The sequence below is a fragment of the Triticum urartu genome, chromosome 7A, assembly GCF_056163025.1.
Source record: "Triticum urartu cultivar PI428250 chromosome 7A, HENAU_Tu73, whole genome shotgun sequence".
Lineage (NCBI taxonomy): Eukaryota > Viridiplantae > Streptophyta > Magnoliopsida > Poales > Poaceae > Triticum > Triticum urartu.
In genome coordinates, this window is record NC_141879.1 from 681,030,663 (window position 1) to 681,174,841 (window position 144,179).

Genomic DNA, 144,179 nt, shown 5'->3' on the forward strand with positions numbered 1-144,179 from the left:
AGACGGCGGCTTCATCCACGTTCCTGTCCGATGAGTCGAGTCGAAAGTAGTGATGTGTAGTTCTGAAACATTGATTGGCTCATGTTGTAATTGTACTTTAATGAATTCGTATGTCTCTTTGGTTTGGACAGTCGTTCAACTTAGATGTAATCGATGCTATTTATTAGTAGGACCATGAATCGTGCTATTAATGTCTTGCTTTTCTCTTCTGATCCTTTTGTTGCATAATTACATATTGCTTATGTATTGTCTGTTGTTTGGCTTGTGCATAGAGATGCCGTCGTATGTCGTGTACAAGGGTAAGGTTCCCGGAGTCTACGACGACTGGGAGGAGTGTCGGAGACAGGTTCACCATTTCAGCGGTAACAGTTACAAAGGGTACACCACTAGGGCGGAGGCCGAATGTAGATACGCCCGCTATCTAGAGGGAGAGAGGAGGGAGCGTTGGAGGAACCGGATGAAGACCAGTTTGATCGCGATGATGCTCATCGTGATGACCACAGCTCTCTTCTATATGATGGTAGTTTAGATGATCGATATCGACTTGTAATGTGAAGGCAAACTCGATAATCGCGGTCTTGAGACTTGTAATGTTTTATCTTTGTTCGGTCTTTTGAATTTGGAGACTAATATGATGAATTGTATTCGGAGACTAATCTTCTATTGTATTCGATGAATCTGATGTTGTTGTGTGCTGCTGTCTATATTCTGTCCAATAATATATTTTGTTAACCTGTGCAAAAATCAGAAAAGCAAAAAAAAATAAAACCTAATATCCATACTAATGGCGCACCACACAAGATACTAATGGCGCACTGTGATCATCACACCAATGGCGCATTAACTGCTGGTGCGCCATTAGAATGCCAAAGCACATGGGTACATATGGCTCCCTGGGAGGCATTCTAATGGCGCACTGCAGGCTATACTAATGGCGCACTACGTGGTGCGCCATTAGAATTTAATTCTAATGGCGTGATGCCAGTGGCGCACCGGTAGTGCGCCATGAGAAGGCAAATTCGGTGCGCCACTAGCATGCCTTTTCCTAGTAGTGTAAGGTTAGGGTTTCTCATTATGTCGTAAAATTTGATGCCAGGTGCTTCAGATCTATGCAAGGGTTCAAGGGCGATGACTGTGTGTCTAGGTTGCTGGTCTTTAGGGGTACATAAACGAAGACTTCCTGTCATCGACAAAGTAGAGCCGGCTTCGGTAGGGCAGTGGCGATAGTGGTGGTTGTTCGGTTGCGTCGGTATCTCGATCTAAATTTTTATTATGTTTGAGATTCTTTGTATTTCCGGTGAAGTTTTACTGTAGATCTGATGTCTTTTGAGAAAAAAGAGCATGAGAAACGTTCATGCGATGATAATTCCTTAGATGTTTTCACTTTTCACCCGTGCATTTTACGCTGCAGCACAATGGCCTACATTGCTTTCAGGACCGGAGGGACGCTGATAGACTGAATCTCACTTTTATTGGGGAAAAAATGAACGAGACACGCCGGCGCCTTCGGGTCAATCACGTTGTGCACTCCGGCGGACCATGAGCTCGTTCACCAGTCGTCCAATGTCACCGTATGACGATCCACCCTTCTCCGCTGCATTTTTTGCCTTCGCACCGAGATCTTGAGCCTTCTCCCGTATTGCCTCACCCCGAACCTCCATCAATCTCCTGACAGACTTGGCAATTACGCCGCCTCCGATCACCCAGTGGGCCTCCGGCTCCGCAGATGACACATAGTCCTTGGCACCCACACTGACGCCCAGCTCAAGCACCTCCACGACGAGCTTCTCGTTGTAGAACTGGTCAGCGTATCGTGGCCAAGTCACCATCGGCACGCCGGCGCTCACGGCCTCCAGTATCGAGTTCCACCCGCAGTGCGTCACAAAGCAGCCCACGGCTGGGTGGTTTAGGATGAGCACCTGTGGCGCCCAGCCACAGATGATGTGCCCACGCAAAGCTGTGAGGAAGCCTTCCGGCATCCATAGGACTGATGATGCCGCGTCGGCGCCGGAGACGGCCCACACAAAGTTCTTGCCTGAGAGGTCGAGGCCGCGGGCGAGCTCCCGTAGATGCTGCGGCGAGAATCTAGTCTGGGTGCCAAATGCGACGTACGCCACCGAGCCAGCCGGCTTGGCGTCGAGCCAGCGGAGGCAGCCGGCCGCCACCGGGGAGAGCACGTCTGCACCTCTTGACGCCATGTCCTTGCTGCCGCTGGCGAACGCGACTGTTAGACTTTGTAACGTAGTCCAACTGTGTAAACTGTATATTGTGTAACCTTATAAATATATGTGACAGGCCACCCCTAGAGGGTTGAGACAGTTCCCATAAATCCTACGTTTAACATGGTATCAGACTAAACATAGGACCTACTCCACCTCCACCTCAGCCGCCGCCGCTGCCATGACCGCTTCCGCCTCCGGTTCCGCCAGCTCCGGGGCCATCCCCGTGACGCTGGCTGCTCTTCTCAATCTTCCCACCCACGCTGGTGCATCACCGTGGCCCCAAGTCTTTGGCACCACCACCGTTGGTTCTTTATTCTCGGCTCCGATCCCGCCGTCTCCCGCGCCGTCGACGGTGGCGGCCTCCGCCGCCGCGATGATGACACCACCTGCAGCCACTGTTGGCTCGTCCCCGACACTCGCCATCATGCCGGCGGCCTCGGGGGCCTCCACTGATCAGCCCGCGGGTGTGGCACCCGAAGCCCCTGCAGTCTCTGCTGTTGCTACCATCTACGCCGCCATGATCTCCAAACCGTTCCACTTCGACAACCTAATCATGACTCGTCTCATGCCGAACAACTATTTGTTTTGGCGCGCCAAGGTTCTACCGCTGCTCAGCATCCGCTCCCTCCTTGGCTATGTCGATGGCTCCCTGCCGTGTCCGCCGCAGGTTATCCACACCGTCCACGGCCAAGCCATTAACCCGGCGCACCGTGTCTTGGTGCAGCAAGACCAAGCAATCCTCTCCGCCATCCAGGGTTCCCTCGGAAACGGGTTTGCTCGCCTTTGCCTCTTCGCTGCCTCCTCCTTGGATGCGTGGACGACTCTGGAGCATGCGTTTGCATAGACCTCCACCACCCACTCGATGGCTCTTCGCATCAAGCTTGATGATACCAAGGAACTGGACTCATCTGCCACAACGTACTTCAACAAAATCAAGGTCTTGGCGGATACATTGACCTCCATTGGTCGACCGCTGAGTGATGAGGAGTTCGCCGGCTACGTTATTAAGGGTCTCGATGCCGACTACGACAACCTTGCCGAGGCCGTCCACAACGCCAAGTCGCCGCTTCCTCCGCACGAGCTCTTCTCCCGTCTGCTCTTCACCGAGCAACGCATCGAAGCACGCCGCTCCATTGCCACCATCGCCGACCAGCCAGCGGCCTTTTGGGCATGGCGTGGCCAGCGCCCTGCTACCTCTTGATCTTGCATTAGATTTCCCCGAAGAGGAAGGGATGATGCAGCAGAGTAGCGTAAGTATTTCCCTCAGTTTTTGAGAACCAAGGTATCAATCCAGTAGGAGGCCACACTCAAGTCCCTCGTACCTGCACAAAACGATAGCTACTCACAACCAATGCGATTAGGGGTTGTCAATCCCTTCACGGTCACTTACGAGAGTGAGATCTGATAAATATAATATTTTTGGTATTTTTGGTATAGAGATGCAAAGTAAAAAGTAAAGACAAATTAAAAAAGCAAAGCAAGATTAAAGTGATAGAGATTGATATGATAAGAATAGACCTGGGGGCCATAGGTTTCACTAGTGGCTTCTCTCAAGCGCATAAGTATTCTACGGTGGATGAACAAATTACTGTTGAGCAATTGGCAGAATTGAGCATAGTTATGAGAATATCTAGGCATGATCATGTATATAGGCATCACATCCGTGACAAGTAGACCGAAACGATTCTGCATCTACTACTATTACTCCACTCATCGACCGCTATCCAGCATGCATCTAGAGTATTAAGTTAAAAACAGAGTAACGCTTTAAGCAAGATGACATGATGTAGAGAGATAAATTCATGCAATATGAAATAAACCCCATCTTGTTATCCTCGATGGCAACGATACAATATGTGCCTTGCTGCCCCTTCTATCACTAGGAAAGGACACCGCAAGATCGAACCCAAAGCTAAGCACTTCTCCCATGGCAAGAACTACCAATCTAGTTGGCCAAACCAAATGGATAATTCGAAGAGACTTGCAAAGATAACCAATCATACATAAAAGAATTCAGAGAAGATTCAAATATTATTCATAGATAGACTTGATCATAAACCCACAATTCATCGGTCTCAACAAACACACCGCAAAAAGAAGAAGATTACATCGAATAGATCTCCACAAGAGAGGGGGAGAACTTTGTATTGAGATCCAAAAAGAGAGAAGAAGCCATCTAGCTACTAACTATGGACCCGAAGGTCTGAGGTAAACTACTCACACTTCATCAGAGAGGCTATGATGATGTAGAAGCCCTCCGTGATGACGGCCCTCTCCGGCGGAGCTCCGGAACAGGCCCCAAGATGGGATCTCGTGGATACAGAAAGTTGCGGCGGTGGAATTAGGTTTTTGGCTCCTCTTCTGGTTGTTTGGTGGTACGTAGGTATATATAGGAGGAAGGAGTATGTCGGTGGAGCACCGAGGGGCCCAGGAGGCAGGGGGCGCGCCCTAAGGGGGGCGCCCCCCACCCTCGTGATCACGTCTTTGACTCCTTGGAGTAGGGTCCAAGTCTCCCGGATCACGTTTGGTGAGAAAATCACGTTCCCGAAGGTTTTATTCCGTTTGGACTCCGTTTGATATTCTTTTTCTTCGAAATACTGAAATAGGCAAAAACCAGCAATTTTGGGCTGGGCCTCCGGTTAATAGGTTAGTCCCAAAAATAACATAAAAGTGGAAAATAAAGCCCAATATAGTCCAAAACAGTAGATAATATAGCATGGAGCAATCAAAAATTATAGATACGTTGGAGACATATCAGGCATCCCCAAGCTTAATTCCTGCTCGTCCTCGAGTAGGTAAATGATAAAAAGAGAATTTTTGATGCGGAGTGCTACTTGGCATAATTTCAATGCAAATCTTCTTAATTGTGATATGAATATTCAGATTCGAAAGATTCAAGACAAAAGTTTATATTGATATAAAAATAATAATACTACAAGCATACTAACAAAGCAATTTTGTCTTCTCAAAATATCATGGCCAAAGAAAGTTATCCCTACAAAATCATATAGTCTGGCTATGGTCTATCTTCACCACACAAATGTTGGGGAATGTAGTAATTTCAAAATTTTCCTACGCACACGCAAGATCATGGTGATGCATAGCAATGAGAGGGGAGAGTGTTGTCTACGTACCCTCGTAGACCGACAGCGGAAGCGTTATGACAACGCGGTTGATGTAGTCGTACGTCTTCATGGCCCGACCGATCAAGCACCGAAACTACGGCACCTTCGAGTTCTAGCACACGTTCAGCTCGATGACGATCCCCGGACTCCGATCTAGCAAAGTGTGGGGGAAGAGTTCCGTTGGCACGACGGCATGGTGACGATCTTGATGTTATACTGTCGCAGGGCTTCGCCTAAGCACCACTACAATATTATCGAGGACTATGGTGGAGGGGGGCACCGCACACAGCTAAGAGAACGATCTTGAAGATCAACTTGTGTTTCTAGAGGTGCCCCCTGCCCCCGTATAGAAAGAAGCAAGGGGGGGTGCGGCCGGCCCTAGGAGGAGGCGCGCAGGAGGAGTCCTACTCCTACCGGGAGTAGGACTCCCCCCCTTTCCCTAGTTGGATTAGGACTTTGGGGGAAGGAGGAGAGGGAAGAAAGGAAAGGGGGGGCGCCCCCCCTCCTTGTCCAATTCGGACTTGGGGGGAAGGGGCGCGCAGCAGCCCCTAGGCCTCCTCTCCTCTTCCTCCACTAGGCCCATTAAGGCCCATTAGGTTACCGGGGGGTTCCTCGTCATGTATCAATCTTGATGCCTCGACCATTTCGAGACTCCCCGTCATGTCCGTGGTCACATCCGGGACTCCGAACAAACTTCGGTACATCAAAATATATAAACTCATAATGAAATTGGCATCGTAACGTTAAGCGTGCAGACCCTACGGGTTCGAGAACAATGTAGAAATGACCAAGACATGTCTTCGGTCAATAACCTATAGCGGAACCTGGATGCTCATATTGGCTCCCACATATTCTACGAAGATCTTTATCGGTCAGACCGCATAACAACATACGTTGTTCCCTTTGTCATCGGTATGTTACTTGCCCGAGATTCGATCGTCGGTATCTCTATACCTAGTTCAATCTCGTTACAGGCAAGTCTCTTTACTCGTTTTGTAATGCATCATCTCGCAGCTAACTCATTAGTTGCAATGCTTGCAAGGCTTATGTGATGTGCATTACCGAGAGGGCCCAGAGATACCTCTCCGACAATCGGAGTGACAAATCCTAATCTCGAAATACGCCAACCCAACATGTACCTTTGGAGACACCTGTAGAGCTCCTTTATAATCACTCAGTTACGTGGTGACGTTTGGTAGCACACAAAGTGTTCCTCCGGCAAACGGGAGTTGCATAATCTCATAGTCATAGGAACATGTATAAGTCATGAAGAAAGCAATAACAACATAGTAAACGATCGGGTGCTAAGCTAATGGAATGGGTCATGTCAATCACATCATTCTCCTAATGATGTGATCCCGTTAATCAAATGATAACACATGTCTATGGTTAGGAAACATAACCATCTTCGATTAACGAGCTAGTGAAGTAGAGGCATACTAGTGACGTTTAGTTTGTCTATGTATTCACACAAGTATTATGTTTCCGGTTAATACAATTCTAGCATGAATAATAAACATTTATCATGATATAAGGAAATAAAATAATAACTTTATTATTGCCTCTGGGCATATTTCCTTCACTCTCCCACTTGCACTAGAGTCCATAATCTAGTTCACATCGCCATGTGATTTAACATCAATAGTTCACATCACCATGTGATTAACACCCATAGTTCACATCGACATGTGACCAACACCCAAAGGGTTTACTAGAGTCAATAATCTAGTTCACATCGCTATGTGATTAACAACCAAAGAGTACTGAGGTGTGATCATGTTTTGCTTGTGAGAGAAGTTTAGTCAACGGGTCTGCCACATTCAGATCCGTAAGTATTTTGCAAATTTCTATGTCAACAATGCTCCGCATGGAGCTACTCTAGCTAATTGCTCCCACTTTCAATATGTATCCAGATTGAGACTTAGAGTCATCTGGATCAGTGTCAAAATTTGCATCGACGTAACCCTTTACGACGAACCTTTTGTCACCTCCATAATCGAGAAACATATCCTTATTCCACTAAGGATAATTTTGACCAATGTCCAGTAATCTACTCCTAGATCACTATTGTACTCCCTTACCAAACTCAGGGCAGGGTATACAATAGGTCTGGTACAAGGCATGGCATACTTTATAGAACCTATGGCTAAGACATAGGGAATGACTTTAATTCTCTCTCTATCTTCTGCCGTGGTCGGGTTTTGAGTCTTACTCAACTTCACACCTTGTAACACAGACAAGAACTTCTTATTTGACTGTTCCATTTTGAACTACTTCAAAATCTTGTCAAGGTATGTACTTATTGAAAAACTTATCAAGCATCTTGACATATCTCTATAGATCTTGATGCTCAATATGTAAGTAGCTTCACCGAGGTCTTTCTTTGAAAAACTCCTTTCAAATATTCCTTGATGCTTTGCAGAATAATTCTACATTATCTCCGATCAACAATATATCTTTCACATATACTTATCAGAAATGTTGTAGTGCTCCCACTCACTTTCTTGTAAATACAGGCTTCATCACAAGTCTGTATAAAACTATATGCTTTGATCAACTTATCAAAGCGTATATTCCAACTCCGAGATGCTTGCACCAGTCCATAGATGGATCGCTGGAGCTTGCATATTTTGTTAGCACCTTTAGGATTGACAAAACTTTCTTGTTGCATCATATACAACTCTTCTTTAATAAATCCATTAAGGAATGTAGTTTTGTTTATCCATTTGCCAGATTTCATAAAATGTGGCAATTGCTAACATGATTCGGACAGACTTAAGCATAGATACGAGTGAGAAACTCTCATCGTAGTCAACACCTTGAACTTGTCGAAAACCTTTTTGTGACAATTCTAGCTTTGTAGATAGTAACACTACTATCAGCGTCTGTCTTCCTCTTGAAGATCCATTTAATCTCAATGGCTCGCCGATCAATGGGCAAGTCAATCAAAGTCCATACTTTGTTCTCATACATGGATCTCATCTCAGATTTCATGGCCTCAAGCCATTTCGCGGAATCTGGGCTCATCATCGCTTCCTCATAGTTCGTAGGCTCGTCATGGTCAAGTAACATGACCTCCAGAACAGGATTACCGTACCACTCTAGTGCGGATCTCACTCTGGTTTACCTACGAGGTTCGGTAGTAACTTGATCTGAAGTTACATGATCATCATCATTAGCTTCCTCACTGATTGGTGTAGTAGTCACAGGAACAGATTTGTGTGATGAACTACTTTCCAATAAGGGAGCAGGTACAGTTACCTCATCAAGTTCTACTTTCCTCCCACTCAATTCTTTCAAGAGAACTCCTTCTCTAGAAAGGATCCATTCAAAGCAACGAATATCTTGCCTTCGGATCTGTGATAGAAGGTGTACCCAACATTTTCTTTTGGGTATCCTATGAAGTCGCACTTCTCCGATTTGGGTTTGAGCTTATCAGGTTGAAACTTTTTCACATAAGCATTGCAACATCAAACTTTAAGAAACGACAGCTTAGGTTTCTTGCCAAACCATAGTTCATACGGTGTCATCTCAATGGATTTAGATGGTGCCCTATTTAACGTGAATGCAGTTGTCTCTAATGTATAACCCCAAAACGATAGTGGTAGATCGGTAAGAGACATCATAGATCGCACCATATCTAATAAAGTACGGTTATGACGTTCGGACACACCATTACACTTTGGTGTTCCAGGTGGCGTGAGTAGTGAAACTTTTCACATTGTTTTTAACCGAAGGCCAAACTCGTAACTCAAATATTTTACTTCTGCGATCATATCGTAGAAACTTTTATTTTTGTTACGATGATTCTCCACTTCAATCTGAAATTCTTTGAACTTTTCAAATGTTTCAGACTTGTGTTTCATCAAGTAGATATACTCATATCTGCTCAAATCATCTGTGAAGATCAGAAAATAATGATACCTGCCATGAGCCTCAATATTCATCGGACCACATACATCAGTATGTATGATTTCCAACAAATCTGTTGCTCGCTCCATTGTTCCGGAGAACGGAGTCTTAGTCATCTTGCCCATGAGGCATGGTTCACAAGCATCAACTGATTCATAATCAAGTGATTCCAAAAGCCCATCAGCATGGATTTTCTTCATGAGCTTTACACCAATATGACCTAAACGGCAGTGCCACAAATAAGTTGCAACATCATTATTAACTTTGCATCTTTTGGTTTCAATATTATGAATATGTGTATCACTACGGTCGAGATCCAACGAACCATTTTCATTGGGTGTGTAACCATATAAGGTTTTATTCATGTAAACAGAACAACAATTTATTCTCTTACTTAAATGAATAACCGTATTGCAATAAACATGATCAAATCATATTCATGCATAACGCAAACACCAAATAACACTTATTTAGGTTCAACACTAATGCCAAAAGTATAGGGAGTGTGCGATGATGATCATATCAATCTTGGAACCACTTCCAACACACATCGTCACTTCACCCTTAACTAGTCTATGTTCATTCTGCAACTCCCGTTTCGAGTTACTACTCTTAGCAACTGAACCAGTATCAAATACCAAGGGGTTGCTATGAACACTAGTAAAATACACATCAATAATCTGTATATCAAATATACCTTTGTTCACTTTGCCATCCTTCTTATCCGCCAAATACTTGGGGCAGTTCCGCTTCCAGTGACCAGTCCCTTTGCAGTAGAAGCACTTAGTATCAGGCTTAGGACCAGACTTGGGCTTCTTCACTTGAGCAGCAACTTGTTTGCCGTTCTTCTTGAAGTTCCCCTTCTTCCATTTGACCTTTTCTTGAAACTAGTGGTCTTGTCTACCATCAACACTTGATATTTTTCTTGATTTCTACCTTCGTCAATTTCAGCATTACGAAGAGCTTGGGGATCGTTTCCGTTATCCTTTGCATATTATAGTTCATCACGAAGTTCTACTAACTTGGTGATGGTGACTAGAGAATTCTGTCCATCACTATTTTATCTGGAAGATTAACTCCCACTTGATTCAAGCGATTGTAGTACCCAGACAATCTGAGTACATGCTCACTGCTTGAGCTATTCTCCTCCATCTTTTAGCTATAGAACTTGTTGGAGACTTCATATCTCTCAACTCGGGTATTTGCTTGAAATATTAACTTCAACTCCTGGAACATCTCATATGGTCCTTGACGTTCAAAACGTCTTTGAAGTCCCGATTCTAAGACGTTTAAGCATGGTGCACTAAACTATCAAGTAGTCATCATATTGAGCTAGCCAAATGTTCATAACATTTGCATCTGCTCCTGCAATAGCTTTTGTCACCTAGCGGTGCATCAAAGACATAATTTTTCTGGGCAGCAATGAGGATAAACCTCAGATCACAGATCCAATCCGCATCATTGCTACTAACATCTTTCAACTTAGTTTTCTCTAGGAACATATCAAAAATAAAATAGGGGAGCTAAACGCGAGCTATTGATCTACAACATAGATATGCTAATACTACCAGGACTAAGTTCATGATAAATTAAAGTTCAATTAATCATATTACTTAAGAACTCCCACTTAGATAGACATCCCTCTAATCCTCCAAGTGATCATGTGATCCAAATCAACTAAACCATGTCCGATCATCACGTGAGATGGAGTAGTTTCAATGGTGAACATCACTATGTTGATCATATCTACTATATGATTCACGCTCGACCTTTCGGTCTCCGTGTTCCGAGGCCATATCTGTTATATGCTAGGCTCATCAAGTTTAACCTGAGTATTCCGCATGTGCAACTGTTTTGCACCCGTTGTATTTAAACGTAGAGCCTATCACACCCGATCATCACGTGGTGTCTCAGCACGAAGAACTTTCGCAACGGTGCATACTCAGGGAGAACAATTGTACCTTGATAATTAGTGAGAGATCATCTTATAAAGCTACCGTCAAACTAAGCAAAATAAGATGTATAAAAGATAAACATCACATGCAATCAAAATATGTGACATGATATGGCCATCATCATCTTGTGCCTTTGATCTCCATCTCCAAAGTATCGTCATGATTTCCATTGTCACCGGCATGACACCATGATCTCCATCATCTTGATCTATATCAATGTGTCGTCACATGGTTGTCTCACCAACAATTTCTCTTGCAACTATTGCTATCGCATAGCGATAAAGTAAAGCAATTATTTGGTGCTTGCATCTTATGCAATAGAGAGATAACCATAAGGCTTTTGCCTGTTGCCAGTAACTTCAACAAAACATGATCATCTCATACAATAACTTATATCTCATCACGTCTTGACCATATCACATCACAACATGCCCTGCAAAAACAAGTTAGACGTCCTCTACTTTGTTGTTGCAAGTTTTACGTGGCTGCTACGGGCTGAGCAAGAACCGTTCTTAACTACGCATCAAAACCACAACAATAGTTTGTCAAGTTGGTGCTGTTTTAACCTTCGCAAGGACCGGGCGTAGCCACACTCGGTTCAACTAAAGTTGGAGAAACTAACACCCGCCAGCCACCTGTGTGCAAAGCACGTCGGTAGAACCAGTCTCGCGTAAGCGTACGTGTAATGTCGGTCCGGGCCGCTTCATCCAACAATACCGCCGAACCAAAGTGTGACATGCTGGTAAGCAATATGACTTATATCGCCCAGAACTCACTTGTGTTCTACTCGTGCACAACATCAACGCATAAAACCTAGGCTCTGAAGCCACTGTTGGGGAATGTAGTAATTTCAAAAATTTCCTACGCACACGCAAGATCATGGTGATGCATAGCAACGAGAGGGGAGAGTGTTGTCTTCGTACCCTCGTAGACCGATAGCGGAAGCGTTATGACAACGCGGTTGATGTAGTCGTACGTCTTCATGGCCCGACCGATCAAGCACCGAAACTACGGCACCTCCGAGTTGTAGCACACGGTCAGCTCGATGACGATCCCCGGACTCCGATCCAGCAAAGTGTCGGGGAAGAGTTCCATCAGCACGATGGCGTGGTGACGATCTTGATGTTCTACTGTTGCAGGGCTTCGCCTAAGCACCACTACAATATTATCAAGGACTATGGTGGAGGGGGGCACCACACACGGCTAAGAGAACGATCTTGAAGATCAACTTGTGTGTCTAGAGGTGCCCCCTGCCCCCGTATATAAAGGAGAAAGGGGGGTGCGGCCGGCCCTAGGAGGAGGCGCGCAGGAGGAGTCCTACTCCTACCGGGAGTAGGACTCCCCCCTTTCCCTAGTTGGATTAGGACTTGGGGGGAACGAGGAGAGGGAAGAAAGGAAAGGGGGGGTGCCGCCCCCCTCGTTGTCCAATTCGGACTTGGGGGGGAAGGGGCGCGCGGCAGCCCCTAGGCCTCCTCTCCTCTTCCTCCACTAGGCCCATTAAGGCCCATTAGGTTACCAGGGGGTTCCGGTAACCTCCTAGTACTCCGGTAAAATGCCGATTTCACCCAGAACACTTCCGATGTCCAAACATAGGCTTCCAATATATCAATATTTATGTCTCGACCATTTCGAGACTCCTCGTCATGTCCGTGATCACATCCGGGACTCCGAACAAACTTCGGTATATCAAAATATATAAACTCATAATGAAACTGTCATCGGAACGTTAAGCGTGCGGACCCTACTGGTTCGAGAACAATGTAGACATGACCAAGACATGTCTCCGGTCAATAACCAATAGCGGAACCTGGATGCTCATATTGGCTCCCACATATTCTACGAAGATCTTTATCGGTCAGACTGCATAACAACATACGTTGTTCCCTTTGTCATCGGTATGTTACTTGCCCGAGATTCGATCGTCGGTATCTCTATACCTAGTTCAATCTCGTTACAGGCAAGTCTCTTTACTCGTTTTGTAATGCATCATCTCGCAGCTAACTCATTAGTTGCAATGCTTGCAAGGCTTATGTGATGTGCATTACCGAGAGGGCCCAGAGATACCTCTCCGACAATCGGAGTGACAAATCCTAATCTCGAAATACGCCAACCCAACATGTACCTTTGGAGACACCTGTAGAGCTCCTTTATAATCACTCAGTTACGTGGTGACGTTTGGTAGCACACAAAGTGTTCCTCCGGCAAACGGGAGTTGCATAATCTCATAGTCATAGGAACATGTATAAGTCATGAAGAAAGCAATAACAACATAGTAAACGATCGGGTGCTAAGCTAATGGAATGGGTCATGTTAATCACATCATTCTCCTAATGATGTGATCCCGTTAATCAAATGATAACACATGTCTATGGTTAGGAAACATAACCATCTTCGATTAACGAGCTAGTCAAGTAGAGGCATACTAGTGACGTTTAGTTTGTCTATGTATTCACACAAGTATTATGTTTCCGGTTAATACAATTCTAGCATGAATAATAAACATTTATCATGATATAAGGAAATAAAATAATAACTTTATTATTTCCTCTAGGGCATATTTCCTTCAACAAAGTATTTAAATCATGCACAACCCCGATGACAAGCCAAGCAATTGTTTCATACTCTAACTTTTTCAAAACTTTTTCAATCTTCACGCAATACATGAGCATGAGCCATGGATATAGCACTATAGGTGGAATAGAACGGTGGTTGTGGAGAAGACAAAAAGGAGAAGATAGTCTCACATCAACTAGGCGTATCAACGGGCTATGGAGATGCCCATCAATAGATATCAATGTGAGTGAGTAGGGATTGCCATGCAACGGATGCACTAGAGCTATAAGTATATGAAAGCTCAAAAAGAAACTAAGTGGGTGTGCCTCCAACTTGCTTGCTCATGAAGACCTAGGGCAATTTGAGGAACCCCATCATTGGAATATACAAGCCAAGTTCTATAATGAAAGATTCTCACTAGTATATGAAAGTGATAACATGAGAGACTCTCTACTATGAAGATCATGGTGCTACTTTGAAGCACAACTGTGGTAAAAGGATAGTAACATTGTCCCTTCTCTCTTTTTCTCTCATTTTTTTATTCGGGCCTTTTCTATTTTTTTATGGCCTATTTTATTTCTCTTTTTATTTGGGCTTCTTTGGCCTCTTTTATTTATTTTTCGTCCAGAGTCTCATCCCGACTTATGGGGGAATCATAGTCTCCATCGTTCTTTCCTCACTTGGGACAATGCTCTAAAAATGATGATCATCACACTTTTATTTTTCTTACAACTCAACAATTACAACTCGATACTTAGAACAAAATATGACTCTATATGAATGCCTCCGGCGGTGTACCGGGATATGCAGTATGATAGTGATGAATGTGTCATGATAAACGGAACGGTGGAAAGTTGCATGGCAATATATCTCAGAATGGCTATGGAAATGCCATAATAGGTAGGTATGGTGGCTGTTTTGAGGAAGGTATATGGTGGGTGTATGATACCGGCGAAAGGTGCGCGGTATTAGAGAGTCTAGCAAAGGTGGAAGGGTGAGAGTGCGTATAATCCATGGACTCAACATTAGTCATAAAAAACTCATATACTTATTGCAAAAATCTAGAAGTTATCAAAGCAAAGTATTACGCGCATGCTCCTAGGGGGATAGATTGGTAGGAAAAGACCATCGCTCGTCCCCGACCGCCACTCATAAGGAAAACAATCAATAAATAAATCATGCTCCGACTTCATCACATAACGGTTCACCATACGTGCATGCTACGGGAATCACAAACTTTAACACAAGTATTCTTTAAATTAACAACTACTCAACTAGAATGACTCTAATATTATCACCTCCATATCTCAAAACAATTATCATGGTTCAATCTTTTCTTAGTATTCAACATACTCAAAAGAAAGTTTCACAAATCTTGAATACCAAGCATATTATTATTAAGCAAATACCATGCTATTAAGAGACTCTCAAAATAATTTAAGTGAAGCATGAGAGATCAATAGTTTCTTTAAAACGAATCCACCACCGTGCTCTAAAAGATCTAAGTGAAGCACACAGAGCAAAACTACATAGCTCAAAACATATAAGTGAAGCACATAGAGTAAAATTATAACGCTCAAAAGATATAAGTGAAGCACATAGAGCAAAACTACATAGCTCAAAAGATATAAGTGAAGCACATAGAGTATTCTATCAAATTTTAATTCATGTATGGCTCTCTCAAAAGGTGTGTACAGCAAGGATGATTGTGGCATACTAAAACACAAAGACACAAATAAAATAAGACGGTCCAAGAAAAACACATATCATGTTGGTGAATAAAAATATAGCTCCAAGTAAATTACCGATGGAAGTGGACGAAAGAGGGGATGCCTTCCGGGGCATCCCCAAGCTTTGACTTTTTGGTGTCCTTGGATTATCTTGGGGGTGCCATGGGCATCCCCAAGCTTAGGATCTTTCCACTCCTTGTTCCATAATCCATCAAAAGAATTCACCCAAAACTTGAAAACTTCACAACACAAAACTTAAAGTAGAAAACTCGTGAGCTCCGTTAGCGAAAGAAAACAAAAAAAACACTTCAAGGTACTGTAATGAACTCATTATTTATTTATATTGGTGTTAATCCTACTGTATTCCAACTTCTCTATGGATTATAAACTATTTTACTAGCCATAGATTCATCAAAATAAGCAAACAACACAGGAAAAACAGAATCTGTCAAAAACAGAACAGTCTGTAGTAATCTGTAGCTAGCGCAAGATATGGAACCCCAAAAATTCTAAAATAATTTTCTGGACGTGAGGAATTTATCTATTAATCATCTGCCAAAATAATTAACTAAATAGCGCTCTTCAAATAAAAATGACAGCAGTTCTCGTGAGTGCTAAAGTTTCTGTTTTTTACAGCAAGTTCAACAAGACTTTCCCCAAGTCTTCCCAGCGGTTCTACTTGGCACAAACACTAATTAAACACAAAAACAAAACCAAAAAAGAGGCTAAATAAACTACTTATTACTAAACAGGAGAAAAAAGCAAGGAATGAAAATAAAATTGGGTTGCCTCCCAACAAGCGCTATCGTTTAACGCCCCTAGCTAGGCATAAAAGCGAGGATAGATCTAGGTATTGCCATCTTTGGTAGGCAATTCTTCGATGAGGCATCTATTTCCCTTAGGAATTTCTTTCTTTCTAGTGATTATCAAACTTTTAGGCACAAGATCGAAAAATTCATTTGTAGCAATTGGTTCCTTAATGATAGCAAAAAAGATTGGGATGAATACTTATAGATTGAAGATCAGCAGTTTCTTTACTAGATGATTCACCCTTATTTTTAGGAACATACATAAGCTTGGAAATTTTAGTAGGAGGACTTGGAGTATTCTTTACGGAAGAAAAAGCGGTTCCCAAGTTTGTAATGATACCCTCAAGTTTATCAATTCTAGTAGAATCTAAGTTTATCTTCTCATTAACTATGGGTTCCTTTTCCTTAATATTTTTCAAAGTCATTCCTACCTTAGATCCATATTGGGTAATTTGATTGTGGATCTTTTTATCTAGATTTTCAATTAATTCAATAGTAGCAACTTTATTTTCAATAATTTCAAGTCTTTGCATAACATGCTCCAAAGTTAACATGGTTCCATTAACCAAAAGAGGTGGTGAGCCAAATAAATCTAACATAGCATTAGAAGAATCAAAAGTATGGCTACCCAAGAACTTCCCTCCGGTAATGGTATCAAGGATATATCTATACCAAGGATTAACACCTACATAAAAATTGCGGAGAAGAACTGAAGTAGATTGCTTCCTGGTAGATCTATTTTGAGCATTGCAAATTCTATACCAAGCATCCTTTAGATTTTCTCCCTCCCTTTGTTTAAAATTTGGAACTTCATTCTCGGGAGACAACGGAGAAGATATGAGACTAGCCATGACGACAAGCAAGCGAGAAAAAGGCAAATGGAGAAAGAGAAGGAGAAGGAGATTGTGAAAGAGAGGGCGAATAAAACGGCAAGGGTGAAGTGGGGGAGAGGAAAACGAGAGGCAAATGGCAAATAATGTAATGCGAGAGATAGGGATTGTGATGGGTACTTGGTATGTTGACTTTTGCGTAGACTCCCCGGCAACAGCACCAGAAATTCTTCTTGCTACCTCTTGAGCTTGCGTTGGATTTCCCCGAAGAGGAAGGGATGATGCAGTAGAGTAGCATAAGTATTTCCCTCAGTTTTTGAGAACCAAGGTATCAATCCAGTACGAGGCCACGCTCAAGTCCCTCATACCTGCACAAAACGATAGCTACTCGCAACCAACGCGATTAGGGGTTGTCAATCCCTTCACGGTCACTTACGAGAGTGAGACCTGATAGATATAATATTTTTGGTATTTTTGGTATAGAGATGCAAAGTAAAAAGTAAAGGCAAAGTAAAAAAGCAAAGCAAGATTAAAGTGATGGAGATTGATATGATAAGAATAGACCCGGGGGCCATAGGTTTCACTAGTGGCTTCTCTCAAGAGCATAAGTATTCTACGGTGGGTGAACAAATTACTGTTGAGCAATTGACATAATTGAGCATAGTTATGAGAATATCTAGGCATGATCATGTATATAGGCATCACGTCCGTGACAAGTAGACCGAAACAATTCTGCATCTACTACTATTACTCCACTCATCGACCGCTATCCAGCATGCATCTAGAGTATTAAGTTAAAAACAGAGTAACGCTTTAAGCAAGATGACATGATGTAGAGAGATAAATTCATGCAATATGAAATAAACCCCATCTTGTTATCCTCGATGGCAACGATACAATACGTGCCTTGCTGCCCCTTCTGACACTAGGAAAGGACACCACAAGATCGAACCCAAAGCTAAGCACTTCTCCCATGGCAAGAACTACCAATCTAGTTGGCCAAACCAAACGGATAGTTCGAAGAGACTTGCAAAGATAACCAATCATACATAAAAGAATTCAGAGAAGATTCAAATATTATTCATAGATAGACTTGATCATAAACCCACAATTCATCGGTCTCAACAAACACACCGCAAAAAGAAGAAGATTACATCGAATAGATCTCCACAAGAGAGGGGGAGAACTTTGTATTGAGATCCAAAAAGAGAGAAGAAGCCATCTAGCTACTAACTATGGACCCGAAGGTCTGAGGTAAACTACTCACACTTCATCGGAGAGGCTATGATGATGTAGAAGCCCTCCGTGATGACGGCCCTCTCCGGCGGAGCTCCGGAACAGGCCCCAAGATGGGATCTCGTGGATACAGAAAGTTGCGGTGGTGGAATTAGGTTTTTGGCTCTTCTTCTGATCGTTTGGGGGTACGTAGGTATATATAGGAGGAAGGAGTGCGTCGGTGGAGCACGGAGGGGCCCACGGGGCAGGGGGGCGCGCCCCCCACCCTCGTGACCACCTCTTTGACTCCTTGGAGTAGGGTCCAAGTCTCCTGGATCACGTTCGGTGAGAAAATCACGTTCCCAAAGGTTTTATTCAGTTTGGACTCCGTTTGATATTCTGTTTCTCCGAAATACTGAAATAGGCAAAAAACAGCAATTCTGGGCTGGGCCTCCGGTTAATAGGTTAGTCCCAAAAATAATATAAAAGTGGAAAATAAAGCCCAATATAGTCCAAAACAGTAGATAATATAGCATGGAGCAATCAAGAAATTATAGATACGTTGGAGACGTATCACGCCCCCTTGCACCTTCGTCGCCTGCCTGGGTCGCCAACCCCCGGCGCCATCCTTGGGCGGAGGCCCCGTGCGATGTCAGCTCTGCGGGTGTGAGAGGCATCTCGCCTCTAAGTGCCACAAGCGGTTTCAACAGAGCTTCCTGGGTATTGATAATGATGGAAAAGGTAATGAGCGTCAATTTGCCATGGCGGATATTGGCCCTCCTGCTGCTCATGTTGCCGCCAAGGGCAAGGATACACATGTCGAACACGGCTTTACACCGTCATTCCCGATTGATCCTGCGTGGTATATGGACACCGGTGCCACGAATCATATGACGAACGAGATCGACAAGTTGTCCACCCACCAGCCATACTATGGTCACGACAAGGTTCACACCGCCAACGGTGTAGGTATGCCCATCTCTCACATTGGTCAAACATCTCTCTTAACTAGTCATCCATCTAGGTAGCTTCATCTTCGTAATATTTTACGGGTCCCCTCGGTGACTCTTAGTCTGTTATCTGTTCCAAAGCTCACTCTTGATAACAATGTCCTATGTGAATTTCACCCGTTTGATCTTTTTGTTAAGGACCGAGCCACCCGGGAAATTCTGCTTAGTGGTCGCCTCAGCCATGGCCTATACCGCTTGGAGGATCCATCCGCCCCGCGCGTCTTCAGTGGTGTTCGTGTGTCGCCATCCAAGTGGCACTCTCGCCTTGGTCACCCTGCCACTCCCATAGTTCGCCATATACTTCACCGCCATGAGCTGCCTATCGAGTCTAGCAATAAGGAGATGTCCGTGTGTGATGCCTGTCAACAAGGCAAGAGTCATCAGTTACCATTTGTTTCTTCTACTCGTCAAGTAACGAGTCCTCTTGAACTTGTGTTTTATGATGTATGGGGTCCCGCCCAAACATCTGTGAGTGGTCACAACTATTATGGTAGCTTTATTGATGCCTATAGTCGCTTTACCTGGCTTTATCTTCTTAAGCGAAAATCTGATGTGTTTGATATATTCATTCAGTTTCAAGTGCATGTAGAACGTCTTCTCAAGCATAAAATTATCCATGTTCAGTCCGATTGGGGGGGGGGAGAATATCACAACCTCAACACTTTCTTTAATAAGCTTGGCATCTCTCATCGTTTATCATGTCCTCATACACATCAGCAGAACGACACTGTTGAGCGCAAGCATCGACATGTAGTTGAGACCGGACTCACACTCCTAGCTCACGCTTCTGTACCCTTTCGCTTTTGGAGCGATGCCTTTGCTACAACATGTTTTCTTATTAACCGACTACCTACGCATGTCCTTAATATGAAAACTCCTATTGAGCTCCTTTTACATGAAACTCCTGACTATAGCTTCTTTAAGGTGTTCAGGTGTGCATGTTGGCCCCATCTTCGTCCATATAATCATAGAAAGCTTGAATTTCGGTCTAAGAAATGTGTGTTTCTGGGTTATAGTTCTCTTCATTAAGGCTACAAGTGCCTTCATGTGCCAACAAATCGTGTCTACATATCCCAGGATGTTGTCTTTGATGAGAAAGTCTTCCCCTTTTCCGCCATGCCGCAGCAACCCGCCACACCTCCATCTATGCATTCATCTCCTATTATGCTTGGCCAATTTGAAGATGTTGCATATTCGCCTGTGTTGTTACCTAACCATGGTGCAGGTATTGGACATGGTGCTCGCCTGGAACTACTTCTGGATGCAACTGATGTGACGCACGTTGATCGGTCGGTGCACGTGCATGCACCGACTCCCGTCGTCGACCCCGTCTCTGGAGCCACGCCCGCCCATGCAACTGGACCGGCGCTGGCCTCCGTACCTGGGCCGGTGTCAGCCGAGGCCCGGCCCACACCAGACGAGGCACGGCCCACGTCTCTGACGGTCTCACCTGGGCGGCTCAAGCAGTCCTTGTCATCGTCTCCACGCCCGGCCTCGCCTCCGCCATCTCCTCCGTCACCCGCCCGTATGTCCCTGCCGCCCCTCTCACCTGGGTTGGCAGGGCCTACCATGGCCTCGCCTGAACTCTCGCCTGTGTTGGGGAACGTAGCAGAATTTTAAAATTTTATATGCATCACCAGGATCAATCTATGGAGTCATCTAGCAACGAGGGAGAGGGGAGTGCATCTACATACCCTTGTAGATCGCGCGCGGAAGCGTTCAAGAGAACGGGGTTGATGGAGTTGTACTCGTCGTGATCCAAATCACCGATGACCTAGCGCCGAACGGACGGCACCTCCGCGTTCAACACACGTACGGTTGGGAAGACGTCTCCTCCAACTTGATCCAGCAAGGGGGAAGGAGAGGTTGATGAAGATCCAGCAGCACGACGCGCGTGGTGGTGGAAGCAACGGTGATCTCGCCAGGGCTTCGCCAAGCACAGGGAGAGGGAGGAGTGTCACGGGAGGGAGAGGGAGAGGCCAGGGGCTAGGGTGCGGCTGCCCTCCCTCCCCCCCACTATATATAGGGTCCCTAGGGGGGCGCCGGCCCTAGGAGATCCAATCTCCAAGGGGGGGAGCCGCCCAAGGGGGTGGCTTGCCCCCCAAGCCAAGTGGGGCGCCCCCACCCCTAGGGTTTCCAACCCTAGGCGCAGGGGAAGGCCCAAGGGGGGCGCACCAGCCCACTAGGGCTGGTTCCCCACCCACTTCAGCCCATGGGGCCCTCCGGGATAGGTGGCCCCACCCGGTGGACCCCCGGGACCCTTCCGGTGGTCCCGGTACAATACCGAGTGCCCCGAAACTTTCCCGATGGCCGAAACTTGACTTCCTATATATAAATCTTCACCTACGGACCTTTCCGGAACTCCTCGTGACGTCCGGGATCTCATCCGGGACTCCGAATAACTTTCGGGTTACCGTATACTAATATCTCAACAACCCTAGTGTCACCGAACCTTAAGTGTGTAGACCCTACGGGTTCGGGAAACACGCATACATGACCGAGACGACTATCCGGTCAATAACCAACAGCGGGATCTGGATACCCATGTTGGCTCCCACATGCTCCTCGATGATCTCATCGGATGAACCACGATGTTGAGGATTCAATCAATCCGTATACAATTCCCTTTGTCAATCGGTACGTTACTTGCCCGAGACTCGATGGTCGGTATCCCAATACCTCGTTCAATCTCGTTACCGGCAAGTCACTTTACTCGTACCGTAATGCATGATCCCGTGATCAACCACTTGGTCACATTGAGCTCATTATGATGATGCATTACCGAGTGGGCCCAGAGATACCTCTCCGTCATACGGAGTGACAAATCCCAGTCTCGATTCGTGCCAACCCAACAAACACTTTCGGAGATACCTGTAGTGTACCTTTATAGTCACCCAGTTACGTTGTGACGTTTGGCACACCCAAAGCACTCCTACGGTATCCGGGAGTTGCACAATCTCATGGTCTAAGGAAATGATACTTGACATTCGGAAAAGCTATAGGAAACGAACTACACGATCTTTCAGCTATGCTTAGGATTGGGTCTTGTCCACCACATCATTCTCCTAATGATGTGATCCCGTTATCAATGACCTCCAATGTCCATAGTCGGGAAACCATGACTATCTTTTGATCAACGAGCTAGTCAACTAGAGGCTCACTAGGGACGTGTTGTGGTCTATGTATTCACACATGTATTATGATTTTCGGATAACACAATTATAGCATGAACAATAGACAATTATCACGAACAAAGAAATATAATAATAACCATTTTATTATTGCCTCTAGGGCATATTTCCAACAGTCTCCCACTTGCACTAGAGTCAATAGTCTAGTTACATTGTGTTGAATCGAACACCCATGCAGTTCTGGTGTTGATCATGTTTTGCTCTAGGGAGAGGTTTAGTCAACGGATCTGCCACATTCAGGTCCGTATGTACTGTACTAATATCTATGTCTCCATTTTGAACACTTTCACGAATGGAGTTGAAGTGACGCTTGATATGCCTGGTCTTCCTGTGAAACCTGGGCTCCTTGGCAAGGGCAATAGCTCCAGTGTTGTCACAGAAGAGAGTCATCGGGCCCGACGCATTGGGTATGACTCCTAGGTCGGTAATGAACTCCTTCACCCAGATTGCCTCTTGTGCTGCCTCCGAGGCTGCCATGTACTCCGCTTCACATGTAGATCCCGCCACAACACTTCACTTGCAACTGCACCAGCTTACTGCCCCACCATTCAAAATATACACGTATCCGGTTTGTGACTTAGAGTCATCAGATCTGTGTCGAAGCTAGCATCGACGTAACCCTTTATGACGAGCTCTTCGTCACCTCCATAAACGAGAAACATATCCTTAGTCCTTTTCAGGTACTTCAGGATATTCTTGACTGATGTCCAGTGTTCCATGCCGGGATTACTTTGGTACCTTCCTACCAAAATTATGGCAAGGTTTACATCAGGTCTAGTACACAGCATGGCATACATGATAGACCCTATGGGCGAGGCATAGGGGACGACACTCATCTTTTCTCTATCTTCTGCCGTGGTCGGGCATTGAGCCGTGCTCAATCTCGTACCTTGCAATACAGGCAAGAACCCCTTCTTTGATTCATCCATTTTGAACTTCTTCAATATCTTGTCAAGGTACGTACTCTGTGAAAGACCAATGAGGCGTCTCGATCTATCTCTATAGATCTTGATGCCTAATATATAAGCAGCTTCTCCAAGATCCTTCATTGAAAAACACTTGTTCAAGTAGGCCTTTATGCTTTCCAAGAATTCTATATCATTTCCCATCAATAGTATGTCATCCACATACAATATGAGAAATGCTACAGAGCTCCCACTCACTTTCTTGTAAATGCAGGCTTCTCCATAAGTCTGCATAAACCCAAACGCTTTGATCATTTCATCAAAACGAATGTTCCAACTCCGAGATGCTTGCACCATCCCATAAATCAAGCATTGGAGCTAGCACACCTTGTCAGCATTCTTAGGATCGACAAAACCTTCTGGCTGCATCATATACAATTTTTCCTTAAGGAAACCATTAAGGAATGTCGTTTTGACGTCCATTTGCCATATCTCATAATCATAGAATGCAGCAATTGCTAACATGATTCGGACGGACTTCAGCTTTGCTACGGGTGAAAAATTCTCATCGTAGTCAAACCCTTGAACTTGTCGATAACCCTTAGCGACAAGCCGAGCTTTATAGATGGTTACATTACCATCCGCGTCTGTCTTCTTCTTAAAGATCCATTTATTTTCTATGGCTCACCGATCAACGGGCAAGTCAGTCAAAGTCCATACTTCGTTTTCATACATGGATCCTATCTCGGATTTCATGGCTTCCAGCCATTTGTCGGAATCCGGGCCTGCCATCGCTTCTTCATAGTTCGAAGGTTCACCATTGTCTAACAACATGATTTCCAAGATAGGGTTGTCGTACCACTCTGGTGCGGAACGTGTCCTCGTGGACCTACGAAGTTCAGTAGCAACTTGATCTGAAGTTTCATGATCATCATCATTAACTTCCTCTCTAGTCGGTGCAGACACCTCACGAACATTTTCTTGAGCTGCGCCACTTACCGGGTCAAGAGGTAATACTTCATCAAGTTCTACTTTCCTCCCACTTATTTCTTACGAGAGAAACTCTTTCTCTAGAAAGGACCCATTCTTAGCAACAAAGATCTTGCCTTCGGATCTGAGGTAGAAGGTATACCCAATAGTTTCTTTAGGGTATCCTATGAAGACGCATTTTTCCGATTTGGGTTCGAGCTTTTAAGGTTGAAGTTTCTTTACGTAAGCATCGCATCCCCAAACTTTTAGAAATGATAGCTTAGGTTTCTTCCCAAACCATAATTCATACGGTGTCGTCTCAACGGATTTCGCGGAGCCCTATTTAAAGTGAATGCGGCAGTCTCTAAAGCATAGCCCCAAAATGACAGCGGTAGATCGGTAAGAGACATCATAGATCGCACCATATCCAATAGAGTGTGATTATGACATTCGGACACACCATTTCGCTAAGGTGTTCCAGGCGGCGTGAGTTGTGAAACTATTCCACATTTTCTTAAGTGCGTGCCAAATTCGTGACTCAAGTATTCTCCCCCACGATCTGATCGCAAGAACTTGATTTTCCTGTCACGTTGATTCTCAACCTCACTCTGAAATTCCTTGAACTTTTCAAAGGTCTTAGACTTGCGTTTCATTAAGTAGACATACCCATATCTACTCAATTCATCAGTGAGGGTGAGAACATAACGATAGCCACCGCGAGCCTCAACACTCATTGGACCGCACACATCAGTATGTATGATTTCCAATAAGTTGGTTGCTCACTCCATTGTTCCTGAGAACGAAGTCTTGGTCATTTTACCCATGAGGCATGGTTCACACGTGTCAAATGATTCGTAATCAAGAGACTCCAAAATTCCATCGGCATGGAGCTTCTTCATGCGTTTGACACCTATGTGACCAAGGCGGCAGTAACACAAGTATGTGGGACTATCATTATCAACCTTACATCTTTTGGTATTCACACTATGAATATGTGTAACATTACACTCGAGATTCATTAAGAATAAACCATTCACCAGTGGAGCATGACCATAAAACATATCTCTCATATAAATAGAACAACCATTATTCTCGGATTTAAATGAGTAGCCATCTCGAATTAAACGAGATCCTGATACAATGTTCATGCTCAAAGCTGGCACTAAATAACAATTATTGAGGCTTAAAACTAATCCCGTAGGTAAATGTAGAGGTAGCGTGCCGACGGCGATCACATCGACCTTGGAACCATTCCCGACGCGCATCGTCACCTCGTCCTTCGCTAGTCTCCGCTTATTCCGCTGCTCCTGCTTTGAGTTACAAATGTGAGCAACCGCACCGTATCAAATACCCAGGAGCTACTACGAGTACTGGTAAGGTACACATCAATTACATGTATATCACATATACCTTTAGTGTTGCCGGCCTTCTTGTCCGCTAAGTATTTGGGGCAGTTCTGCTTCCAGTGACCACTTCCCTTGCAGTAAAAACACTCAGTCTCGGGCTTGGGTCCATTCTTTGGCTTCTTCCGGGCAGCTTGCTTACCGGGTGCGGCAACTCCCTTGACGTCCTTCTTAAAGTTCTTCTTACCCTTGCCTTTCTTGGACTTAGTGGTTTTATTCACCATTAACACTTGATGTTCCTTTTGGATTTCCACCTCTGCTGATTTCAGCATTGAATATACCTCAGGAATGGTCTTTTCCATCCCCTGCATATTGAAGTTCATCACAAAGCTCTTGTAGCTCGGTGGAAGCGACTGAAGGATTCTGTCAATGACCGCGTCATCCGGGAGATTAACTCCCAGCTGAGTCAAGCGGTTATGCAACCTAGACATTTTGAGTATGTGCTCACTGACAGAACTATTTTCCTCCATCTTACAGCTGAAGAACTTGTCGGAGACTTCATATCTCTTGACCCGGCCATGAGCTTGGAAAACCATTTTCAGCTCTTCGAACATCGCATATGCTCCGTGTCTCTCAAAACGCTTTTGGAGCCCCGGTTCTAAGCTGTAAAGCATGCCACACTGAACGAGGGAGTAATCATCAGCACGTGCCTGCCAAGCCTTCATAACGTCTTGGTTCTCTGGGATGGGTGCGTCACCTAGCGGTGCTTCTAGGACATAATCTTTCTTGGCAGCTATGAGGATGATGCTCAGGTTCCGGACCCAGTCCATATAGTTGCTGCCATCACCTTTCAGCTTGGTTTTCTCTAGGAACGCGTTGAAGTTGAGGGCAACATTAGCATGGGCCATTTGATCTACAAGACATAGTGTAAAGATTTTAGACTAAGTTCATGATAATTAAGTTCATCTAATCAAATTATTCAATGAACTCCCACTCAGATAGACATCCCTCTAGTCATCTAAGTGAAACATGATCCGAGTCAACTAGGCCGTGTCCGATCATCACGTGAGACGGACTAGTCAACATCGGTGAACATCTTCATGTTGATCGTATCTTCTATACGACTCATGCTCGACCTTTCGGTCTTCTGTGTTCCGAGGCCATGTCTGTACATGCTAGGCTCGTCAAGTCAACCTAAGTGTATTGCGTGTGTAAATCTGGCTTACACCCGTTGTATTCGAACGTTAGAATCTATCACACCCGATCATCACTTGGTGCTTCGAAACAACGAACCTTCGCAACGGTGCATAGTTAGGGGGAACACTTTCTTGAAATTATTACGAGGGATCATCTTATTTAAGCTACCGTCGTTCTAAGCAAATAAGATGTAAAACATGATAAACATCACATGCAATCAAATAGTGACATGATATGGCCAATATCATTTGCTCCTTTTGATCTCCATCTTCGGGGCTTCATGATCATCGTTGTCACCGGCATGACACCATGATCTCCATCATCATGATCTCCATCATCGTGTCTTCTTGAAGTTGTCTCGTCGTCTATTACTTCTACTACTACGGCTAACGCTTTAGCAATAAAGTAAAGTAATTACATGACGTTTATGTTGACACGCAGGTCATAAATAAATTAAGACAACTCCTATGGCTCCTGCCGGTTGTCATACTCATTGACATGCAAGTCGTGATTTCTATTACAAGAACATGATCAATCTCATACATCACATATATCATTCATCACATCCTTTTGGCCATATCACATGACACAGCACATGCTGCAAAACAAGTTAGACGTCCTCTAATTGTTGTTGCAAGTTTTTACATGGCTGCTATAGGTTTCTAGCAAGAACGTTTCTTACCTACGCCAAAACCACAACGTGATATGCCAATTTCTATTTACCCTTCATAAGGACACTTTTCATCGAACCCGATCGGACTAAAGTGGGAGAGACAGACACCCGCCAGCCACCTTATGCAACTAGTGCATGTCAATCGGTGGAACCAGTCTCACGTAAGCGTACGTGTAAGGTCGGTCCGGGCCGCTTCATCCCACGATGCCACCGAATCAAGATAAGACTAGTAACGGCAGGCAAATTGACAATATCGACGCCCACAACTGCTTTGTGTTCTACTCGTGCATAGAAACTACACATAGACCTAGCTCATGATGCCACTATTAGGGATTGTAGTAGAATTTTAAAATTTTCTATGCATCACCAAGATCAATCTATGGAGTCATCTAGCAACGAGGGAGAGGGGAGTGCATCTACATACCCTTGTAGATCGCGCGCGAAAGCGTTCAAGAGAACGGGGTTGATGGAGTCATACTCGTCGTGATCCAAATCACCGATGACCTAGCGCCGAACGGACGGCACCTCCGCGTTCAACACACGTACGGTTGGGAAGAAGTCTCCTCCAACTTGATCCAGCAAGGGGGAAGGAGAGGTTGATGAAGATCCAGCAGCACGACGGCGTGGTGGTGGAAGCAACGGTGATCTCGGCAGGGCTTCGTCAAGCACAGGGAGAGGAAGGAGTGTCACGGGAGGGAGAGGGAGAGGCCAGGGGCTAGGATGCGGCTGCCCTCCCTCCCCCCCACTATATATAGGGTCCCTAGGGGGGGCGGCGGCCAAGGGGGTGGCATGCCCCCCAAGCCAAGTGGGGCGCCCCCCACCCCTAGGGTTTCCAACCCTAGGCGCAGGGGAAGGCCCAAGGCGGGCGCACCAGCCCACTAGGGCTGGTTCCCCTCCCACTTCAGCCCATGAGGCCCTCCGGGATAGGTGGCCCCACCCGGTGGACCCCCGAGACCCTTCCGGTGGTCCCGGTACAATACCGAGTGCCCCCGAAACTTTCCCGATGGCCGAAACTTGAATTCCTATATATAAATCTTCATCTCCGGACCATTCTGGAACTCCTCGTGACGTCCAGGATCTCATCTGGGACTCCGAACAACTTTCGGGTTACCGTATACTAATATCTCAACAACCCTAGCGTCACCGAACCTAAGTGTGTAGACCCTACGGGTTCGGGAGACACGCAGACATGACAGAGACGACTATCCGGTCAATAACCAACAGCGGGATCTGGATACCCATGTTGGCTCCCACATGCTCCTCGATGATCTCATTGGATGAACCGCGATGTCGAGTGTCGGTGTCAAAACCGGCGGATCTCGGGTAGGGGGTCCCGAACTGTGCGTCTAGGCCGGATGGTAACAGGAGGCAGGGGACACGAAGTTTTACCCAGGTTCGGGCCCTCTTGATGGAGGTAAAACCCTACGTCCTGCTTGATTAATATTGATGATATGGGTAGTACAAGAGTAGATCTACCACGAGATCGGAGAGGCTAAACCCTAGAAGCTAGCCTATGGTATGATTGTTGTTCTGTATGTTGTCCTACAGACTAAAATCCTCCGGTTTATATAGACACCGGAGAGGGTTAGGGTTACACAAAGTCGGTTACAATGGTAGGAGATCTACATATCCGTATTGCCAAGCTTGCCTTCCACGCCAAGGAAAGTCCCTTCCGGACACGGGACGAAGTCTTCAATCTTGTATCTTCATAGTCCATGAGTCCGGCTGAAGGTATAGTCCGGCCATCCGGACACCCCCTAATCCAGGACTCCCTCAGTAGCCCCTGAACCAGGCTTCAATGACAACGAGTCCGGCGCGCAGATTGTCTTCGGCATTGCAAGGCGGATTCCTCCTCCAAGTATTTTATAGAAGATTTTGAACACAAATATAGTGTCCGGCTCTGCAAAATAAGTTTCCACATATTGCCATAGAGAGAATAATATTTACACAAATCTAATCTGCTGACGTACTCCGTAGTGTGACACACCACGGCCAAGCCTTTATCCGAGTCGTTTCATTATCCCACCTCAGCGCGTCATGCGAGGCGGTTTCCTTGGCACGTCTTGTTAAAGCAGAGATCGTGTCCCCTTATTCCGGGATTCTCATCAATACGGGCGTGGTTAACCCAACCGCTTCTAGGACTCCTAGATTATAGGCAAGTCCAAACGGACACAAAGAGGACGCTTGATATTCACCCTCTTTATAAAGGGACAAGGCTTTTATTTTTCCCTCCTGTGCTCAATCGAATCCTTCCCCCACCTCAAGCTCAAACGCCCAAAGCTCAGGTCAGGTGCTCCGAACCTTCAGTCATGTCCAGATCTAGCCATCAAGGCCGATGGGTGCCTTCCTCCATCACGGAAGAAGACATCAAAAAGTTGAGGGAGGCCAGATATCTGACCGCCGAGATCTTGCATCGGCTGCCTCCTCAAGGGCAGGCCGTCCCCACCCCCGAACCCAACGAAAACGTCGTGTTCGTTTCCCACTTCCTCCGAGGTCTAGGCCTTGCTCTGGATCCTTTCGTTAGGGGTTTCATGTTTTATTACAGGCTAGACTTCCATGATCTAGCTCCGGACTCCTTTCTTCATATCACGACATTTATTGTCGTGTGCGAGGCCTTCCTCCGGGTTACCCCTCACTTTAGCCTATGGCTCAAGACCTTTGAAGTAAAGCGAAGATGATCGAGGGGCAACATGCAGCATGTGGAGGTGCCTCAATACGCAAGATGACGGGAGCTCTGTGGCCCAAAGGTTCCATCCCAGAGGTGTCTGAATTGTGGCAATAGGAGTGGTTCTACATCACGGCTCCTAGAAGTGCCAAGTGGGCGGCCGCCCCTATTTTTCGCTCGGGCCCTCCACCACAACTGATGTCATGGATCAATAGAGGTCTGAGCTAGGGTCCAGCCAAGGACGTGCCTATACTGCAAAGCCACATTCGAGATCTCTTCAATGGAGATTTCAGTTTGGTTGCGGTAATACAAGTTATGCTGGTTCGTCAAGTCCAGCCTTGCAAACGCCGGCCTCTTCGCCTGGGGGAGTTCAATCCCGAGGGACCGCGTGCCATTCAAAATTTTCTCGGCCTGACGCACGAGGAGATGTACAAGTCATTCTTCGGACCTCAGGTGGAGTGTCCGGAAATCACCAAGGACGTGGGCCTGAGTAGTAACCGCGCTGCCGAACAGGTAAGGCATCTTCCGGCCGAACATACTATCTCTCCTTGTTACAAAGTTATTTCTGAGAGTTCGCTTTTTGACCAGGACTGGCTAACAAAGGCGAAGTTGATTTGGTGTTCGCCCCCCCTCCCTGAGGGTTTGGAAAATCCGGTATTGGAAAAGATGTTCCAGACCGCACCTTGCCCGGAGCCCTTGAAGGAAGATACTGTGGAGGATAACACGGGCGGACGCGGGCCCCCAACGCTGCCCATTCTAACCGAGGGAGCGAGCGTCTCCATGAAGGAAGACGACCAGAAGAGGAAAAGGACTGCGCCCGGGGATTCGGAAGCCGAAGCTTCCAAACGGGAGAAGAAGTCTCCCACAGAGGGTCCTACCTTGGGGGGCGTTGTTGCCGCACAAAGTCTGCGGGGAGATCAATTCTCCGGCGAGTCGTAAGTGACCTGAAATACTTTAATAGTATAGATATGCCATCTTTTTCTTCTGAGAAAATAACCACCGCATATATCTTTGCAGTTCGGGCCTTAGCCCCTCTCAAATGAGCTCGTCTTCGGGGGATCTTCTTCCAGAGATGATGGAGAGCGAAACGCCTCCTCCGGACTCCTCCGCTCTAGAAGCGGGCGACCCTGAAGTGTCGTCGCGGAGGGCCTCTCCGAGTCCGGTGAGGCCGAAAGATAATCCCATTGACCCCCAAAGCTCCCGGTGCCCAGCTCCCGAAGAGAGCAGACAAAAGAGTCTGGCACCGTCTAGTGTGCGATCGGATGTTCTGAGGGAGTTGATGGGGCGAGCGGCCATCTCAGATGAACACCATGTGCTGATGAATACGATGATGGAGAGAATATCGTCCGCCGAAAGCAGATTGCATGAAGCTTTTATGAGTCTACTAACAGGCTTTAAGGTACGTAAAAGAATGTATGATAGTCCTGCACGTGCTAGGTGTGCCCTGTGTAGATAGTAGCCCCTGAGACTCTGGTTGTCGTCGGAAACAACGACGAACAGAGGATCATATTCCCAAGTAATAACCATACTGCCTCTATGTGCAGTTGATGGAAGCTCCGGTGGCTAGCCGGACTAGCGAGTTTGCCCATTTAGAATGGCAGTTGGATGCGGCAGACGCCAACATCGAGCTTGTTAACAAAAGGATTGACGAGGCACAGGGTAAGTGTCATTATCTAGTAAATGCCACATAGGAAGAGCAGCATGATGCCAGTATCTTTAATATGTTGTGACTGTAGATGGAGCTGCCACTGTTGAAGCCTTGCGGGCTGAACTTGCCCGAGCCAAGGAACAAGCGAGGTTGGGTAATGCGGCTGCTTTGAAGGGGGACAAAGAGTTGCAAGCCGAGAAGGCCGCGCATGGCGAGAGCCGAGACAAGATGGCCAAGATGGCCATAGAATTAAAAGCCGCCACCGACCGTTGCCGGGTTCTTGAAAAGGAAAACCAAGCGAAGGCATCGGACCTTGAGAAGGTTGCTGCGACGAGAAAGGACCTCCGCTCTGCTATGAGGGAAAAGAAGGAGGAGCTGCGGGAAGCCGGGGATATTGTAGCTGGGAAATCCTTTATGTTGCGGAGGAAGTTCGGAGATCCAAGGTATGCCCCTCTAGATCGGCTGTGGAGTTCGGAGGATGTATATATGGATTTGGCAGCGAGCGCTGCCGATGCGGCCAAGTATTTCCAGGGTCAGACGGACCGTGAAGTAGACCAGCTGTTTTGGATTCAATTCCATTCTCCCGAGCGTCCACTTTCATTTACTGACCAATTAGCCGAATGGGCCGACCAAAATAGGTTGTCCGGACTCTCCATGAGGTCTGTTGTGGATCAGCTATGGCCGGAAATGTCAAAACCGAACAGCTATTTCAGCTTGGTGCAGCAGTTCCTTGACGTGGTGCCGCGCATTAATGCGATGAAGAGGTCGGCGTGCATAGAGGGCGCACGGATGGCTTTTTCCCGTGTTAAAGCATACTGGGCGGAGATGGATGCTACCACTATTGTAGCGCGGGATTCGGCCATAGGTCGAAGGGCTGCTGAGCACTACTTTGAAGAAGTTCTTGAGGGTGCTCGTTTGATAGAGACCCAGTGCTCAAAAAATATTATGTTTGAGTGATATGTAATCTCACTGTAAGTGAAATGCTTTTATATATTTTTATAAGGCTATTTTCATACTTTTGCCTGAAAGTAATATGATGCCTCCTCGCAGCCGTTCATGTATACATGTGTATAACCTGAAAGATTGCAGCCGTCGGCTTCAACCCTCATGCATATAATGCGGAGGTGCTCGCAAAATCACGCGTTCACACTTAACCCAACATCTTGGTCCTATTAAGGAGGTGATAGCGGAGCGAGCGAGGCAACCGGACTATAATGCTTTAGCACTTTCACTTAGCCATAGGAGTTTGACAGTGGGGCTACTAAATAGCCCCTGGTGGCTCCGCACTTTCCTGATCCCGGGGTGCATACATGCCTAGCCGGAAAACGGCCCTTCGTTAAGGCGGAGGTATTCTAACATTCCAACAGGTCATCGAGTGGTTGACCAGTCTCACGCTATATCATGACAGTCAGTTTTCGGCTTTCTCTACTGAGGTGCTCGTCCGGATGAACCAGGGCACAATCGCAGTAGTTCTCCTGGTGCTACCTTAGCCGGTAAAGCGGAACGTAAGGCTCCGAAACACAGGAGCCGGGCAAACCCAACCTTTGACCAAAGACAATGATTCGGAGCTGATGCATATAAGGCCAAACTCGCGACGCCGAACACTCCCTAAGGTATTCGGTCTTAGTGGTATAAACCGGGCCTAAATAATGGCCTTTGTAAGAAGCCCCTTGTGTCCAGGTACGTGCATTGTTCTGGCATGGCCACATGCCAAGACGTCAGCATCCTTCTCAACGGTGGATATGTATCAACAAGAGACAGTAAAAAAGGTTTACGCAGGGTCTTAATCTAAAAGGAATCCTTGGAGTGGGTCCCTGCTGCACGTCTGCGCCTGTGTCTCCATTGTGCCGTATCCTAGACGGGTGTAGCACGATGATCGTCTGTAAAAGAGAGGAATTTAGGTGAAAAAGTTGTCGTGCAAAAAGATAGTTTTTTAAGGAAACCATGTATAATTCAAGATGAATAGAAATTGCCACTTGTCTGCGCGCGTTGAGCCCCTTGTATTGACAAATAGGAGTGTGACCATTTATTCGGTATAAGTAGCAGCGCCGGACTCGATTAGTTGTGTCTGAGGTCTTGACGACCTATTGGATGCTTTCGCTGGTCCGGGCGCCTTTAGTGTGCGGCTGCCAAGGCAGCCTCAATCTCTTCGGCGCACAGAGATCGCTTGATATTTCCGTGCACTGAAATGATGCCACGTGGACCGGGCATCTTGAGTGTGAGGGAGGTGTAGTGTGGTATTGCATTAAAGCGAGCAAAAGCTTCGCGTCCGAGCAGTGCTTGATAGCCACTTTGAAACGGAGCGATGTGGAAGGTTAAATGCTCGCAACGGAAGTTATCGGGGGAGCCGAATATAACCTGTAGTAGGAGGGAGCCCGTACAATGAGCCCCTGGGCCTGGCGTTACTCCTTTAAAGGTAGTATTGCTATGGCGAATTTGTGTTGGGTCTAACCCCATCCTGCGGATTGTATCCTGATATATTAGGTTTAGGCTGTTGCCGCCGTCCATGAAGACTCGTGTGAAGTGATATCCGCCAATTACTGGGTCTAATACCAGTGCAGCCCATCCTGCGTGTCGGATACTTGCTGAGTAATCACGATGGTCAAAAGTGATCGGTTGAGACGACCAGTGGCAGGACTTCGCGGTGACAGGCACTTGGGTATATTTTCCTGGGAGTGCCGTGTTGTTTTTTCCCTTGATCACGTGTAACACGTTTACTATTTTGACTTCTGGTGGAAATTTATTTTGTTCCCCCGTGTCTTGCTTGGGAGGCTCGTCCTCGTCTTCACTTGGTGTATCTTCCCCCTTGTGTACGGCGTTGAGCTTGCCGGACTGCTTGAAGACCCAACATTCTCTGTGGGTATGATTAGCAGGTTTACCAGGGGTACTATGGATCAGACATACTTGGTCCAGAATTTTGTTGAGGCTGGACAGTTCATCCCTGGTGCCTTTAGGGGGCGGCTTTTGACCTGGTCGAGAGCTTTTGAATCCGGCATTTACTGCCGTGCCCTTCGTGTTGTCTTCTTTATTCCGGCGTTTATTATTCCTATTGCACCGTGATTTCCGGTTTCCATCTCTAACTTAAAATGTACTGGGGTCGCTGGTGCTGCATCTGGCTAGCCAGTTGTCCTCACCCGCGCAAAAGCGGGTCATGAGGTTTGTTAATGCGGCCATCGTTCTCGGCTTATTTTGGCCGAGGTGTCTGGCGAGCCATTCGTCACGGGCGCTATGCTTGAAAGCTGCCAAGGCTTCGGCGTCCGGATAGTCGACAATCTGGTTCTTTTTAGTAAGAAACATGTTCCAAAGCTTTCGGGCTGACCCTCCGGGCTGTTGAGTTATATGGCTCAAATCGTCCGCGTCCGGAGGTCGGACATAAGTCCCTTGAAAATTTGCCCGAAAGGCGTCTTCGAGCTCTTCCCAACTTCCAATGGAGCTTTCGGGGAGGCCTTTGAGCCAGTGACGAGCTGGCCCTTTGACCTTGAGGGGTAAGTACTTGATGGCGTGGAGATCATCTCCTCGAGCCATATGGATATGAAGGATATAGTCCTCAATCCAGACCCCAGGGTCTGTTGTTCCGTCGTATGCCTCTATGTTTACGGGCTTGAATCCCTCTGGAAATTCATGGTCCAGGACCTCATCGGTGAAACATAGGGGCTGTGCGGCACCCCTATAGCTGGGTTTACCACGTTGTTCGAATGTTTGTTGTGTTGCATTGTATGCTGGGGCGCGCTTGCGTGGTCCATAGATGGATCTTGTTGCGCCGTCCTTTGGGTGCGAGCCCTCGCATGGGTCGCGTGTTGTATTGTGAGTGGCGTTATATGCCGTTCTGTGTTGATAGAGGGGTCGTCTATCCAACCAGGTGGCTGGTTTGATATTTGGTTGTGGGGGGTCTGAGGCCTCCTGATCGAATTCAGGTAGCAGCTTCCGCTTTGGGTAGCTCTTGGAGGGGCGATTGTCGCCGTACATCGCTGCTGTGTTGAGTATTTTACTCCATCGGATGTGGAGTGTGTCTTGCGCAGCCTTGAGCCTTTGCTTCTGCTTTTTCAGACTCCTCGCGGTGGCAACAAGCCTTTTACGGGCAGTCTGCTGCTCCGGGTGTCTGTCCGCTGTTATGTCGTCTGGACCATTATTCTTGATAGGATTTGTTTGTTCGGTTTGATTATACGGATTGCCGTTGTCCGGCAGCGGTTCACCCTGCTCCAGTGTTGGGCCTGTGTCATCGCTATTTCTGTCGAGGCGGGATTTGGGGCGGTTCTTGCGTCGCCGCTTTGACTGCTTTTCATCATCTCCTTCATCGGCGTCCATACTGTCGATGTCTTCGGAGTCGAAGTCGAGCATGTCGGTTAAATCGTCGAAAGTGGCTACAAAGTGGGTGGTGGGTGGGCTTTGAATTTCTTCATCGTCTGTATCCCAATCTCGTTGACCGTAGTCTGGCCAGGGCTCTCCTGATAAAGAGAGAGACTTTAGTGATTTTATAATATCGCCAAAGGGCGAGTGCTGAAAGATGTCCGCGGCAGTAAACTTCATGATCGGCGCCCAATCGGATTCGATCGGCAGGGGTGCGGAGGGTTCGGAGTCCGGAGAGGAGTCCGGCTCCTTGGAGTCACGAGTCTCACGGAGTGCGGGGCTGGTGTTCGGCTCAATCGTTGTTGGGATCGCAGCCCCCGAGGCGGCGTCCAACCGCCCATCCTCGATCGGTGCAATTGGCTCCGAATTAAGGGTCGAAGCCAATGCAGGTGCGGCCTCCAGGGCACTGTCGGCGGCAGAGCTAGATCATGCTCGTCCAGACAGTGCGACGCGCTCGGCAGTGGCTCGAATCCGTCGAAGATCAAGTCCCCGCGGATGTCAGCCGTGTAGTTTAAACTTCCAAATCTGACCTGACGGCCAAGGGCATAGCTTTCGATCTGCTCCAGATGGCCAAGTGAATTGGCCTGCAGTGCGAAGCCGGCAAAGACGAAGATCTGTCCGGGGAGGAAGGTCTCACCCTGGACTGCATCGTTATTGGTGATCATAGGAGCCATCGAGCCTGACGGCGACGACACAGGCGAACTCTCAATGAAAGCACCAATGTCGGTGTCAAAACCGGCGGATCTCGGGTAGGGGGTCCCCAACTGTGCGTCTAGGCCAGATGGTAACAGGAGGCAGGGGACACGAAGTTTTACCCAGGTTCGGGCCCTCTTGATGGAGGTAAACCCCTACATCCCGCTTGATTATATTGATGATATGGGTAGTACAAGAGTAGATCTACCACGAGATCGGAGAGGCTAAATCCTAGAAGCTAGCCTATGGTATGATTGTTGTTCTGTATGTTGTCCTACGGACTAAAATCCTCCGGTTTATATAGACACCGGAGAGGGTTAGGGTTACACAAAGTCGGTTACAATGGTAGGAGATTTACATATCCGTATCGCCAAGCTTGCCTTTCACGCCAAGGAAAGTCCCTTCCGGACACGGGACGAAGTCTTCAATCTTGTATCTTCATAGTCCAGGAGTCCGGCTGAAGGTATAGTCCGGCCATCCGGACACCCCCTAATCCAGGACTCCCTCATCAAGGATTCAATCAATCCATATACAATTCCCTTTGTCAATCGGTACGTTACTTGCCCGAGACTCGATCGTCGGTATCCCAATACCTCGTTCAATCTCGTTACCGGCAAGTCACTTTACTCGTACCGTAATGCATGATCCCGTGATCAACCACTTGGTCACATTGAGCTCATTATGATGATGCATTACCGAGTGGGCCTAGAGATACCTCTCCGTCAGACGGAGTGTCAAATCCCAGTCTCGATTCGTGCCAACCCAACAGACGCTTTCGGAGATACCTGTATTGTACCTTTATAGTCACCCAATTACGTTGTGACGTTTGGCACACCCAAAGCACTCCTACGGTATCCGGGAGTTGCACAATCTCATGGTCTAAGGAAATGATACTTGACATTCGGAAAAGCTATAGCAAACGAATTACACGATCTTTGAGCTATGCTTAGGATTGGGTCTTGTCTGTCACATCATTCTCCTAATGATATGATCCCGTTATCAATGACATCCAATGTCCATAATCAGGAAACCATGACTATCTTTTGATCAATGAGCTAGTCAACTAGAGGCTCACTAGGGACGTGTTGTGGTCTATGTATTTACACATGTATTACGATTTCCGGATAACACAATTATAGCATGAACAATAGAAAATTATCATGAACAAAGAAATATAATAATAACCATTTTATTATTGCCTCTAGGGCATATTTCCAACAGCCTGAGCTCTCGCCTGGGTCCTCGTCCAGGCCCCCGTCGCTCGACCTGCTGTCGTCTCCAGTATTGGCGTCGCCGGCTCCTGTTTCCGTTGCACCGCAATGACCGCATACTCGCAGCCGCAGTGGTATTGTTCAACCCAAGCAGCGTCATGATGGTACTATCACTTATTTGGCTGCTTGTCTTGTGAAGGAAATATGCCCTAGAGGCAATAATAAAGTTATTATTTATTTCCTTATATCATGATAAATGTTTATTATTCATGCTAGAATTGTATTAACCAGAAACATATTGTGTGAATACATAAACAAACAAAGTGTCACTAGTATGCCTCTAGTTGACTAGCTCGTTAATCGAAGATGGTTATGTTTCCTAACCATAGACATGAGTTGTCATTTGATTAACGAGGTCACATCATTAGGAGAATGATGTGATTGCCATGACCCATTCCGTTAGCTTAGCACCCGATCATTTAGTATGTTGGTATTGCTTTCTTCATGACTTATACATGTTCCTATGACTATGAGATTATGCAACTCCCGTTTATCGGAGGAACACTTTGTGTGCTACCAAACGTCACAACGTAACTGGGTGATTATAAAGGTGCTCTACAGGTGTCTCCAAAGGTACATGTTGGGTTGCCGTATTCGAGATTAGGATTTGTCACTCCGATTGTCGGAGAGGTATCTCTGGGCCCTCTCGGTAATGCACATCACTTAAGCCTTGCAAGCAATGCAACTAATAAGTTAGTTGCAAGATGATGTATTATAGAACGAGTAAAGAGACTTGCCGGTAACGAGATTGAACTAGGTATTGAGATACCGACGATCGAATCTCGGGCAAGTAACATACCGACGATAGAATATGTAGGAGCCAATATGAGCATCCAGGTTCCCCTATTGGTTATTGACCGGAGAGGTGTCTCGGTCATGTTGACATTGTTCTCGAACCCGTAGGGTCCGCACGCTTAACGTTACGATGACAGTTTCATTATGAGTTTATATATTTTGATGTACCGAAGGTTGTTCGGAGTCCCGGATGTGATCACGGAATTAACGAGGAGTCTCGAAATGGTCGAGACATAAAGATCGATATATTGGACGACTATATTTGGACACCGGAAAGGTTCCGGGTGAGATTGGGACAATACCGGATCACCGGGAGGTTATCGGAAACCCCCGGGAGGTATATGGGCCTTATTGGGCCTTAGTGGAAAGGAGGGGAAAGGAGGAAGAGAGGCCCCCCCAAGCCCAATCCGAATTGGGTGGGGGGCCGGCCCCCCTTTCCTTCCTCCCTCCTTCCTCTTCCTTCCCTCTCCTACTTCTAATAGGAAAAAGGGAGTCCTACTCCCTGTGGGAGTTGGACTCCTCCTTAGGGCGCGCCACCCTCCTTGGCCGTCCCCCTCCTCCACTCCTTTATATGCGGGGGCGGGGGGGGGGCACCCGATAGACACAACAATTGATCATTGATCTCTTAGCCGTGTGTGGTGCCCCCCTCCACCATAATCCTCGATAATATTGTAGCCGTGCTTAGGAAGCCCTGCGACGGTAGAACATCAAGATCGTCACCACACCGTTGTGCTGACGGAACTCATCCCCGACACTTTGCTGGATCGGAGTCCGGGGATCGTCATCGAGCTGATCGTGTGCTAGAACTCGGAGGTGCCGTAGTTTTGGTGCTTGATCAGTCGGGCCGTGAAGACGTACAACTACATCAACCGTGTTGTGCTAATGCTTCCGCTTTTGGTCTACGAGGGTACGTAGACAACACTCTTCCCTCTCATTGCTATGCATCACCATGATCTTGCGTGTGCGTAGGAATTTTTTTGAAATTACTACGTTCCCCAATAGTGGCATCCGAGCCTAGGTTTTATGCGTTGATGTTATGCACGAGTAGAACACAAGTGAGTTGTCGGCGATATAAGTCATACTGCTTACCAGCATGTCATACTTTGGTTTGGCGGTATTGTTGGATTAAGCAGCCCGGACCGACATTATGCGTACGCTTACGCGAGACTGGTTCTACCGACGTGCTTTGCACACAGGTGGCTGGCGGGTGTCTATTTCTCCAACTTTACTTGAACCGAGTGTGGCTACGCCCGGTCCTTGCGAAGGTTAAAATAGCACCAACTTGACAAACTATCATTGTGGTTTTGATGCGTAGGTAAGAACGGTTCTTGCTAAGCCCGTAGCAGCCATGTAAAACTTGCAACAGCAAAGTAGAGGACGTCTAAGTTGTTTTTGCAGGGCATGTTGTGATGTGATATGGTCAAGACATGATGCTAAATTTTATTGTATGAGATGATCATGACCGAGTTATCGGCAACTTGCAGGAGCCATATGGTTTTTGCTTTATTGTATGCAATGCAATCGCGTTGTAATGCTTTACTTTATCACTAAACGGTAGCGATAGTCATGGAAGCATAAGATTGGCGAGACGACAACAATGCTATGATGGAGACCAAGGTGTCGTGCCGGTGACGATGGTGATCATGATGATGCTTCGGAGATGGAGATCACAAGCACAAGATGATGATGGCCATATCATATCACTTATATTGATTGCATGTGATGTTTATCTTTTATGCATCTTATCTTGCTTTGATTGACGGTAGCATTATAAGATGATCTCTCACTAAATTTCAAGATAAAAGTGTTCTCCCTGAGTATGCACCGTTGCCAAAGTTCGTCGTGCCCAGACACCACGTGATGATCGGGTGTGATAAGCTCTACGTCCATCTACAACGGGTGCAAGCCAGTTTTGCACACGCAGAATACTCAGGTTAAACTTGACGAGCCTAGAATATGCAGATATGGCCTCGGAACACTGAGACCGAAAGGTCGAGCGTGAATCATATAGTAGATATGATCAACATAGTGATGTTCACCATTGAAAACTACTCCATTTCACGTGATGATCGGTTATGGTTTAGTTGATTTGGATCACGTGATCACTTAGAAGATTAGAGGGATGTCTTTCTAAGTGGGAGTTCTTAAGTAATATGATTAATTGAACTTAAATTTATCATGAACTTAGTACCTGATAGTATCTTGCTTGTTTGTGTTTGATTGTAGATAGATGGCCCGTGTTGTTGTTCCGTTAAATTTTAATGCATTCCTTGAGAAAGCAAAGTTGAAAGATGATGGTAGCAATTATACGGACTAGGTCCGTAACTTGAGGATTATCCTCATTGCTGCACAGAAGAATTACGTCCTAGAAGCACCGCTGGGTGCCAGGCCTGCTGCTGGAGCAACACCAGATATTATGAATGTCTGGCAGAGCAAAGTTGATGACTACTGAATAGTTCAGTGTGCCATGCTTTACGGCTTAGAATCGGGACTTCAACGACGTTTTGAACGTCATGGAGCATATGAGATGTTCCAGGAGTTGAAGTTAATATTTCAAGCAAATGCCCGGATTGAGAGATATGAAGTCTCCAATAAGTTCTGTAGGTGCAAGATCGAGGAAAACAGTTCTGTCAGTGAGCATATACTCAAAATGTCTGGGTATAATAATCACTTAATTCAACTGGGAGTTAATCTTCCGGATGATTGCGTCATTGACAGAATTCTCCAATCACTTCCACCTAGCTACAAGAGCTTCGTGATGAACTATAATATGCAAGGGATGAATAAGACAATTCCTGAGCTCTTCGCAATGCTAAAAGTTGCAGAGGTAGAAATCAAGAAGGAGCATCAAGTGTTGATAGTCAACAAGACCACTAGTTTCAAGAAAAAGGGCAAGGGGAAGAAGAAGGGGAACTTCAAGAAGAACAGCAAGCAAGTTGCTGCTCAGGAGAAGAAACCCAAGTCTGGACCTAAGCCTGAAACTGAGTGCTTCTACTGCAAGCAGACTGGTCACTGGAAGCGGAACTGCCCCAAGTATTTGGCGGATAAGAAGGATGGCAAGGTGAACAAAGGTATATGTGATATACATGTTATTGATGTGCACCTTACTAGAGCTCGCAGTAGCACCTGGGTATTTGATACTGGTTCTGTTGCTAATATTTGCAACTCGAAACAGGGACTACGGATTAAGCGAACACTGGCGAAGGACGAGGTGACGATGTGCGTGGGAAATGGTTCCAAAGTCGATGTGATCGCAGTCGGCACGCTACCTCTACATCTACCATCGGGATTAGTATTAGACCTAAATAATTGTTATTTGGTGCCAGCGTTGAGCATGAACATTATATCTGGATCTTGTTTGATGCGAGACGGTTATTCATTTAAATCAGAGAATAATGGTTGTTCTATTTATATGAGTAATATCTTTTATGGTCATGCACCCTTGAAGAGTGGTCTATTTTTGATGAATCTCGATAGTAGTAATACACATATTCATAATGTTGAAGCCAAAAGATGCAGAGTTGATAATGATAGTGCAACTTATTTGTGGCACTGCTGTTTAGGTCATATCGGTGTAAAGCGCATGAAGAAACTCCATACTGATGGACTTTTGGAACCACTTGATTATGAATCACTTGGTACTTGCGAACCGTGCCTCATGGGCAAGATGACTAAAATGCCGTTCTCCGGTACTATGGAGAGAGCAACAGATTTGTTGGAAATCATACATACAGATGTATGTGGTCCAATGAATGTTGAAGCTCGTGGCGGATATCGTTATTTTCTCACCTTCACAGATGATTTAAGCAGATATGGGTATATCTACTTAATGAAAAATATGTCTGAAACATTTGAAAAGTTCAAAGAATTTCAGAGTGAAGTTGAAAATCATCGTAACAAGAAAATAAAGTTTCTATGATCTGATCGTGGAGGAGAATATTTGAGTTACGAGTTTGGTTTACATTTGAAACAATGCGGAATAGTTTCGCAACTCACGCCACCCGGAACACCACAGCATAATGGTGTGTCCGAATGTCGTAATCGTACTTTACTTGATATGGTGCGATCTATGATGTCTCTTACAGATTTACCGCTATCGTTTTGGGGTTATGCTTTAGAGACGGCCGCATTCACGTTAAATAGGGCACCATCAAAATCTATTGAGACGACACCTTATGAACTATGGTTTGGCAAGAAACCAAAGTTGTCGTTTCTGAAAGTATGGGGCTGTGATGCTTATGTGAAAAAGCTTCAACCTGATAAGCTCGAACCCAAATCGGAAAAATGTGTCTTCATAGGATACCCAAAGGAGACTGTTGGGTACACCTTCTATCACAGATCCGAAGGCAAGACATTTGTTGCTAAGAATGGATCCTTTCTGGAGAAGGAGTTTCTCTCGAAAGAAGTGAGTGGGAGGAAAGTAGAACTTGATGAGGTAACTGTACCTACTCCCTTATTGGAAAGTAGTACATCACAGAAACCAGTTTCTGTGACACCTACACCAATTAGTGAGGAAGCTAATGATGATGATCATGAAACTTCAGAATAGGTTACTACTGAACCTCGTAGATCAACTAGAGTAAGATCCGCACCAGAGTGGTACGGTAATCCTATTCTAGAAGCCATGCTACTAGATCACGATGAACCTACGAACTCTGAAGAAGCGATGGTGAGCCCAGATTCCGCAAAATGGCTTGAAGCCATGAAATCTGAGATGGGATCCATGTATGAGAACAAAGTGTGGAGTTTGGTTGACTTGCCCAATGATCGTCAAGCAATTGAGAATAAATGGATCTTCAAGAAGAAGACTGACGCTGACGGTAATGTTACTGTCTACAAAGCTCGACTTGTTGCAAAAGGTTTTCGACAAGTTCAAGGGATTGACTACGATGAAACCTTCTCACCCGTAGCGATGCTTAAGTCTGTCTGAATCATGTTAGCAATTGCCGCATTTTATGATTATGAAATTTGGCAGATGGATGTCAAAACTGCATTCCTGAATGGATTTCTGGAAGAAGAGTTGTATATGATGCAACCGGAAGGTTTTGTCGATCCAAAGGGAGCTAACAAAGTGTGCAAGCTCCAACGATCCATTTATGGACTGGTGCAAGCATCTCGGAGTTGGAATAAAGGCTTTGATAGTGTGATCAAAGCATTTGGTTTTATACAGACTTTTGGAGAAGCCTGTATTTACAAGAAAGTGAGTGGGAGCTCTGAAGCATTTCTGATATTATATGCGGATGACATATTACTAATCGGAAATGATATAGAATTTCTGGATAGCATAAAGGGATACTTGAGTAAGAGTTTTTCAATGAAAGACCTTGGTGAAGCTGCTTACATATTGGGCATTAAGATCTTTAGAGATAGATCAAGACGCTTAATTGGACTTTCACAAAGCACATACCTTGACAAAGTTTTGAAGAAGTTCAAAATGGATCAAGCAAAGAAAGGATTCTTGCCTGTGTTACAAGGTGTAAAGTTGAGTAAGACTCAATGCCCGACCACTGCAGAAGCTAGAGAGAAAATGAAAGATGTTCCCTATGCTTCAGCCATAGGCTCTATCATGTATGCAATGTTGTGTACCAGACCTGATGTGTGCCTTGCTATAAATCTAGCAGGGAGGTACCAAAGTAATCTAGGAGTGGATCACTGGACAACGGTCAAGAACATCCTGAAATACCTGAAAAGGACTAAGGATATGTTTCTCGTATATGGAGGTGACAAAGAGCTCATCGTAAATGGTTACGTTGATACAAGCTTTGACACTGAGACAGACGATTCTAAATTGCAAACCGGATACGTATTTACATTAAACGGTGGAGCTGTCAGTTGGTGCAGTTCTAAACAAAGCGTCGTGGCGGGATCTACATGTGAAGCGGAGTACATAGCTGCTTCGGAAGCAGCAAACGAAGGAGTTCGGATGAAGGAGTTCATATCCGATCTAGGTGTCATACCTAGTGCATCGGGTCCAATGAAAATCTTTTGTGACAATACTGGTGCAATTGCCTTGGCAAAGGAATTCAGATTTCACAAGAGAACCAAGCACATCAAGAGACACTTCAATTCCATTCGGGATCTAGTCCAGGTGGGAGACATAGAGATTTGCAAGATACATACGGATCTGAATGTAGCAGACCCATTGAGTAAGCCTCTTCCACGAGCAAAACATGATCAGCACCAAGGCTCCATGGGTGTTAGAATCATTATTGTGTAATCTAGATTATTGACTCTAGTGCAAGTGGGAGACTGAAGGAAATATGCCCTAGAGGCAATAATAAAGTTATTACTTATTTCCTTATATCATGATAAATGTTTATTATTCATGCTAGAATTGTATTAACCGGAAACATAATACTTGTGTGACTACATAAACAAACAAAGTGTCACTAGTATGCCTCTACTTGACTAGCTCGTTAATCGAAGATGGTTATGTTTCCTAACCATAGACATGAGTTGTCATTTGATTAATGAGATCACATCATTAGCAGAATGATGCAATTGACATGACCCATTCCATTAGCTTAGCACCCGATCGTTTAGTATGTTGCTATTGCTTTCTTCATGACTTATACATGTTCCTATGACTATGAGATTATGCAACTCCCGTTTACCGGAGGAACACTTTGTGTGGTACCAAACGTCACAACATAACTGGGTGATTATAAAGGTGCTCTACAGGTGTCTCCAAAGGTACATGTTGGGTTGCCGTATTTCAAGATTACGATTTGTCACTCCGATTGTCGGAGAGGTATCTCTGGGCCCTCTCGGTAAAGCACATCACTTAAGCCTTGCAAGCAATGCAACTAATAAGTTAGTTGCAAGATGATGTATTATAGAACGAGTAAAGAGACTTGCCGGTAACGAGATTGAACTAGGTATCGAGATATCGACGATCGAATCTCGGGCAAGTAACATACCGATGACAAAGGGAACAAACGTATGTTGTTATGCGGTCTGACCAATAAAGATCTTCGTAGAATATGTAGGAGCCAATATGAGCATCTAGGTTCCGCTATTGGTTATTGACCGGAGACGTGTCTCGGTCATGTCTACATTGTTCTCGAACCCGTAGGGTCCGCACGCTTAACAATACGATGACAGTTTCATTATGAGTTTATATATTTTGATGTACCGAAGGTTGTTCGGAGTCCCGGATGTGATCACGGACTTGACGAGGAGTCTCGAAATGGTCGAGACATAAAGATCGATATATTGGACGACTATATTTGGACACCGGAAAGGTTTCGGGTGAGATTGGGACAATACCGGATCACCGGGAGGTTATCGGAACCCCCCGGGAGGTATATGGGCCTTATTGGGCCTTAGTGGAAAGGAGGGGAAAGGAGCAAGAGAGGGGGTGCCCCCCCCAAGCCCAATTCGAATTGGGAGGGGGGCCGGCCCCCCCTTTCCTTCCTCCCTCCTTCCTCTTCCTTCCCTCTCCTACTCCTAATGGGAAAAAAGGGAGTCCTACTCCCTGTGGGAGTTGGACTCCCCCTTAGGGCGCGCCACCCTCCTTCGCCGGCCCCCTCCTCCACTCCTTTATATACGGGGGCAGGGGGCACCCCATAGACACAACAATTGATCATTGATCTCTTAGCCGTGTGCGGTGCCCCCCTCCACCATAATCCTCGATAATATTGTAGCGGTGCTTAGGCGAAGCCATGCGACGGTAGAACATCAAGATCGTCACCACACCGTCGTGCTGACGGAACTCATCCCCGACACTTTGCTGGATGGGAGTCCGGGGATCGTCATCGAGCTGAATGTGTGCTAGAACTCGGAGGTGCCATAGTTTCGGTGCTTGACCAGTCGGGCCGTGAAGACGTACGACTACATCAACCGCGTTGTGCTAACACTTCCGCTTCCGGTCTACGAGGGTACGTAGACAACACTCTTACCTCTCGCGTGTGCATAGGAAATTTTTTGGAATTACTATGTTCCCCAACATCTTGCTCATTCTGTTGCAGATCCCAATGATGAACCATGCAACTATGAGGCCGCTATGAGTATTCCTCACTGGCGGGCTGCTATGGAGCAAGAGCACCACGCTCTTATGCATAATGAGACATGGACACTAGTTCCCCCTCCACCTCGCGTCAACATCATTTATTTGAAGTGGGTTTTCAAAGTCAAGAGACATGCAGACGGATTTATTGAGCGCTACAAGGCGCGTCTCGTGGCTAGAGGGTTTAAACAGTGTCAGGGTCTAGACTACGAGTATACATTCAGCCCGGTTATTAAGCCTACTACTATTCAGCTTCTCCTGTCTCTTGCAGTCTCTCGTGGTTGGTCTCTTCGACAGCTTGATGTGCAGAATGCTTTTCTCCATGGGCTGCTTGAAGAGGAGGTTTACATGCGACATCCACCAGGGTTTGTTGATCACGCTCAGCCTCATCATCTATGTCGTCTGACGAAGGCTCTATATGGAATGAAACAGGCGCCTCGTGCCTGGCATGCTCGCCTTGCTTCGGCTCTTCGTACTCATGGCTTCGTTCCATCGACAGCTGATACCTCGCTGTTCTTATTTCAGCGCCCCAGTGTGACTGTGTATTTGCTTGTCTACGTGGATGACATTATTCTGGTCAGCTCCTCTGCAACGGCTGCTGATGCTCTTGTGACTGCACTTGGCAGAGATTTTGTGGTAAAAGATTTGGGACAGCTACACTTCTTCCTGGGCATTGAAGTTGCACATCAGTCTCGTGGCAGCTTAGCTCTCACCCAGAAGAAGTACGCCCTTGACCTCTTGCGCTGTGCTGGTATGCTCAAGTGTAAGCCATCCCCCACGCCCATGTCCTCTACTGATAAGCTCTCGGCTACTGCTGGTACTATTATGTCTCCTATGGGTGCTACGGAGTATCGGAGTATTGTTGGTGGCTTGCAGTATCTGACTATCACACGTCCAGATCTTTCCTTTGCGGTAACAGGGTGTGTCAGTATCTTCATGCCCCTACTGATGTGCACTGGTCTGCTGTGAAGCGCATTCTTCGTTATGTGCGCCTCACTGTCTCCTATGGTCTTCATCTGCGACCTAGTTCCTCTGCTGTTCTATCTGCATTCTCAGATACCGATTGGGCTAGGTGTCCGGATGACAGGCGATCCACGAGGGGATATGCTATATTTTTGGGTCCTAATTTGATCGCCTGGAGTGCACGCAAGCAAGCCATTGTTTCTTGTAGCAGCACAGAAGCCGAGTACAAAGCCATTGCCAATGCGACTGCTGAGCTTATCTAGATTGAGTATTTGCTTCGAGAGCGAGGAATCTCCCAGTCATATCCTCCGGTTCTTCGGTCTGACAACATCGATGCTGCGTTTCTTTCGACAAACCCGGTGTTCCATGCATGAACCAAACACATTGAGATTGACTATCATTTTGTGAGGGAACGTGTTGCACAAAATCTACTACAGATCAAGTTTATCTCCTCGAAGGATCAACTTGCCGACATCTTCACCAAGCCTCTACCTTCTCCCATGTTCGAGGTCTGTAGGCGCAATCTCAACCTCCTAGATGCATCATGAGTGAGTTGAGATTGAGGGAGGGTGTTAGATTTTGTAACGTAGCCCAACTATGTAAACGGTATATTGGGTAACCTTATAAATATATGTGATAGGCCACCCCTAGAGGGTTGAGCCAGTTCCCACAAATCCTAAGTTTAATAGCGACCGGCCCGACGAGACACGCGTGGCGGCGGAGCGTCATGCGATAGTGCTCGACGTTGTCCTGCTCTAGCTCCTCGAAGCTGTTGAACAACTCGCCGTAGCTCCTCCGACCTGCGACGTAGATGCTCCTGAAGAAGGCCAGGAAGTGCGGCTCCTTCATCATCTGGCTCCGCCTCATCTCCACGCGGTGCGGTAGACCCGACAGCGACACCATAACATCGGGATCATCGTCGTCGTGTGGGTTGCGACTATGCTCCTGCGACAACGTGGACTGGGCGCAGGACAGGGCGAACATACTCATACCAAGGAACATGAGACGTGGGACGCCGTACGCAGCCGCGACGTCCACGGACCAGTAGTAGAAGCCGTAGGAGACCACGGCGTTGACGTCGGGGTGGCAGTCGGCCAGGAACCGCTCGAACGGCTCCCATTGCGGGCAGGTGGGGTGCTGCTACACTGCTCATGCTCATGGTAGCAGCTCCCATGGCAGGCAGGCTGGGGAAACCGACGCTATTTTTCACATGCAATTGGCTCACAGTCAGCCACCTTTTCCCTCTCTCTCCTCTCTTTCCACCTACCCCACGCATCCACTCGAAGCACACCAGCCTCTGCACTGCCTCCCTACTCTCCAGCAATCCTGGACGCCCTGCACCGACTAGCCGCCCTTCACCAAGCCGCCCTGGCACCCGCCCTTGCCGCGCCTTCTACCGTCGGCGCTGCCGTTGCCGCTCTCCTCTCACCGCCTCGGCCTCCCCTTTCTCTCACTCCCCTCCCCCGCCGGCCACCCCCTCCATCGCGGGGACCTCACGAAGCAGCTCCTCAAAGTCCGCCTCCGCCTCCCCTTCCTCTCACTTCCCTCCACCATCGGCCGCCCCTTCCGCTAAGGGGACCTCACAAAGCAACTCCCCAAGGCCCGCCTTGGCCTCCCCTTCCTCTCACTCCCCCCCCCCCCGCCGGCCGCCCTCTCCGCCGCGGGGACCTCGCGAAGCAGCTCCTCAAGGTCTGCCTTGGCCTCCCCTTCCTCTCACCCCCCTCCACCGCCGGCCGCTCCCTCCGCCGCGGGGACCTCGCGAAGCGGCTCCTCAAGGCCTGCCTCGGCCTCCCCTTCCTCTCACTCCCCTCCCCAGTCGGCCACCCCCTCCGCTGCGGGGACCTCGCGAAGCAGTTCCTCAAGGCCCGCCCCGCGCGTGAGCACCAGCTCTACGAGATGCGCAAGCACGCTGAGCTCCGCGATGCCGTCGCCCACCTCAAGCGGCCCTGGCCCCCGTCTATGCCGCCACGCTTGCGACCAACCTCCTCTTCGTCGTCACCGAAGACCAGCTCCTGGAGGGCGCAACGAGTGGAAAAATTTTCCCATCCCCCCCCCCCCCCCGGCCAAAATTTTTGCGGGCAGCTCCCCAATTGGCTAAAAAAGTGCCTCCTCTAGGGGCAAACGAGTGGAGATGCTCTGATGTCCCCCGTGCAACCCAACGCCATGCTAGGTGGCGTAACCAAAAAGAGTCAGTTCGTGCCAACTTAAGAAAAAATCATGCTAAATTGTGATAAAAAGGTCAAAACAGTTGTCGTGCTAAATATCAGCCGCCAGTCGCCACTCATCAGGTACTAGAAGAAAGCTCGTGCATTGCAACGGGGCCACATTAACTTTAAGAGTTCAATATTACAACATTGGCGACCTTTTTTACCATCAAATCCTCACACACACACACACACTCTCTCTCTCCCTCCCTCCCTCCCTCTTCCTCACTCTCTCTCCCCCTCTCCCTCTCTCTCTAACACACACATATCCATTTTATTGGGTACAGGACCATAATCCATCTATTTCACACACACACGCTAGTGCATAACAATATGGATTATGTGTATTATATTTGCCACCACAACTGAGGGAATTAATTTCATGTAAATCGGCCAGCCACATCTCCAAGAATACGCGGAGGAGGTGGCCCGGGTCAGCGTCGGCGCCGTCCGGCGCGGGCCACGGGCCCGCTTCCAAGTGCACGTGCAATGCACATCTTCACAAATATTATAACCAAATGTGAGAAATCACATGCATAGAAAAGACATTCTGATAGCAATCCAAATACCATAAATCAACTTTTTTTATTAGAAGATGTATTAGAAGGTTTGCATGCTGATGTATTAGAAGAAGAAATAGACATTACATAGAGTCGGGTGGCCATGCCGCGGTTACAAAGACGACGCGACTACACCTGGCGGGCAACCATAATGTCACGGAAAGGAAAACAACTCACATACAGTTGAAATGAAATTATCTCCAGATATCAGCCAACCCTTTGGGCTTTGGCCCCGGAGAGCATCCGCAATCCGACTTCGTCCTCAATACGCCGGCAAAGCTCCTGGGCCAATCAACTTATGATTCAAATGTCCAAGAAATGCTATAATTTATCATTCTATGCATAGTGTAAAGAGTGAAGACACAAGCAATTATCCCAGTAATTCATAAATTAGATTATGCAATTCTCATGGATGTTGTCTCCAATTTCATTCTCGGTGTATACATGAGAAGTGCACCAAAAAACATGTTATGAGAATCAACATTCGTGCCATGTAATCGGCATTGTACATAGTAAACAAAGTTGCTGGAAGTTGTCAATAAGTACCATTCCCAACATCGTGCACAAAATTATACATGGCCAAGACTAAATAAATACATAAATCTGCAATTAAATAAATTAAACACAATTAAGGTAAATCTGCTTGAATTGTGCATCATTCGGGTAAAGAAAGTAGAATACAAAATGTGATACATGGAATCAGTGCCGTGGGCAGGATTTCGCCACGCCCAGGGACAGGCACTCGTTGGAACAGTATCTACTGTATCTACTGTGCGATAAATTTATGTGTTATTTTTCTTCGTGGAACGGAAGTAGAAGGGTCCTCAAAACTCAGGCAGGCCGAGCATTATAATGTGGTAGTCAACCATTAGAATTTACATAAAATTCATCATTGTCATACTCATAATCTAATTCCAGCAGAGTAACAATGATATGATTAGGGGCAAAACAATTCCCCGAAAACAATAAACCAATAATGAATAAATAGATACATGTTGTTCTTAAAACCAACCATTCTTGTTGCCTGGCTCTAGGATTAGAGAGAGAGACCCTGAGGAGATGGTCAGAGGAGGAAGGTGCACATCTACAAGGACTTGTTAGGGAACACGATTAAATTATCTGATTTCATTGAGTTAAACAAGGATAGCCAGATCTGCAAAAATGTAGAGAACATGTAGGCTTGTTATGCACTTATTATGGCTAGTATCAACTTCAAATATTTTTTCTGGATGACCATCGCTTTAGTTAACAGACCATTAAAACGTCCTCTGAATTTCCTAGGCACTGTAGCGAATAATCCCTTAAGAAGATGAAGATTTGCTTCCAAGTGAAGAAGCAAGGCATGAATCTATTATAATTCACATTTGGTTACATATTGTATGCGCACACAGCTTCATGCAATAATTCTATCATAATTATCAAACGGATAAAAAGGAAAACAATACAACCTTATTTATTTATACTACCATACTACTTTCGTTCCTTTGCAGCAGGTATGATACTATGCAACAGCGTAATTTCTGGAGAAATAAGTGACCAACTTTGTCCGAAACGATATCCCTCGAGTTCTCTTAAGATCCATAAGAGAAGTAGTCGCAGAACTGAAATGAACAACCCACAAAGCTTTGACATCCAAATGCAAAAGGGGTGACAGGGAACTCATAAAGAAACAGAAGTTAAATATAAAAGATATCAATCTCACATCAGGATATGACTCGAGAGCATTATCGCCAGTTAAAAGTGAACCATGCTTGAAACCTTTATTTTCAAAAACATTGCACCTACATGCAGCAAAAATCCATAAGTCAATGATCAATAAAATAGTGTCCACGAGCGGGACAAACTAACAAATTTATGTGTATTGATTAACCAGACATCCAAATCATGTAATAACCCGCATTGGTCCTTCTTCGGACATTTCTTCTTTCCTGAGCATAGACAGAAACAATAGAGATATAATAGAGAGAAGGATGTCAGCTACTCAAACAAAAATGACAGACAATACACAAAATGGTGGACAATAACCAACCAACACCACTTCCCTTTCCCAGCACTAACTCCTACCATCGTTGCAAACTTCGTCCTACGCCATCCCTGCAGTCACTACCAGAGCATAGCCCATCTGCCGCCACATCGTTCAGCGTATCGCCCCCAATCACATATTCCACCTAAACTTACAGCTTTACCAATCAAAATTTCTCAATGTAGATCGTTAAATTTTATCAGTGTTCAGGGGCACCTTTGTGTATCGCCGGCAATCACATATTCCACCTAGAAGCAACCATATGCTGGGAGGTCCAGAAAATTTTGCTCCAAAGAAATTTGTGCCAAATATAAAAAGTCCGGTACACGTAGCTCCCGCTTGCGCAGTGTCCGAAGAAGGGTCCGACCACTTAAATTTATGCCATGTATGAAAAAAAATTAAAATTGAAACGGTATGATATTTTTAGAGTATTTTCCGCTAAAAATAGTTAGGAACCATACTGCACATAATGGGAAGAATATAATCTCTAGTCATCTTTCTAAATAAAAGAAAATTAAGGTGGAGTGTATCAAACATAGAGAACAAAGCAGTTATCATATAAATATCATAGATGTTGATTTTAATTGGAACGAAAAAAAGGTGGATCCAAATTTAATAGCATGGCAATGAAAATGAGAAGATGGACAATCTAATCTAATGCAAGAACTGATACGGAAGAAAATTTAAATGCAAGAAAATTTTACTTGTTCACTTTTTAATCAATTGAATATCTAACCTGGACAATACTCTTATTTCTATGCGCCAAAAAAAACGGAATAGCAAAGCTAAGTATGCCTACGTACGCTCAGATTATATATAAGAATCTTGGGTGAACAATTGCAACAAAGCACTAAACAGCGATAAATTTAAAAAAAAATCCATTAACTATGCAGGCAGTAGGCTTGTTACAACATAGACAGATAGGAAAATGTCACCTCCAGTAATGTAGCGCAAAGGAGTGGAACGAAGCATGAATGAGCGGTTGTCTGTTCTTCTCAATGTACATGGATCAGCAGTAGAGGCCAAGTATATAAGTACTTGACTGAACTCCACTCTTCGTGTACGGAGAGCCATGTCACCTTCTCGCCGCTGCAGCATGGGAGGACTGCTAGTTCACATGACCCTCCAGTTGGGGGATCCATGGTGGCTGACTGTCGAGCTCGAGGCAGAGAAGTTGAGGGCAGCAGTGGCGAGATCCATGTCGGCCAACCGGGCGAAGAGGAGGTTGTCGGGGAGGGACGCATCCGCAAGATCCGGTCACCATGCAACCTGAAGAGCAACAGTGATCTCCACAAGCTGTAGGCCGACGGCGTGCTCCATCCCCTGCGATGGGGTGACCATGGCGGTGGCCACATCTCCTCATGCTCGCCTCGATCTCGGCGACACACCCTGAGTGCAGGAGGCAGCAATGACCTCGACGAAATCATGGCCTCCATCCCGGAACGCATGGAGGACCTCGGCCCCGTTGCTACTCCTCCCGCCGTAGCCCCAAGCGGCAGTGGACCGTGGGTAGGAGGGCAGGCGGCGTCGCCTCGGCTGACGGCAGGGAGCAGCGTTGATTTCGGGTAGGTGGCATCGCGAGGACGACCGCGGCCGCGGGGAAGCACCCCGATCATGCTGCCAGGCCAATCCTTCTCCTCCGATCCCCTACCCCCGAAGATTGCGCCGCCGCCCCGGTCGTGTTGTTTCCATATATTATGCCATCTTTTCCTGTACCTAAACAAACGCGGGCGAGCGGATGGCAGAGTTTTGGTCTGCCCTCTAAAATTGCTAAACGCACTTTTGGTGGGGATTTTATTGTTAATAAATGGATTCAATCATGTGGCTCTAAATAAATGGATTCAATCATGTGGCTCTAATTACTTCGGATTGTTATGTGCACACTAAGCGGGGTGCAGTTAGGAAAGAAAATGTTTTCTAATTAATTTGATTGAGTGATTTAAGGTAAGTTTAATTAATTTAGATTTGATCTTTAGAGATTGTTCGTGATTGATTCTACATTACTAAATAACTTGCGCCGGTATGGAAAGTTCTGATCTGTTTAGATTTCTTTCATTGTGTGAGAGGGTGACGCGAAAATAAACCGATAAAGTAGGGGGAGGGGACGAAAAAAATCTATGAAAAAAAACCAACGAAGGTGGGATGAAAAAAAACCATGATAGATGGGACGAAAATTAACCGACGGAAACTACCAACTGTTCCATTACGAATAAAGATATACGTGTGCTTCTGCATGTCATATTGGTTAAAAGACTTTTGCACAGGCTAGCAGTTTCAGTAACTGCCGAGAAAAGGCAGGGCAGCGTCAACTTGGTCTTTGGATCAATGTCAGATTCAATGGACAAAATACGGTGATGCCAAGTCACACGATGTCCCTCTGAACTGGTGGTGTCTGTTGTAGTGTGTGTCGTAGCCTTGTCTTGAGTGCTTGGTTGTTTCGGCTTATTTTTGGGTTGCTGGGTTGTAAATCATTTTTCAATCAAAGGATTCAAAGCGGATGCAGATTAACTGAGCTCGAGTTCATATAAGTTTGGGTAAACACTGAACACTTAAATTTGAACAAAAATGAATTCTTTTTGTTACAAACTTTGATAAATGTTTTGAATGCTTGCAAAGTTTCATCAAAGAATGACATTCATAAAAGACGTGGGAGAAAAACAAAATCGATGCTTCAAAAGAATTTTGGAGTATCCATTTTCTTTCCATGACTTTCATGAATGTCATTTCATGACAAAAATTGCAAGAATCGCAAATTTTGTCAAAGTTTGTCACCAAAATATTTCAGAATGTTTTGATTTGTTTTCTTTCTGAATTTTACTGTTCACACGAGCTCATATGAGCTCGAGCCGAGAAGGACACTTTCATTCAAACGCAGGCTTTGTGTTTTCTCGAGAAAAAAGAAAACACAAATCAATCTACTCTACATCATATCGTTGCTTTGTGTGTGATTAATGTTGGTAGCTTTCTCAGTTATTGATGTCGTGGTTTTAGGTTGGGTGTGAGCCTCCTTTCATCATCAACTCTGAAATCAATCTTAAGATCGGTGCTAACCGCCACATGAATGCTTGAGATATCGACAGGGTGCTGTGATTTTGCGTTCAGAGACACCTGATGATTACTGCATGTCTGAATGACTGTAATATGTACTATAACTGTACAACATGGTTTATTTATTTATTTTGTTTTCTGTGGTGGATGCAGTGAGTCGAAGTACAATTTTCCCGGAATCATTTCCGCCGTCCGAGTGACATCGTTGCCACAACTGATGCATCTTCACCGGCATGGTTCTAATAACAGGGAACAAAGTAGACAGCTTGCCAAAAATCAAGGTCCGAACTCTAACTCTATCGCACATGTGCTCTTTGATTTCTCGCATTCATCTTTTATATCGGGTTTGTCTAGTTATTGCATATCTAAGTGAGTGAATCAAGTATAAAGAAAAAAAGAAAAATGAAAAAAAAAGTCCACACGAGTCTTCGTGTAAGATCAATGTCATAGAACTTAGACGTGCAATACTTATGACACATCTAGATGTGCTTTAGCCAAACTGATATCTAAATTCCTAGTCTCCACTAACATATTTCTTGCAACATGTAAGCATGCCATCTCAACATGCGACATGCATGAAAAAGTGCCCACCACAACATTGAATGACGTAAACATGCATGAGAATTTTCATTATGTTATGCTATTTATATTTAATAAATAATTTACAACTATACAATAATCAAATCAAACACAGTAAATCATATATACTTTCAATTTTATTTCTCACATTATTACTCCAAATATTCATGTTTCATGCAATCGAATCCCATTTAAATATATTGCCAAATATTTCTGCAATAACATGTGTGATATCATTTAGTAACTAAAAAATTGCAGCGCTAGCCATTGCAATTCGGACATATATATAGTTAATATTTGATATTTTCGTAAACATTATATGGAACGACGCATATTTGAAGTTACATAACAAGGTAAAATTATGCTTTAATTGTATTAGTTCTTTAGCTATACTAAAAGTAAATTTTATGGCCACATTTTGTGTTTCATCTCAGGATCCCAAGTTTATAGAGACGGCCTTGCCAGTAAGACCTTGTCCTGGTGTAACAATGCGGTAGAGCAGCTATGACCCTGCCAGCCACGACACCCTCAGTCGGTTTCTATAGGCTACAACTCTCCAGGTTCGTTGTCCCGCTCACGTACTCCTTGTTGAGCCGCTCGAAGTTGTAGCCAGAAAGCGTCACCTCGATGGTGCGGTTGATGGAGCTCGCTCCTACATCATATTCGTTCAAACACTACGGGCGTGTTTGGTTGCTCGCATAGAGTCCTGATACGTCTTCAACGTATCTATAATTTTTAATTTTTCCATATTATTATATTATCTGTTTTGGATGTTAATGGGCTTTATTTTACACTTTCATATTATTCTTGGGACTAACCTACTAACCCAAGGCCCAGTGCAAATTGCTGTTTTTTGCCTATTTCAGTGTTTCGCAGAAAAGAAATATTAAACGGAATCCAAACGGAATGAAACCTTTGGAAGAGTTATTTCTGAAACAAACGTGATCTAGAGGACTTGGAGTGGACGTCAAGAAACAAACAAGGAGTCCACGAGGCAGGGGGCGCGCCTGCCCCCCTGGGCGCGCCCTCCCCCTTGCGGGCCCCTCGTGGCTCAACTGACATACTTCTTCCTCCTATATATACTCATATACCCTGAAAACAACCAGGAGCACCACAAAACCCCATTTCCATCGCCACAACCTTCTGTACCCAAGAGATCCCATCTTGGGGCCTTTTCCGGAGCTCTGCCGGAGGGGGCATCGATCACGGAGGGCCTCTACATCAACTCCATGACCTCTCCGGTGATGTGTGAGTAGTTTACTTCAGACCTTCGGGTCCATAGTTATTAGCTAGATGGCTTCTTCTCTCTCTTTGGATCTCAATACAAAGTTCTCCTCGATCTTCTTGGAGATCTATTCCATGTAACTCTTTTTGCGATGTGTTTGTCGAGATTCGATGAATTGTGGGTTTATGATCAAGTTTATTTATGAACAATATTTGATTCATCTCTGAAATCTTGTATGTATGATTGGTTTATCTTTGCAAGTCTCTTCGAATTATCAGTTTGGTCTGGCCTACTAGATTGATCTTTCTTGCAATGGGAGAAGTGCTTAGCTTTGGGTTCAATCTTGTGGTGTCCTTTTCCAGTGACAGTAGGGGCAGCAAGGCACGTATTGTATTGTTGCCATCAAGGATAAAAAGATGGGGTTTATATCATATTGCTTGAGTTTATCCCTCTACATCATGTCATCTTACCTAATGTGTTACTCTGTTCTTATGAACTTAATACTCTATATGCATGCTGGATAGCGGTTGATGTGTGGAGTAATAGTAGTAGATGCAGGCAGGAGTCGGTCTACTTGTCATGGACGTGATGCCTATATACATGATCATGCCTAGATATTCTCATAATTATTCGCTTTTCTATCAATTGCTCGATAGTAATTTGTTCACCCACCGTAATACTTATACTATCTTGAGAGAAGCCACTAGTGAAACCTATGGCCCCCGGGTCTATCTTTTATCATATAATTTTCCAATCTATTTTATTTTGCAATCTTTACTTTCAATATTTATCATAAAAATACCAAAAATATTATCTTATCATATCTATCAGATCTCACTCTCGTAAGTGACCGTGAAGGGATTGACAACCCCTTTATCGTGTTGGTTGCGAGGTTCTTATTTGTTTGTGTAGGAACGAGGGACTTGCGTATGGCCTCCTACTGGATTGATACCTTGGTTCTCAAAAACTGAGGGAAATACTTACGCTACTTTGCTGCATCACCCTTTCCTCTTTAAGGGAAAACCAATGCAGTGCTCAAGAGGTAGCAAGCCCAATCAGTACCGCGCGATTTTTTTGGCCTATTTGGTTACCTGCATTCACTATTTGGCCCACATAGCACGAAACTTAAGCAACTTGGGGCCAGGCCCGCCGGGAACCACCGAATTGGCAGTTTTTTCATACTCGGGCCCAGGGGATGAACGTGGGTGGCGGCGGCTGCACGCGAGGAGCCACGCTTAAGATGTTGCGTTGTTTCCCGAAGCGCCGGCAATAATTACCCTCACCGCTCTCTCTCTCCACTCTCACATCGATGGCGGCGATCAGCGGATCGGAGAACAACAAGGTGACCACCGACCTCCATCACCGGCATCACCAACATACCCTGTAGAACTTCGGCAATGGTGGTAAGACCTATTTTTACCTCCTCACTTACGATTTTTGTATTCGATCCGCATTCTACGGAAATGGGGAATCAGGGTAAATAGCCATAGGATTGATCAACATGTCTTCATGAGTACTCCCTCTGTCCCATAATATAAGAGCATTTTTTTACACTAGTGTAGTGTCAAAATGCTCTTATATTTTGGGACGAAGGGAGCACTAAGTAGCTATGGATTTTAGGGTTCCAATCAAGATTAAATACAAGGGGAATGGGGCTTCATGGTTAATCTTAAACAGTAGAAGTAAATCCTAGCCCTGGCGACCCTAGAGGCGTTTGGAGCTGTGGGGCCCCTTGGCCTTGTAGTTGTCCTCCAGCGCGGCCATAGCATTCACCATCTCGTCATCCTCCTCGTCGTCCAGATCGATTAGCATACTGCGATGGCCTAACTCCGGTGCCCTGATACGTCTCCAACATATCTATATTTTTTGATTGTTCCATGCTATTATATTATTAACCTTGGATGTTTTATATGCATTTATATGCTATTTTATATGATTTTTGGGACTAACATATTAACCTAGAGCCCAGTGCCAGTTTCTGTTTTTTCCTTGTTTTTTGAGTTTTACAGAAAAGGAATACCAAACGGAGTCCAATTGACGTTCCAATTTTTGACGATTTTGTATGGACCAAAAGAAGACCCCGGAGTGAAAGAGTTGGGCCAGAAGAGTCCCGGGCCGTCCACGAGGGTGGGGGCACGCCCACCCCCCCCCCCCCAGGCGCGTGGGCCTGCCTCGTGGACAACTCGGGCACCTTCTTGACGTGAGACCAACGCCAAAAATTCCTATAAATATAGAAACCTCCAGAAAATAACCTAGACCGGGAGTTCCGCCGCCACAAGCCTCAGTAGCCACCGAAAACCAATCTAGACCCGTTCCGGCACCCTGACGGAGGGGGGAATCCCTCTCCGGTGGCCATCTTCATCATCCCCGCGCTCTCCATGACGAGAAGGGAGTAGTTCACCCTCGGGGCTGAGGGTATGTACCAGTAGCTATGTGTTTGATCTCTCTCTCTCTCGTGTTCTTGAGTCGGCACGATCTTGATGTATCGCGAGCTTTGCTATTATATTTGGATCTTATGATGTTTCTCCTCCTCTACTCTCTTGTGATGAATTGAGTTTTCCCTTTGAAGTTAGCTTATCGGATTGAGTCTTTAAGGATTTGAGAACACTTGATGTATGTCTTGCATGTTCTTATATGTGGTGACAATGGGATATCACGTGATCCACTTGATGTATGTTTTGGTGCTCAACTTGCGAGTTCTGTGACCTCGTGAACTTATGCATAGGAGTTGGCACACATTTTCGTCTTGACTCTCCGGTAGAAACTTTGGTGCACTCTTTGATGTTCTTTGTGTTGGTTGAATAGATGAATCTGAGATTGTGTGATGCATATCGTATAATCATATCCACGGATACTTAAGGTGACATTGGAGTATCTAGGTGACATTAGGGATTTGGTTGATTTGTGTCCTAAGGTGTTATTCTAGTATGAACTCTATGGTAGATTGAATGGAAATAAAGCTTTGTGTTATTTTACTATGGACTCTTGAATATATCGATCAGAAAGAATAACTTTGAGGTGGTTTCGTACCCTACAATAATCTCTTCGTTTGTTCTCAGCTATTAGTGACTTTGGAGTGGCTCTTTGTTGCACATTGAGGGATTGTTATATGATCCAATTATGTTATTATTGTTGAGAGAACTTGCACTAGTGAAAGTATGAACCCTAGGCCTTGTTTCCTAGCATTGCAATACCGTTTACGCTCACTTTTACCATTAGTTACCTTGCTGTTTTTTATTTTCATATTACAAAAGCCTTTATCTACCATCCATATTGCACTTGTATCACCCTCTCTTCACCGAACTAGTGCACCTATACAATTTACCATTCTATTGGGTGTGTTAGGGACACAAGAGACTTTTTTGTTATTTGGTTGCAGGGTTGCTTGAGACAGACCATCTTCATCCTACGCCTCCCACTGATTGATAAACCTTAGGTCATCCACTTGAGGGAAATTTGCTACTGTCCTACAAACCTCTGCACTTGGAGGCCCAACAACGTCTACAAGAAGAAGGTTGTGTAGTAGACATCAAGCTCTTTTCTGGCGCCGTTGCCGGGGAGGTTAGCGCTTGAAGGTATATCTTTAGATCTTGCAATCGAATCTTTTTGTTTCTTGTTTTATCACTAGTTTAGTCTATAAGAGAAAATTACAAAAAATGGAATTGAGGGTACCTCATATGCTTCATCTTTTTAATATCTTTCATGAAAGTAAGGATTCCGATAATTGTGCCCAATTTCTAGAGGAAGAATGCATTAGAATGTTTGGCACTAAATCTTTGAATGATGAGCATGATTGCAATGTTGTTAGTATGTCACACCCTAGCTAGTTCATGCATTAGAGTGTTGCATCATGTCTTCTTTTCTAGAAAACTGAAATGGGGATGACAGAACCCCCAGCACCCCCCTGGAAACCAACTAGGGTTTACTAAAATCTTTTTCAATGAACCTGAAATGCCCTTCTAAATGTTCATCATCTTTGCCTTGGTCTAGAACCTTTGACAAAAATGGTGCACACTTTTCTAGGACATCATAAGGTCATTGGATTAAACCATATGCTATTTGCATTTGGACATTTAAATGCTACTAAATATTTTAAATGTCCAAATAATCCCAAACTGAAATGTTTCATGTGGGATATGTTCTAAACAGTGGGCATGTGCAGTTTGGTGATTTTTGGAAATGCCTAAGTATTTTTACAAAAGCCACAAACTTGCATAAATAAAGAAAACAGAAAAATAAAAGGGAAACTAACTTACCTGGCAAAGCCACCAGCTGGCCCACCTGGCGGCCCAGCACTATGCTGGCCCGTGCTAGCCAGCTGCTTCGTCCCCGCCAGGCAGGCAGGGAGGTGACGTCGGCGTGCGTGAGTTCGCCAGCGCGTCAGCTACTTGCCGCCCTCGCCCCTAGACACCTGGGCGAGCTCCATGTCACCGCCCCGACCCCGCAGACACCTCGCTCACTCCTCTGCCTCTCTCCCTCGCCCTCTCCCACCATGGCCGATGTTGCCGCGCCCGCGCCACCGTGATAACCGCGTCCGTCGTCGTCCCCGTGTCGCGTCATTGTGTCCGTTCACTCCGCCGTCATCGACTACGTCGAGCAGGCCGAGTCCCGAGCGCTCCCCGCTCTGGAGTCGCCCCCGACCCCGTCTCCCCCAACTCTGGTTGCCGAGATCGCCATCGTCGCCCCGCTCAGCTCCGGCCTTCCCCGAGCCCGCTTTGACGCTTGTTGCAACCGCCATGAGCTCAACTCCGTCCTCCCCATCTCCATTATCTCTCTCCTGCATCGTATGCACTGCACCACGTTCACCCGCACCCGCCGCCGCCGAGCTCATCGCCGACGTGACTCCGGCCACCCACCGGCCACACCACCGTGACCAACGCACTCACCGCACTCGTAGAAGCCCATAGCACCTCTCCACGTGCCTCGTCATGCCCCGTAGCCTCGGGTTCGACCTCAACCGAGCTCCGGCGGCCGCACAGCTCGTCGCCGGCGACGTTTCTGGCCACCCCAGCCCCACCCACTGCCACCACTCGATGCGGCTCACTCCCCGCATCACGTAGATGTGCTCGGCCGTCATTTTGGTCACCGGAGCACGAAACCCGTACCGCTCCGCCGCGTCTGGCCTCGCCAGCGGCTAAACGCCGGCGAGTTTGACCCTGGTTGACCCCGTGTGGGCCCAGGTTGACTCCCCTTGAGTCCATGACAAGTGGGACCGCTCTGCTAATTAACTTAGATTAGCACTAACTAAATTTAGTTAGTTAATTAACTACTGACACGCAGGTCCAACTGGTCAGGTTTGACCTGGACCGGCCCCATTGACCACTGACGTCACCCTAACGCAATGCTGACGCAATAATTCAATTACTGGAATTATCCTTATATAGGAAATTCCAGAAAATATTACAAACTTCAAAAATTCATAACTTTTAATCTGTAACTGCAAATGCAAAGATTTATATATGAAATTTGATGAGAAAAATTCAATCTTTCCATCTGTAATGGTTTCATGCATGACAAAACACTTTAACCCTACTTTATAGGTGAAACAAGCTAATGCACTTATATGGCTTAAGAACATAAGCTTCCATTTGAATCCTTGATTCAAATGGACTCAAACCAACTTGTTTCACAATGCATTAGCCAGGACACCTCATATTGCCTTGTCATATCATGCATCATATTGTTGCATATTGCCATGTGATGATTGTGTTCTGTGGTGTCTTTCGTGGTAGGTTCTGCCTCCGAGGATATTTCCGAGTATCCAACTGAAGGGCAGTACCCTACTACTACTCCATCAGGCAAGCAGCCCCATTGATCATATCGATACAATCCCATGTTCTCGCTCCTGCTCTCATTTACTGCATTAAAACAACAACGTTTCAAACCGCTGTGTGCTGCGGTAGCTGAACCCTTATCCTCTGCATGACCTGTCATTGCCACAGAAACTAGATGAAACCCACTAGCATGTGTAGGAGTTGATTGAGACATGTATGTGTTTCCTACGTTGCTATGCCTGCTATGCTTAGAGTTGTGTCAGGTCTGGTTCATCTGGGTGATGGGCTAGAGTGAAATGATTATGTCGGTAATGTGAGGGATGTGTTGAACATGATTTGGTAAAGGTATCGATGAGAGGCCATGTAGGAGTACATGGTGGGTTGTTTCATTGAGGTCGTCCCTAAGAACTGAGATCTGTATGCGTGATTTAAGATTCAGCTACTACCACACATTGGGCCCTGAAATATGACCCCGCTTGACTTACTGGCGCCTCTCGTCCTCTGTCCAGGAGTTGCAACTAGTTTCTGGTGTTTATAGGTTATGTGTTGGCGGCCGTGCGTAGCGCTGACCCCAGGGGTGGGCTATGATGCGGTAGATACACCGTGGCACGGTGTACCGAGTCGCCCGTTTGGTGTACCGTGGCACCATTGATCATATCGTTTGGGGCCGTTGAGGACACCCCGGCCGGATTTCCTTGCGGATGGAACCCAAATAGGCAATAAACCTAGACTAGAGACTTGTGTGGTTAGTCAGGTCGTGGTCTACACCCACGTCAACTTTCGCTTGAAGTCTGCCAAGAACATGTCGTGTGCAGACGCTAAGTGGTGGAAACATGTGTGACGAAGTACACCCCTGCAGGGTATAAACCTATTCGAATAGCCGCGTCTGCGGTAAAGGACTACTTGGTTACCTGTACAGTTCATAGACATGTTAATGGTTACTACTAAAAGACTCAAGATAAGTGTGAGTACCGAGGATGGCCCTCTCGTAGGATGACGAGGGAGGATCCATGGTGGAGTATTGTGTTGGTGATTAGTGGACTCGTGTGCGAAAACTATTTTACTAGTGGTGTCTCATAGGATAGCTTAGCCAAGAGTCAAAGCTGGCTTGCTGCAATAAATCCACCACCTTCTTGAGAATGAGCATGTATAGTAGGATCTGGTGTAAGACTTGCTGAGTACCTTTGTACTTATGTTGCTTTAATTACTGTTTTTAGACGATAACACCGCCCCCTCCGACGGGTTTTACGTATACCTCGACGTTGATGAGTGACTTGCCACCCAGGTGATGATTCTGGCCATGGAGGTCCCTTTGTAGATAGACAGGCTTCGTCAAGCCTTCTTTCTTTCTAGTATCTCTACTCAGACTTATTTGCTTCGGCATATGCTTGTATGCTTGTATGACTTGAGTGTCGGGTCATGTGACCCCTACCTATATTAACATGTTATGTATGGCTCTCCGGAGCCTTTAAATAAAGTACTTGAGTTGTAGAGTTTTGTTGTGATGCCATGTTGTATTTACACATATCGAGCATATTGTGTGTATGATTGAAATGCTTGGTATGTGTGGGATCCAACAATCTAGTTGTTTATCCTTGGCAGCCTCTCTTATGGGGAAATGTAGTTTAGTGCCTCCTTGAGCCATAGTAGTCCGCTGCAGCCCGGTTCACCGGAGTCCTGCTAGCCCAGCACTACTGCTCAGGACACTTGACTGGCCGGCATGTGTTTCACTTCATTCATGTGTCTGTCCCTTCGTGGAAATGTCACGCGGTGACATCCGGAGTCCTGCCTAGCCTGCTACAGCCCGGGTTCCCCAGAGTCCTGTTAGCCCAGTGCTACAGCCCGGATTCACACGCTGTTGACCGACATGCTCGATGTGATTCATGTATGCCTGTCCCCATAGGTTTGTGCCGCTTTGGGTTCTTGACTAGCCATGTCAGCCCGGGTTCTCTGTCATATGGATGCTAGCGACACTATCATATATGTGAGCCAAAAGGCGCAAACGGTCCCGGGCCATGGTTAGGCGACACCCGTGGGAATACCGTGCGTGAGACCGCAAAGTGATATGAGGTGTTACTGGCTAGATCGATGTGACTTGGAATCGGGGTCCTGACAGCGTTGGCATCAGAGCCGGACTGCTGGTAGGTTCGTTGAGCCAAACCGGTCGATGTCGAGTCTAGAAATGCTTTAGTTATATGTAGGGGAATTGATTGTGGGAGGGAACGTAAGGCTCTTTTACTCCTTTGCCTTATGCCCTCTGATCTGAGTCATTCTCTTCTCTTTCTACGTGGGTTAAGGACTAGGCTCTCTTCTCTCTAGCAGGTTCACGTGTTACTAATCCGTAGTAGCTTATAGGATTGTTGTTACAAGCCTCAGTTCAGTTTCTACTACTTTTAGTATGTTGTGAGTTGAACCAGAACCTTGATATGATGTTGTTGAGTGGTTTTGCAAACTGTTGTGAATGTCTCAAACCTTTTTCTGAGCATTTACAGCCGTTATGTTGTCCGATTTCTCCTTGAAAATTCTAATGCCTTTGCATTATTTTGTGCTTTCAGATGCCACCCGTTCCCAGAACCAAGTGGTTTGTCTGACTCGGTGCCTCGATGTACCTGGTCACACGGCCATGCTGGTCCGGGTGATGGTCGAGACAGGCTATCGATGGTACCCTGAGTATACTATCGAGGAGCAGTTCTGAGACTTCAATCAGAGCCAGTACCTTTGTACCGTCAGGATATATCCCTCTTATCCTAGAGCCACTGAACCCCTCTACTGCTCTTATGGACTTGGGGTTACTATTGAGATGTCTGTGCAGGATGCAGCTTACTCAATGATGACTATCACTCGGGCCAGAACTGCCTTGCTCCAGAACACTGATTTTTGCTACATGCCAGCCTCACTCCCTGGAGCATAGGGGTACTATCAGGCTTTGTACTATGACTCTACACATGAGGAGTCACTACTCTGCACCACTGCCGAGATGCTCGAGGACAAGGACCGCGAAAATCGGGCCTTGCGGATGGAGCTCTTCAAGTCTTGTTCTGATCACTTGGCCACTTTGACTCGGTTTGCACCTGCTGTGCAGGCGGGATACATGGACATGAGGGACGTGTACCCTGTGCGGTTTGGGTTGCCAGATTGTATGGACTGGCGTGATGTAGGAGGCATCACCCCTCCTCGTGGTCCCCGTCTGCCACCGTTTGTGGGACCAAGGCCACATCCGAGTCCCTATGGACCGCAAGCTCCACAGGACCGTCTGTTCCCAGATGATCATGTTCCGCTTCCAGGTTTTGGTGGTGACTTTTATGAGGATTACTACGGAGCTGTCTGAGCTAGTAGTAGTTTCACTAGTACTGTAATAGTTGTATTCTCCATAGTCCTGCGTGACCCATGGGATACGACTTGGTGTGTATCACGCTCCGGAGGTGTAGAAAATAATGTATAGGATCTTGGAATGCCTCCGATGAGATGTAATGTCTCTCACCATAGTTGTACTCTAGCCTGGGCTTGTACTAAACTATGTACGGTGCGTATGACCAATGGTATATATATGGCAGTTTCTATATTACCATGTCGTGCAATGAACATCTCAGCATTCCATGTTATCCATTACATTCTGCATTTCCTTGCCAAGATTGTGCCATCCTTGTCTAAACCATTGTCTTGTTTTTCCTAGGATGGTCCACACCCGCAGCAACCCTGCTGCCCCGGAGCAGGGGGGAAGCCAGTGCAGCTAGGGATGAGAATCTGCCTCACCCGCCTTCTCTGGCCGAAGTTATGCTGGAGGCAGAAAGAAACAAGTGTGAGACTAACCGCTTGCTGGAGCAGATTGAGCAGAACACTGCACGTCATCAGCGAAATGACTTGGTGTCAATCAATGACTTTATCAAGTTGTACCCACCAAAGTTTAATCATTCCGTCGAGCCCCTCGACGCGGATGACTGGCTTCGCAGCATCACCCACAAGCTACGTTCTGCCAACGTAGCCGAAGCTGATAAGGTTACCTATGCTGCATATCACCTCGAAGGCCCTGCTAGCCTTTGGTGGGAAAACTTTGAGGCTATGCGCCCGGTCGGCCAAATCACTACTTGGGCTGAATTCAGTGAGGCTTTCCGTGAGCATCACATCCCGGAAGGTCTCATGGATCGTAAGAGGGAAGAGTTCTGCAATTTCACCCAAGGCAGACTGACTGTGGATGCATATAGTCGTGAGTTTGGAAATCTGGCACGTTATGCTCCTGAAGAGGTATCCACCGACGCTAAGAAGCAGGCAAGGTTTCGTAAGGGACTTAGCCCCGAGCTTCACCACGATCTTCGTCTGCATGAGTGCACCTCCTTCCAGAAGTTGGTCAATAAGGCCATCAGTGATGAGATAGGTCAGACTGACTATGACGCTTCACGCAAGCACTCCCGTGATTTTGGTTCTTCATCCGGCTCTGGATCTCAGAAGCGCCGGGTGTGGATTCCAAGCACAGCCCTGCCACCCAGGTTCACTCCGAGGCCATCCTTTGAGGCACCTCGCCCCATCCAGCAGTTTGCACCACCTAAGACCTATGGTGGCCCCGCTGCTAATGCTGCTCCGCGCCCCAATGTTGTGACATGTTTCAAGTGTGGAGAGCCGGGTCACTACAGTCGAGAGTGTCCCCAGAACAACAACCCCAACCAGTCTGGAAAGTCTGTTGGCCGTGGTAAGCCAGCGGGAAAGACATTCTACGCCAAGCCAGCCACCACTACATGTGGCCATGTCAACTATGTCTCAGCTGAGGAGGCTCATGATGATCCTAACGTCGTCCTTGGTACGCTCCTTGTTAATTGCCATCCAGCATCTGTTCTTTTTGATACTGGAGCATCTCATTCATTCATATCTGAGAGCTATGCTCTATTGCATAACACGACATTCTGTGACATGCCCACTTCCATGGTAATTCAAACTCCGGGTTCCAAATGGCAAACTTCTAGTGTAAGCCATGGGAATGAAATTCTTGTCGATAGACTTGTCTTCCTTGCATCCTTAATAGCTCTCAAGTCCTCGGACATAAACATCATCTTGGGTATGGACTGGATGTCAGCTCATTATACTAAGATTGATTTTGCTACTAGAACCATTCAACTTACTCACCCACCGGGTAAGACAGTCAATGTCTTAAATCGAGTGGCCAAGCGCCAGCTTTACTCCCTAAATGCCAACCCCCTTCCAGACCTTGAAGATATTCCGGTAGTCCGAGACTTCCCGGATGTCTTTCCAGAAGAACTGCCAGGTGTCCCACCTGACAGGGATGTCAAGTTCGTGATAGACCTTGTTCCAGGAACCGTCCCAATTTCTAGAAGACCCTATGAGATGGCACCCTTAGAACTAGCCGAGCTTAAGATTCAACTCAATGAGTCCTTGAAAAAGGGTTTCATCCATCCTAGTTCTTCTCCTTGGGCTTGCCCCGTCCTCTTCGTCAAGAAGAAGGATGGAACGGATCGGATGGTTGTGGATTACCGACCTGTCAACTTTGTCACTATCAAGAACAATTATCCGCTCCCCAGGATCAACGATCTGTATGATCAGCTCGCTGGATCCTCAGTCTTCTCCAAAATGGATTTGAGGTTGGGCTACCATAAAATCAATATAAAAAACGGGGACATTCCCAAAACGGGTACACTGTTATGTCCTTCGGTTTAACCAATGCCCCAGCCACCTTCTCTCGGTTAATGAACTCGGTCTTCATGGAGTATTTGGATAAATTCGTCGTGGTATATCTCGATGATATACTCATCTACTCCAAGAGTGAGGAAGAACATGCCAAACATCTAAGGCTGGTATTGACGAAACTTCAAGAGCATCGCCTTTATGCCAAATTCTCCAAGTGTGAATTTTGGTTGCCAGAAGTGACCTATCTAGGCCATGTGATCTCTGGTAAGGGTATTGCTGTCAATCCCGAGCGAGTTCAAGCCGTCCTTGATTGGACTCCACCTGAGACGGTCAAGCAAGTTCGGAGCTTCCTTGGCTTAGCAAGCTATTGTCGCCGCTTCGTCGAGAATTTCTCCAAGGTTGCTAAACCTCTAACTGAACTCCTCAAGAAAGATAAAAAGTTCGAGTGGACCCCACAGTGCGAGTTCAGCTTGCAGGAACTGAAAATACGCCTGACATCTGCTCCCGTACTGGGTAGCAGCGGCGTCGGTCTCGATGTCTAGCGAGAGAAGAGGGGGAAGAAACAGTAAATATAATGCAAACAAATGCATGACGATGCATGACATGACAAAGCGTGATGCTAGGTGTGCCCTAACGCGGTACGAGGTGGTACCGGTGAAGGGGGAAAAACATCCGGGAAAGTATTCCCGGTGTTTCGCGTTTTCGGACAGATGAACCGGAGGGGGAAAGTTGCATGTTCGGTATGCTAGGTAGGCGTGGCGGACGAACGGGTTGCGTATCCAGGTTCGTCTCGTCCTTCTGAGCAACTTTCATGTACAAAGTTTTTCCATCCGAGCTACGGATTATTTTATATTAATTTTTAAAGTTTTAAATCATTTTCTAGGATTAACAGATTATTTTAATTCAAAATTGCATTTACGACGTCAGCATGTCATCAGCAGTCAACTCTGACCGTTAACTGGTCAAGCTGACAGGTGGGTCCCACTATCATTAACTGAGTTTATCTAAAACGGATTAATTAGTTTAAAATAGTGATTAGGTTAGTCTAATTAGGATTAATTATGTAAATTAATTTAGTTAACTAATTAATTAATTATATTTTTATTATTTATTTATTTATTTAATTCTCTCTTTTTTTAACACATTCTAGGGGCGGGGCCCACATGTCTTGGTACAGGGGGGGTTAATGGGCGCTGGCGGGTTACAGGCAGCGGGCGCAACGGGTGCCCAGCAACCGTTCGCCTGGGCGCACGCAAACCGCCGATGAGACGATGGCAAGAGGTGGTCGGGCCATGGAGGGCGTGGCCGACGGGCGCGGCAGCGGCCACGGCGCCGGACCGGGAAGGCGCGGGCCTGGCGTGGGGAGCGGCGCAGGGAGCAGCATCCTGGTAGGCGGGCACAGGCCAGGCAGGGCGATGGCGAGGCAAGCAGGGGGAAGGGGGCGGCGGCTGCGGCTGTGCAGAGCAGTAGCGACGGGATCCGAGGGCGAGTGGCGGCAGTAGCAAGCAACGTTGCGGTTGCGGCGAGTGGGCGAGCAGGGCTGCCGACGGGCGAAGTCGGGGCGGCTCAGCAGGAGCCATGAACAGGGGGGAGACGCGCAGGGCGCCGTGGTGCGCGCCGGCGCACGCGCGCGTGACGCGAGGGAGTGACGGGCCGTGCGGGGCGAGCTGCAGGTGGGCGCGGCAGCGCAGGGGGGGAGGAGGTCGACACGGGGAGCTCGGCGGGTCGGCGAGCGGTGTAGCAGCAGCAAGGTTCGGGTGCGGGCGCGAACACACGTTGGCACAACTTCGGGCACGTGTAGCGCGGCGTGCAGGCGCGGTGCGTGGCCGGGGCACGGGCGGCCGTGGGAGAGGCGGGGCGTGGTCTGGGCGCGTGCACGCGCGGTGAGCGAGCGAGGGGGAGAGAGAGGAGGGGCGCGGAGGCCGTGGCCTCACCGGAGACGTAGGGTCTAGGGCAGCGAGTGTCGGGGGGGAGGACAGAGACGACTTTGGCGGAGCGGTTGCAGGCCGGTGGGGAAGGGTGCCGGCGAGGAAGAGGAGGCAGGCCGGCGAGGTAGAGGAGGCAGGCCGACGAGATGGCGCGGGCTCCGGGCGGCGAGGTCGTCGCGGCGACGGGCGATGGGATCGGGGGTTTGCCCCGATCCAGATCCAGCGGGGGGGAGGAGTGGTGCGAGTGGGGAGTGGGGGTAGGTTAGGGTTTCCGTGGGTTTGGGGATAAGGGGAGTGGGGGTGGCCGCAGCTGGGCCGGTGGGTTGCGGCCTGGTGGGCCGAAGCCCAAGGGGCCGGGGGCCTTTCTCCCCCCTTTTATTGTTCTAGTTTTTCTTTTCTTTTTTTCTATTTTCCTTTTCTGTTTTATTTAGTTTAGGGCATTTACGTATTTTATAAAATTGTGTCCTCTACACCATAATTACCAGTGCAATATTTGGCACCCACCGAACATTTTTGTTTCAACTTTTAAAAACTTTTGTTGTTTGCCATTTTTCTGAATTGATTTTTGAATCGGTTTGAACTAACGAAAGTTTAGCAACAGTAATCATCGATGACATGGCATCATTAGGAGAGTTTTACTGTAGCCTAATTATCCGGACGTTACAATATGTTCTTCCGGGATCGAGCATGGATGTTATTGCACTACTTGTAGCATACGAACCTATCATCATTCAAATAAATATTGTAGATGACGCCTTTCAGTTGACTTGATCTCAAAAAAGATATGGGCTTACATAGAGTTTTACCATCAATATATATTGAATATAATCTAAATAAATGATGCCGTTCTAACATCTTTAATAGTGGTATGCTATATTTTTCTTGGTGGGGTGAAGGGAAAAAAGCTTTTTGTTCAATTCTATATTATATAGTATAACATACATGATTTTCTCTAGAAAAGGATTGTTTTCATATAAGTTGTTTGAATGTCCTAAATGGTTTCATGTTATTCTCCGCTACATTTTTTGAAATTAATGGACATTTTAAGAATCGGTGAACTTTTTCTGTAAATCACAACCATTTTCTGATTTTTGCGAACATTTAAAAAAACATGAATATTTTTTGAATCCATGTACATTCTTTTCAAATTCATGACCTTTTTAAATTAATATGCACACATTTTTTAAAAACAATGATTTTTTTTAATCCAAGAACATTATAGGATTCCTTGAACATTTTCTCAAAATTCACAATTTTTTGAAATTCAATTTTTTTAAATCAACAATTATTTTAAAGATGAAAAAAGGAAAATTAAAAAAAGGCAAAAAGGAAATGGAAAAAACAGGGGGAGTTTTGCACAATGGATGGGCCGGCCCAAAAGGGCCCTACGGTGGAAGGGGGTGCGCCAGGGCCTCCGCCTCGGTTAGTTGTTTAGGTTAAGGATTTTTTTTGTCCTAGCAGGTGTGGCGCTCGGGCGGATGTCGACGCTTCTTTGAATTTGTCATCCGGTGTCCGATCCTCCCCGAGTTCTACTATCTCGACATAATCGATGAAGTTTTGGCATAGATATTTGCCATCTCCATGGGGTGGTAACACTACAAGAAAAAGGGCTATAGATAGGATTGATACTAATGGCGCACCATGGAAGCAGTGCGCCACTACTATATACTAATGGCGCACCGGTTGGTGATGCGCCATTAGTGTGGAAGACACTAATGGCGCACCAGAAACAGGGTGCGCCACTAGTATTAAATTATTTTTTTCCATTTTTCCATACATACTAATGGCGCATCAGGTCGAAGTGCGCCATTAGTAGTTCTAAGTAGTAATGGCGCACCAAGCAGACAGTGCGCCATTACTGTAAAAAAATTATTCTTTTTTTTTTTGCAAAACTACTAATGGCGCATCGTTTCACAGTGCGCCATTACTAGTTTAAACTAGTAATGGCGCACTATTACCCGGTGCGCCATTAGTATATATATTTATTTATTTTTACTTTTTTGCAAAACTACTAATGGCGCACCACCTCCAGGTGCGCCATTAGTAACCAGGGTTACTAATGGCGCATTTGCTGGTGGTGCGCCATTAGTAACCTGGGATCCCAACAAGATATTTTGGATAGCCCCACACCTACCCACTCACTTTCCCCACTTCATTCCCTCCACCTCCTTCTCCAAGCTTTCGGCCATCTCCTCCTCCTCACCTCATTTCCACCATAGATTCATCAAAATTAAGTGGTGAAATTACTTTTTTTGATAGGTAAGTAAGGGGAAAGCTATCTTCATGATGTAGATCTACTTTGTTTCTCCCTAGCTCGCTCCAACAACGTGCACATGCACTTTTTGTGGCCTAGCTAGACCTATGTATGTTTGTGGTGTTGGATGTGTTTGTGGTGTTGCATATATGTTTGTGTTTGAAGGTACCGGTATTTGAAATGCGATAGTTGCCAATATTTTGCCGGAATGTTTTGATTCATTTCCGTTTCGGCGAGAATTTTGGCACTATGCATTCTTTTTGGTCCTATTTTTAGGGAAGGTCATGCCAAATTTTTTCTTGGTTCTAAAATATCATTTTGCTCTACCCCGCAGGCAACCATGGTCCGCACGATGACTGAAGGCATCGTGGATAGGTTTTTGAGCTCCGCGAAGGCCGAGATGCTTCAAAAGAACGAGACGGAGATAAGATGTCTGTGTCGAAGATGCAAGCTGAAGAGCCTTATTGCGGACCTGGATTCCGGGCAGGTGCGGGACCACCTGCTCTTGCGTGGTTTCATGGATGGCTATCGGTGGCAAGGTGATGAAGATGACTATGAAGTCGTCCATGGGGGCCGGGCAAGAAATGAGGAAGGGCAACAAGACAAGTACCACCGCGGCGAGGCCGGGCGAGAAGACGAAGAATCTCCAGGACATGATCACGACGGTGATGCTGTACACAGTCATCATGTAGAAGATGTCGTACATGATGATGAGGAAGATCAAGACGAATGGCATGATCATGAAGATGAAGATGCCAGAGCAGACGATGATGGAGGCCGGGTGCAGGACACTCATATTCAAGAGCTGCTTCTCAAGCAGACGGATAACGCAATAGCTGCCGCCCGAGAGAAAGCCAAGCTGGATCAACTGGAGATAGACGCGGTTACTCCATTGTATGAAGGATGTAGGCCCGAGGATACTCGCCTGAAAGTAACGCTCATGGCTCTGGAGATGAAGGTAAAACACAAAATGACCGACGCATGCTTCGACGAGAACATGTCATTCTGGCACGAACGTCTTCCCAAGGGGAACAAGTGCCCGACCAGTTTCGAGGAGGCGAAGAAAATCATGTTTCCTCTGGATTTACCGCACGTGAAATACCATGTGTGCATGAACAATTGTATCATTTATCGGGACGAGCACGCGGAGTCTACCATATGTCCGGTGTGCGGCGTCACTCGATACAAGAAGAGGAAGAAAGCTCCTCGAAAATCGGTGTGGTACTTTCCGATCACTCCTCGTCTGCAGCGGTATTTCGCGGACCCTAAGGTAGCAAAGCTCCTGCGTTGGCACGAGGATAGGGAGGAGAAGAAGCGGGAAGATGACGGAAATGATCCGGAGATAAATAAAAAAGACAAGATGCTGAGTCATCCTAAGGATGCGAGCCAGTGGCAAGCGTTGAACTTCGAATACCTAGAATTTGGGAAGGATCCAAGCAACATCGTGCTGGGCGCGAGCACCGATGGAGTCAATCCGTTTGGCAGCCAGAGAAGCACACATAGCACCTGGCCTGTGTTTGTGTGGATGTACAACCTTCCCCCCTGGTTGTGCATGAAGAGGAAGTACATTCACATGAGTATGCTAATTGAAGGGCCGAAACAACCAGGGAATGACATCAATCTGTATTTGGGGCTGCTGAAGGAGGAGCTAGACGCGCTGTAGAAAACGCCAGCCAATACGTGGGACACCGCAGAGAAAGAATATTTCCCTATGAGAGCCGCACTGCTCACGACGGTGCACGACTATCTCGGTTGCGGATATCTCGCGGGGCAGGTAGTCCACGGATTTTCTGGATGCGTAAGGTGCATGGATGACACAACGTATCGCCAGCTAGATAGAGATCCCGGGTCTTCGAAAACCGTTTTCATGGGACATCGAAGGTGGCTTCGCGACGATGACCCGTGGAGGAAACGCAAGGATCTGTTCGATGGTGAAACCGAACCCCGAAAACACCCGTGTACGAGGAGCGGCGAGGAAATAGACGAGCTGTTGAAAAATTGGAAAGACTGCCCACTGCCGGAAAAGAAGCAAAAGGCGCCAGAGCCGGGAAAGAAGCGAAAGGCGCCAGAGCCGCTGCTGAAGGTATGGAAAACAAGGTATGTTTTCTGGGACTTGCCGTACTGGAAGATCCACCGTGTGCCTCACAGCCTTGATGTCATGCATATCACGAAGAACGTGTGCGAGAGTCTACTTGGTACCCTGCTCAACATGCCAGAGAGGACCAAAGACGGCCCGAAAGCAAGGGCAGACTTGAAATCAATGGGCATCAGGCAGGAGCTTCACGCTAATGATGATGATGATAATGATGATGATGAGGCGAAGCAGGACACAAAAAGTCGTCGCAAAGGAAAAAAGGCCAAGAAGACCGGAAATGACTACCCTCCCGCGTGCGTCACTCTAAGTTAGGAGGAGATCGAGCAGTTTTTCACCTGCCTCCTAGGAGTAAAACTTCCTTACGGTTACGCGGGGAAGATAAGCAGATACCTAGACCCAGCGAAGCAGAAGTTCAGCGGGATGAAGTCTCACGACTGTCACGTGCTGATGACGCAGATACTTCCAGTTGCAATCCGTGGGATCATGGACGCGCACGTCCGTGAAACGCTATTTGGCCTATGCAACTTTTTCGACGTCATCTCTCGGAAGTCGATTGGCGTGAGGCAACTCACGAGGCTACAGGAAGAGATCGTGGTGATACTATGCGAGCTTGAGATGTACTTCCCGCCCGCATTCTTCGACGTTATGGTGCATCTGCTGGTCCATATCGTGGAGGATATCATCGAACTCGGGCCGACATTCCTGCACAGCATGATGTCGTTCGAAAGGATGAATGGTGTCATCAAAGGATATGTTCGCAACATGTCACGTCTAGAGGGAAGTATAGCCAGGGGCTTTCTGACCGAAGAGCGCATCTCCTACTGCACGAATTATCTAGGCATTGAGAACCCCGTTGGTCTGCCCGTCAACAGGCACCTCGGCAGGCTCGCTGGATGGGGTCACCGTGACGGTCGCCGCGAAATGCATGTTGACTTCGAGGGTCGACTCGCCGACTTTGAAAGAGCAAACCTAGTCGCGCTACAACACATAGATGTGGCGATCCTTGGGTGGTAGAGCACAAAACCTTTATTGAGAAGACGTACAATGACCGAGGCCAACAGAGGACAGACGGAGATATACTCAAAGAGCACAACTCATGTTTCACTCGTTGGTTCAAGCAGAAACTTCTGTCGTACCCTTTACATGAGGATTCTCCCGCGGAAGAACTCATATTCGCCTTGTCACAGGGCGTCGAGCACAACCTGATGACCTATTGGGCGTACGATATCAACGGCTACACATTCTACACCGAGAACAAGGACATGAAGAGCGATGGTTATTAGAACTCCGGGGTAACGATGGAATCCTACACCGGTAACGACAAGGACAGATACTACGGAAGGATCGAGGAGATCTGGGAGCTGAGCTACACTGGAGAGAAGGTCCCGATGTTCCGTGTCAGATGGGCCAAGAGCGTCCTAAAAGAAGACCGGTATTTCACCACCATGGTTATACCCGAAGCCAAATCCAAGACCACGGGCGCAAGCATCACCGCGAAAAATGAGCCATGGGTACTGGCTTCCCAAGTGGACCAATGCTTCTTCATTACCGACCCGTCAAAGCCCAGTCATGTTGTCGTGAGGAGAGGCAAAAGGAAGATCATCGGAATGGATGGAGTAGCCAATGAGCAAGACTTCGACAAGTACGGCGACCCGAAGATCGAACATGACGACGACGATGAAGTAGCAGCACACACCACAAGAAGAAGCAGGATCACCCTACCTAAAGGACGTCCGTTCCACAGAAGAACTCCATTTGCGAAAAAGAAGGGCAAGAAGATTGTGAACAGATAGCTAGCTAAGATCGATTGTATTTAAATCGTAGTCTTCATTTCTTGATTGTATTTCATGGGCACATTTTGATATCATGAATATTTTTAAATTTCATGGGCACTTTTTGAATTCATGAGGACACTTGATCTCGATCCCCCTCCATCTCGATCTCGATTCCCCCTCCATCTCGATCTCAATCCCCCTCCATCTCGATCCCACCCGCACCCTCCCCCGCTCCACCGTCACAAATGAATGCAACTAAAAATCCAAAAAAACAAATTTGATTATATTTTCAAATAACAAATTTGATGATATTTTCAAATAACAAATTTGATGATATTTTTTAAAAAATTATTACTGTTTTTATAAAAATTTATTACTGTTTCATATTCATATGCATTTTCTAAAATATTATTAGATGCAACAAAAAATAATAAAAAAATTACTTATGGCGCACCGCTGGCTGGTGCGCCATTGCATTGCAAAAAAAAGATTACTTATGGCGCACCGCTCGGGGGTGCGCCATTGCTATCAAAAAAACATTCTAATGGCGCACCGCCAGGGGGTGCGCCATTAGTAATGTCCCCCCTAGCCAGATCCACTTCCCCCCTCGCCAGATCCACTCCCCCCCTCGCCACACCCTCACGCACACCCCCTCCTTCCACCGCCCGCTCCACCGTCGCCGCCCTGCCTCCTCGGGCTCCACCGTCGTCGCCCTGCCTCCTCGAGCCGGGCAGCCACACGCGCCCAGCCTCCGCGGCCCCGACTCCGGCACCGCAGCGCCTCCCTCCCTGTCCCCGGAGCAGCCGCCCCCGCCCAGGAACGCCGCCGCCGAAGCTACGTCAGCGATTGGTCCATAGGCAGGTAGCCACCACCCCTCCTTCCTCCTCCCTCCCCCTCCCTCCTTCCCTATTGCATCCTATGCCCGCTCAAAATCCCCTCTGATTTCTGCACTGGATGAGCACCTGCCCTGCTGCTGCCCGCCCTCACCCCGCCTGCACCGGCCCCCACCTCTGCTCTTGCCCCGCGCATCACGTTCGGCCTACCGCCGGCTGAGCCCCGACTCTACCAGCGCGACCATGCTGCCGCTGCACTGTCGTGGTTGCACGCCTGCGCCGCCGCGCTGCTCTGCTTCTCTACATGCTGCTATCGCCGCCTCCTTTCCTCGTCCTTGCTGCTCCTCTCCCCTCGCCCCTAGTGCTGCTACTCCACTTCTCTAAATCCTTCTTGCTGCCACTCTCTACTGCTTCTACTCCATCTTTATGCTATGAGAAATAACTGTCATCGAAATCTTGCTTTATGATTGAGTAATCTGCTAGTATAATTGTGTGATTGAGTAACCTGCTAGTATAATTGGTGATGTTGCAAATAGAAGTAGAGTACTGCTTGTTGTACTTGTGATCTTGCAAATAGGAGTTGGAGTGATTTAACTTAACTGGAGTAATTTGTTGCATCTGTTGTAGGTGGTCTAGTGCTGCCCATCTACTGCCCATTTCCTCTGGTACCGGAGTTGGAGTTTAGTGTACTGGACACTTCCATAGATTGCTAGGGTACTTCGTCTCCTTTCTCTCCTTTAGTGTACTAGAAACTTCCATAAATTTCAGAAACTTCATATAAAAATTTTATTCACTTCTGCTGATGTACTACTTGTGATGCTGCTGTTGCTGCTGCACTACTTGTGATGCTGCTGCTACTTGGCTAAATTTTATTCACTGCTGCTGATGTACTACTTGTGATGCTGCTGCTGCTGCACTACTTGTGATGCTACTGCTACTTGTGATTTTGTCAACTTGTGATGCTGCTGCTACTTGTGATCTTCTGAAATGACCCCTTTCTCCTGAAATGTTGATTTATTTCCGTTTCAGTTGAGAATGGGGCACTCCTAGGTCAAGAAAATTAGCAAAGGTCATGCCCAATTTTCTTGACCTAGAAGGTGCCCGATTCTCAACCGAAACAAAAATTAATCAACATTTATAGTTTGATCTAGAAGATGCCCAATTTGTTAACTCTAGTTCAGGTGTTGAATGTTAATCTGAGTGTGTGTGATGGTGACTGAACAGATAAATCATGTCTCCCAACATTTTCAGCTAAGTGGACTCTCACACACACACTATCTAGCTTTACACTTAAGCAGTGGCAAGATCTGCTCCCTCCACAGAATGTGCAACAAGCAAGCAGGTGGATCTAGGTAGCTTGGCTAGATTAGCTATGAGCCAATGTGGTCAAGTCAAAAGAGATGATGCAGATGGATGGATAGATGGATGGATGGGGATGCAGCACCACTCCACCACCTTCACTTGTCTAGCTTGTGGTTTACCCCTCACTCTCTCATGCACCAGAAGAATATGATACATACATCCACTTTGATAAGCTAAAACTAGTAAGAGAAGCAGGGCAAAAAATAATTTTTGTATTTATTTTAGATCACATACACAAAATAACCTACCAGCAATACAAATCTAGTTTCAGAAACATGTGATACATACATCCACTTTGATAAGCTAAAACTAGTAAGAACAACAGGGCAGAAATAAATCTATGTACGATATAGGGGTGCTATAGCTATATCCTCCATCCCGTCCCATCGGAGCAAGCAAACCTACAAGCTGCTCCTCATGTTTTTCCCTCTTCTAGTAGACTGGAACTTCCCAATGCTGGCTAGTTTGCACCCTCTACAAGTTGCTACTGCTTCCGAATAACCTAACAGCCATCGAAATCTAGTTTGAATCAGAAAAATGTGACAAAACCCATCGATTGAGGCGGACAACTAGTTGTAGATGAGGAAGGGCATTTGAGGCCCCATCGAGTCTATGAAGATGTGATGGGTCCTGATATTGACTTGCGGATTTATTTTTTCCTAGACTGCCTCGGTGTCGACAAACCCTAAATGATGAGACCATGATCTTGTTCCTTGACAATAACCAACTTTTTGACCAAACTTTTTTCCTATTTAGAGCGAAACATGGCCCACAACGATGAGGCCGGCGGTTCAGGCGGCAAGAAATTCTGGGAGCTGTCCCAGGAGATGGAGGAAGAACCTCACCGCTATGAGGACGCCGCGGAAGACACCGATCCTGACTACACAACCCCTAGTGGCGTCGGGGATGACACCACTGATGGTGCCCTGAGGATGCCACCACAGATGATGGCGGCGCACACACAGATGGCAGCCAACTGAAGAAGCAAAGGAAGGACCGGCGCCCGAATGCGCTCCGCACCCTCAAGGAGGAATTCACTCAAGTGGACTCCGACGGGAATCCAACGGAGCCCAAACATATAGTCAAGGGGTACTCGGTTCAGCTCGGGTGCATTCTCCAGAGCGCCGTCTTGATCAACACCGAGAACCTTAGGCATAAGGACCGAGGGAATTTGCGCAACCTCCTCTTCACGAAGCTGCACGAACGATACAAGTTCCCCCCCCCCCCCGAATTTGAAAACACACACCTCTCAGGGAATAAAGTGAACAGTGCCGCCCTCACGAAGATGAGCACGGCCCTGTCTACTTGGAAAAGCGCAGTGAAGAGAATGATTGATAAAGGTGATAGTTATGAGAAGATCAAGGCAAAATATCCTTTGATGAGCGAAGATGAGTACAATGAGTTCAAGATCAAGTGCGAGAGCAGTGCAACCTCCGAATCAAGTCAGTGGGGGAAAGAAATGCGGGAGTTGAACTTAGGGGAACACAAACTCGGTCCCGGCGGTTACAGAGTGGCGGAGCCTATATGGGACAAGGAGGACGCGGAGCGTGCCGAGCAAGGCCTACCGCCCCGCTTCGAGAAATACAGCGGTGACAAGCAGACCAGGAACTATGTCAGGGCCCAGTACAAGGAGGACCCGATAACAAAGGAGCTTACCACGGATCCGAAGACCAGGGCGCTTGAGCTTCTTCTGGTAAGGAATACACCCCCGCGTAATTAGCTCCATATGGTTGCACTCTAATTAATCCCCAATATTTCTCAATGGTTCACGTTCCTTTCGCAGGACACTGAAAGCAGTAGCGCGGGGTCGTCTAAGAGCTCCCCTTTCGACACCCCTTTAAATAGGGTGTTGAACGTAATGAAAAACAAGGATAAGCTCACTAAGCCGACGTCAGCTGGTCATGTGGCCGGCAAAGGCTTGTCCACAAAATGGGGGTCATACTATACCGCTGGTGTGCGGAAGGAGAAAAAGACCAGCTCGGAAAGCCAGACGCGCGAGGTTGAAGAACTCAAGGCACAAGTGGCGCAGATTCCAGAGCTTGTCCAAGAGCAAGTGCAACAACAACTTGGAACGACGCTCAATGCCATGGTGCCTACGTTGATTCATGGGCTGACGACGTGGATTGCGGGCGGCCAACAGGGGCCTCCCCCAGTTCCCAGCTTCACGGCCAGCAACTCGCACAGCGCACAGGCGGCGCCATTGGTGTCTTCGGCGGTGCCATTGGTGTCTCCGGTGGAGGCGGTATTCGTGTCTCCGGCGCTGGCACGGGCATTGGAGCTTAATGCACCCAGGTGTACGCCGGCCGGCACCTCGCCAGCAAACGCCCCCTCCGTCAGTTGCACGCCCTCCGTTGGCGGTGCCTCGACATTAGCCGAGCTCGACGGCATCACGGTAACTAAGCCTCTCGGCCGATGACTTCATCTCCTTGCCTTTGACTGGGCATCCCTGACGCCTTGTACATGTTTTCGCAGGGCACCACCGACGTTCCTTGCACTCTTCTGCACTTCGTGGGTGCCGAGTTGGTCGATGTCGCCAAGGGCAGAATCGTTCAACCGGGCAACCCCATGTTCCACGGAAATCCGATGCCACCCACAATGTATAGGGTTGAAGTGGTTCGGGTGCTGCCAGGCTGCGACGAGCTGTTACCTCTGATTCGACCCGCTGGGGCCGACGAAGAAGATGAGATCACCCTCAGCACCTGCGTAAACTGGCCCTTGCTTTGGCCGAAGAGCCAGATTCGTTTGGGGGCGGGGGACACCACCCCACAGACAAGACCGCCAGTCGTGCCGGTGCCAAGCCATAGCAAGAACGCCGCAACGCTACCGGACCTGCCGGACATCCCTATGGCACAAGATCTGGACGGCGACGACAACGACGACGGTACATTTACCAAAGTTGATAAGTACTTTGCTGAACATGGGTACGCTGACGAGTTCTGCGGGCCTCTTTCTCAAGAACACAACCAAGACGACCGCGATCTAGCTGGTACGGCGGAGAAATCCAATTGCAACAGGCGTCGTCTAGCGTTCTGTTCTCAGGACACGCCTCCAGCTCCCGCCTTCACCGAGCCTCAGATAGCTGAGGTGCGAAATATTATCAGCCCCAACACGCCCAAGAAGGCGGTCTGTGAGCAGAACTCGGTCCCATTACAGGAGATCAAGAAGAAGGGACGGAAATGAAAGACTAACAAGGATATCTCAAGGAGGGTCATCTTCACCTAAGGATATCTCGAGGAGGGTGCATGTGGCGGGTAGGGCGATGCTACCGCCAAATATGCTGAATGCTGCAACCGGTGCTATGCGGAGTCTGCACGACAGTGTTCTTTCTTTGGAGAAGCGGCGTCTCAGAGAGAAGGATGTGGCATACCCGGTTTTCGTGGCCAAGGTGCCAGAGGGCAAGGGCTTTGTGGATGGCGACATCGGGGGTACGATCGTCCTGCGGTTTGATGACATCTTTGCTATGTTTAACCTTCATCCGCTACACTACACCTTCGTTCGGCTGTTTTCGCTGAGTATGGAGATGCGGATCATTAGAGACAAGACCCCGGACATCGTGATAGTCAACCCCTTCTACATGCGTGCCAAGCACTTGAGCAGCGCTAGGGACCGCCAAGTTGCGAGTTCACACCTCAAAGGCGTCATTCTGGCAAACCCAGATAAGGATAACTTCCTTGTGGCTTACTTTCCCGAGTAAGTCATCCCTTAACCGCCCCGTAACATATGATTTCTTAGATTTCGATCGTTCTTTTTTTTTCTAACATTCCGTGTTCTGTGCAGTGACACACATTGCACACTCATCCTCTTAAGCCCGAAATATTCCGTGGCCACGTATTTAGACCCGAACCGTAACTCCAAGATAGACTACACAAATGTTAAGAAAGTTCTTGATGATGTTCTCCCCGCCTACGCCAAATCTGGAGGCACCTTCACCAGGGTAGTTCGTAAGTACGGCAAGCACATGTTCTCACACAATACGAAGTTCTGCTGCATCAAGCAGCCGCCTGGCGGTCAGAAGGATGCCTACTACGCCCTCCATCACATGCGGGCGATCGTAAGGGATCATCATCAACTTCTGCTACCAGATAATCTCAAAGATTGGGCCGCGAGCTTGTCGGCAGTCCAGGACGCGGACCTCAGACAAGAATTCTTTCGCATCCAGTCGGAGTTTGCGGACATCATCCATCAAGATGTCCTTCATACCTCGGGGCAGTTCTTCCTCAGATATCAATCGTCCAACAATGAGATAGATGAAATGCTACAAATGCAGGGTGACAACGACCGTGATTTCATGACCATCACGACAGACGGCGGCTTCATCCACGTTCCTGTCCGATGAGTCGAGTCGAAAGTAGTGATGTGTAGTTCTGAAACATTGATTGGCTCATGCTGTAATTATACTTTAATGAATTCGTATGTCTCTTTGGTTTGGACAGTCGTTCAACTTAGATGTAATCGATGCTATTTATTAGTAGGACCATGAATCGTGCTATTAATGTCTTGCTTTTCTCTTCCGATCCTTTTGTTGCATACTTACATATTGCTTATGTATTGTCTATTGTTTGGCTTGTGCATAGAGATGCCGTCGTATGTCGTGTACAAGGGTAAGGTTCCCGGAGTCTACGACGACTGGGAGGAGTGTCAGAGACAGGTTCACCGTTTCAGCGGCAACAGTTACAAAGGGTACACCACTAGGGCGGAGGCCGAATGTAGATACGCCCGCTATCTAGAGGGAGAGAGGAGGGAGCGTTGGAGGAACCGGATGAAGACCATTTTGATCGTGATGATGCTCATCGTGATGACCACAGCTCTCTTCTATGTGATGGTAGTTTAGATGATCGATATCGACTTGTAATGTGAAGGCAAACTCGATACTTGCGGTCTTGAGACTTGTAATGTTTTATCTTTGTTCGGTCTTTTGAATTCGGAGACTAATATGATGAATTGTATTCGGAGACTAATCTTCTATTGTATTCGATGAATCTGATGTTGCTGTGTGCTGCTGTCTATATTCTGTCCAATAATATATTTTGTAACCTGTGCAAAAATTAGAAAAGCAAAAAAAATAAAACCTAATATTCATACTAATGGCGCACCACACAAGACACTAATGGCGCACTGTGATCATCACACTAATGGCGCATTAACTGCTGGTGCGCCATTAGAATGCCAAAGCACATGGGTACATATGGCTCCCTGGGAGGCATTCTAATGGCGCACTGCAGGCTATACTAATGGTGCACTACGTGGTGCACCATTAGAACACCAGATACTAATGGTGCACCGGTGGTGCGCCATTAGAATTTAATTCTAATGGCATGACGCCAGTGGCGCACCGGTAGTGCGCCATTAGAAGGCAAATTCGGTGCGCCACTAGCATGCCTTTTCCTAGTAGTGTAAGGTTAGGGTTTCTCATTATGTCGTAAAATTTGGTGCTAGGTGCTTCAGATCTATGCAAGGGTTCAAGAGCGATGACTATGTGTCTAGGTTGCTGGTCTTTAGGGGTACATAAACGAAGACTTCCTGTCATCGACAAAGTAGAGTCGGCTTCGGTAGGGCAGCGGCGACAGTGGTGGTTGTTCAGTTGCGTCGGTATCTCGATCTAAATTTTTATATGTTTGAGATTCTTTGTATTTCCGGTGAAGTTTTACAGTAGATCTGATGTCTTTTGAGAAAAAAGAGCATGAGAAACGTTCATGCGATGATAATTCCTTAGATGTTTTCACTTTTCACCCGTGCATTTTACGCCGCAGCACAATGGCCTACATTGCTTTCAGGACCGGCGGGACGCTGATAGACTGAATCTCACTTTTATTGGGAAAAAAATGAACGAGACACGCCGGCGCCTTCGGGTCAATCACGTTGTGCACTCCGGCGGACCATGAGCTCGTTCACCAGTCGTCCAATGTCACCGTATGACGATCCACCCTTCTCCGCCGCATTTCTTGCCTTGGCACCGAGATCTTGAGCCTTCTTCCGTATTGCCTCACCCCGAACCTCCATCAATCTCCTGACAGACTCGGCAATTACGCCGCCTCCGATCACCCGGTGGGCCTCCGGCTCCGCAGATGACGCATAGTCTTTGGCACCCACGCTGATGCCCAGCTCAAGCACCTCCCGACGAGCTTCTCATTGTAGAACTGGTCAGCGTATCGTGGCCAAGTCACCATCGGCACGCCGCTGCTCACGGCCTCCAGTATCGAGTTCCACCCGCAGTGCGTCACAAAGCAGCCCACGGCTGGGTGGTTTAGGACGAGCACCTGCGGCACCCAGCCACAGATGATGTGCCCACACAAAGCTGTCGGGAAGCCTTCCGGCATCCATAGGTATGATGGTGCCGCGTCGGCGCCAGAGACGGCCCACACAAAGTTCTTGCCTGAGAGGTCGAGGCCGCCGGCGAGCTCCCGTAGCTGCTCCGGCGAGAAGCTAGTCTGGGTGCCAAATGCGACGTACGCCACCGAGCCGGCCGGCTTGGCGTCGAGCCAGAGGAGGCAGCCGGCCGCCACCGGGGAGAGCACGTCTGCACCTCTTGCCGCCACGTCCTTGCTGCCGCTAGCGAGCGCGACTGTTAGACTTTGTAACGTAGTCCAACTGTGTAAACTGTATATTGTGTAACCTTATAAATATATGTGATAGGCCACCCCTAGAGGGTTGAGACAGTTCCCATAAATCCTACATTTAACATGGTATCAGACTAAACCTAGGACCTACTCCACCTCCACCTCAGCCGCCACCGCCGCCGCTGCCATGACCGCTTCTGCCTCTGGTTCCGCCAGCTCCGGGGCCATCCCCGTGACGCTGGCCGCTCTTCTCAATCTTCCCACCCACGCTGGTGCATCACCGCGGCCCCAAGTCTTCGGCACCACCGCCGTTGGTTCTTTATTCTCAGCTCCGATCCCGCCGTCTCCCGCACCGTCGACGGTGGCGGCCTCCACCGCCACGATGATGGCACCACCTGCAGCCACTGTTGGCTCGTCCCCGACACTCGCCATCATGCCGGCGGGCTCGGGGGCCTCCACTGATCAGCCCGGGGTGTGGCACCCGAAGCCCCTGCGGTCTCTGCTGTTGCTACCATCGACGCCGCCATGATCTCCGGATCGTTCCACTTCGACAACCTAATCACGACTCGTCTCATGCCGAACAACTATTTGTTTTGGCGCGCCAAGGTTCTACCGCTGCTCCGCAGACGCTCCCTCCTTGGCTATGTCGATGGCTCCCTGCCGTGTCCGCCGCAGGTTATCCACACCATCCACGGCCTAGCCATTAACCCGGCGCACCGTGTCTGGGTGCAACAAGACCAAGCAATCCTCTCCGCCATCCAGGGTTCCCTCGGAAATGGGTTTGCTAGCCTTTGCCTCTTCGTTACTCCTCCTTGGATGCGTGGACTACTCTGGAGCATGCGTTTGCATAGACCTCCACCGCCCACTCGATGGCTCTTCGCAGCAAGCTTGATGATATGAAGAAACTGGACTCATCTGCCACAATTCAACAAAATCAAGGTCTTGGCGGATACATTGACCTCCATTGGTCGACCGCTGAGTGATGAGGAGTTCGCCGGCTACGTTATTAGGGGTATCGATGCCTACGACGACAACCTTGCCGAGGCCGTCCACAACGCCAAGCCGCCGCTTCCTCCGCACGAGCTCTTCTCCTGTCTGCTCTTCACCGAGCAACGCATCGAAGCACGCCGCTCCGTTGCCACCATCGCCGACCAGCCAGCGGCCTTTTGGGCATCGCGTGGCCAGTGCCCTGTTATCTCTTGAGCTTGCATTGGATTTCCCCGAAGAGGAAGGGATGATGCAGCAGAGTAGCGTAAGTATTTCCCTCAGTTTTTGAGAACCAAGGTATCAATCCAGTAGGAGCCCACGCTCAAGTCCCTCGTACCTTCACAAAACGATAGCTACTCACAACCAACGCGATTAGGGGTTGTCAATCCCTTCACGGTCACTTACGAGAGTGAGATCTGATAGATATAATATTTTTGGTATTTTTGGTATAGAGATGCAAAGTAAAAAGTAAAGACAAAGTAAAAAAGCAAAGCAAGATTAAAGTGACGGAGATTGATATGATAAGAATAGACCCGGGGCCATAGGTTTCACTAGTGGCTTCTCTCAAGCGCATAAGTATTCTACGGTGGGTGAACAAATTACTGTTGAGCAATTGACAGAATAGAGCATAGTTATGAGAATATCTAGGCATGATCATGTATATAGGCATCACGTCCGTGACAAGTAGACCGAAACGATTCTGCATCTACTACTATTACTCCACTCATCGACCGCTATCCAGCATGCATCTAGAGTATTAAGTTAAAAACAGAGTAACGCTTTCAGCAAGATGACGTGGTGTAGAGATATAAATTCATGCAATATGAAATAAACCCCATCTTGTTATCCTCGATGGCAATGATACAATATGTGCCTTGTTGCCCCTTCTATCACTGGGAAAGGACACCGCAAGATTGAACCCAAAGCTAAGCACTTCTCCCATGGCAAGAACTACCAATCTAGTTGGCCAAACCAAACGGATAATTCGAAGAGACTTGCAAAGATAACCAATCATACATAAAAGAATTCAGAGAAGATTCAAATATTATTCATAGATAGACTTGATCATAAACCCACAATTCATCGGTCTCAACAAACACACCGCAAAAAGAAGAAGATTACATCGAATAGATCTCCACAAGAGAGGGGGAGAACTTTGTATTGAGATCCAAAAAGAGACAAGAAGCCATCTAGCTACTAACTATGGACCCGAAGGTCTGAGGTAAACTACTCACACTTCATCGGAGAGGCTATGATGATGTAGAATCCCTCCGTGATGACGACCCTCTCCGGCGGAGCTCCGGAACAGGCCCCAAGATGGCATCTCGTGGATACAGAAAATTGCGGCGGTGGAATTAGGTTTTTGGCTCCTCTTCTGGTCGTTTGGTGGTACGTAGGTATATATAGGAGGAAGGAGTACGTCGGTGGAGCACCGAGGGGCCCACGAGGCAGGGGGCGCACCCAAGGGGGGGCGACCCCCACCCTCGTGATCACCTCTTTGACTCCTTGGAGTAGGGTCCAAGTGTCCTGGATCACGTTCGGTGAGAAAATCACGTTCCCGAAGGTTTTATTCCGTTTGGACTCCGTTTGATATTCTGTTTCTCCGAAATACTGAAATAGGCAAAAAAAACAGCAATTCTGGGCTAGGCCTCCGGTTAATAGGTTAGTCCCAAAAATAACATAAAAGTGGAAAATAAAGCCCAATATAGTCCAAAACAGTAGATAATATAGCATGGAGCAATCAAAAATTATAGATACATTGGAGACATATCAGGCATCCCCAAGCTTAATTCCTGCTCGTCCTCGAGTAGGTAAATGATAAAAAGAGAATTTTTGATGCAGAGTGCTACTTGGCATAATTTCAATGCAAATCTTCTTAATTGTGATATGAATATTCAGATTCTAAAGATTCAAGACAAAAGTTTATATTGACATAAAAATAGTAATACTTCAAGCATATTAACAAAGCAATTATGTCTTCTCAAAATATCATGGCCAAAGAAAGTTATCCCTACAAAATCATATAGTCTGGCTATGCTCTATCTTCACCACACAAATGTTGGGGAATGTAGTACTTTCAAAAATTTCCTACGCACAGGCAAGATCATGGTGATGCATAGCAACGAGAGGGGAGAGTGTTGTCTACGTACCCTCGTAGACCGACAGCGGAAGCATTATGGCAACGCGGTTGATGTAGTCGTACGTCTTCACGGCCCGACCGATCAAGCACCGAAACTACGGCACCTCCGAGTTCTAGCACACGTTCAGCTCGATGACGATCCCCGGACTCCGATCCAGCAAAGTGTCGGGGAAGAGTTCCATTGGCACGACGGCATGGTGACGATCTTGATGTTATACTGTCGTAGGGCTTCGCCTAAGCACCACTACAATATTATCAAGGACTATGGTGGAGGGCGGCACCGCACACGGCTAAGAGAACGATCTTGAAGATCAACTTGTGTGTCTAGAGGTGCCCCCTGCCCCCGTATATAAAGAAGCAAGGTGGGTGCGGCCGGCCCTAGGAGGAGGCGCGCAGGAGGAGTCCTACTCCTACCGGGAGTAGGACTCCCCCCCTTTCCCTAGTTGGATTAGGACTTGGGGGGAAGAAGGAGAGGGAAGAAAGGAAAGGGGGGGCGCCGCCCCCCCCTCCTTGTCCAATTCGGACTTGGGGGGAAGGGGCGCGCGGCAGCCCCTAGGCCTCCTCTCCTCTTCCTCCACTAGGCCCATTAAGGCCCATTAGGTTACCGGGGGGTTCCGGTAACCTCCCGCTACTCCGGTAAAATGCCGATTTCACCCGGAACACTTCCGATGTCCAAACATAGGCTTCCAATATATCAATATTTATGTCTCGACCATTTCGAGACTCCTCGTCATGTCCGTGATCACATCCGGGACTCCGAACAAACTTCGGTACATCAAGATATATAAACTCATAATGAAACTGTCATCGTAACGTTAAGCGTGCGGACCCTACGGGTTCGATAACAATGTAGACATGACCAAGACATGTCTCCGGTGAATAACCAATAGCGGAACCTGGATGCTCATATTGGCTCCCACATATTCTACGAAGATCTTTATCGGTCAGACCGCATAACAACATACGTTGTTCCCTTTGTCACCGGTATGTTACTTGCCCGAGATTCGATCGTCGGTATCTCTATACCTAGTTCAATCTCGTTACCGGCAAGTCTCTTTACTCGTTTTGTAATACATCATCTCGCAACTAACTCATTAGTTGCAATGCTTGCAAGGCTTATGTGATGTGCATTACCGAGAGGGCCCAGAGATACCTCTCCGACAATCGGAGTGACAAATCCTAATCTCGAAATACGCCAACCCATCATGTACCTTTGGAGACACCTGTAGAGCTCCTTTATAATCACTCAGTTATGTTGTGACGTTTGGTAGCACACAAAGTGTTCCTCCGGCAAATGGGAGTTGCATAATCTCATAGTCATAGGAACATGTATAAGTCATGAAGAAAGCAATAGCAACATACTAAACGATCGGGTGCTAAGCTAATGGAATGGGTCATGTCAATCACATCATTCTCCTAATGATGTGATCCCGTTAATCAAATGATAACACATGTCTATGGTTAGGAAACATAACCATCTTCGATTAACGAGCTAGTCAAGTAGAGGCATACTAGTGACGTTTAGTTTGTCTATGTATTCACACAAGTATTATGTTTCCGGTTAATACAATTCTATCATGAATAATAAACATATATCATGATATAAGGAAATAAAATAATAACTTTATCATTGCCTCTAGGGCATATTTCCTTCAGTCTCCCACTTGCACTAGAGTCCATAATCTAGTTCACATCGCCATGTGATTTAACATCAATAGTTCACATCACCATGTGATTAACACCCATAGTTCACATCGACATGTGACCAACACCCAAAGGGTTTACTAGAGTCAATAATCTAGTTCACATCGCTATGTGATTAACACCCAAAGAGTACTGAGGTGTGATCATGTTTTGCTTGTGAGAGAAGTTTAGTCAACGGGTCTGCCACATTCAGATCCGTCAGTATTTTGCAAATTTCTATGTCAACAATGCTCTGCATGGAGCTACTCTAGCTAATTGCTCCCACTTTCAATATGTATCTAGATTGAGACTTAGAGTCATCTGGATCAGTGTCAAAATTTGCATCGACGTAACCCTTTACGACGAACCTTTTGTCACCTCCATAATCGAGAAACATATCCTTATTCCACTAAGGATAATTTTGACCAATGTCCAGTGATCTACTCCTAGATCACTATTGTACTCCCTTGCCAAACTCAGGGCAGGGTATACAATAGGTCTGGTACACAGCATGGCATACTTTATAGAACCTATGGCTAAGGCATAGGGAATGACTTTCATTCTCTCTCTATCTTCTGCCGTGGTCGGGTTTTGAGTCTTACTCAACTTCACACCTTGTAACACAGACAAGAACTTCTTATTTGACTGTTCCATTTTGAACTACCTCCAAATCTTGTCAAGGTATGTACTTATTGAAAAACTTATCAAGCATCTTGACATATCTCTATAGATCTTGATGCTCAATATGTAAGCAGCTTCACCGAGGTCTTTCTTTGCAAAACTCCTTTCAAATATTCCTTTATGCTTTGCAGAATAATTCTACATTATCTCCGATAAACAATATATCTTTCACATATACTTATTAGAAATGTTGTAGTGCTCCCACTCACTTTCTTGTAAATACAGGCTTCACCGCAAGTCTGTATAAAACTATATGCTTTGATCAACTTATGAAAGCGTATATTCCAACTCCGAGATGCTTGCACCAGTCCATAGATGGATCGCTGGAGCTTGCATATTTTGTTAGCACCTTTAGGATAGACAAAACTTTCTTGTTGCATCATATACAACTCTTCTTTAATAAATCCATTAAGGAATGTAGTTTTGTTTATCCATTTGCCAGATTTCATAAAATGTGGCAATTGCTAACATGATTCGGACAGACTTAAGCATAGATACGAGTGAGAAACTCTCATCATAGTCAACACCTTGAACTTGTCGAAAACCTTTTTGCGACAATTATAGCTTTGTAGATAGTAACACTACTATCAGCGTCTGTCTTCCTCTTGATGATCCATTTAATCTCAATGGCTCGCCGATCAATGGGCAAGTCAATCAAAGTCCATACTTTGTTCTCATACATGGATCTCATCTCAGATTTCATGGCCTCAAGCCATTTCGCGGAATCTGGGCTCATCATCGCTTCCTCATAGTTCGTAGGCTCGTCATGGTCAAGTAACATGACCTCCAGAACAGGATTACCGTACCACTCTGGTGCGGATCTCACTCTGGTTTACCTACGAGGTTCGGTAGTAACTTGATCTGAAGTTACATGATCATCATCATTAGCTTCCTCACTGATTGGTGTAGTAGTCACAGGAATAGATTTGTGTGATGAACTACTTTCCAATAAGGGAGCAGGTACAGTTACCTCATCAAGTTCTACTTTCCTCCCACTCACTTCTTTCAAGAGAACTCCTTCTCTAGAAAGGATCCATTTAAAGCAACGAATATCTTGCCTTCGGATCTGTGATACAAGGTGTACCCTACATTTTCTTTTGGGTATCCTATGAAGACGCACTTCTCCGATTTGGGTTTGAGCTTATCAGGTTGAAACTTTTTCACATAAGCATTGCAACCTCAAACTTTAAGAAACGATAGCTTAGGTTTCTTGCCAAACCATAGTTCATACGGTGTCGTCTCAACGGATTTAGATGTTGCCCTATTTAACGTGAATGCAGTTGTCTCTAATGTATAACCCCAAAACGATAGTGGTAGACTGGTAAGAGACATCATAGATCGCACCATATCTAATAAAGTACGGTTATGACGTTCGGACACACCATTACACTTTGGTGTTCCAGGTGGCGTGAGTAGTGAAACTATTTCACATTGTTTTTAACCGAAGGCCAAACTCATGACTCAAATATTTTACTTCTGCGATCATATCGTAGAAACTTTTATTTTTGTTACAATGATTCTCCACTTCACTCTGAAATTCTTTGAACTTTTCAAATGTTTCAGACTTGTGTTTCATCAAGTAGATATACTCATATCTGCTCAAATCATCTGTGAAGATCAGAAAATAATGATACCTGCCATGAGCCTCAATATTCATCGAACCACATACATCAGTATGTATGATTTCCAACAAATTTCTTGATCGCTCCATTGTTTCGGAGAACGGAGTCTTAGTCATCTTGCCCATGAGGCGTGGTTCACAAGCATCAACTGATTCATAATCAAGTGATTCCAAAAGCCCATCAGCATGGATTTTCTTCATGCGCTTTACACCAATATGACCTAAACGGAAGTGCCACAAATAAGTTGCACCATCATTATTAACTTTGCATATGTTGGTTTCAATATTATGAATATGTGTATCACTACGGTCGAGATCCAACGAACCATTTTCATTGGGTGTGTAACCATATAAGGTTTTATTCATGTAAACAGAACAACAATTTATTCTCTTACTTAAATGAATAACCATATTGCAATAAACATGATCAAATCATATTCATGCATAATGCAAACACCAAATAACACTTATTTAGGTTCAACACTAATGCCAAAAGTATAGGGAGTGTGCGATGATGATCATATCAATCTTGGAACCACTTCCAACACACATCGTCACTTCACCCTTAACTAGTCTATGTTCATTCTGCAACTCCCATTTCGAGTTACTACTCTTAGCAACTGAACCAGTATCAAATACCAAGGGGTTGCTACGAACACTAGTAAAATACACATCAATAATCTGTATATCAAATATACCTTTGTTCACTTTGCCATCCTTCTTATCCGCCAAATACTTGGGGCAGTTCCGCTTCGAGTGACCAGTCCCTTTGTAGTAGAAGCACTTAGTCTCAGGCTTAGGACCAGACTTGTTTGCCATTCTTCTTGAAGTTCCCCTTCTTCCATTTGCCCTTTTCTTGAAACTAGTGGTCTTGTCTACCATCAACACTTGATACTTTTCTTGATTTCTACCTTCGTCAATTTCAGCATTACGAAGAGCTTGGGGATCGTTTCCGTTATCCTTTGCATATCATAGTTCATCACGAAGTTCTACTAACTTGGTGATGGTGACTAGAGAATTCTGTCAATCACTATTTTATCTGGAAGATTAACTCCCACTTGATTCAAGTGATTGTAGTACCCAGACAATCTGAGTACATGCTCACTGCTTGAGCTATTCTCATCCATCTTTTAGCTACAGAACTTGTTGGAGACTTCATATCTCTCAACTCGGGTATTTGCTTGAAATATTAACTTCAACTCCTGGAACATCTCATATGGTCCATGACGTTCAAAACGTCTTTGAAGTCCCGATTCTAAGCCGTTTAAGCATGGTGCACTAAACTATCAAGTAGTCATCATATTGAGCTAGCCAAATGTTCATAACATCTGCATCTGCTCCTGCAATAGCTTTGTCACCTAGCGGTGCATCAAAGACATAATTTTTCTGTGCAGCAATGAGGATAAACCTCAGATCACAGATCCAATCCGCATCATTGCTACTAACATCTTTCAACTTAGTTTTCTCTAGCAACATATCAAAAATAAAAGAGGGGAGCTGAATGCGAGCTATTGATCTACAACATAGATATGCTAATACTACCAGGACTAAGTTCATGATAAATTAAAGTTCAATTAATCATATTACTTAAGAACTCCCACTTAGATAGACATCCCTCTAATCCTCCAAGTGATCATGTGATCCAAATCAACTAAACCATGTCCGATCATCACGTGAGATGGAGTAGTTTCAATGGTGAACATCACTATGTTGATCATATCTACTATATGATTCACGCTCGACCTTTCGGTCTCCGTGTTCCGAGGCCATATCTGTTATATGTTAGGCTCGTCAAGTTTAACCTGAGTATTCCGCGTGTGCAACTGTTTTGCACCCGTTGTATTTAAACGTAGAGCCTATCACACCCGATCATCACGTGGTGTCTCAGCACGAAGAACTTTCCGAACGGTGCATACTCAGGGAGAACACTTGTACCTTGATAATTAGTGAGAGATCATCTTATAAAGCTACCGTCGAACTAAGCAAAATTAGATGTATAAAAGATAAACATCACATGCAATCAAAATATGTGACATGATATGGCCATCATCATCTTGTGCCTTTGATCTGCATATCCAAAGTATCATCATGATTTCCATCGTCACCGGCATGACACCATGATCTCCATCATCTTGATCTATATCAATGTGTCGTCACAAGGTTGTCTCGCCAACAATTTCTCTTGCAACTATTGCTATCGCATAGCAATAAAGTAAAGCAATTATTTGGTGCTTGCATCTTATGCAATAGAGAGATAACCATAAGGCTTTTGCCTGTTGCTAGTAACTTCAACAAAACATGATCATCTCATACAATAACTTATATCTCATCACGTCTTGACCATATCACATCACAACATGCCCTGCAAAAACAAGTTAGACGTCCTCTACTTTGTTGTTGCAAGTTTTACGTGGCTGCTACGGGCTGAGGAAGAACCGTTCTTACCTACGCATCAAAACCACAACAATAGTTTGTCAAGTTGGTGCTGTTTTAACCTTCGCAAGGACCGGGCATAGCCACACTCGGTTCAACTAAAGTTGGAGAAACTGACACCCGCCAGCCACCTGTGTGCAAAGCACGTCGGTAGAACCAGTCTCGCGTAAGCGTACGCGTAATGTCGGTCCGGGCCGCTTCATCCAACAATACTGCCGAACCAAAGTGTGACATGCTGGTAAGCAGTATGACTTATATCGCCCACAACTCACTTGTGTTCTACTCGTGCACAACATCAACGCATAAAACCTAGGCTCTGATGCCACTGTTGGGGAATGTAGTAATTTCAAAAATTTCCTACGCACACGCAAGATCATGGTGGTGCATAGCAACGAGAGGGGAGAGTGTTGTCTACATACCCTCGTAGACCGACAGCGGAAGCGTTATGACAACGCGGTTGATGTAGTCGTACGTCTTCACGGCCTGACCGATCAAGCACCGACACTACGGCACCTCCGAGTTCTAGCACACGTTCATCTCGATGACGATCCCCGGACTCCGATCCAGCGAAGTGTCGGGGAAGAGTTCCATCAGCACGACGGCGTGGTGACGATCTTGATGTTCTATTGTCGCAGGGCTTCGCCTAAGCACCGCTACAATATTATCAAGGACTATGGTGGAGGGGGGCACCGCACACGGCTAAGAGAACGATCTTGAAGATCAACTTGTGTGTCTAGAGGTGCCCCCCTGCCCCCGTATATAAAGGAGAAAGGGGGGGTGCGGCCGGCCCTAGGAGGAGGCGCGCAGGAGGAGTCCTACTCCTACCGGGAGTAGGACTCCCCCCTTTCCCTAGTTGGATTAGGACTTGGGGGGAAGGAGGAGAGGGAAGAAAGGAAAGGGGGGCGCCGCCCCCCTCCTTGTCCAATTCGGACTTGGGGGGGGGGGGAAGGGGCGCGCGGCAGCCCGTAGGCATCCTCTCCTCTTCCTCCACTAGGCCCATTAAGGCCCATTAGGTTACCGGGGGGTTCCGGTAACCTCCTAGTACTCCGGTAAAATGCCGATTTCATCCAGAACACTTCCGATGTCCAAACATAGGCTTCCAATATATCAATCTTTATGTCTCGGCCATTTCGAGACTCCTCGTCATGTCCGTGATCACATCCGGGACTCCAAACAAACTTCGGTACATCAAGATATATAAACTCATAATGAAACTGTCATCGTAACGTTAAGCGTGCAGACCCTACGGGTTCGATAACAATGTAGACATGACCAAGACATGTCTCCGGTGAATAACCAATAGCGGAACCTGGATGCTCATATTGGCTCCCACATATTCTACGAAGATCTTTATCGGTCAGACCGCATAACAACATACGTTGTTCCCTTTGTCACCGGTATGTTACTTGCCCGAGATTCGATCGTCGGTATCTCTATACCTAGTTCAATCTCGTTACCGGCAAGTCTCTTTACTCGTTTTGTAATACATCATCTCGCAACTAACTCATTAGTTGCAATGCTTGCAAGGCTTATGTGATGTGCATTACCGAGAGGGCCCAGAGATACCTCTCCGACAATCGGAGTGACAAATCCTAATCTCGAAATACGCCAACCCATCATGTACCTTTGGAGACACCTGTAGAGCTCCTTTATAATCACTCAGTTATGTTGTGACGTTTGGTAGCACACAAAGTGTTCCTCCGGCAAATGGGAGTTGCATAATCTCATAGTCATAGGAACATGTATAAGTCATGAAGAAAGCAATAGCAACATACTAAACGATCGGGTGCTAAGCTAATGGAATGGGTCATGTCAATCACATCATTCTCCTAATGATGTGATCCCGTTAATCAAATGATAACACATGTCTATGGTTAGGAAACATAACCATCTTCGATTAACGAGCTAGTCAAGTAGAGGCATACTAGTGACGTTTAGTTTGTCTATGTATTCACACAAGTATTATGTTTCCGGTTAATACAATTCTATCATGAATAATAAACATATATCATGATATAAGGAAATAAAATAATAACTTTATCATTGCCTCTAGGGCATATTTCCTTCAGTCTCCCACTTGCACTAGAGTCCATAATCTAGTTCACATCGCCATGTGATTTAACATCAATAGTTCACATCACCATGTGATTAACACCCATAGTTCACATCGACATGTGACCAACACCCAAAGGGTTTACTAGAGTCAATAATCTAGTTCACATCGCTATGTGATTAACACCCAAAGAGTACTGAGGTGTGATCATGTTTTGCTTGTGAGAGAAGTTTAGTCAACGGGTCTGCCACATTCAGATCCGTCAGTATTTTGCAAATTTCTATGTCAACAATGCTCTGCATGGAGCTACTCTAGCTAATTGCTCCCACTTTCAATATGTATCTAGATTGAGACTTAGAGTCATCTGGATCAGTGTCAAAATTTGCATCGACGTAACCCTTTACGACGAACCTTTTGTCACCTCCATAATCGAGAAACATATCCTTATTCCACTAAGGATAATTTTGACCAATGTCCAGTGATCTACTCCTAGATCACTATTGTACTCCCTTGCCAAACTCAGGGCAGGGTATACAATAGGTCTGGTACACAGCATGGCATACTTTATAGAACCTATGGCTAAGGCATAGGGAATGACTTTCATTCTCTCTCTATCTTCTGCCGTGGTCGGGTTTTGAGTCTTACTCAACTTCACACCTTGTAACACAGACAAGAACTTCTTATTTGACTGTTCCATTTTGAACTACCTCCAAATCTTGTCAAGGTATGTACTTATTGAAAAACTTATCAAGCATCTTGACATATCTCTATAGATCTTGATGCTCAATATGTAAGCAGCTTCACCGAGGTCTTTCTTTGCAAAACTCCTTTCAAATATTCCTTTATGCTTTGCAGAATAATTCTACATTATCTCCGATAAACAATATATCTTTCACATATACTTATTAGAAATGTTGTAGTGCTCCCACTCACTTTCTTGTAAATACAGGCTTCACCGCAAGTCTGTATAAAACTATATGCTTTGATCAACTTATGAAAGCGTATATTCCAACTCCGAGATGCTTGCACCAGTCCATAGATGGATCGCTGGAGCTTGCATATTTTGTTAGCACCTTTAGGATAGACAAAACTTTCTTGTTGCATCATATACAACTCTTCTTTAATAAATCCATTAAGGAATGTCGTTTTGTTTATCCATTTGCCAGATTTCATAAAATGTGGCAATTGCTAACATGATTCGGACAGACTTAAGCATAGATACGAGTGAGAAACTCTCATCATAGTCAACACCTTGAACTTGTCGAAAACCTTTTTGCGACAATTATAGCTTTGTAGATAGTAACACTACTATCAGCGTCTGTCTTCCTCTTGATGATCCATTTAATCTCAATGGCTCGCCGATCAATGGGCAAGTCAATCAAAGTCCATACTTTGTTCTCATACATGGATCTCATCTCAGATTTCATGGCCTCAAGCCATTTCGCGGAATCTGGGCTCATCATCGCTTCCTCATAGTTCGTAGGCTCGTCATGGTCAAGTAACATGACCTCCAGAACAGGATTACCGTACCACTCTGGTGCGGATCTCACTCTGGTTTACCTACGAGGTTCGGTAGTAACTTGATCTGAAGTTACATGATCATCATCATTAGCTTCCTCACTGATTGGTGTAGTAGTCACAGGAATAGATTTGTGTGATGAACTACTTTCCAATAAGGGAGCAGGTACAGTTACCTCATCAAGTTCTACTTTCCTCCCACTCACTTCTTTCAAGAGAACTCCTTCTCTAGAAAGGATCCATTCAAAGCAACGAATATCTTGCCTTCGGATCTGTGATACAAGGTGTACCCTACATTTTCTTTTGGGTATCCTATGAAGACGCACTTCTCCGATTTGGGTTTGAGCTTATCAGGTTGAAACTTTTTCACATAAGCATTGCAACCTCAAACTTTAAGAAACGATAGCTTAGGTTTCTTGCCAAACCATAGTTCATACGGTGTCGTCTCAACGGATTTAGATGGTGCCCTATTTAACGTGAATGCAGTTGTCTCTAATGTATAACCCCAAAACGATAGTGGTAGACTGGTAAGAGACATCATAGATCGCACCATATCTAATAAAGTACGGTTATGACGTTCGGACACACCATTACACTTTGGTGTTCCAGGTGGCGTGAGTAGTGAAACTATTTCACATTGTTTTTAACCGAAGGCCAAACTCATGACTCAGATATTTTACTTCTGCGATCATATCGTAGAAACTTTTATTTTTGTTACAATGATTCTCCACTTCACTCTGAAATTCTTTGAACTTTTCAAATGTTTCAGACTTGTGTTTCATCAAGTAGATATACTCATATCTGCTCAAATCATCTGTGAAGATCAGAAAATAATGATACCTGCCATGAGCCTCAATATTCATCGAACCACATACATCAGTATGTATGATTTCCAACAAATTTCTTGATCGCTCCATTGTTTCGGAGAACGGAGTCTTAGTCATCTTGCCCATGAGGCATGGTTCACAAGCATCAACTGATTCATAATCAAGTGATTCCAAAAGCCCATCAGCATGGATTTTCTTCATGCGCTTTACACCAATATGACCTAAACGGAAGTGCCACAAATAAGTTGCACCATCATTATTAACTTTGCATATGTTGGTTTCAATATTATGAATATGTGTATCACTACGGTCGAGATCCAACGAACCATTTTCATTGGGTGTGTAACCATATAAGGTTTTATTCATGTAAACAGAACAACAATTTATTCTCTTACTTAAATGAATAACCATATTGCAATAAACATGATCAAATCATATTCATGCATAACGCAAACACCAAATAACACTTATTTAGGTTCAACACTAATGCCAAAAGTATAGGGAGTGTGCGATGATGATCATATCAATCTTGGAACCACTTCCAACACACATCGTCACTTCACCCTTAACTAGTCTATGTTCATTCTGCAACTCCCATTTCGAGTTACTACTCTTAGCAACTGAACCAGTATCAAATACCAAGGGGTTGCTACGAACACTAGTAAAATACACATCAATAATCTGTATATCAAATATACCTTTGTTCACTTTGCCATCCTTCTTATCCGCCAAATACTTGGGGCAGTTCCGCTTCGAGTGACCAGTCCCTTTGTAGTAGAAGCACTTAGTCTCAGGCTTAGGACCAGACTTGTTTGCCATTCTTCTTGAAGTTCCCCTTCTTCCATTTGCCCTTTTCTTGAAACTAGTGGTCTTGTCTACCATCAACACTTGATACTTTTCTTGATTTCTACCTTCGTCAATTTCAGCATTACGAAGAGCTTGGGGATCGTTTCCGTTATCCTTTGCATATCATAGTTCATCACGAAGTTCTACTAACTTGGTGATGGTGACTAGAGAATTCTGTCAATCACTATTTTATCTGGAAGATTAACTCCCACTTGATTCAAGTGATTGTAGTACCCAGACAATCTGAGTACATGCTCACTGCTTGAGCTATTCTCATCCATCTTTTAGCTACAGAACTTGTTGGAGACTTCATATCTCTCAACTCGGGTATTTGCTTGAAATATTAACTTCAACTCCTGGAACATCTCATATGGTCCATGACGTTCAAAACGTCTTTGAAGTCCCGATTCTAAGCCGTTTAAGCATGGTGCACTAAACTATCAAGTAGTCATCATATTGAGCTAGCCAAATGTTCATAACATCTGCATCTGCTCCTGCAATAGCTTTGTCACCTAGCGGTGCATCAAAGACATAATTTTTCTGTGCAGCAATGAGGATAAACCTCAGATCACAGATCCAATCCGCATCATTGCTACTAACATCTTTCAACTTAGTTTTCTCTAGCAACATATCAAAAATAAAAGAGGGGAGCTGAATGCGAGCTATTGATCTACAACATAGATATGCTAATACTACCAGGACTAAGTTCATGATAAATTAAAGTTCAATTAATCATATTACTTAAGAACTCCCACTTAGATAGACATCCCTCTAATCCTCCAAGTGATCATGTGATCCAAATCAACTAAACCATGTCCGATCATCACGTGAGATGGAGTAGTTTCAATGGTGAACATCACTATGTTGATCATATCTACTATATGATTCACGCTCGACCTTTCGGTCTCCGTGTTCCGAGGCCATATCTGTTATATGTTAGGCTCGTCAAGTTTAACCTGAGTATTCCACGTGTGCAACTGTTTTGCACCCGTTGTATTTAAACGTAGAGCCTATCACACCCGATCATCACGTGGTGTCTCAGCACGAAGAACTTTCCGAACGGTGCATACTCAGGGAGAACACTTGTACCTTGATAATTAGTGAGAGATCATCTTATAAAGCTACCGTCGAACTAAGCAAAATTAGATGTATAAAAGATAAACATCACATGCAATCAAAATATGTGACATGATATGGCCATCATCATCTTGTGCCTTTGATCTGCATATCCAAAGTATCATCATGATTTCCATCGTCACCGGCATGACACCATGATCTCCATCATCTTGATCTATATCAATGTGTCGTCACAAGGTTGTCTCGCCAACAATTTCTCTTGCAACTATTGCTATCGCATAGCAATAAAGTAAAGCAATTATTTGGTGCTTGCATCTTATGCAATAGAGAGATAACCATAAGGCTTTTGCCTGTTGCTAGTAACTTCAACAAAACATGATCATCTCATACAATAACTTATATCTCATCACGTCTTGACCATATCACATCACAACATGCCCTGCAAAAACAAGTTAGACGTCCTCTACTTTGTTGTTGCAAGTTTTACGTGGCTGCTACGGGCTGAGGAAGAACCGTTCTTACCTACGCATCAAAACCACAACAATAGTTTGTCAAGTTGGTGCTGTTTTAACCTTCGCAAGGACCGGGCGTAGCCACACTCGGTTCAACTAAAGTTGGAGAAACTGACACCCGCCAGCCACCTGTGTGCAAAGCACGTCGGTAGAACCAGTCTCGCGTAAGCGTACGCGTAATGTCGGTCCGGGCCGCTTCATCCAACAATACCGCCGAACCAAAGTGTGACATGCTGGTATGCAGTATGACTTATATCGCCCACAACTCACTTGTGTTCTACTCGTGCACAACATCAACGCATAAAACCTAGGCTCTGATGCCACTGTTGGGGAATGTAGTAATTTCAAAAATTTCCTACGCACACGCAAGATCATGGTGGTGCATAGCAACGAGAGGGGAGAGTGTTGTCTACATACCCTCGTAGACCGACAGCGGAAGCGTTATGACAACGCGGTTGATGTAGTCGTACGTCTTCACGGCCTGACCGATCAAGCACCGAAACTACGGCACCTCCGAGTTCTAGCACACGTTCATCTCGATGACGATCCCCGGACTCCGATCCAGCGAAGTGTCGGGGAAGAGTTCCATCAGCACGACGGCGTGGTGACGATCTTGATGTTCTATTGTCGCAGGGCTTCGCCTAAGCACCGCTACAATATTATCAAGGACTATGGTGGAGGGGGGCACCGCACACGGCTAAGAGAACGATCTTGAAGATCAACTTGTGTGTCTAGAGGTGCCCCCCTGCCCCCGTATATAAAGGAGAAAGGGGGGGTGCGGCCGGCCCTAGGAGGAGGCGCGCAGGAGGAGTCCTACTCCTACCGGGAGTAGGACTCCCCCCTTTCCCTAGTTGGATTAGGACTTGGGGGGAAGGAGGAGAGGGAAGAAAGGAAAGGGGGGCGCCGCCCCCCTCCTTGTCCAATTCGGACTTGGGGGGGGGGGGGGGAAGGGGCGCGCGGCAGCCCGTAGGCATCCTCTCCTCTTCCTCCACTAGGCCCATTAAGGCCCATTAGGTTACCGGGGGGTTCCGGTAACCTCCTAGTACTCCGGTAAAATGCCGATTTCATCCAGAACACTTCCGATGTCCAAACATAGGCTTCCAATATATCAATCTTTATGTCTCGGCCATTTCGAGACTCCTCGTCATGTCCGTGATCACATCCGGGACTCCAAACAAACTTCGGTATATCAAAATATATAAACTCATAATGAAACTGTCATCATAACATTAAGCGTGCGGACCCTACGGGTTCGAGAACAATGTAGACATGACCAAGACTTGTCTCCGGTCAATAACCAATAGCGGAACCTAGATGTTCATATTGGTTCCCACATATTCTACGAAGATCTTTATCGGTCAGACCGCATAACAACATACGTTGTTCCCTTTGTCATCAGTATGTTACTTGCCCGAGATTCGATCGTCGGTATCTCTATACCTAGTTCAATCTCGTTACCGGCAAGTCTCTTTACTCGTTTCGTAATACATCATCTCGCAACTAACTCATTAGTTGCAATGCTTGCAAGGCTTATGTGATGTGCATTACCGAGAGGGCCCAGAGATACCTCTCCGACAATCTGAGTGACAAATCCTAATCTCAAAATACGCCAACCCAACATGTACCTTTGGAGACACCTGTAGAGCTCCTTTATAATCACTCAGTTACGTGGTGATGTTTGGTAGCACACAAAGTGTTCCTCCGGCAAACGGGAGTTGCATAATCTCATAGTCATAGGAACATGTATAAGTCATGAAGAAAGCAATAACAACATACTAAACGATCGGGTGCTAAGCTAATGGAATGGGTCATGTCAATCACATCATTCTCCTAATGATGTGATCCCGTTAATCAAATGATAACACATGTCTATGGTTAGGAAACATAACCATCTTCGATTAACGAGCTAGTCAAGTAGAGGCATACTAGTGACGTTTAGTTTGTCTATGTATTCACACAAGTATTATGTTTCCGGTTAATACAATTCTAGCATGAATAATAAACATTTATCATGATATAAGGAAATAAAATAACAACTTTATTATTGCTCCAAGGCATATTTCCTTCAACAAAGTATTTAAATCATGCACAACCCCGATGACAAGCCAAGCAATTGTTTCATACTCTAACTTTTTCAAAACTTTTTCAATCTTCACGCAATACATGAGCGTGAGCCATGGATATAGCACTATAGGTGGAATAGAACGGCGGTTGTGAAGAAGACAAAAAGGAGAAGATAGTCTCACATCGACTAGGCGTATCAACGGGCTATGGAGATGCCCATCAATAGATATCAATGTGAGTGAGTAGGGATTGCCATGCAACGGATGCACTAGAGCTATAAGTATATGAAAGCTCAAAAAGAAACTAAGTGGGTGTGCCTCCAACTTGCTTGCTCATGAAGACCTAGGGCAATTTGAGGAACCCCATCATTGGAATATACAAGCCAAGTTCTATAATGAAAGATTCTCACTAGTATATGAAAGTGATAACATGAGAGACTCTCTACTATGAAGATCATGGTGCTACTTTGAAGCACAACTGTGGTAAAAGGATAGTAACATTGTCCCTTCTCTCTTTTTCTCTCATTTTTTTATTTGGGCCTTTTCTCTTTTTTTATGGCCTATTTTATTTCTCTTTTTATTTGGGCTTCTTTGGCCTCTTTTATTTATTTTTCGTCCAGAGTCTCATCCCGACTTATGGGGGAATCATAGTCTCCATCGTTCTTTCCTCACTTGGGACAATGCTCTAAAAATGATGATCATCACACTTTTATTTTTCTTACAACTCAACAATTACAACTCGATACTTAGAACAAAATATGACTCTATATGAATGCCTCCGGCGGTGTACCGGGATATGCAGTATGATAGTGATGAATGTGTCATGATAAACGGAACGGTGGAAAGTTGCATGGCAATATATCTCAGAATGGCTATGGAAATGCCATAATAGGTAGGTATGGTGGCTGTTTTGAGGAAGGTATATGGTGGGTGTATGATACCGGCGAAAGGTGCGCGGTATTAGAGAGGCTAGCAAAGGTGGAAGGGTGAGAGTGCGTATAATCCATGGACTCAACATTAGTCATAAAAACTCATATACTTATTGCAAAAATCTAGAAGTTATCAAAGCAAAGTATTACGCACATGCTCCTAGGGGGATAGATTGGTAGGAAAAGAACATCGCTCGTCCCCGACAGCCACTCATAAGGAAAACAATCAATCAATAAATCATGCTCCGACTTCATCACATAACGGTTCACCATACGTGCATGCTACGGGAATCACAAACTTTAACACAACTATTCTTTAAATTCACAACTACTCAACTAGCATGACTCTAATATTATCACCTCCATATCTCAAAACAATTATCATGGTTCAATCTTTTCTTAGTATTCAACACACTCAAAAGAAAGTTTCACAAATCTTGAATACCAAGCATATTATTATTAAGAAAATTACCATGCTATTAAGAGACTCTCAAAATAATTTAAGTGAAGCATGAGAGATCAATAGTTTCTTTAAAACGAATCCACCAGCGTGCTCTAAAAGATCTAAGTGAAGCACATAGAGCAAAACTACATAACTCAAAACATATAAGTGAAGCACATAGAGTAAAATTATAACGCTCAAAAGATATAAGTGAAGCACATAGAGCAAAACTACGTAGCTCAAAAGATATAAGTGAAGCACATAGAGTATTCTATCAAATTTTAATTCATGTATGGCTCTCTCAAAAGGTGTGTACAGCAAGGATTATTGTGGCATACTAAAACACAAAGACACAAATAGTATAAGACGCTCCAAGAAAAACACATATCATGTTGGTGAATAAAAATATAGCTCCAAGTAAATTACCGATGGAAGTGGACGAAAGAGGGGATGCCTTCCGGGGCATCCCCAAGCTTTGACTTTTTGGTGTCCTTGGATTATCTTGGGGGTGCCATGGGCATCCCCAATCTTAGGCTCTTGCCACTCCTTATTCCATAATCCATCAAAAGAATTCACCCAAAACTTGAAAACTTCACAACACAAAACTTAAAGTAGAAAACTCGTGAGCTCCGTTAGCGAAACAAAAAAAAACACACTTAAGGTACTGTAATGAACTCATTCTTTATTTATATTGGTGTTAAACCTACTGTATTCCAACTTCTCTATGGATTATAAACTATTTTACTAGCCATAGATTCATCAAAATAAGCAAATAACACACGAAAAACAGAATCTGTCAAAAACAGAACAGTCTGTAGTAATCTGTAGCTAGCGCAAGATATGGAACCCCAAAAATTCTAAAATAAATTTCTGGACGTGAGGAATTTAGCTATTAATCATCTGCCAAAATAATTAACTAAATAGCACTCTTCAAATAAAAATTACAGCAGTTCTCATGAGTGCTAAAGTTTCTGTTTTTTACAGCAAGTTCAACAAGACTTTCCCCAAGTCTTCCCAACGGTTCTACTTGGCACAAACACTAATTAAACAAAAAAACAAAACCAAAACAGAGGCTAAATAAATTACTTATTACTAAACAGGAGCAAAAAGCAAGGAATGAAAATAAAATTGGGTTGCCACCCAACAAGCGCTATCGTTTAACGACCCTAGCTAGGCATAAAAGCGAGGATAGATCTACGTATTGCCATCTTTGGTGGGCAATTCTTCAATGAGGCATCTATTTCCCTTAGGAATTTCTTTCTTTCTAGTGATTATCAAACTTTTAGGCACAAGATCAAAAAATTCATTTGTAGCAATTGGTTCCTTAATAATAGCAAAAAAGATTGGGATGAATACTTATAGATTTAAGATCAGCAGTTTCTTTACTAGATGATTCACCCTTATTTTTAGGAACATACATAAGCTTGGCAATTTTAGTAGGAGGACTTGGAGTATTCTTTACGGAAGAAAAAGCGGTTCCCAAGTTTGTAATGATACCCTCAAGTTTATCAATTCTAGTAGAATCTAAGTTTATCTTCTCATTAACTATGGGTTCCTTTTCCTTAATATTTTTCAAAGTCATTCCTACCTTAGATCCATATTGGGTAATTTGATTGTGGATCTTTTTATCTAGATTTTCAATTAATTCAATAGTAGCAACTTTATTTTCAATAATTTCAAGTCTTTGCATAACATGCTCCAAAGTTAACATGGTTCCATTAACCAAAAGAGGTGGTGAGCCAAATAAATCTAACATAGCATTAGAAGAATCAAAAGTATGGCTACCCAAGAACTTCCCTCCGGTAATGGTATTGAGGATATATCTATACCAAGGATTAACACCTACATAAAAATTGCGGAGAAGAACTGAAGTAGATTGCTTCCTGGTAGATCTATTTTGAGCATTGCAAATTCTATACCAAGCATCCTTTGGATTTTCTCCCTCCCTTTGTTTAAAATTTGGAACTTCATTCTCGGGAGACAACGGAGAAGATATGAGACTAGCCATGACGACAAGCAAGCGAGAAAAAGGCAAATGGAGAAAGAGAAGGAGAAGGAGATTGGGAAAGAGAGGGCGAATAAAACGACAAGGGTGAAGTGGGGAAGAGGAAAACGAGAGGCAAATGGCAAATAATGTAATGCGAGAGATAGGGATTGTGATGGGTACTTGGTATGTTGACTTTTGCGTAGACTCCCCGGCAACAGCACCAGAAATTCTTCTTGCTACCTCTTGAGCTTGCGTTGGATTTCCCCGAAGAGGAAGGGATGATGCAGCAGAGTAGCATAAGTATTTCCCTCAGTTTTTGAGAACCAAGGTATCAATCCAGTACGAGGCCACGCTCAAGTCCCTCGTACCTGCACAAAACGATAGCTACTCGCAACCAACGCGATTAGGGGTTGTCAATCCCTTCACAATCACTTACGAGAGTGAGATCTGATAGATATAATATTTTTGGTATTTTTGGTATAGAGATGCAAAGTAAAAAGTAAAGGCAAAGTAAAAAAGCAAAGCAAGATTAAAGTGATGGAGATTGATATGATAAGAATAGACCCAGGGGCCATAGGTTTCACTAGTGGCTTCTCTCAAGAGCATAAGTATTCTACGGTGGGTGAACAAATTACTATTGAGCAATTGACAGAATTGAGCATAGTTATGAGAATATCTAGGCATGATCATGTATATAGGCATCACGTCCGTGACAAGTAGACCGAAACGATTCTGCATCTACTACTATTACTCCACTCATCGACCGCTATCCAGCATGCATCTAGAGTATTAAGTTAAAAACAGAGTAATGCTTTAAGCAAGATGACATGATGTAGAGAGATAAATTCATGCAATATGAAATAAACCCCATCTTGTTACCCTCGATGGCAACGATACAATACGTGCCTTGCTGCCCCTTCTGTCACTAGGAAAGGACACCACAAGATCGAACCCAAAGCTAAGCACTTCTCCCATGGCAAGAACTACCAATCTAGTTGGCCAAACCAAACGGATAATTCGAAGAGACTTGCAAAGATAACCAATCACACATAAAAGAATTTAGAGAAGATTCAAATATTATTCATAGATAGACTTGATCATAAACCCACAATTCATCGGTCTCAACAAACACACCGCAAAAAGAAGAAGATTACAACGAATAGATCTCCACAAGAGAGGGGGAGAACTTTGTATTGAGATCCAAAAGGAGACAAGAAGCCATCTAGCTACTAACTATGGACCCGAAGGTCTGAGGTAAACTACTCACACTTCATCGGAGAGGCTATGATGATGTAGAAGCCCTCCGTGATGACGGCCCTCTCTGGCGGAGCTCCGGAACAGGCCCCAAGATGGGATCTCGTGGATACAGAAAGTTGCGGCGGTGGAATTAGGTTTTTGGCTCCTCTTCTGATCGTTTGGGGGTACGTAGGTATATATAGGAGGAAGGAGTACGTCGGTGGAGCACCGAGGGGCCCACGAGGCAGGGGGGCGCGCCCCCCACCCTCGTGACCGCCTCTTTGACTCCTTGGAGTAGGGTCCAAGTCTCCTGGATCACGTTCGGTAAGAAAATTACGTTCCCGAAGGTTTTATTCCGTTTGGACTCCATTTGATATTCTGTTTCTCCGAAATACTGAAATAGGCAAAAAACAACAATTCTGGGCTGGGCCTCCGGTTAATAGGTTAGTCCCAAAAATAATATAAAAGTGGAAAATAAAGCCCAATATAGTCCAAAACAGTAGATAATATAGCATGGAGCAATCAAAAAATTATAGATACATTGGAGACGTATCACGCCCCTTGCACCTTCGTCGCCTGCCCGGGTCGCCAACCCCCGGCGCCATCCTCGGGCGGAGGCCCCGTGCGGTGCCAGCTCTGCGGGCGTGAGAGGCATCTCGCCTCTAAGTGCCACAAGCGGTTTCAATGGAGCTTCTTGGGTATTGATAATGATGGAAAAGGTAATGAGCGTCAATTTGCCATGGCGGATTTTGGCCCTCCTGCTGCTCATGTTGCCGCCAAGGGCAAGGATACACATGTCGAACACGGCTTTACACCGTCATTCCCGATTGATCCTGTGTGGTATATGGACACCGGTGCCACGAATCATATGACGAACGAGATCGACAAGTTGTCCACCCACCAGCCATACTATGGTCACGACAAGGTTCACACCGCCAACGGTGTAGGTATGCCCATCTCTCACATTGGTCAAACATCTCTCTTAACTAGTCATCCATCTAGGCAGCTTCATCTTCGTAATATTTTATGGGTCCCCTCGGTGACTCTTAGTCTGTTATTTGTTCCAAAGCTCACTCTTGATAACAATGTCCTATGTGAATTTCACCCGTTTGATCTTTTTGTGAAGGACCGAGCCACCCAGGAAATTCGGCTTAGTGGTCGCCTCAGCCATGGCCTATACCGCTTGGAGGATCCATCCGCCCCGCGCGTCTTCAGTGGTGTTCGTGTGTCGCCATCCCAGTGGCACTCTCGCCTTGGTCACCCTGCCACTCCCATAGTTCGCCATATACTTCACCGCCATGAGCTGCCTATCAAGTCTAGCAATAAGGAGATGTCCGTGTGTGATGCCTGTCAACAAGGCAAGAGTCATCAGTTACCATTTGTTTCTTCTACTCGTCAAGTAACGAGTCCTCTTGAACTTGTGTTTTCTGATGTATGGGGTCCCGCCCAAACATCTGTGAGTGGTCACAACTATTATGGTAGCTTTATTGATGCCTATAGTCGCTTTACCTAGCTTTATCTTCTTAAGCGAAAATCTGATGTGTTTGATATATTCATTCAGTTTCAAGTGCATGTAGAACGTCTTCTCAAGCATAAAATTATCCATGTTCAGTCCGATTGGGGGGGCGAATATCACAACCTCAACACTTTCTTTAATAAGCTTGGCATCTCTCATCGTTTATCATGTCCTCATACACATCAGCAGAACGACACTGTTGAGCGCAAGCATCGACATGTAGTTGAGACCGGACTCACACTCCTAGCTCACGCTTCTGTACCCTTTTGCTTTTGGAGCGATGCCTTTGCTACAACATGTTTTCTTATTAACCGACTACCTACGCATGTCCTTAATATGAAAAATCCTATTGAGCTCCTTTTACATGAAACTCCTGACTATAGCTTCTTTAAGGTGTTTGGGTGTGCATGTTGGCCCCATCTTCGTCCATATAATCATAGAAAGCTTGAATTTCGGTCTAAGAAATGTGTGTTTCTGGGTTATAGTTCTCTTCATAAAGGCTACAAGTGCCTTCATGTGCCAACAAATCGTGTCTACATATCCTAGGATGTTGTCTTTGATGAGAACGTCTTCCCCTTTTCCGCCATGCCGCAGCAACCCGCCACACCTCCATCTATGCATTCATCTCCTATTATGCTTGGCCAATTTGAAGATGTTGCATATTCGCCTATATTGTTACCTAACCATGGTGCAGGTATTGGACGTGGTGCTCGCCTGGAACTACTTCTGGATGCAACTCATGTGACGCACGTTGATCGGTCGGTGCACGTGCATGCACCGACTCCCGTCGTCGACCCCGTCTCTGGAGCCACGCCCGCCCATGCAACTGGACCAGCCCTGGCCTCCGTACCTGGGCCGGTGTCAGCCGAGGCCCGGCCCACACCAGACAAGGCACGGCCCACGTCTCCGACGGTCTCACCTGGGCGGCTCGAGCAGTCCTTGTCATCGTCTCCACGCCCGGCCTTGCCTCCATCATCGCCTCCGTCGCCCGCCCGTATGTCCCTGCCGCCCCTCTCACCTGGGTCGGCCGGGCCTACCATGGCCTCGCCTGAACTCTCGCCTGTGTTGGGGAACGTAGCAGAATTTTAAAATTTTCTACGCATCACCAAGATCAATCTATGGAGTCATCTAGCAACGAGAGAGAGGGGAGTGCATCTACATACCCTTGTAGATTGCGCGCGGAAGCGTTCAAGAGAACGCGGTTGATGGAGTTGTACTCATCGTGATCCAAATCACCGATGACCTAGCGTCGAACGGACGGCACCTCCGCGTTCAACACACGTACGGTTGGGAAGACGTCTCCTCCAACTTGAGCCAGCAAGGGGGAAGGAGAGGTTGATGAAGATCTAGCAGCACGACGGCGTGGTGGTGGAAGCAACGGTGATCTCGGCAGGGCTTCGCCAAGCACAGGGAGAGGGAGGAGTGTCACGAGAGGGAGAGGGAGAGGCCAGGGGCTAGGGTGCGGCTGCCCTCCCTCCCCCCCACTATATATAGGGTCCCTAGGGGGGGCTCCGGCCCTAGGAGATCCAATCTCCAAGGGGGGGCGCCGGCCAAGGGGGTGGCTTGCCCCCCAAGCCAAGTGGGGTGCCCCCCACCCTTAGGGTTTCCAACCCTAGGCGTAGGGGAAGGCCCAAGGGGGGCGCACCAGCCCACTAGGGCTGGTTCCCCTCCCACTTCAGCCCATGGGGCCCTCCGGGATAGGTGGCCCCACCCGGTGGACCCCTGGGACCCTTCCGGTGGTCCCGGTACAATACTGAGTGCCCCGAAACATTCCCGATGGCCGAAACTTGACTTCCTATATATAAATCTTCACCTTCGGACCTTTCCGGAACTCCCTGTGACATCTGGAATCTCATCCGGGACTTCGAAGAACTTTCGGGTTACCGTATACTAATATCTCAACAACCCTAGCGTCACCGAACCTTAAGTGTGTAGACCCTACGGGTTCGGGAGACACGCAGACATGACCGAGACGACTATCCGGTCAATAACCAACAGCGGGATCTGGATACCCATGTTGGCTCCCACATGCTCCTCGATGATCTCATCGGATGAACCACGATGTCGAGGATTCAATCAATCCGTATACAATTCCCTTTGTCAATCGGTACGTTACTTTCCCGAGACTCGATCGTCGGTATCCCAATACCTCGTTCAATCTCGTTACCGGCAAGTCACTTTACTCGTACCGTAATGCATGATCCCGTGATCAACCACTTGGTCACATTGAGCTCATTATGATGATGCATTACCAAGTGGGCCCAGAGATACCTCTCCGTCATACGGAGTGACAAATCCCAGTCTCGATTCGTGCCAACCCAACAAACACTTTCGGAGATACCTGTAGTGTACCTTTATAGTCACCCAGTTACGTCGTGACGTTTGCCACACCCAAAGCACTCCTACGGTATCCGGGAGTTGCACAATCTCATGGTCTAAGGAAATGATACTTGACATTCGGAAAAGCTATAGCAAACGAACTACACGATCTTTGAGCTATGCTTAGGATTGGGTCTTGTCCATCACATCATTCTCCTAATGATGTGATCCCATTATCAATGACATCCAATGTCCATAGTCAGGAAACCATGACTATCTTTTGATCAACGAGCTAGTCAACTAGAGGCTCACTAGGGATGTGTTGTGGTCTATGTATTCACACATGTATTATGATTTTTGGATAACACAATTATAGCATGAACAATAGACAATTATCATGAACAAAGAAATATAATAATAACCATTTTATTATTGCCTCTAGGGCATATTTCCAACAGTCTCCCACTTGCACTAGAGTCAATACTCTAGTTACATTGTGATGAATCGAACACCCATGCAGTTCTGGTGTTGATCATGTTTTGTTCTAGGGAGAGGTTTAGTCAACGGATCTGCCACATTCAGGTCCGTATGTACTGTACTAATATCTATGTCTCCATTTTGAACACTTTCACGAATGGAGTTGAAGCGACGCTTGATATGCCTGGTCTTCCTGTGAAACCTGGGCTCCTTGGCAAGGCCAATAGCTCCAGTGTTGTCACAGAAGAGAGTCATCGGGCCCGACGCATTGGGTATGACTCCTAGGTCGGCAATGAACTCCTTCACCCAGATTGCCTCTTGTGCTGCCTCCGAGGCTGCCATGTACTCCGCTTCACATGTAGATCCCGCCACAACGCTTCGCTTGCAACTGCACCAGCTTACTGCCCCACCATTCAAAATATACACGTATCCGGTTTGTGACTTCGAGTCATCCAGATCTGTATCGAAGCTAGCATCGACGTAACCCTTTATGACAAGCTCTTCGTCACCTCCATAAACGAGAAACATATCCATAGTCCTTTTTAGGTACTTCAGGATATTCTTGACCGCTGTCCAGTGTTCCATGCCGGGATTACTTTGGTACCTTCCTACCAAAATTATGGCAAGGTTTACATCAGGTCTAGTACACAGCATGGCATACATGATAGACCCTATGGCCGAGGCATAGGGGACGACACTCATCTTTTCTCTATTTTCTGCCGTGGTCGGGAATTGAGCCGTGCTCAATCTTGTACCTTGCAATACAGGCAAGAACCCCTTCTTTGACTGATCCATTTTGAACTTCTTCAATATCTTGTCAAGGTACGTACTCTGTGAAAGACCAATGAGGCGTCTCGATCTATCTCCATAGATCTTGATGCCTAATATATAAGCAGCTTCTCCAAGATCCTTCAATGAAAAACACTTGTTCAAGTAGGCCTTTATGCTTTCCAAGAATTCTATATCATTTCCCATCAACAGTATGTCATCCACATACAATATGAGAAATGCTACAGAGCTCCCACTCACTTTCTTGTAAATGCAGGCTTCTCCATAAGTCTGCATAAACCAAACGCTTTGATCATCTCATAAAAACGAATGTTCCAACTCCGAGATGCTTGCACCAGCCCATAAATCGAGCGTTGGAGCTTCCACACCTTGTCAGCATTCTTAGGATCGACAAAACCTTCTGGGTGCATCATATACAATTCTTCCTTAAGGAAACCATTAAGGAATGCAGTTTTGACGTCCATTTGCCATATCTCATAATCATAGAATGCAGGAATTTCTAACATGATTCGGACGGACTTCAGCTTTGCTACGGGTGAAAAATTCTCATCGTAGTCAACCCCTTGAACTTGTCGATAACCCTTAGCGACAAGCCGAGCTTTATAGATGGTTACATTACCATCTGCGTCCGTCTTCTTCTTAAAGATCCATTTATTTTCTATGGCTCGCTGATCAACGGGCAAGTCAGTCAAAGTCCATACTTCGTTTTCATACATGGATCCTATCTCGGATTTCATGGCTTCCAGCCATTTGTCGGAATCCGGGCCTGCCATCGCTTCTTCATAGTTCAAAGGTTCACCGTTGTCTAACAACATGATTTCCAAGATAGGGTTGACGTACCACTTTGGTGCAGAACGTGTCCTCGTGGACCTACGAACTTCAGTAGCAACTTGATCTGAAGTTTCATGATCATCATCATTAACTTCCTCTCTAGTCGGTGCAGGCACCTTACGAACATTTTCTTGAGCTGCGCCACTTACCGGTTCAAGAGGTAATACTTCATCAAGTTCTACTTTCCTCCCACTTATTTCTTACGAGAGAAACTCTTTCTCTAGAAAGGACCCATTCTTGGCAACAAAGATCTTGCCTTCGGATCTGAGGTAGAAGGTATACCCAATAGTTTCTTTAGGGTATCCTAGGAAGACGCATTTTTCCGATTTGGGTTCGAGCTTTTCATGTTGAAGTTTCTTGACATAAGCATCGCATCCCCAAACTTTTAGAAATGACAGCTTAGGTTTTTTCCCAAACCATAATTCACACGGTGTCGTCTCAACAGATTTCGCGGAGCCCTATTTAAAGTGAATGCGGCAGTCTCTAAAGCATAGCCCCAAAATGACAGTGGTAGATCGGTAAGAGACATCATAGATCGCACCGTATCCAATAGAGTGTGATTACGACGTTCGGACACACCATTTCGCTGAGGTGTTCCAGGCGGGGTGAGTTGTGAAACTATTCCACATTTTCTTAAGTGCGTGCCAAATTCGTGACTCAAGTATTCTCCCCCATGATCTAATCGCAAGAACTTGATTTTCCTGTCACGTTGATTCTCAACCTCACTCTGAAATTCCTTGAACTTTTCAAAGGTCTCAGACTTGTGTTTCATTAAGTAGACAAACCCATATCTACTCAAGTCATCAGTGAGGGTGAGAACATAACGATAGCCACTGCGAGCCTCAACACTCATTGGACCGCACACATCAGTATGTATGATTTCCAATAAGTTGGTTGCTCGCTCCATTGTTCCTGAGAACGAAGTCTTGGTCATTTTACCCATGAGGCATGGTTCGCACGTGTCAAATGATTCGTAATCAAGAGACTCCAAAATTCCATCGGCATGGAGCTTCTTCATGCGTTTGACACCTATGTGACCAAGGCGGCAGTGCCACAAGTATGTGGGACTATCATTATCAACCTTACATCTTTTGGTATTCACACTATGAATATGTGTAACATTACGCTCGAGATTCATTAAGAATAAACCATTCACCAGCGGAGCATGACCATAAAACATATCTCTCATATAAATAGAACAACCATTATTCTCGGATTTAAATGAGTAGCCATCTCGAATTAAACGAGATCCTGATACAATGTTCATGCTCAAAGCTGGCACTAAATAACAATTATTGAGGCTTAAAACTAATCCCATAGGTAAATGTAGAGGTAGCGTGCCGACGGCGATCACATCGACCTTGGAACCATTCCCGACGTGCATCGTCACCTCGTCCTTCGCTAGTCTCCGCTTATTTCGCAGCTCCTGCTTTGAGTTACAAATGTGAGCAACCGCACCAGTATCAAATACCCAGGAGCTACTACGAGTACTGGTAAGGTACACATCAATTACATGTATATCACATATACCTTTAGTGTTGCCGGCCTTCTTGTCCGCTAAGTATTTGGGGCAGTTCCGCTTCCAGTGACCACTTCCCTTGCAATAAAAACACTCAGTCTTGGGCTTGGGTCCATTCTTTGGCTTCTTCCCGGCAGCTTGCTTACCAGGTGCGGCAACTCCCTTGACGTCCTTCTTGAAGTTCTTCTTACCCTTGCCTTTCTTGAACTTAGTGGTTTTATTCACCATCAACACTTGATGTTCCTTTTTGATTTCCACCTCCGCTGATTTCAGCATTGAATATACCTCAGGAATGGTCTTTTCCATCCCCTGCATATTGAAGTTCATCACAAAGCTCTTGTAGCTCGGTGGAAGCGACTGAAGGATTCTGTCAATGACCGCGTCATCCGGGAGATTAACTCCCAGCTGAGTCAAGCGGTTATGCAACCCAGACATGTTGAGTATGTGCTCACTGACAGAACTATTTTCCTCCATCTTACAGCTGAAGAACTTGTCGGAGACTTCATATCTCTCGACCCGGGCATGAGCTTGGAAAACCATTTTCAGCTCTTCGAACATCTCATATGCTCCGTGTCTCTCAAAACGCTTTTGGAGCCCCGGTTCTAAGCTGTAAAGCATGCCACACTGAACCAGGGAGTAATCATCAGCACGTGACTGCCAAGCCTTCATAACGTCTTGGTTCTCTGGGATGGGTGCGTCACCTAGCGGTGCTTCTAGGACATAATTTTTCTTGGCAGCTATGAGGATGATCCTCAGGTTCCAGACACAGTCCGTATAGTTGCTGCCATCATCTTTCAGCTTGGTTTTCTCTAGGAACGCGTTGAAGTTGAGGGCAACATTAGCATGGGCCATTTGATCTACAAGACATAGTGTAAAGATTTTAGACTAAGTTCATGATAATTAAGTTCATCTAATCAAATTATTCAATGAACTCCCACTCAGATAGACATCCCTCTAGTCATCTAAGTGAAACATGATCCGAGTCAACTAGGCCGTGTCCGATCATCACGTGAGACGGACTAGTCAACATCGGTGAACATCTTCATGTTGATCGTATCTTCTATACGACTCATGCTCGACCTTTCGGTCTTCTGTGTTCCGAGGCCATGTTTGTACATGCTAGGCTCGTCAAGTCAACCTAAGTGTATTGCGTGTGTAAATCTGGCTTACACCCGTTGTATTCGAACGTTAGAATCTATCACACCCGATCATCACTTGGTGCTTCGAAACAACGAGCCTTCGCAACGGTGCACAGTTAGGGGGAACACTTTCTTGAAATTATTACGAGGGATCATCTTATTTAAGCTACCGTCGTTCTAAGCAAATAAGATGTAAAACATGATAAACATCACATGCAATCAAATAGTGACATGATATGGCCAATATTGTTTGCTCCTTTTGATCTCCATCTTCGGGGCTTCATGATCATCGTTGTCACCGGCATGACACCATGATCTCCATCATCATGATCTCCATCATCGTGTCTTCTTGAAGTTGTCTCGTCGTCTATTACTTCTACTACTACGGCTAACGCTTTAGCAATAAAGTAAAGTAATTACATGACGTTTATGTTGACACGCAGGTCATAAATAAATTAAGACAACTCCCATGGCTCCTGCCGGTTGTCATACTCATTGACATGCAAGTCGTGATTTCTATTACAAGAACATGATCAATCTCATACATCACATATATCATTCATCACATCCTTTTGGCCATATCACATGACACGACACATGCTACAAAAACAAGTTAGACGTCCTCTAATTGTTGTTGCAAGTTTTTACGTGGCTGCTATAGGTTTATAGCAAGAATGTTTCTTACCTATGCCAAAACCACAACGTGATATGCCAATTTCTATTTACCCTTCATAAGGACCCTTTTCATCGAATCCAATCCGACTAAAGTGGGAGAGACAGACACCCGCCAGCCACCTTAGGCAACTAGTGCATGTCAATCGGTGGAACCAGTCTCACGTTAGTGTACGTGTAAGGTCGGTCCGGGCCGCTTCATCCCACGATGCCGCCGAATCAAGATAAGACTAGTAACGGCAGGCAAATTGACAATATCGACGCCCACAACTGCTTTGTGTTCTACTCGTGCACAGGAACTACGCATAGACCTAGCTCATGATGCAACTATTATGGAATGTAGAAGAATTTTAAAATTTTCTACCCATCACCAAGATCAATCTATGGAGTCATCTAGCAACGAGGGAGAGGGGAGTGCATCTACATACCCTTGTAGATCGCGCGCGGAAGCGTTCTAGAGAACGGGGTTGATGGAGTCGTACTCGTCGTGATCCAAATCAACGATGACCTAGCGCCGAACGGACGGCACCTCCGCGCTCAACACACGTACGGTTGGGAAGACGTCTCCTCCAACTTGATCCAGCAAGGGGGAAGGAGAGGTTGATGAAAATCCAGCAGCACGACGGCGTGGTGGTGGAAGCAACGGTGATCTCGGCAGGGCTTCGCCAAGCACAGGGAGAGGGAGGAGTGTCACGGGAGGGAGAGGGAGAGGCCAGGGGCTAGGGTGCGGCGGCCCTCCCTCCCCCCCACTATATATAGCGTCCCTAGGGGGGGCGCCGGCCCTAGGAGATCCGATCTCCAAGGGGGGCGGCGGCCAAGGGGGTGGCTTGCCCCCCAGGCCAAGTGGGGCGCCCCCCACCCCTAGGGTTTCCAACCCTAGGCACAGGGGAAGGCCGAAGGGGGGCGCCCCAGCCCACTACGGCTGGTTCCCCTCCCACTTCAGCCCATGGGGCCCTCCGGGATAGGTGGCCCCACCCGATGGACCCCCGGGACCCTTCCGGTGGTCCCAGTACAATACCGAGTGCCCCCGAAACTTTCCCGATGGCCGAAACTTGACTTCCTATATATAAATCTTCACCTCCGGACCATTCCGGAACTCCTCGTGACGTCCGAGATCTCATCCGGGACTCCGAACAACTTTCGGGTTACCGTATACTAATATCTCAACAACCCTAGCGTCACCAAACCTAAGTGTGTAGACCCTACAGGTTAGGGAGACACGCAGACATGACCGAGACGACTATCCGGTCAATAACCAACAGCGGGATCTGGATACCCATGTTGGCTCCCACATGCTCCTCGATGATCTCATCGGATGAACCACGATGTCGAGTGTCGGTGTCAAAACCGGCGGATCTCGGGTAGGGGGTCCCGAACTGTGCATCTAGGTCGGATGCTAATAGGAGGCAGGGGACACGAAGTTTTTACCCAGGTTCGGGCCCTCTTGATGGAGGTAAAACCCTACGTCCTGCTTGTTTAATATTGATGATATGGGTAGTACAAGAGTAGATCTACCACGAGATCGGAGAGGCTAAACCCTAGAAGCTAGCCTGTGGTATGATTGTTGTTCTGTATGTTGTCCTATGGACTAAAATCCTCCGGTTTATATAGACACCGGAGAGGGTTAGGTTTACACAAAGTCGGTTACAATGGTAGGAGATCTACATATCCGTATTGCCAAGCTTGCCTTCCATGCCAAGGAAAGTCCCTTCCGGACACGGGACGAAGTCTTCAATCTTGTATCTTCATAGTCCATGAGTCCGGCTGAAGGTATAGTCCGGCCATCCGGACACCCCCTAATCCAGGACTCCCTCAGTAGCCCCTGAACCAGGCTTCAATGACGACGAGTCCGGCACGCAGATTGTCTTCGGCATTGCAAGGCGGGTTCCTCCTCCAAGTACTTTATAGAAGATTTTTAACACAAATATAGTGTCCGACTCTGCAAAATAAGTTTCCACATATTGCCATAGAGAGAATAATATTTACACAAATCTAATCTGCTGACGTACTCCGTAGTGTGACACACCACGGCCAAGCCTTTATCCGAGTCGTTTCATTATCCCACCTCAACACGTCATGCGAGGCGGTTTCCTTAGCACGTCTTGTTAAAGCAGAGATCGTGTCCCCTTATTCCGGGATTCTCATCAATACGGGCGTGGGTAACCCAACCGCTTCTAGGACTCCTAGATTATAGGCAAGTCCAAACGGACACAGAGAGGACGCTTGATATTCACCCTCTTTATAAAGGGACAAGGCTTTTATTTTTCCCTCCCGTGCTCAATCGAATCCTTCCCCCACCTCAAGATCAAACGCCCAAAGCTCAGGTCAGGTGCTCCGAACCTTCAGTCATGTCCGGATCTAGCCTTCAAGGACGATGGGTGCCTTCCTCCATCACGGAAGAAGACATCAAAAAGTTGAGGGAGGCCAGATATCTGACCGCCGAGATCTTGCATCGGCTGCCTCCTCAAGGGCAGGCGGTCCCCACCCCCGAACCCAACGAAAACGTCATGTGCGTTTCCCACTTCCTCCGAGGTCTAGGCCTTGCTCTGGATCCTTTCGTCAGGGGTTTGATGTTTTATTACGGGATAGACTTCCATGATCTAGCTCCGGACTCCTTTCTTCATAACACGACATTTATTGTCATGTGCGAGGCCTTCCTCCGGGTTACCTCTCACTTTGGCCTACGGCTCAAGACCTTTGAAGTAAAGCCGAAGATGATCGAGGGGCAACATGCAGCATGTGGAGGTGCCTCAATACGCAAGATGACAGGAGCTCCGTGGCTGAAAGGTTCCATCCCAGAGGTGTCTGAATTGTGGCAATAGGAGTGGTTCTACATCACGGCTCCTAGAAGTGCCAAGTGGGCGGCCGCCCCTGTTTTCCGCTCGGGCCCTCCACCACAACTGATGTCATGGATCAGTAGAGGTCTGAGCTGGGGTCCAGCCAAGGACGTGCCTATACTGCAAAGCCGCATTCGAGATCTCTTCAATGGAGATTTCAGTTTGGTTGCGGTAATACAAGTTATGCTGGTTCGTCAAGTCCAGCCTTGCAAACGCCGGCCTCTTCGCCTGTGGGAGTTCAATCCCGAGGGACCGCGTGCCATTCAAAATTTTCTCGGCCTGACGCACGAGGAGATGTACAAGTCATTCTTCGGACCTCAGGTGGAGTGTCTGGAAATCACCGAGGACGTGGGCCTGAGTAGTAACCGCGCTGCCGAACAGGTAAGGCATCTTCCGCCCGAACATACTATCTCTCCTTTGTTACGAAGTTATTTCTAAGAGTTCGCTTTTTGACCAGGACTGGCTAACAAAGGCGAAGTTGATTCGGTGTTCGGCCCCCCTCCCTGAGGGTTTGGAAAATCCGGTATAGGAAAAGATGTTCCAGACCGCACCTTGCCCGGAGCCCTTGAAGGAAGATAATATGGAGGATATTACGGGCGGACGCGGGCCCCCAATGCTGCCCATTCTAACCGAGGGAGCGAGCGTCTCCATGAAGGAAGACGACCAGAAGAGGAAAAGGACTGCGCCCGGGGATTCGGAAGCCGAAGCTTCCAAACGGGGGAAGAAGTCTCCCATAGAGGGTCCTACCTTGGGGGGCGCTGTTGCCGCACAAAGTCCGCGGGGAGATCAATTCTCCCGCGAGTCGTAAGTGACGTGAAATACTTTAATAGTACAGATATGCCATCTTTTTCTTCTGAGAAAATAACCACCGCATATATCTTTGCAGTTCGGGCCTTAGCCCCTCTCAAATGAGCTCGTCTTCGGGGGATCTTCTTCCAAAGATGATGGAGAGCGAAACGCCTCCTCCGGACTCCTCCGCTCCGGAAGCGGGCGACCCTGAAGTGTCGTCGTGGAGGGCCTCTCTGAGTCCGGTGAGGCCGGAAGATAATCCCATTGACCCCCAAAGCTCCCAGTGCCCGGCTCCCGAAGAGAGCAAACAAAAGAGTCCGACACCATCTAGTGTGCGATCGGATGTTCTGAGGGAGTTGATGGGGCGAGCGGCCATCTCAGATGAACACCGTGTGCTGATGAATACGGTGATGGAGAGAATATCGTCTGCCGAAAGCGGATTGCATGAAGCTTTTATGAGTCTACTGACAGGCTTTAAGGTACGTAAAAGAATGTATGATAGTCTTGCACATGCTAGGTGTGCCCTGTGTAGATAGTAGCCCCTGAGACTCTAGTTGTCGTCGGAAACAACGACGAACAGAGGATCATATTCCTAGGTAATAACCATACTGCCTCTATGTGCAGGTGATGGAAGCTCCAGTGGCTAGCCGGACTAGCGAGTTTGCCCATTTAGAACGGCAGTTGGATGCGGCAGACGCCAACATTGAGCTTGTTAACAAAAGGATTGACGAGGCACAGGGTAAGTGTCATTATCTAGTAAATGCCACATAGGAAGAGCAGCATGATGCCAGTATCTTTAATATGTTGTGACTGCAGATGGAGCTGCCACTGTTGAAGCCTTGCGGGCCGAACTTGCCCGAGCCAAGGAACAAGCGAGGTTGGGTAATGTGGCTGCTTTGAAGGCGGACGAAGAGTTGCAAGCCGAGAAGGCCGCGCATGGCGAGAGCCGAGACAAGATGGCCAAGATGGCCATAGAATTAAAAGCAGCCGCCGACCGTTGCTGGGTTCTTGAAAAGGAAAACCAAGCGAAGGCATCGGACCTTGAGAAGGCTGCTGCGACGAGAAAGGACCTCCGCTCTGCTATGAGGGCAAAGAAGGAGGAGCTGCGGGAAGCCGGGGATATTGTAGCTGGGAAATACTTTATGTTGCGGAGGAAATTCGGAGATCCATGGTATGCCCCTCTAGATCGGCTGTGGAGTTCGGAGGATGTATATATGGATTTGGCGGCGAGCGCTGCCGATGTGGCCAAGTATTTCCAGGGTCAGACGGACCGTGAAGTAGACCAGCTATTTTGGAGACAATTCCATTCTCCCGAGCGTCCGCTTTCATTGACTGACCAATTAGCCGAATGGGCCGAACTAAATAGGTTGTTCGGACTCTCCATGAGGTCTGTTGTGGATCAGCTATGGCCGAAAAGATCAAAACCGAACAGCTATTTCAGCTTGGTGCAGCAGTTCCTTGATGTGGTGCCGCGCATTAATGCGATGAAGAGGTCGGCGTGCATAGAGGGCGCACGAATGGCTTCTGCCCGTGTTAAAGCATACTGGGCGGAGATGGATGCTACCACTATTGCAGCGCGGGATTCGGCCATAGGTCGAAGGGCTGCTGAGCACTACTTTGAAGAAGTTCTTGAGGTTGCTCGTTTGATAGAGACCCAGTGCTCAAAAAATATTATGTTTGAGTGATATGTAATCTCATTGTAAGCGAAATGCTTTTATAAATTTTTATAAGGCTATTTTTATACTTTTGCCTGAAAGTAATATGATGCCTCCTCGGCAGCCGTTTATGTATACATGTGTATAACCTGAAAGATTGCAGCCGTCGGCTTCAACCCTCACACATATAATGCAGAGGTGCTCGCAAAAACATGCGTTCACACTTAACCCAACGTCTTGGTCCTATTAAGGAGGTGATAGCGGAGCGAGCGAGGCAACCGGACTATAATGCTTTAGCACTTTCACTTAGCCATAGGAGTTTGACAGTGGGGCTACTAAATAGCCCCTGGTGGCTCCGCACTTTCCCGATCCCGGGGTGCGTACATGCCTGGCCGGAAAACGGCCCTTCGTTAAGGCGGAGGAATTCTAACATTCCAACAGGTCATCGAGTGGTTGACCAGTCTCACGCTATATCATGACAGTCAGTTTTCGGCTTTCTCTACTGAGGTGCTCGTCTGGATGAACCAGGGCACAATCGCAGTAGTTCTCCTGGTGCTACCTTAGCCGGTAAAGCGGAACATAAGGCTCCAAAACACAGGAGCCGGGCAAACCCAACATTTGACCAAAGACAATGATTCGGAGCTGATGCATATAAGGCCAAACTCGCGACGCCGAACACTCCCTAAGGTATTCGGTCTTAGTGGTATAAACCGGGCCTAAATAATGGCCTTTGTAAGAAGCCCCTTGTGTCCAGGTACGTGCATTGTTCTGGCGTGGCCACATGCCAAGACGTCAGCATCCTTCTCAATGGTGGATATGTATCAACAAGAGACAGTAAAAAAGGTTTACGCAGGGTCTTAATCTAAAAGGAATCCTTGGAGCGGGTCCCTGCTGCACGTCTGCGCCTGTGTCTCCGTTGTGCCGTATCCTAGACGGGTGTAGCACGATGATCGTCTGTAAAAGAGAGGAATTTAGGTGAAAAAGTTGCCGTGCAAAAAGATAGTTTTTTAAGGAAACCATGTATAATTCAAGATGAGGAGAAATTGCCACTTGTCTGCGTGCGTTCAGCCCCTTGTATTGACAGATAGGGGTGTGACCATTTATTCGGTATAAGTAGCAGCACCGGACTCGATTAGTTGTGTCTGAGGTCTTGACGACCTATTGGATGCTTTCGCTGGTCCGGGCACCTTTAGTGTGCGGCTGCCAAGGCAGCCTCAATCTCTTCAGCGCGCAGAGATCGCTTGATATTTCCGTCCACTGAAATGATGCCACGTGGACCAGGCATCTTGAGTGTGAGGGAGGTGTAGTGTGGTATTGCATTAAAGCGAGCGAAAGCTTCGCGTCCGAGCAGTGCTTGATAGCCACTTTGAAACGGAGCGATGTGGAAGGTTAAATGCTCGCAACGGAAGTTATCGGGGGAGCCGAATATAACCTGTAGTAGGAGGGAGCCCGTACAATGAGCCACTGGGCCTAGCGTTACTCCTTTAAAGGTAGTATTGCTATGGCGAATTTGTGTTGGGTCTAACCCCATCCTGTGGATTGTATCCTGATATATTAGGTTTAGGCTGCTGCCGCCGTCCATCAAGACTCGTGTGAAGTGATATCCGCCAATTACTGGGTCTAATACCAGGGCAGCCCATCCTGCGTGTCGGATACTTGCTGAGTTATCGCGATGGTCGAAAGTGATCGGTTGAGACGACCAGTGGCAGGACTTCGCGGTGACAGGCACTTGGGTATATTTTCCTGGGAGTGCCGTGTTGTTTTTTCCCTTGATCACGTGTAACACGTTTACTATTTTGACTTCTGGTGGAAATTTATTTTGTTCCCCCGTGTCTTGCTTGGGAGGCTCGTCCTCGTCTTCACTTGGTGTATCCTCCCCCTTGTGTACGGCGTTGAGCTTGCCGCACTGCTTGAAGACCCAACATTCTCTGTGGGTATGATTAGCAGGTTTACCAGGGGTACTATGGATCAGACATACTTGGTCCAGAATTTTGTTGAGGCTGGACAGTTCATCCCTGGTGCCTTTAGGGGGCGGCTTTTGACCTGGTCGAGAGCTTTTCAATCCGGCATTTACTGTCGTGCCCTTCGTGTTGTCTTCTTTATTCCGGCGTTTGTTATTCCTGTTGCGCCGTGATTTCCCGTTTCCATCTCTAACTTCAAATGTACTGGGGTCGCTGGTGCTGCATCTGGCTAGCCAGTTGTCCTCACCCGCGCAAAAGCGGGTCATGAGGTTTTTTTAATGCGGCCATCGTTCTCGGCTTATCTTGGCCGAGGTGTCTGGCGAGCCATTCGTCACAGACGCTATGCTTGAAAGCTGCCAAGGCTTCGGCGTCCGGATAGTCGACAATCTGGTTCTTTTTAGTAAGAAACATGTTCCAAAGCTTTCGGGCTGACTCTCCGGGCTGTTGAGTTATATGGCTCAAATCGTCCGCGTCCGGAGGTCGGACATAAGTCCCTTGAAAATTTGCCCGAAAGGCATCTTCGAGCTCTTCCCAACTTCCAATGGAGCTTTCGGGGAGGCCTTTGAGCCAGTGACGAGCTGGCCCTTTGAGCTTGAGGGGTAAGTACTTGATGGCGTGGAGATCATCTCCTCGAGCCATATGGATATGAAGGATATAGTCCTCAATCCAGACCCCAGGGTCTGTTGTTCCGTCGTATGCCTCTATGTTTACGGGCTTGAATCCCTCTGGAAATTCATGGTCCAGGACCTCATCGGTGAAACATAGGGGGTGTGCGGCACCCCTATAGCTGGGTGTACCGCGTTGTTCGGATGTTTGTTGTGTTGCATTGTATGCTGGGGCGCGCTTGCGTGGTCCATAGATGGATCTTGTTGCGATGTCCTTTGGGTGCGAGCCCTCGCATGGGTCGCGTGTTGTATTGTGAGTGGCGTTATATGCCACTCTGTGTTGATAGAGGGGTCGTCTATCCAACCAAGTGGCTGCTTTGATATTTGGTTGTGGGGGGTCTGAGGCCTCCTCATCGAATTCAGGTAGCAGCTTCCGCTTTGGGTAGCTCTTGGAGGGGCGATTGTCACCGTACATCGCTGCTGTGTTGAGTATTTTACTCCATCGGATGTGGAGTGTGTCTTGCGCAGCCTTGAGCCTTTGCTTCTGCTTTTTCAGACTCCTCGCGGTGGCAACAAGCCTTTTACGGGCAGTCTGCAGCTCTGGGTGTCTGTCCGGTGTTATGTCGTCTGGACCATTATCCTTGATAGGATTTGTTTGTTCGGTTTGATTATACGGATTGCCGTTGTCCGGCAGCGGTTCGCCCTGCTCCAGCGTTGGGTCTGTGTGATCGCTATTTCTGTCGAGGTGGGATTTGGGGCGGCGCTTGCGTCGCCGCTTTGACTGCTTTTCGAGGGAACAAGCCTTCGGTGCGTCCTTCTGCTCCTCGTCGTCATCTTTTCGTGCGTCCACCATGTATACGTCATATGACGAGGTGGCGTTCCAGGGCCCAATAGGCGCTGGTTCTTCATCATCTCCTTCATCGGCGTCCATACCGTCGATGTCTTCAGAGTCGAAGTCGAGCATGTCGGTTAAATCGTCGACAGTGGCTACAAAGTGGGTGGTGGGTGGGCTTTGAATTTCTTCATCGTCCGTATCCCAATCTCACTGACCGTAGTCCGGCCAGGGCTCTCCTGATAAAGAGAGAGACTTTAGTGATTTTATGATATCGCCAAAGGGCGAGTGCTGAAAGATGTCCGCGGCAGTAAACTTCATGATCGGCGCCCAATCGGATTCGATCGGCAGGGGCGCGGAGGGTTCGGAGTCCGGAGAGGAGTCCGGCTCCTTGGAGTCACGAGTCTCGCGGAGTGCGGGGCTGGTGGTTAGCTCAATCGCCATTGGGATCGAAGCCCCCGAGGCGGCGTCCAACCGCCCATCCTCGATCGGCGCAGTTGGCTCCGAATTAAGGGTCGAAGCCGATGCAGGTGCGGCCTCCAGGGCACTGTTCGTTGGCAGAGCAAGATCATGCTCGTCGAGACAGTGCGACGCGCTCGGCAGTGGCTCGAATCCGTCGAAGATCAAGTCCCCGCGGATGTCAGCCGTGTAGTTTAAACCTCGAAATCTGACCTGACGGCCAGGGGCATAGCTTTCGATCTGCTCCAGATGGCCAAGTGAATTGGCCTGCAGTGCAAAGCCGCCGAAGACGAAGATCTGTCCGGGGAGGAAGGTCTCACCCTGGACTACATCATTATTGGTGATCGTAGGAGCCATCGAGCCTGACGGCGACGACATAGAGGAACTCTCAATGAAAGCACCAATGTCGGTGTCAAAACCGGCGGATCTCGGGTAGGGGGTCCCGAACTGTGCGTCTAGGCCAGATGGTAACAGGAGGCAGGGGACACGATGTTTTACCCAGGTTCGGGTCCTCTTGATGGAGGTAAAACCCTACGTCCTGCTTGATTAATATTGATGATATGGGTAGTACAAGAGTAGATCTACCACGAGATCGGAGAGGCTAAACCCTAGAAGCTAGCCTATGGTATGATTGTTGTTCTGTATGTTGTCCTATGGACTAAAATCCTCCGGTTTATATAGACACCGGAGAGGGTTAGGGTTACACAAAGTCAGTTACAATGGTAGGAGACCTACATATCCGTATCGCCAAGCTTGCCTTCCACGCCAAGGAAAGTCCCTTCCGAACACGGGACGAAGTCTTCAATCTTGTATCTTCATAGTCTAGGAGTCAGGCTGAAGGTATAGTCCGGCCATCCGGACACCCCCTAATCCAGGACTCCCTCATCAAGGATTCAATCAATCCATATACAATTCCCTTTGTCAATCGGTACGTTACTTGCCCGAGACTCGATCGTCGGTATCCCAATACCTCGTTCAATCTCGTTACCGGCAAGTCACTTTACTCGTACCGTAATGCATGATCCCGTGATCAACCACTTGGTCACATTGAGCTCATTATGATGATGCATTACCGAGTGGGCCTAGAGATACCTCGCCGTCAGACGGAGTGATAAATCCCAGTCTCGATTCGTGCCAATCCAACAGACACTTTCGGAGATACCTGTAGTGTACCTTTATAGTAACCCAGTTACGTTGTGACGTTTGGCACACCCAAAGCACTCCTACAGTATCCGGGAGTTGCACAATCTCATGGTCTAAGGAAATGATACTTGACATTCAGAAAAGCTATAGCAAACGAATTACACGATCTTTGAGCTATGCTTAGGATTGGGTCTTGTCCATCACATCATTCTCCTAATGATGTGATCCCGTTATCAATGACATCCAATGTCCATAATCAGGAAACCATAACTATCTTTTGATCAATGAGCTAGTCAACTAGAGGATCACTAGGGACGTGTTGTGGTCTATGTATTCACACATGTATTACGATTTCCGGATAACACAATTATAGCATGAACAATAGACAATTATCATGAACAAAGAAATATAATAATAACCATTTTATTATTGCCTCTAGGGCATATTTCCAACAGCCTGAGCTCTCGCCTGGGTCCTCGTCTAGGCCCCCATCGCTCGACCTGCCGTCGTCTCCAGTATTGGCGTCGCCAGCTCCTGTTTCTGTTGCACCGCAACGACAGCACACTCGCAGCCGCAGCGGTATTGTTCAACCCAAGCAGCGTCATGATGGTACTATCACATATTTGGCTGCTTGTCTTGTGAAGGAAATATGCCCTAGAGGCAATAATAAAGTTATTATTTATTTTCTTATATCATGATAAATGTTTACTATTCATGCTAGAATTGTATTAACCGGAAACATAATACTTGTGTGAATACATAAACAAACAAAGTGTCACTAGTATGCCTCTACTTGACTAGCTCGTTAATCGAAGATGGTTATGTTTCCTAACCATAGACATGAGTTGTCATTTGATTAACGAGATCACATCATTAGGAGAATGATGTGATTGACATGACCCATTCCATTAGCTTAGCACCCGATCATTTAGTATGTTGCTATTGCTTTCTTCATGACTTATACATGTTCCTATGACTATGAGATTATGCAACTCCCGTTTACCGGAGGAACACTTTGTGTGCTACCAAACGTCACAACGTAACTGGGTGATTATAAAGGTGCTCTACAGGTGTCTCCAAAGGTACATGTTGGGTTGCCGTATTTCGAGATTAGGATTTGTCACTCCGATTGTCGGAGAGGTATCTCTGGGCCCTCTCGGTAATGCACATCACTTAAGCCTTGCAAGCAATGCAACTAATAAGTTAGTTGCAAGATGATGTATTATAGAATGCGTAAAGAGACTTGCCGGTAACGAGATTGAACTAGGTATTGAGATACCGACGATCGAATCTCGGGCAAGTAACATACCGATGACAAAGGGAACAAACATATGTTGTTATGCGGTCTGACCGATAAAGATCTTCGTAGAATATGTAGGAGCCAATATGAGCATCCAGGTTCCCCTATTGGTTATTGACCGGAGAGGTGTCTCGGTCATGTCGACATTGTTCTCGAACCCGTAGGGTCCGCACGCTTAACGTTACGATGACAGTTTCATTATGAGTTTATATATTTTGATGTACCGAAGGTTGTTCGGAGTCCGGATGTGATCACGGACTTAACGAGGAGTCTCGAAATGGTCGAGACATAAAGATCGATATATTGGACGACTATATTTGGACACCAGAAAGGTTCCGGGTGAGATTGGGACAATACCGGATCACCGGGAGGTTATCGGAACCCCCCGGGAAGTATATGGGCCTTATTGGGCCTTAGTGGAAAGGAGGGGAAAGGAGCAAGAGAGGGCCCCCCCCCCAAGACCAATCCGAATTGGGAGGGGGGCCGGCCCCCCTTTCCTTCCTCCCTCCTTCCTCTTCCTTCCCTCTCCTACTCCTAATAGGAAAAAAGGGAGTCCTACTCCATGTGGGAGTTGGACTCCTCCTTAGGACGCGCCACCCTCCTTGGCCGTCCCCCTCCTCCACTCCTTTATATACGGGGGCAGGGGGGCACCCCATAGACAGAACAATTGATCATTGATCTCTTAGCCGTGTGCGGTGTCCCCCTCCACCATAATCCTCGATAATATTGTAGCGGTGCTTAGGAAGCCCTGCGACGGTAGAACATCAAGATCGTCACCACGCCGTCGTGCTGACGGAACTCATCCCCGACACTTTGCTGGATCGGAGTCCCGGGATCGTCATCGAGCTGAACATGTGCTAGAACTCGGAGGTGCCGTAGTTTTGGTGCTTGATCAGTCGGGCCGTGAAGACGTACGAATACATCAACCGCATTGTGCTATGCTTCCGCTTCCGGTCTACGAGGGTACGTAGACAACACTCTTCCCTCTCATTGCTATGCATCACCATGATCTTGCGTGTGCGTAGGAATTTTTTTGAAATTACTACGTTCCCCAATAGTGGCATCCGAGCCTAGGTTTTATGCATTGATGTTATGCACGAGTAGAACACAAGTGAGTTGTGGGCGATATAAGTCATACTGCTTACCAGCATGTCATACTTTGGTTCGGCGGTATTGTTGGATGAAGCGGCCCGGACTGACATTACGCGTACGCTTACGCGAGACTGGTTCTACCGACGTGCTTTGCACACAGGTGGCTGGCGGGTGTCAGTTTCTCCAACTTTAGTTGAACCGAGTGTGGCTACGCCCGGTCCTTGCGAAGGTTAAAATAGCACCAACGTGACAAACTATCGTTATGGTTTTGATGCGTAGGTAAGAACGGTTCTTGCTAAGCCCGTAGCAGCCACGTAAAACTTGCAACAACAAAGTAGAGGACGTCTAAGTTGTTTTTGCAGGGCATGTTGTGATGTGATATGGTCAAGACATGATGCTAAATTTTATTGTATGAGATGATCATGACCGAGTTATCGGCAACTGGCAGGAGCCATATGGTTTTTGCTTTATTGTATGCAATGCAATCGCGTTGTAATGCTTTACTTTATCACTAAACGGTAGCGATAGTCGTGGAAGCATAAGATTGGCGGGACGACAACGATGCTATGATGGAGATCAAGGTGTCGCGCCGGTGACGATGGTGATCATGACGATGCTTCGAAGATGGAGATCACAAGCACAAGATGATGATGGCCATATCATATCACTTATATTGATTGCATGTGATGTTTATCTTTTATGCATCTTATCTTGCTTTGATTGACGGTAGCATTATAAGATGATCTCTCACTAAATTTCAAGATAAAAGTGTTCTCCCTGAGTATGCACCGTTGCCAAAGTTCGTCGTGCCCAGACACCACGTGATGATCGGGTGTGATAAGCTCTATGTCCATCTACAACGGGTGCAAGCCAGTTTTGCACACACAGAATACTCAGGTTAAACTTGACGAGCCTAGCATATGCAGATATGGCCTCGGAACACTGAGACCGAAAGGTCGAGCATGAATCATATGGTAGATATGATCAACATAGTGATGTTCACCATTGAAAACTACTCCATTTCACGTGATGATCGGTTATGGTTTAGTTGATTTGGATCACGTGATCACTTAGAAGATTAGAGGGATGTCTTTCTAAGTGGGAGCTCTTAAGTAATATGATTAATTGAACTTAAATTTATCATGAACTTAGTACCTGATAGTATCTTGCTTGTTTGTGTTTGATTGTAGATAGATGGCCCGTGTTGTTGTTCCGTTAAATTTTAATGCGTTCCTTGAGAAAGCAAAGTTGAAAGATGATGGTAGCAATTATACGGACTGGGTCCGTAACTTGAGGATTATCCTCATTGCTGCACAGAAGAATTACGTCCTGGAAGCACCGCTAGGTGCCAGGCCTGCTGTTGGAGCAACACCAGATGTTATGAATGTCTGGCAGAGCAAAGCTGATGACTACTCACTAGTTCAGTGTGCCATGCTTTACGGCTTAGAATCGGGACTTCAACGACGTTTTGAACGTCATGGAGCATATGAGATGTTCCAGGAGTTGAAGTTAATATTTCAAGCAAATGCCCGGATTGAGAGATATGAAGTCTCCAATAAGTTCTATAGGTGCAAGATGGAGGAGAATAGTTCTGTCAGTGAGCATATACTCAAAATGTCTGGGTATAATAATCACTTAATTCAACTGGGAGTTAATCTTCCGTATGATTGCGTCATTGATAGAATTCTCCAATCACTTCCACCTAGCTACAAGAGCTTCGTGATGAACTATAATATGCAAGGGATGAATAAGACAATTCCCGAGATCTTCGCAATGCTAAAAGTTGCAGAGGTAGAAATCAAGAAGGAGCATCAAGTGTTGATGGTCAACAAGACCACTAGTTTCAAGAAAAAGGGCAAGGGGAAGAAGAAGGGGAACTTCAAGAAGAACAGCAAGCAAGTTGCTGCTCAGGAGAAGAAACCCAAGTCTGGACCTAAGCCTGAAACTGAGTGCTACTATTGTAAGCAGACTGGTCACTGGAAGCGGAACTGCCCCAAGTATTTGGCGGATAAGAAGGATGGCAAGGTGAACAAAGGTATATGTGATATACATGTTATTGATGTGCACCTTACTAGAGCTCGCAGTAGCACCTGGGTATTTGATACTGGTTTTGTTGCTAATATTTGCAACTCGAAACAGGGACTACGGATTAAGCGAACACTGGCGAAGGACGAGGTGACGATGCACGTGGGAAATGGTTCCAAAGTCGATGTGATCGCGGTCGGCACGCTACCTCTACATCTACCATCGGGATTAGTATTAGACCTAAATAATTGTTATTTGGTGCCAGCGTTGAGCATGAACATTATATCTGGATCTTGTTTGATGCGAGACGGTTATTCATTTAAATCAGAGAATAATGGTTGTTCTATTTATATGAGTAATATCTTTTATGGTCATGCACCCTTGAAGAGTGGTCTATTTTTGATGAATCTCGATAGTAGTAATACACATATTCATAATGTTGAAGCCAAAAGATGCAGAGTTGATAATGATAGTGCAACTTATTTGTGGCACTGCCGTTTAGGTCATATCGGTGTAAAGCGCATGAAGAAACTCCATACTGATGGACTTTTGGAACCACTTGATTATGAATCACTTGGTACTTGCGAACCGTGCCTCATGGGAAAGATGACTAAAATGCCGTTCTCTGGTACTATGGAGAGAGCAACAGATTTGTTGGAAATCATACATACAGATGTATGTGGTCCAATGAATGTTGAAGCTCGTGGCGGATATCGTTATTTTCTCACCTTCATAGATGATTTAAGCAGATATGGGTATATCTACTTAATGAAACATAAGTCTGAAACATTTGAAAAGTTCAAAGAATTTCAGAGTGAAGTTGAAAATCATCGTAACAAGAAAATAAAGTTTCTACGATCTGATCATGGAGGAGAATATTTGAGTTACGAGTTTGGTTTACATTTGAAACAATGTGGAATAGTTTCGCAACTCACGCCACCCGGAACACCACAGCGTAATGGTGTGTCCGAACGTCGTAATCGTACTTTACTTGATATGGTGCGATCTATGATGTCTCTTACAGATTTACCGCTATCGTTTTGGGGTTATGCTTTAGAGACGGCCGCATTCACGTTAAATAGGGAACCATCAAAATCCGTTGAGACGACACCTTATGAACTATGGTTTCGCAAGAAACCAAAGTTGTCGTTTCTGAAAGTATGGGGCTGTGATGCTTATGTGAAAAAGCTTCAACCTGATAAGCTCGAACCCAAATCGGAGAAATGTGTCTTCATAGGATACCCAAAGGAGACTGTTGGGTACACCTTCTATCACAGATCCGAAGGCAAGACATTTGTTGCTAAGAATGGATCCTTTCTGGAGAAGGAGTTTCTCTCGAAAGAAGTGAGTGGGAGGAAAGTAGAACTTGATGAGGTAACTGTACCTACTCCCTTATTGGAAAGTAGTACATCACAGAAACCGGTTTCTGTGACACCTACACCAATTAGTGAGGAAGCTAATGATGATGATCATGAAACTTCAGAACAAGTTACTACTGAACCTCGTAGATCAACTAGAGTAAGATCCGCACCAGAGTGGTACGGTAATCCTGTTCTAGAAGTCATGCTACTAGATCATGATGAACCTACGAACTGTGAAGAAGCGATGGTGAGCCTAGATTCTGCAAAATGGCTTGAAGCCATGAAATCTGAGATGGGATCCATGTATGAGAACAAAGTGTGGACTTTGGTTGACTTGCCCAATGATCGGCAAGCAACTGAGAATAAATGGATCTTCAAGAAGAAGACTGACGCTGACGGTAATGTTACTGTCTACAAAGCTCGACTTGTTGCAAAAGGTTTTTGACAAGTTCTAGGGATTGACTACGATGAGACCTTCTCACCCGTAGCGATGCTTAAGTCTGTCTGAATCATGTTAGCAATTGCCGCATTTTATGATTATGAAATTTGGCAGATGGATGTCAAAACTGCATTCCTGAATGGATTTCTGGAAGAAGAGTTGTATATGATGCAATTGGAAGGTTTTGTCGATCCAAAGGGAGCTAACAAAGTGTGCAAGCTCCAACGATCCATTTATGGACTGGTGCAAGCATCTCGGAGTTGGAATAAACGCTTTGATAGTGTGATCAAAGCATTTGGTTTTATACAGACTTTTGGAGAAGCCTGTATTTACAAGAAAGTGAGTGGGAGCTCTGCAGCATTTCTGATATTATATGTGGATGACATATTACTAATCGGAAATGATATAGAATTTCTGGATAGCATAAAGGGATACTTGAATAAGAGTTTTTCAATGAAAGACCTTGGTGAAGCTGCTTACATATTGGGCATTAAGATCTATAGAGATAGATCAAGACGCTTAATTGGACTTTCACAAAGCACATACCTTGACAAAGTTTTGAAGAAGTTCAAAATGGATCAAGCAAAGAAAGGATTCTTGCCTGTGTTACAAGGTGTAAAGTTGAGTAAGACTCAATGCCCGACCACTGTAGAAGATAGAGAGAAAATGAAAGATGTTCCCTATGCTTCAGCCATAGGCTCTATCATGTATGCAATGTTGTGTACCAGACCTGATGTGTGCCTTGCTATAAATCTAGCAGGGAGGTACCAAAGTAATCCAGGAGTGGATCACTGGACAGCGGTCAAGAACATCCTGAAATACCTGAAAAGGACTAAGGATATGTTTCTCGTATATGGAGGTGACAAAGAGCTCATCGTAAATGGTTATGTTGATACAAGCTTTGACACTGATACAGAAGATTCTAAATCGCAAGCCGGATACGTATTTACATTAAACGGTGGAGCTGTCAGTTGGTGCAGTTCTAAACAAAGCGTCGTGGCGGGATCTACATGTGAAGCGGAGTACATAGCTGCTTCGAAAGCAGCAAACGAAGGAGTATGGATGAAGGAGTTCATATCCGATCTAGGTGTCATACCTAGTGCATCGGGTCCAATGAAAATCTTTTGTGACAATACTGGTGCAATTGCCTTGGCAAAGGAATCCAGATTTCACAAGAGAACCAAGCACATCAAGAGACACTTCAATTCCATCCGGGATCTAGTCCAGGTGGGAGACATAGAGATTTGCAAGATACATACGGATCTGAATGTAGCAGACCCATTGACTAAGCCTCTTCCACGAGCAAAACATGATCAGCACCAAGGCTCCATGGGTGTTAGAATCATTACTGTGTAATCTAGATTATTGACTCTAGTGCAAGTGGGAGACTGAAGGAAATATGCCCTAGAGGCAATAATAAAGTTATTATTTATTTCCTTATATCATGATAAATGTTTATTATTCATGCTAGAATTTTATTAACCAAAAACATATTGTGTGAATACATAAACAAACAAAGTGTCACTAGTATGCCTCTACTTGACTAGCTCGTTAATCGAAGATGGTTATGTTTCCTAACCATAGACATGAGTTGTCATTTGATTAATGAGATCACATCATTAGGAGAATGATGCAATTGACATGACCCATTCCATTAGCTTAGCACCCGATCGTTTAGTATGTTGTTATTGCTTTCTTCATGACTTATACATGTTCCTATGACTATGAGAATATGCAACTCCCGTTTACCGGAGGAACACTTTGTGTGCTACCAAACATCACAATGTAATTGGGTGATTATAAAGGTGCTCTACAGGTGTCTCCAAAGGTACATGTTGGGTTGGCGTATTTGGAGATTAGGATTTATCACTCCGATTGTCGGAGAGGTATCTCTGGGCCCTCTCGGTAATGCACATCACTTAAGCCTTGCAAGCAATGCAATTAATAAGTTAGTTGCAAGATGATGTATTATAGAACGAGTAAAGAGACTTGCCGGTAACGAGATTGAACTAGGTATTGAGATACCGACGATCGAATCTCGGGCAAGTAACATACCGATGACAAAGGGAACAAACGTATGTTGTTATGCGGTCTGACCGATAAAGATCTTCGTAGAATATGTAGGAGCCAATATGAGCATCCAGGTTCTTCTATTGGTTATTGACAGGAGACGTGTCTCGGTCATGTCTACATTGTTCTCGAACCCGTAGGGTCCGCACGCTTAATGTTACGATGACAGTTTCATTATGAGTTTATATATTTTGATGTACCGAAGGTTGTTCGGAGTCCCGGATGTGATCACGGACTTGACGAGGAGTCTCGAAATGGTCGAGACATAAAGATCGATATATTGGACGACTATATTTGGACACCGGAAAGGTTCCGAGTGAGATTGGGACAATACCGGATCACCGGGAGGTTATCGGAACCCCCCGGGAGGTATATGGGCCTTATTGGGCCTTAGTGGAAAGGAGGGGAAAGGAGCAAGAGAGGGGGCGCCCCCCCCAAGCCCAATCCGAATTGGGAGGGGGGTCGGGCCCCCCCTTTCCTTCCTCCCTCCTTCCTCTTCCTTGCCTCTCCTACTCCTAATAGGAAAAAAGGGAGTCCTACTCCCTGTGGGAGTTGGACTCCCCCTTAGGGCGTGCCACCCTCCTTCGCCGGCCCCCTCCTCCACTCCTTTATATACGGGGGCAGGGGGCACCCCATAGACACAACAATTGATCATTGTTCTCTTAGCCGTGTGCGGTGCCCCCCTCCACCATAATCCTCGATAATATTGTAGCGGTGCTTAGGCGAAGCCCTGCGACGGTAGAACATCAAGATCGTCACCACGCCGTCGTGCTGACGGAACTCATCCCCGACACTTTGCTGGATCGGAGTCCGGGGACCGTCATCGAGCTGAACATGTGCTAGAACTCGGAGGTGCCGTAGTTTCGGTGCTTGATCAGTCGGGCCGTGAAGACGTACGACTACATCAACCGCGTTGTGCTAAGGCTTCCGCTTCTGGTCTACGAGGGTATGTAGACAACACTCTTCCCTCTCGTTGCTATGCATCACCATGATCTTGCATGTGCGTAGGAAATTTTTTGGAATTACTACGTTCCCCAACATCTTGCTCATTCTGTTGCAGATCCCAATGATGAACCATGCAACTATGAGGCCGCTGTGAGTATTCCTCACTAGCGGGCTGCTATGGAGCAAGAGCACCACGCTCTTATGCATAATGAGACATGGACACTAGTTCCCCCTCCACCTCGCGTCAACATCATTGATTCGAAGTGGGTTTTCAAAGTCAAGAGACATGCGAACGGATCTCTTGAGCGCTACAAGGCGCGTCTCGTGGCTAGAGGGTTTAAACAGTGTCAGGGTCTAGACTACGAGGATACATTCAGCCCAGTTGTTAAGCCTACTACTATTCAGCTACTCCTGTCTCTTGCAGTCTCTCGTGGTTGGTCTCTTCGACAGCTTGATGTGCAGAATGCTTTTCTCCATGGGCTGCTTGAAGAGGAGGTTTACATGCGACAACCACCAGGGTTTGTTGATCACGCTCGGCCTCATCATCTATGTCGTCTAGCGAAGGCTCTATATGGACTGAAACAGGCGCCTCGTGCCTGGCATGCTCGCCTTGCTTCGGCTCTTCGTACTCATGGCTTCGTTCCGTCGACAGCTGATAGCTCGCTGTTCTTATTTCAGCGCCCCAGTGTGACTGTGTATTTTCTTGTGTACGTGGATGACATTATTCTGGTCAGCTCCTCTGCAACGGCTGCTGATGCTCTTGTGACTGCACTTGGCAGAGATTTTGCGGTAAAAGATTTGGGACAGCTACACTTCTTCCTGGGCATTGAAGTTGCACATCAGTCTCGTGGCAGCTTAGCTCTCACCTAGAAGAAGTACTCCCTTGACCTCTTGTGCTGTGCTGGTATGCTCAAGTGTAAGCCATCCCCCATGCCCATGTCCTCTACTGATAAGCTCTCGGCTACTGCTGGTACTATTATGTCTCCTACGGATGCTATGGAGTATCGGAGTATTGTTGGTGGCTTGCAGTATCTGACTATCACACGTCCAGATCTTTCCTTTGCAGTTAACAGGGTGTGTCAGTATCTTCATGCCCCTACTGATGTGCACTGGTCTGCTGTGAAGTGCATTTTTCGTTATGTGCGCCTCACTGTCTCCTATGGTCTTCATCTGCGACCTAGTTCCTCTGCTGTTCTATCTGCATTCTCAGATGCCGATTGGGCTGGGTGTCCGGATGACAGGCGATCCACGAGGGGATATGCTATATTTTTGGGTCGTAATTTGATCGCCTGGAGTGCACGCAAGCAAGCCATTGTTTCTTGCAGCAGGACAGAAGCCGAGTACAAAGCCGTTGCCAATGCGACTGTTGATGTTATCTAGATTGAGTCTTTGCTTCGAGAGCTAGGAATCTCCCAGTCACATCCTCCGGTTCTTTGGTGTGACAACATCGATGCAACGTTTCTTTCGACAAACCCGGTGTTCCATGCATGAACCAAACACATTGAGATTGACTATCATTTTGTGAGGGAACGTGTTGCACAAAAGCTACTACAGATCAAGATTATCTCCTCGAAGGATCAACTTGCCGACATCTTCACCAAGCCTCTACCTTCTCCCATGTTCGAGGTCTGTAGGCGCAATCTCAACCTCCTAGATGCATCATGAGTGAGTTGAGATTGAGGGAGGGTGTTAGACTTTGTAACGTAGCCCAACTGTGTAAACTGTATATTGTGTAACCTTATAAATATATGTGATAGGCCACCCCTAGAGGGTTGAGCCAGTTCCCACAAATCCTATGTTTAATAGCGACCGGCCCGACGAGCCACGCGCGGCGGCGGAGCGTCATGCGGTAGTGCTCGACGTTGTCCTGCTCTAGCTCCTCGAAGCTGTTGAACAGCTCGCCGTAGCTCCTCCGACCTGCGACATAGATGCTCATGACGAAGGTCAGGAAGTGCGGCTCCTTCATCATCTGGCTCCGCCTCATCTCCACGCGGTGCGGTAGACCCGACAGCGACACCACAGCATCGGGATCGTCGTCGTCGTGTGGGTTGCGACTATGCTCCTGCGACAACGCGGACTGGGCGCAGGACTGGGCGAACATACTCATACCAAGGAACATGAGACGTGGGACGCCGTACGCAGCCGCGACGTCCACGGACCAGTAGTAGAAGCCGTAGGAGACCACGGCGTTGACGTCGACGTGGCAGTCGGCCAGGAACCGCTCGAACGGCTCCCATGGCAGGCAGGTGGGGTGCTGCTACACTGCTCATGCTCATGGTAGCAGCTCCCATGGCAGGCAAGCTGGGGAAACCGGCGCTATTTTTCACATGCAATTGCCTCATAGTTAGCCACCTTTTCCCTCTCTCTCCTCTCTTTCCACCTACCCCACGCATCCACTCGAAGCACGCCAGCCTCTGCACTGCCTCCCTACTCTCCAGCAATCCTGGACGCCCTGCACCGACTAGCCGCCCTCCACCAAGCCGCCCTGGCACCCGCCCTTGCCGCGCCTTCTGCCGTCGGCGCTGCCATTGCCGCTCTCCTCTCACCGCCTCGGCCTCCCCTTTCTCTCACTCCCCTCCCCCGTCGGCCGCCCCATCCGTCGCGGGGACCTCATGAAGCAGCTCCTCAAGGTCCGCCTCGGCCTCCCCTTCCTCTCACTTCCCTCCACCACCGGCCGCCCCTTCCGCTAAGGGGACCTCACGAAGCAACTCCCCAAGGCCCGCCTCGGCCTCCCCTTCCTCTCACTCCCCTCCCCCGCCGGCCGCCCTCTCCACCACGGGGACCTCGCGAAGCAGCTCCTCAAGGTCTACCTTGGCCTCCCCTTCCTCTCACTCCCCTCCACCGCCGACCGCCCCCTCCGCCGCGGGGACCTCGCGAAGCGGCTCCTCAACGCCTGCCTCGGCCTCCCCTTCCTCTCACTCCCCTCCCCCGTCGGCCACCCCCTCCGCCGCGGGGACCTCGCGAAGCAGCTCCTCAAGGCCCGCCCCGCGCGTGAGCACCAGCTCTACGAGATGCGCAAGCACGCTGAGCTCCGCGATGCCGTCGCCCACCTCAAGCGGCCCTGGCCCCCGTCTATGCCGCCGCGCTTGCGACCAACCTCCTCTTCGTCGTTGCCGAAGACCAGCTCCTGGAGGGCGCAACGAGTGGAAAAATTTTCCCATCCCCCCCCCCCCCCGGCCAAAATTTTCGCGGGCAGCTCCCCAATTGGCTAAAAAAATGCCTCCTCTAGGGGCAAACGAGTGGAGATGCTCTGATGTCCCCCGTGCAACCCAACGCCATGCTAGGTGGCGTAACCAAAAAGAGTCAGTTCGTGCCAACTTAAGAAAAAATCATGCTAAATTGTGATAAAAAGGTCAAAACAGTTGTCGTGCTAAATATCAGCCGCCAGTCGCCACTCATCAGGTACTAGAAGAACGCTCGTGCGTTGCAACGGGGCCACATTAACTTTAAGAGTTCCATATTACAACATTGGCGACCTTTTTTACCATCAAATCCTCACACACACACACACACTCTCTCTCTCCCTCCCTCTTCCTCACTCTCTCTCCCCCTCTCCCTCTCTCTCTCTAACACACACATATCCATTTTATTGGGTACAGGACCATAATCCATCTATTTCACACACACACGCTAGTGCATAACAATATGGATTATGTGTATTATATTTGCCACCACAACTGAGGGAATTAATTTCATGTAAATCGGCCAGCCACATCTCCAAGAATACGTGGAGGAGGTGGCCCGGGTCAGCGTCGGCGCCGTCCGGCGCGGGCCACGGGCCCGCTTCCAAGTGCACGTGCAATGCACATCTTCACAAATATTATAACCAAATGTGAGAAATCACATGCATAGAAAAGACATTCTGATAGCAATCCAAATACCATAAATCAACTTTTTTTATTAGAAGGTTTGCATGCTGATGTATTAGAAGAAGAAATAGACATTACATAGAGTCGGGTGGCCATGCCGTGGTTACAAAGACGACGCGACTACACCTGGCGGGCAACCATAATGTCACGGAAAGGAAAACAACTCACATACAGTTGAAATGAAATTATCTCCAGATATAAGCCAACCCTTTGGGCTTTGGCCCCGGAGAGCATCCGCAATCCGACTTCGTCCTCAATACGCCGGCAAAGCTCCTGGGCCAATCAACTTATGATTCAAATGTCCAAGAAATGCTATAATTTATCATTCTATGCATAGTGTAAAGAGTAAAGACACAAGCAATTATCCCAGTAATTCCTAAATTAGATTATGCAATTCTCATGGATGTTGTCTCCAATTGATGTTGTCTCCAATTTCATTCTCGGTGTATACGTGAGAAGTGCACCAAAAAACATGTTATGAGAATCAACATTCGTGCCATGTAATCGGCATTGTACATAGTAAACAAAGTTGCTGGAAGTTGTCAATAAGTACCATTCCCAACATCGTGCACAAAATTATACATGGCCAAGACTAAATAAATACATAAATCTGCAATTAAACAAATTAAACACAATTAAGGTAAATCTGCTTGAATTGTGCATCATTCGGGTAAAGAAAGTAGAATACAAAATGTGATACATGGAAGCAGTGCCGTGGGCAGGATTTCGCCACGCCCAGGGACAGGCACTCGTTGGAACAGTATCTACTGTATCTACTGTGCGATAAATTTATGTGTTATTTTTCTTCGTGGAACGGAAAGTAGAAGGGTCCTCAAAACTCAGGCAGGCCGAGCATTGTAATGTGGTAGTCAACCATTAGAATTTACATAAAATTCATCATTGTCATACTCATAATCTAATGCAAGCAGAGTAACAATGATATGATTAGGGGCAAAACAATTCCCCGAAAACAATAAACCAATAATAAATAAATAGATACATGTTGTTCTTAAAACCAACCATTCTTGTTGCCTGGCTCTAGGATTAGAGAGAGAGACCCTGAGGAGATGGTCAGAGGAGGAAGGTGCACATCTACAAGGACTTGTTAGGGAACACGATTAAATTATCTGATTTCATTGAGTTAAACAAGGATAGCCAGATCTGCAAAAATGTAGAGAACATGTAGGCTTGTTATGCACTTATTATGGCTAGTATCAACTTCAAATATTTTTTCTGGATGACCATCGCTTTAGTTAACAGACCATTAAAACGTCCTCTGAATTTCCTAGGCACTGTAGCGGATAATCCCTTAAGAAGATGAAGATTTGCTTCCAAGTGAAGAAGCAAGGCTTGAATCTATTATAATTCACATTTGGTTACATATTGTATGCGCACACAGCTTCATGCAATAATTCTATCATAATTATCAAACGGATAAAAAGGAAAACAATACAACCTTATTTATTTATACTACCATACTACTTTCGTTCCTTTGCAGCAGGTATGATACTATGCAACAGCGTAATTTCTGGAGAAACAAGTGACCAACTTTGTCCGAAACGATATCCCTTGAGTTCTCTTAAGATCCATAAGAGAAGTAGTCGCAGAACTGAAATGAACAACCCACAAAGCTTTGACATCCAAATGCAAAAGGGGTGACAGGGAACTCATAAAAAAACAGAAGTTAAATATAAAAGATATCAATCTCACATCAGGATATGACTCGAGAGCATTATCGCCAGTTAAATGTGAACCATGCTTGAAACCTTTATTTTCAAAAACATTGCACCTACATGCAGCAAAAATCCATAAGTCAATGATCAATAAAATAGTGTCCATGAGCGGGACAAACTAACAAATTTATGTGTATTGATTAACCAGACATCCAAATCATGTAATAACCCGCATTGGTCCTTCTTCGGACATTTCTTCTTTCCTGAGCATAGACAGAAACAATAGAGATATAATAGAGAGAAGGATGTCAGCTACTCAAACAAAAATGACAGACAATACACAAAATGGTGGACAATAACCAACCAACACCACTTCCCTTTCCCAGCACTAACTCCTACCATCGTTGCAAACTTCGTCCTACGCCATCCCTGCAGTCACTACCAGAGCATAGCCCATCTGCCGCCACATCGTTCAGCGTATCGCCCCCAATCACATATTCCACCTAAACTTACAGCTTTACCAATCAAAATTTCTCAATGCAGATCGTTAAATTTTATCAGTGTTCAGGGGCACCTTTGTGTATCGCCGGCAATCACATATTCCACCTAGAAGCAACCATATGCTGGGAGCTCCAGAAAATTTTGCTCCAAAGAAATTTGTGCCAAATATAAAAAGTCCGGTACACGTAGCTCCCGCTTGCGCAGTGTCCGGAGAAGGGTCCGACCACTTAAATTTATGCCAAGTATGAAAAAAAAATCAAAATTGAAACGGTATGATATTTTTAGAGTATTTTCCGCTAAAAATAGTTAGGTACCATACTGCACATAATGGGAAGAATATAATCTCTAGTCATCTTTCTAAATAAAAGAAAATTAAGGTGGAGTGTATCAAACATAGAGAACAAAGCAGTTATCATATAAATATCATAGATGTTGATTTTAATTGG

At 46.3% G+C, this 144,179-nt stretch overlaps 1 protein-coding gene and 1 pseudogene across 1 annotated transcript; both read right to left on the bottom strand.

Annotated features, from left to right (window-relative positions):
• Positions 1-1,511: 1,511 nt before the first annotated feature.
• Positions 1,512-54,157, bottom strand: LOC147961425 (anthocyanin 3'-O-beta-glucosyltransferase-like). The gene is made up of 5 exons (XM_087533807.1): positions 54,078-54,157; positions 52,496-52,574; positions 48,723-49,169; positions 17,573-17,583; positions 1,512-2,211 (listed from the first exon to the last, which is right to left on the bottom strand). Exons 1-5 carry the CDS (start codon positions 54,155-54,157, stop codon positions 1,512-1,514), a joined length of 1,317 nt encoding a protein of 438 aa, XP_087389933.1.
• A 31,016-nt stretch (positions 54,158-85,173) lies between these two features.
• Positions 85,174-144,179, bottom strand: part of LOC147961426 (scopoletin glucosyltransferase-like) — a 59,750-nt pseudogene continuing 744 nt past the window's right edge.

Bases quoted from the DNA above. Each gene is read 5' to 3' on its own strand.
- LOC147961425 (XM_087533807.1), bottom strand. From the start codon at position 54,157: ATGGTCACCCCATCGCAGGGGATGGAGCACGCCGTCGGCCTACAGCTT. The intron at 52,575-54,077 runs GTGACCGGATCT...TGCTGCATGTAG, and splicing joins GTTGCTCTTCAGGTTGCATG to GTGCAATGTTTTTGAAAATA. The intron at 49,170-52,495 runs GTGAGATTGATA...TGAGCAGTGTAG, and splicing joins CTCTCGAGTCATATCCTGAT to CAGCACCCCACCTGCCCGCA.